At 45.0% G+C, this 143318-nt stretch overlaps 3 protein-coding genes and 1 pseudogene across 5 annotated transcripts; all 4 read left to right on the plus strand.

The window, feature by feature from the left end:
- The first annotated feature begins 549 nt into the window (after nt 1–549).
- MARC2 (mitochondrial amidoxime reducing component 2) lies at nt 550–43799 on the plus strand. The gene is made up of 8 exons (XM_027564486.1): nt 550–1175; nt 14103–14276; nt 22819–22981; nt 24267–24407; nt 33668–33729; nt 33817–33888; nt 34988–35126; nt 42931–43799. Exons 1-7 carry the CDS (start codon nt 904–906, stop codon nt 35112–35114), a joined length of 1011 nt encoding a protein of 336 aa, XP_027420287.1. The 5' UTR covers nt 550–903; the 3' UTR covers nt 35115–35126; nt 42931–43799.
- A 583-nt stretch (nt 43800–44382) lies between these two features.
- Nucleotides 44383–78402, plus strand: MARC1 (mitochondrial amidoxime reducing component 1). 3 transcript variants are annotated; one of them, XM_027564485.1, is made up of 8 exons: nt 44383–45454; nt 49093–49266; nt 54562–54724; nt 55587–55727; nt 57969–58030; nt 58123–58194; nt 76265–76355; nt 78118–78402. In XM_027564485.1, exons 1-7 carry the CDS (start codon nt 45183–45185, stop codon nt 76329–76331), a joined length of 951 nt encoding a protein of 316 aa, XP_027420286.1. In that variant the 5' UTR covers nt 44383–45182; the 3' UTR covers nt 76332–76355; nt 78118–78402. The 3 variants fall into 3 exon arrangements, with proteins under 3 accessions (XP_027420286.1, XP_027420285.1, XP_027420284.1); XM_027564484.1 differs by lacking the exon at nt 78118–78402 and having other exon boundaries at nt 76265–76568; XM_027564483.1 differs by lacking the exons at nt 76265–76355; nt 78118–78402 and adding an exon at nt 66833–68403 and having other exon boundaries at nt 44388–45454.
- A 1545-nt stretch (nt 78403–79947) lies between these two features.
- On the plus strand, nt 79948–80065 carry LOC113907100 (annotated as a pseudogene).
- Nucleotides 80066–126071: 46006 nt separating this feature from the next.
- Nucleotides 126072–131932, plus strand: HLX (H2.0 like homeobox). The gene is made up of 4 exons (XM_027564487.1): nt 126072–127294; nt 128094–128273; nt 128988–129172; nt 131053–131932. Exons 1-4 carry the CDS (start codon nt 126703–126705, stop codon nt 131554–131556), a joined length of 1461 nt encoding a protein of 486 aa, XP_027420288.1. The 5' UTR covers nt 126072–126702; the 3' UTR covers nt 131557–131932.
- The last annotated feature ends 11386 nt before the right edge of the window (nt 131933–143318 follow it).

The raw sequence follows: 143318 nt of genomic DNA on the forward strand, positions 1-143318 counted from the left end.
AGGGAGCAAGCAAGGGAATCTGTTACTTGTTTTTGCTTCCTGGTGCTGGAGCTCAAGTTCCAACATAGCCTGCCTGAATGTCTTGCCTCCCCTCTGCTTCTTACTGGTTTCTATTGATTAAGGAGGCCAAGAGCAAAGGTCTGTAACAAGGAAGGGAGGTGAGGACCGAGGGGCCAGTCCTCAGATGTTGGCAGGAACAAAACACTGAAACCTTCTGGCAACAGTGAGTTTTCTCAGGTAGGCATTTGAGGCTGGGGTCATCCTCGGGGCTTAGCCTTATGCAGCAAGAAGCCATGGTGGAGTTTATCCACAGCATAGACGTTTCCACGGAGCGGGTTATGGGCCCAAAGTTCTGCAGTTATCAGAGCCATTAGCCAGAAGGAGCTGCTAAACGTTTAAAATGGTCCCTTCGACGTCGGCTTTCTCTGTTCGAGCCCTTTCGCTGGGTTGCAAACACGCAGTTAAGTGGGCCGTGCAGGAAGCCAAGAGGCAGTGGAGAGCGGGTGGAGTGTGGGCGGGTGAGGGGTTGCGTCGCAGGCCACCAGGAAGAGAGAGCAATAAAGTCAAAGTGACCGTTCGGAGAGAGAATGGGCAGCCAGGCCTACGGCTTCGGTTTCCCGATCCCTGCCTCCCCCAGGGGCGTCTGAACATCCCGGCCCGCTCTCTGTCTCATGTCCCTCGGTTACTGCCGGATCCTCGGCGCCTCAGTTAGGCCTCCCCTCCTTGCGCACAGCCAGTCCCGCCTCCTCGGCGCGCCGCGCGTAAAGGGTGCCAGAGCGCCTGACTGGACCAACCCTGGCTCCGCCCTCTCGCTTGGAGCCCTGAGCGCCCCGGCGCCCTCCTCACTCCAGACGCTGCCCCGTGTGCGCTCAAGCCCCCGCCCGCGCCCGCGATCGCTGGGTCATGGGCGCCGCCGGCTCCTCGGCTCTGGCCCGCTTGGGCCTCCCCGCGCTGCCCGGGCCCCGCTGGCTGGGGGTGGCCGCCCTGGGACTGGCCGCAGTGGCGCTGGGGGCCGTCGCCTGGCGCCGCGCGCGGCCCGGTCGGCGCCGGCGGCTGCAGCAGGTGGGCACGGTGAGCGAGCTGTGGATCTACCCGATCAAATCCTGCAAAGGGGTGTCGGTGGACGCGGCCGAGTGCACGGCCCTGGGGCTGCGCAGCGGCCACCTGCGGGACAGGTAGCGCCGGGCGCAGGGACAGCGTGGGACCTGCCGGGGAGGGGGTGGGTTGGGGGAGCTGGGGCTTGTCCCAAGAAAGGACAATAGAGGTTTGCTGCTTGGGTTTCCTGGGTTGTCTCTGATCTTGTAGATAGAAAGGTCAAGTTCGTGTCTGGTTCAGATTTGGAAAGGTAGTGGAGGCAAGCTGTTAGCTGTAAGTTTTTGTGCCTGGATGGCTCAGTGAGGCCAAACAACCCACAAGGCTGGAGTTTGGAGTGGAGAAATCTTTATTGCAGGACCATGCAAGAAGACTGGTGTCGCAGGCCTCTCTGAAACCTCTCCTGGAAAGGTTTTGACGAAGCTTTTTAAAAATCTTTATTTGTTGGTCTGTGCTGGGATCTCTGCTTGTGACCTGTGAGCTACTAGTTGCAGCACATGGGATCCAGCTCCCTGACCAGAGATCAAACCCCGGCCCTGCACTGGGATCGCAGAGTCCCAGCCACTGAACCACCAGGGAAGTCCCTTGACAAAACATTTTTAAAGCCAGGTGAGGGGTATCGCAGGGTCAGAAATAAGATCCTGCACAATTCTCTTGACTGGCTTACAGTGAAGTAACATGGGGGTGTCACAGGAGTTAATGTTATTATTCCTTAGGCTCCAGGAGGCTTGGAGCTGTGTACTCATGGTCATCTAGTAGTTAACATCTTCCATTTGGTGAGGGGTTTCATATCTATAAAACAGCCCAGGAAATATGTATCAAATACTGTTATCTAGGCGTGTTGTAGTCCATGGGTTTGCAAAGAGTCTGGACTTAGCCACTGAACAACAACAAAGTACTTCAGAGAGGACCTAAAGCAGAGAGTGGGGAGGGACTGTCCTGGGAAAGCGCCACAAGGTCCTGCTTGCTTACAAAGTCTCTGCCCCTCCCTGGAGGAGAGGCTTTATAAAAACATGGGGTCTGATTGCTTATCTCCAAGGCTGCTGTTCTAAATTTTCTGATTCTTCGTATGAACACAATAGTAGAAAAATAAAATATTCTTGGCACTAGTGGGTAGACGGGAGCAATGCTGAAACCAAGTCTTGTGCAAGCACACTGGCTTTGGCCTTGCCAGGGCTGGTCCCTCATCATTTCTAATCCCCGGGGAAGGTTCCTGAGACATGCTGGAGGTTGGGGCCCTGACCCGCTATAATACGTAATGAGCAGAGGGCAGTCTTCTGTTGGGGAGAGGAGATGGCAGGTGGACCGTGTCCCCTTCCCCAGAGGCAGAGTGGTCCTCAGTGAAGAACTTTAGGTAAAGTCCTTACCTACAGAGGACCTGACACATCAGAATTTCATCCTCCTCCCTCAGAAAAGGTGCCATGTTGTTTTTCTACCCCCAGAGGTGAGCCCACAGACATACTTGTGGACACAGAATGGTGCAGCTGCATAAGGGGAAGGCCATCTTGACAGGTGTCAACTTAAAAAAAAAAAAAAAAGCACAACGTGAGTGTTACTAGGGGCCAAATGAGGACTGCCTCCTAGGAGCCAGACCCTCAGATAGCTCTGAGAAACTGTTCCAAAGAGGCAGGGGGAAAGGTCAATATGCATGTGATTTGGGGAAGGGGGTATACATGCAATCAAGCACGTATTTTTCCAGAAGATTTCTACTAGTCTCATGAAGCTTTGCTAGTCGTGAGGAACAGTCATCACCTTCAAGGATTTTAGTGCTTTTCCAAATATGAGGAGATACAAAAATTGGGCTCACAAAATTGGCTCCTGATAATGTCTAACCATCTGAGGATCTGTCTTCTCAGATTTTCCCAGAGCACACAGTGCCTCATTTCTGCTCTCCACCCTGAACTCCTTTCAGGGGGTGTTGAAAGTCAGCAGTTGCAGCAACACATGGTTTAATCCTTGTAGAGGTAGATGGCCAGACCCCTGGCATGTGCCAATTGGTAGTTGAGACAGGGAAGGATTCCAAACCCTAGAAAGAGTGATCAAGGAAGAATGGAACCTCCTTTTTTGCTTCCTTAGGATGAAGATGCTTTGCTGTCTGGCTGGGATGGATTAGCTGTGGTCCTGTGTCTAGAGGAGGGAGGTTTGCAAATTGGTCATTGCGGGAGCCTTCTAGCGGAGGATGTCTGCTGTCCTGAGTTCACTCCTGGGACACGTGTATTCTCTTCGCTGAAGACTGCTCTTCCCTTAAAGAAATGTGGGCTCCCATGGCATGGAAAAACTTCAGGTTGTTTTAGAAAAGTGTTGTATGAAGCTCACAGGGGATTTTCCATCCCATTCACCCCAGATTTCTAATCCTGGAGAGTTATTTATTTTTGGTTGTGCTGGCTCTTCATTCCTGTACACGCTTTCTCTAGTTATGGTGAGCGGGCCTGCTCTTCCTTGCTGTACGAAGGGTTCCCATTGTGGTGTCTTCTCTTGAGGAGCACAGGCTCTGGGTGTGCAGGCTCAGCAGTTGTGGCACATGGACTTCAGTGGCTCCACACCCTGTGGAATCTTCCTGGACAAAGATGGAATGAACCCTTGGCCCCTGCATTGGCAGGTAGATTCCTATCCACTGTACCACCAAGGAAGTCCCTGGAAAGTTTTTTAAGACTGCCCAGGCCAATGGAATAGGAGTGAAACAAGCTCATGTGGGGTGTGTCGACTTAAAACATAGTCACAACCTACAAGTTGAGAACTGTGTTGAGTTCTAAGTTGAGTTCTATTTGGTGGGAATTTTTAGGACTTCAAACCTGGGAGATAGCATCTCAAGTGACCTTGAGAGAACTGGTTTGAAGATGCAGAAGAGAGGAGCCAGGTTATATAGGAGTTCTGCAACAAAGGGCAGGTAGTCAGTCTGATTGTCAAAAGTTTTTTGTAAATTAAAAAAAAAAACTAGATATCCCAAGTTAAAGAATTTAGCACTTTTCTATTATGGGAAGATGCAAGAGTCTGAGCTCACTGAAATCATTCATCTGATATGCACCATACCTATCCCATGAACAGTATGAAAAGGCAAAATGATAGGATACTGAAAGAGGAACTCCCCAGGTCAGTAGGTGCCCAATATACTACTGGAGATCAGTGGAGAAATAACTCCAGAAAGAATGAAGGGATGGAGCCAAAGCAAAAAGAATACCCAGCTGCGGATGTGACTGGTGATAGAAGCAAGGTCCGACGCTGTAAAGAGCAATACTGCATAGGAACCTGGAATGTCAGGTCCATGAATCAAGGCAAATTGGAAGTGGTCAAACAAGAGATGGCAAGAGTGAATGTCGACATTCTAGGAATCAGCGAACTGAAATGGACTGGAATGGGTGATTTTAACTCAGATGACCATTATATCTACTACTGCGGGCAGGAATCCCTCAGAAGAAATGGAGTGGCCATCATGGTCAACAAAAGAGTCCTAAATGCAGTACTTGGATGCAATCTCAAAAACGACAGAATGATCTCTGTTCGTTTCCAAGGCAAACCATTCAATATCACAGTAATCCAAGTCTATGCCCCAACCAGTAATGCTGAAGAGCTGAAGTTGAACGGTTCTATGAAGACCTACAAGACCTTTTAGAACTAACAGCCAAAAAAAGTGTCCTTTTCATTATAGGGGACTGGAATGCAAAAGCAGGAAGTCAAGAAACACCTGGAGTAACATGCAAATTTGGCCTTGGAATACAGAATGAAGCAGGGCAAAGACTAATAGAATTTTGCCAAGAAAATGCACTGGTCATAGCAAACACCCTCTTCCAACAACACAAGAGACGACTCTACACATGGACATCACCAGATGGTCAACACCGAAATTAGATTGATTATATTCTTTGCAGCCAAAGATGGAGAAGCTCCATACAGTCAACAAAAACAAGACCAGGAGCTGACTGTGGCTCAGATCATGAACTCCTTATTGCCAAATTCAGACTTAAATTGAAGAAAGTAGGGAAAACCATTAGACCATTCAGATATGACCTAAATCAAATCCTTTATGATTATACAGTGGAAGTGAGAAATAGATTTAATGGCCCAGATCTGATAGATAGAGTGCCTGATGAACTATGGAATGAGGTTCGTGACATTGTACAGGAGACAGGATCAAGACCATCCCCATGGAAAAGAAATGCAAAAAAGCAAAATGGCTGTCTGGGGAGGCCTTACAAATAGCTGTGAAAAGAAGAGAAGCAAAAAGCAAAGGAGAAAAGGAAAGATATAAGCATCTGAATGCAGAGTTCCAAAGAATAGCAAGAAGAGATAAGAAAGCCTTCCTCAGCGACCAATACAAAGAAATAGAGGAAAACAACAGAATGGGAAAGACTAGAGATCTCTTCAAGAAAATTAGAGATACCAAGGGAACATTTCATGCAAAGATGGGCTCGATAAAGGACAGAAATGGTATGGACCTAACAGAAGCAGAAGATATTAAGAAGAGCTGGCAAGAATACACAGAAGAACTGTACAAAAAAGATCTTCACGACTTACTGGGGTGCTGCCCCGCTTGGATCCAGGGATTCCTTCCAGAGGACCGTGTCGGCGATTAAAAGGATAGATAAAGAGATAGAGATAAGGAAAGAATTTTGCAGTTAAGAAAATAGAGGAGAGAAAAGAGGCTGATATTCCTTGGTTTACACAGAAAGCCAGTAAAGCCCCAGCACGGGACTTGGTCTGTTCACGTAGGCCACAGGCGCCCTCTTGAATCGCGGAAGGTGCCCCACCTTAGGCACCTTCTCGAGTGGGTCTTAGAAGCCCAGGCAGGAAAGTGAACGCAGAGAGCCCCTGCACTCCAGGGGATCAGCCTGAAAAGGAAAAGGAAAGAGAAAGAACGACATGGGGAGACCAAGCTTCAGTGAGCAAGGCCTGCACTTTATTTTCCAAAGTAGTTTTTATACCTAAGTGGTACATAGAGGATAATGGGGGAAGGAGTAGAGTCATGCAAGGTTAGCAGTCCTTGATCCTTATCGAAGCCAGGCTTTCTTTCTGCAAACTTATCATATGCAAAAGTTTTAGGTGATTTACATCATTTTCTGGCCAGGAGGCCTGTTAACATTTTATGACCCCTTCTTCAGAAAACTTATTTTTCTCTAAAGGTGATTATTCTAAAGTCAGGCACCACCCTCCGAAAGCATTAGATAAAGTTGCATTCCTATAGGGCAAAAGTGTGATGGGTTATAACATGAAAAGAATTAACTCAAGGGTCCAAGGTTACAAACATTAAAGCTACTACTTACATTTCTATACACCAACTATATTAATCAATACACTCCCAGGGACACAGTAGGTAAGGGATATGGAAACTTGGCAGCAAGCATTAGCTCAACAAAGAAATCCTCTACTAGTTCTATTCTAACAATTTTAACTCTCGGAGGAGCTCTGCATTGTTAGAATATCTTAAGCTTCCTGTGCCTTTCGTGGTTGGGAGGCTGTGAATCTGAACAAACCTGTCAGGCAAGCTAGAAAGTCATCAGAGGGGTTTGAATTGAAACACTCCTATTACGCCCAGGAGAATTATTAACTACAGCTCTAAGTTAATTTTCTTACAGAGAAAAGTGATTGGGGATAGCCCCCGTGAATGTCAGAGGAGTTGGTGAAAGTAAAACAGACAGATTCTGATTTGGGGGTAGACGCTCAGGCAGGCCCAGATGGGCAGCCCTCGAGTTCTGGCTGCCTTGCCCACCAGAACTCTCCCGCATGACCTTGTCATGGGTGGGGACTCCTGTGCTGGCTCCCGGCAAGGACCCAGATAATCACAATGGTGTAATCACTCATCTAGAGCCAGACATCCTGGAATGTGAAGTCAAGTGGACCTTAGAAAGCATCACTATGAACAAAGCTAGTGGAAGTGATGGAATTCCAGTTAAGATATTTCAAATCCTGAAAGATGATGCTGTGAAAGTGCTGCGCTCAGTCTGCCAGAAAATTTGGAAAACTCAGCAGTGGCCACAGGACTGGAAAAGGTCAGTTTTCATTCCAATCCCAAAGAAAGGCCATGCCAAAGAATGCTCAAACTACCACACAATTGCACTCATCTCACATGCTAGTAAAGTAATGCTCAAAATTCTCCAAGGCAGGCTTCAGCAATATGTGAACCGTGAACTTCTTGATGTTCAAGCTGGTTTTAGAAAAGGCAGAGGAACCAGAGATCAAATTGCCAACATCCGCTGGATCATGGAAAAAGCAAGAGAGTTCCAGAAAAACATCTATTTCTGCTTTCTTGACTATGCCAAAGCCTTTGACTGTGTGGATCACAATCAACTGTGGGAAATTCTTCAAGAGATGAGAATACCAGACCACCTGACCTGCCTCTTGATAAATCTGTATGCCGGTCAGGAAGCAACAGTTAGAACTGGACATGGAACAACAGACTGTTTCCAAATAGGAAAAGGAATACATCAAGGCTGTATATTGTCACCCTGCTTATTTAACTTATATGCAGAGTACATCATGAGAAACACTGGGCTGGAAGAAACACAAGCTGGAATCAAGATTGCTGGGAGAAATAGGAATAACCTCAGGTATGCAGATGACACCACCCTTATGGCAGAAAGTGAAGAGAACTAAAGAGACTCTTGATGAAAGTGAAAGTGGAGAGTGAAAAAGTTGGCTTAAAGCTCAACATTCAGAAAACAAAGATCATGGCATCTGGTCCCATCACTTCATGGGAAATAGATGGGGAAACAGTGGAAACAGTGTCAGACTTTATTTTTCTGGGCTCCAAAATCACTGCAGATGGTGACTGCAGCCATGAAATTAAAAGACGCTTACTCCTTGCAAGGAAAGTTATGACCAACCTAGATAGCATATTCAAAAGCAGAGACATTACTTTGCCAACAAAGGTCCCTCTAGTCAAGGCTATGGTTTTTCCTGTGGTCATGTATGGATGTGAGAGTTGGACTGTGAAGAAGGCTGAGCACCGAAGAATTGATGCCTTTGAACTGTGGTGTTGGAGAAGACTCTTGAGAGTCCTTTGGACTGCAAGGAGATCCAACCAGTCCATTCTGAAGGAGATCATCCCTGGAATTTCTTTTGAAGGAATGATGCTAAAGCTGAAACTCCAGTACTTTGGCCACCTCATGCAAAGAGTTGACTCATTGGAAAAGACTCTGATACTGGGAGGGATTGAGGGCAGGAGGAGAAGGGGATGACAGAGGATGAGATGGCTGGGTGGCATCACTGACTCGATGGACATGAGTCTGAGTGAACTCTGGGAGTTGGTGATGGACAGGGAGGCCTGGCGTGCTGCAATTCATGGGGTCGCAAAGAGTCGGACACGACTGAGCGACTGAACTGACTGACTGACTATCTGGGGCCAGCATCCTATTTTAGACCCTGAGTTCCTCAGGGCTCACAAAGGGAGTTGCTGCATGGCAGGTATTCTTCCTGAGTTCCCTTAGGGCTCACCAGCTCACAACGGAGGGCTGAAATTGCTGCTGACTGGTAAAGAACCCGCCTGCCAATACAGGGGATGTAAGAGATACGGGTTTCATTCCTGGGTTGGGAAGATCCCCTAGAAAAGGCAGACAACCCACTCCAATATTCTTGGCTGGAGAATCCCATGGACAGAGGAGCCTGGTGCACTACAGTCCATAGGGTCACAAAGAGTCGGACAGGATTGAAGTGACTTAGCACGCCTGTTGACATCCATATTTGCTGATACGGCAGCAAATACTCCATTTCTCAGATGTTAAAGTCTCCCTAGGTGATTCTGATGCTATCATTAGAGGGTTTTCTCTGGGACCATTAAGAAAAATCTGAGCTGATTAAAGTGTGACCGATTAGAAAAGCCTCCTGATTTCTGGGAAGACTTGAGCCAGAGTGAAGACATACATTCTCATGCTGCACATCTGCACCCTTCTTCTTCACGTGAAGCACTGATGCTATTTCACAGAGAGTCAGTGCTTGCCTCTGTGTCCGCTTTTCATCAGGAAGAACTATTGTTTCCCACTGCATGTTGCCACTACTTTGCTGTGATTCTGGCTTCCATGGAAAAAGAATATTTTCTGCCTCCGTGGACGTCTGAAAATAGATGGAACTGTATGAGCTTTCCCTTGTTTTGAACAATACATGCTTGAGATGGGATAGTGTGGTGTGGAGACTGGGTGAGGCAGGGAAAAGCGATGGAATACTTTTATTCAGTGGTTGATTCTCAGCAGACACTGAACTAAGACCTTTCAACAGATAATATAATTTAAACTTCATGTTTCTTTTTTTTTTTTTTTTTAATTATTTAATTAGTATACATGTGTTCCCCATCCAAAATCCTCCTCCCTCCTCCCTCCCCACACCATCCCTCTGGGTCGTCCCAGTGCACCAGCCCCAAGCATCCAGCAATCTTGTGGGCTAGATATTGTGTCCACTTAGCAAATAAGGAAATGGCATCAGAAAGGATGAGTATCTGACCCGAGATCACAGTGATCTCGGTGAGGTGGCAGTGAAGTGAGATCTTAATTCCCAGCCCAGGAATTGAACCTGGATAGCCTGGATGAGAATCAGGAATCTTAGCCACCAGGCCAGCAAGGGCTAGAGGCTAGAAGCTATTTTTCCCCTGGATCTTTGCCCCCAGTGAAAAACGCATTTATCACAGAGGCAGAAATTGTAAATGCCGATACAAAGTTTGTTATTAGCAATGTGGAGAGATAGGGTGTAGGCAGCCCTTTTAGTGAGGAGGAGCCCACCTATCTCTTGTCTTAGAAAATGCTAACAGTTGTAAGTATCCAGCCTGAAGCCCACTTCTTTGGGCCCCTGTGAAATGCAAACAGGAGGCCAGTTGTAACTATCTAACCTAGAGCCCATCTATCACAACAAGACCACTATATGCTGAAGGGATTTGAACTGGTATCTCTGAGGGCAACACTCATGGCCTTGCTGTGAAGCCAGTATGTAATTTACAGGGGCAAGGATCACAGCACGTCTCAGGAGACCTCCAGAGAAGTCATTTAACCTCTTCTGAGCCTGTTTTTCATTGGCTAAAGAGGTTGAATTTGATGATCTCCAAGTCCCTGTCTAATCTATATTTTATTTATTAAGCGATAACTGAAACTGGAAAACAAACTGGAAAGAAATCTGCTATAATGCTGTTATTCTCCCGACTTGAGATTTCCATCATGAAATTACAAAGAGTCTAGAAGGCAGGAAAAAGCCACCTTGATTTATTTCCATTTTGGACCCGTGTCTTTGGAACTGTTCTCAGACACTGAGCACTTCCTCTCTAAGTGCTCTGGGACTTCAATTTCTAGAGCTGTTCTAGTCAAAGCCTTTAACGTGTCTGTGAACGCTGGACCTGAGCACCCTGAGCTTTGAGCTGGTTTCAAGACTGTCCAGAAAAATGCTGACTCTGGCTGTTTGGCACAGATTCTGGGCTGTCCTCCTTGGCCGAATGTCTCACCCATTGATAAATCCACCCCAGCCCTTTATGAAGCCAGCCCTTCATTTCTTCTGCACAGACTATTCCCTCTTGGAGACCTGAGTCCCCTAAGTTCATTATCCCAAGTGTCCTTCCCTCCTTCCTTTACCCTCCAGCTCTCTGTGGTGGGGCTCCTGTTTTCCTTCCTTTGCTGGCTCAGTCCTTCCCACTTCCCAGGCCACTCTGTTCATTTAGAAATGACACTTTTCATCTGTCTGGCACTCTGCTCCCTGAACACTGCTGTGGGTTGTTCAGGGCATCGCTGTTCCTTTGGAGACTTAGTTCTGGGCTCTGCAATGCTCTTCATGCCACACACTCGTGTTTTCTGTGTAAAACAAAGGTGCTGGCTTTCAGGGTTGCAGGTGAGGAAAAGTGGGTCATGATCAAATCCACACTTCAGACAGATCCTTTCTTTCTCATCTGGCAGAGCAGAGGTCATTATTTGTGTGCAAGAGGTGAAAAATAGCATCCCTCCAGTTACAGGGTGATAGGGGTGGCTGGTGTGTGTTGCCGATGGCACTTTGCATACACCCCTCCCCCCCGCCACCCCCAACCTGTTGTCTTGTCCCAGGGTCAGGCTGCTTGCAAGTTGCCTCTTGCCCCAACCATTGCAGGTTAGCACAGGACTTCCAGCCACCACTTCTGCCCCCTCCCAGCGATTAACACCCAGGTGATTATACAATAAGCTGGGGGTGAGGCTTGAGAACCAGAGTGCAGGGTTTCAAGTGGGGAGAAAGATGGGAGGTTAGACTTGGCCCAGGGAAGGGCTGATTTTTAGAAATAATGGTCCGTGGGGGTGTGTGACTCCTGTCTGGATAAGCCTGGTCATGTGGGGCTCTCAGAGGGAGGCTCGTTTCAGAGCAGGGTGGGCCATGTTGGAAGTTCAGGTGCAGGCTTTGGTGGGGTTCATCAGAGCAGGGCCACCCAGGACTCTGTGCCCAAGGATGAAGCTGGAAACAAGGAATACGGCTCAGCCCTGAGGGAATTGTTGTTGTTCAGCTGCTAAATGGTGCCCGACTCTTTGCAACCCCACGGACTGTAGCACGCCAGGCTTCCCTGTCTTTCACCATCCCCTGGAGTTTGCTCAGACTCATGTCCATTGAGTCATTGATGCCATCCAATCATTTCAGCCTCTGTCGCCCCCTTCTCCTCCTGCCCTCAATCTTTCCCAGCATCACAGGGCTGTGACAAGGTAGGCAGAAAAGCCCTGGGTCCCAGAACTCACTCTCACCCTGCAGGTGAACGGGCTAGGGAACCCTGAAAGCCAAAGATGCCTGGGGAAAAAAACAAGGAGGCCCCCTCAGAGGGTCAGGGACCTAGCACTGCCCAGCATCCTCAGCTCCCGGGAGAGGAGCCACAGCGGTTCCCAAATGCCTTTGCTCCGGCACCACCGCCACTGCCACCGCCGTACCCTCGCACCGGCACGGGGACCTGGGCTCAGGACCCAGACTGTGTCTGCCGGCTTGGAGGCAAGTTATCCAGCACTTGAACAGGGATGGGTTGTCTGAAGGGGAGGTTCCAGAGGGAAGACTCCCTGCCAGAGTCAGAGAGGGCAGAGACCTGGCTCACCAGGTTATCTCACCATTCCAGCTGGCTCCAGGCGTATTTTGAAATGTCTCCCTCATTCCAGCAGGGGCTATCTTTTTTATCCTGCTCACGTGTGGGAGGCGTCAGCTTTCAGTGGTGGTTCACTCATCCGAGTCTGCAGAGTTCCTCACCCACTGCTCTTGTTCTGTCTGAAACAGTGACGTTGAAACTCATTTTCCCTAGGGGCGGCACACTGAGGAATCGACTCGTGTGTGTGGTATAACCCAAAATGTCAGTATATGCATTACTATAGATAAGAGCATACCCAGCCTAACATTCCATTCTTCAGCTCACTCTGCACCCCACTCTCTCCCTGGATGTGATACACAGAGTGTGAAAGCTGAGCCGAACAGAAGGTGGGGTGGGGGGTGGGGACTGTCCAGAGGATGAGTTCTTATCTAACACATGAATTGCGTAAGTCATTTTTTTTTTCTCCAGCTTTACTGAGATAACTCAAATATAACATTGAGTAAGTTTCAGGTGTACAACGTGATGATTAGACCCGCACATATATTGTGAAATGATTTCCGTAATAAGGCTAATGAGCACATCCTTCACCGCACATAATTTCCATTGTGTCGCTGTTGTTATCATGAGAGCATTTGAGATTTTTCTCTCTTAACAATTTTCAAGTGTAAATACAGTATTATTAACTAGAGATGTCATAATGTACATTACAGACATTTTTTTCCCCTTGGAGCTCGAAGTTTGTACCCTTTGACCGCCTGAAGGCGGTCACATATTTCCCCCACCCCACGGCAGCCACCAATCTCCTCTCCGTTACTTTCTTTGTAAAATATTTACTTATTTGGCTGCACCAGGTCTTGGTTGCGGCATGTGGGATCCGGTTCCCCCACCAGTGAGCAAACCTGGGCCCCTCACATGGGGAACGTGGAGTCTTAGCCACTGGACCACCAGGGAGGTGCCCTACTTTCTGTTTCCAGCAATTCTAGCTTATTAGATTTCATTTACAAGGAAGATTATACAGTATTTATCTTTCTCTGTCTGACTTACTTCACTTACCATTAATACCCTCAAGTTTCATCCATGTTGTCTAAAAATTGCAGAATTTCCTTCTTTTTATGGCTAAATAATATTCTGTCATATAGATATACCACATTTTCTTTCTTTTTAAAAATGGTCCATGGGGTCTCAAAGAATTGGACACAACCGAGTGACTGAGTACACACATACAGACATGGCATCGGTTTATAACTTTATATAAGTTTTAACGTGTGCATGAAGAAGAAAGGCTGTTTACAGGTTTCCTGATCAAGGTCCACATGTCCCAGCAAGTTAAACCCAGCAGAGGCTGGTTTGCATCCGTTGGAGTCACACACATTTAAGACCTTTGTCTAGAGTTTCAGTCCACCTGGACCAGTAGTCATTTAGTCAGTTCCCTCTTGTTCCACAGCAGAAAGACTTGGAAGACCTTTTGCTTTAACCAGGGAAGTCTTTGACCAAAACACAGTCCCAAAGTGAGCAATGTATGAGCCCTAGCAGCAGAGGAGGTCCCTACACCAGCCTCACCAGGATTTTGGGGACTGGGGATTTTCATACATTGGCCAGATGCTCTTTCCCAGGGTTCTTTGTACCAAACAAACTCCTTTTGGGGTCGGGGGTAGCACCATCTCTTGGACCAAAAGAATTTGGCTAGACTTGGATATTGTCTAGAAATTGCTGGGTCCTGAGTGGGGGCAGAGGGAGTTTTTTTTTTCTTTTTTTAATGTTTATTTGGTTGCTCCGAGTCTTAGTTGCAGCACCTGGAATCTTTAGTTGCTGCATGCAAACTCTTAGTTGCGGCGTGTGGGATCTAGTTCCCTGACTAGGGATCGAACCCAGGTCTTTTGCATTAGGAGCTTGAAGTCTCAGCCTCTGGACCACCAGGGAAGTCCCCGAGAGGGAGGGTTTTGATGAAATAGAAAGCTAGAGGGGAGCTTTGGAGTGGGTGGCAAAGGCTTTTCTGAGTGTGCCCTTGTTTGTTTCTTGGCAGGTTTTGGCTGGTGATAAAGGAAGATGGACACATGGTGACTGGCCGGCAGGAACCTCAGCTTGTGCTGGTCTCCATCACCTATGAGGACGATTGCCTGATCCTCAGGGCTCCAGGCATGGACCAGCTGGTTTTGCCGACCAAACTGCTTTCTTCAAACAAGCTCCATGACTGCAGGTGCTCTGCTCTGGGGCTCCGGGGACCTGTGCCAGGACTCATTTCCATTTAGGCTCTTCCCTGTGTTCCACTTTGCTACACTTTGTACAGTAGATGATGAAACTGGTAAAGGAAATATTTAAGAGAAGTCTAGTCTATTTGGGGATCAAGCCAGTGGTCAAGTGTGAGTGCTTGATCACATTTGTGAAATAGAAATAGATCACACAGTGAAATAGAATACTGCATTAAGGATATTTAGATTTGCTTTCATCAGATACGGCAAGACATGCAGACACAGAAATTACTGTCATGATGTTTTTTTTTATATTCACACATGCCTAGAAACCAGAGGCCCATGCCATGCAGGACCACATGGGGAAATACCAGGGTCTGCCAGGAGGCAGAGAGGGCAGAGGAAACTGCAAGACTCTTTATTCTGGTTTCTGCAGGCTCTGGGAAAATTGGCCCTGGGGCACAGGGGCTGTCCTTGGTTGTCTGGTATCTGACACTGGTGATTAGAGCAGGGGAAGGTGGCCAGGGTGTAAAATGCCACGGGGGAGGTGGTTGGAGTGAGGACTTTGGATTGGCTGGTTTGCATATGAAAGCCCAGTGTTTCACTATCTCTCTGAATTGGTTAGCCCTGGAAGGGGGAGTTCCTTCAGCGTCACCAAGTCCCAAGATATCAAAGCATCAAAAATAGAAAAAGTAATACGAATATAGAGAGGATACAGAGGGCCAGTCTTTAGGGTTTGTCTCCTTTTGTTCAAGTAGCAGGGACTTCTATTCAGAATTGCCAGGCAGACAAGGGTATTCATTAGTGGAGATGTTCCCGCCTGTATCTCTGGGTTGAATGATATGGATGCTGAGGCTTTTCCTGCTGACTCTTGTGGCCCCTGAGGTCTGAGATTGAGACTAAGGCATCAGGAGGTATGTGATTTGACCTCTGGCCAGACATGCACCTCAAGCCTGGGCTTCCTTTCAGTCTGTGGGACTCTTGCAGGGCCATCCAGTTGCATGACTTTTCAAGGTCTTATCCTATGCTAGCAGGGCGTCCTAGAGGCTTAGACACTTGTCATGGGTGCTCCCTTTGTAACCACCTGAGAATTCTCAGCATGTGGAAATTGGAGTCTTGGAATGCTCCCTGTACCCTCATGGTGTGCTTTTATTAGGAAAGTGTCTGAACTGAAACCCATCACTCCAGGTTCTAGAGTTTTGAAAGCCTGAAGCAATCATTCATTGACTACAGTATTTCAGTTAATTATCTCAGTAAGTTTATGAGGCAGGTATCAGTACACTTTACAAATGAGGAGACCAAGCTCAGAAAAAGTAAAGGAGATTCCTTAACAGAACCATAGGGATGGGGATGCAGTGTCATGGATTTGATTAACTTTCATTGTTAGTTTCTTTAACCAGCTTTCCCTATTCACCTTATGTGGTGTTATTTTATTTTTTGAGAGTGATTGTAGAGCAGTAGGGCTTCTTAATTATCATGATTTATGAACGATTGATGTCTAAAAAGTCCAAACGTATTTTCAGGTGTGAGAAAGAAATGACTTAAAACCTGGACAGTCCAACAGAAGTTTTTTTTTTTTTTTTTTTTATAACTAAAGTAATAGTTTGCTTTGAAGAAGAAATTTCTCCAGCTGGGTTTCATTCCATTATGAGATATATTGACCACTGACAATATCATATAATTAAATATTTGATATGTGAGGAATCTACATAAAGTATGGAAATGAAAGTCGCTCAGTCATGTCCGACTCTTTGTGATCCATGGACTACACAGTCCGTGGAATTCTCCAGGCCTGAATACTAGAATGGGTAGCCTTTCCTTTCTCCAGGGGATCTTCCCAACCCAGGGATTTGAACCCAAGTCTCCAGCATTGCGGGTGGATTCTTTACCAGCTGAGCCACAAGGGAAGCCCAAGAATACTGGAGTGGGTAACCTAACCCTTCTCCAGCGGATCTTCCCGACCCAGAAATGGAACCAGGGTCTCCTTCCTGCATTGCAGGCGGATTCTTTACCAACTGAGCTATCAGGGAAGCCCCACATAAAGTATATGTAAGTTATAAAACATAATACTGAAACAAACACCTGTAGCACCATACCCAACTTAGGAAATACAACATGAATGGATTTATTTCAAGTACCTTCATGATGTCCTGCCCCTCAGAGAAACCAGGGTCCCGAATTTCTTTTTCTCCTGGTTCCTGTTACTCTCCTTTTTATATATGGATGTGCTCCTAGATAATATATGGTTAAGTTTTGCTTCAAGTTTATAAAATGTCATTACGCAATATGTATTCTTCTGTAGCTGCCTGTTCTTTTCAACGTTATAAGATTCATCTGTGGCTTGTGGCTGGAAGCTATAGTTGAGTTTTTTCACTGCTGTGTAGTTTCCACTGTATGACTTTGCTATAACTTCTTTCTGCTCTTCTCCATTAACTCATGTCATTTTGCAGTTTTTTTTTCTAATATGAAAAATGTCCTAAGAACGTTTTTGTACATATCTTTAATTCTTTAGAGCATGAGCTTAGGAGTAGAATTACTGAGTCATTGGGTATCTGCATGTTAATTTTGATAAGGAAATACCTAATTGGTTCCCAAAATTGTACCAATTTATACCTCATCGGAGTAAGGGTTCATTGCCTCATGTCCTCATCAATTAGATTTGTTACCAGTCCTCATCATCTGGCTTTTCTTATATTTTTAATTCTGCAAGTATCTTTAAAATGAATTAGGTGGTATCTCTTTGTGGTTTTAATTTGCATTTCTAGGCATTCCATTAAAATCTGGAGGCTAAATATTTTTTCTTTATAGTTGTTGGTTCCTTGTGTTCTTTTTGTCTATGAAATTATTTTTTATGTTTCATGCCCAAGTTTTCCCTATTGATGGGGAGTTCTTTAGGTTGGATCTATACAAATCTTTGGTCAATTATAAGAGATGCAAAATCCTGCTTTGTGATTTTTTAAATCTTTTTTGTGGTATCTATCTTCTGAAAAATAGACATTTAAAATTTTATGATATTCAAAGTAATTAACCTTTTGGGGGAGAATTACCCCTTTTTTATGTGTCTTAAGAAATATACTCTATTCCAAAGTTATAAAAAATTCTCCTACTATTCTTTTCCTAAAACTATTGAAGTTTTGCCTTTCTTACTTATGTTTTTGCATCTAAAGTTTATTTATTTATTTTTTTATTGTTGATTTTTGATGGTGATTTGAGGTAGAAATTCAATTTGATTTTCTGATACAGTTTTCAAGTGTTCCAGTATTTTATTGAACAATCGTTTGTTTCCCAGTGATCTATAATGCCACCTGCATTGTGGCATCTTAAGATCTTTTGCTGTCGCAAAAGTAATGTCTGACTCTTGCAATCCCATGGACCGCAGCCCGCCAGGCTTCTTTGTCCATGGGATTTTCCAGGCAAGAATACTGGAGTGGGTTGCTATTTCCGTGTCCAGGGGATCTTCCCTACCCAGGGATTGAATCTGCATCTCCTGCTTCTTTACCACTGAGCCACTTGCTTCTTTAGGAAGTGTCAGTTATTTTCTGAGCTCTCTCTCCTTTGCACTGGATTCTGTATCCATTCCTGATCCTATCCGTCACTGTCTTAATTTCTTTAACTTTATATCTTGATATCGAGTAAGATGAGTCTCATTATTTTATCTTCCAAGTGTCTTGACTATCCTTGGACTTCACACTTTTATTTTTTAATCAATGGGACATTGTTATTGTTTTTATTTTATTTTTTTGGCCTCACTGTGTGGAAGGCAGGATCTTGGTTCTCCAAGCAGGGATCGAACCCATTCCCACTGTAGTAGAAGTGCAGAGTCCCAACCTCTGGACTGCCAGGGAATTTCTTCCTACAAATTTTAGAATCAACTTGTCAAATTCCATGTAAAATCCTTTTAGGATTTTGATTGGAATTGCACTGAATTTGAGGCTCCATTTAGGGCAAATTGAAATGAATTTATTTATTTATTTCAAGAGTGCCTGATTCATAGCAGGCCCTTAAATAAATGATGTCTCACATAGTTATCATCTTTATTGTCCATAGCCTCTCTATCCATGAATGTGTTATCTTTTCTCCCTTATTTGTGTCTTATTTTATTTCTTTAACAAAATTTCATAATTTTCTCTATAATAGAATTGTACATCTCTTGTTAGATTGAGTCCTAGACATCTGATCTCTTTGTCCTATTTTAAGTGACGACAATTAAAATTTTTTTCTATTTACATTTGATAGTTTTTATCCTTTATTATTGGTGAAACTTTCCAGTAAAACTGCCTAGATTTTCTTTGTAAAACTCCATTCAAGCTTTTATGTCTTCTCAAATATTTTTAGTGAGTTATTTTGCTTTATGATTTAGTAGATCACTAACCTTGCTGTTGTTCAGTCGCTCAGTCGTGTCCAACTCTGTGTGACCCCATGGACTGCAGCATGCCAGGCTTCCCTGTCTTTCACTATCTCCCAGAGTTTGCTCAAACTCATGTCCATTGAGTCAGGGATGCCATCCAACCATCTCATCCTCTGTTGTCCCCTTTTCCTCCTGCCTTCAACCTTTCCCAGCATCAGAGTCTTTTCTAACGAGTTGGCTCTTTGCATCAAGTGACCAAAGTATTGGGGCTTCAGCTTCAGCATCAGTCCTTCTGATAAATATTCAGAGTTGTTTACCTTCAACCCTGAACTAAATTAGATTACTAACTAATGTAGTTCTGTTATGCTCACTCAGGGAGATGCGGTTCTTTTCTGTGGGGTGGTGATGATAGAACATTTCATTTAGAAATATGGAAGAAAGTGAACTTTTCATAAAATTCGGAGAGAATTGCAGGAGGTGGGATGACAGAAGGGTAGAGTCTGCAGCAGGGAGGGGAGGGAGGAAGGATCAGTTGGGGGTAACTTTCAGGGGCACTGGATAATCAGTCTTCCCCTGACCTGCTGGGTGCTCTCTGCTTCTCAAAGAGCCCGCACTAGGCTCACCGGAGTGGGTGGAAGTGTGTGCACTTACGCAGGAGGGCTGTCCTGAAGGGGGTTGAAGGAAGCACTCAGCCCGGGGAGCAGATCTGTACAGAGTAGTAAACTGGTGGAGGAGAGTTTTAGGGGAAAGGCTGAAGGTGGTGAGGGAGAGGATCATGAGAGGACCATGGGTTTGGAGCAGGGGTTAGTCAGAGTCCGAACAGTGGCTCCAAGAAGAGCGTTTAGAGAGAAGGCAAAGGTCCAAGAAACTTCAGAAGAACTGCATGGAGATTTGACAGTAGGTGGGGTGAGTCTAGCCATTAGACAAGGTGTGGGCCTCGGGGAGCATCTCACGGTCCATCTCGGATTCCCTCACATCCATCACCCCAGGGGCCTTCAGACTGGAGGAGGCACTCACAGGGAAGCAGACACCTCCCGTGGTACCTGAGGGCTGGGATCCCTTTAAGGGAGTCAGTTTCCAGATCCTTGAATCTTATAGGTTCTCTCTCCGGCTGTGATATTACCTGCAGGGGGCAAATTCTCTTCTCCACCTCTCCTTGGCACAGAGGAAAGGCTTGCCCATCCCTTGTCTTGGTAGAGAGCACAGCCCTGGGAGGGAAAAACCTGTGGGGCCAGGACAATAAAAGAATACTGGTATTGCTAAAGGAGAATCTTTCTAATGATGGGAGTAAAGTCATTGCACAAGATGGTGATTCAAAGTCTTTGTCTTACACTAAAATGAAGGCCCGTCTAGTCAAATTGTTGCTGATAAATTATTAAAAACACTTTTAATGAATGATTACTAAATGCCAAAGATCATAGAACGATTCAAAGGATGAGTGGAATTATTATAAATCGACTTCTTTCATTCCATCTGTGAAGACAGTGAATCCTAAGAGTTCTCATCATAAGAAAAAAAGACCTTAAAAAAAATATGAGATGAGGACTGCTAACTAAACTTGTAATCATTTCACAATACATGTAAGTCAAGTCGTTATGCTCTATACCCTGAACTTATGCAGTGCTGTATGTCAATTATGTTTCAATAAAACTAGGAAAACATTTTTTTTCCCTTTGGCTGCCCCAGGTAGCATGTGAAACTTTCTCAACCGGGGTTGGAACCCATGCCTCCTACAGCAGAAGCATGGCATCTTAACCACTGGACCACTGGGGGAGTCCTCGACTGGGAAAAAATTTGAAAATAATTTTTAAAATGTGGGCCAGAAAAGAAGTCCTTCAGTTCAGTTCAGTTCAGTTCAGTTGCTCAATCATGTCCGACTCTGTGACCCCCTGAACCACAGCACGCCAGGCCTCCCTGTCCATCACCAACTCCTGGAGTCCACCCAAACCCATGTCCATTGAGTTGGAGATGCCATCCAACCATCTCATCCTCTGTCGTCCCCTTCTCTTCCTGCCCTCAATCTTTCCCAGCATCAGGGTCTTTTCAAATGAATCAGCTCTTCCCATCAGGTGGCCAAAGTATTGGAGTTTCAGCTTCAACATCAGTCCTTCCAATGAACACCCAGGACTTAATCATGTATTATTAAAAATAGTTTTTAAAAATAGCTATCAAACTTCCCTGGCATTTGAATTCCATTGCATGCTTTTAAAAGCATAATTTTATTTTATTTTAATATAATTTATATGTATTTATAATATTAAGATATGACATATAAATTATGATATAATTTTACTTTAAATGTTAATATTTACAATTCAATGGAAATTTAATCTTTCATAATAAATTAAAGTTATAAAAAATACAGATGGACCTAGAGAAAATCATACTAAGTAAAGTAAGTCAGACAGTTCAGTCGCTCAGTTGTGTCTGACTCTGTGACCCCGTGAACTGCAGACAGAGGAAGACAAATATTATATGCTATCACATATATGTGAAATCTAACATATAATACAAATGAATCTATATACAAAACAGAAACAGAAACACAGACATAGAAAACAAACTTATTGTTTCCCAAGGGGAAAGTGAAGGAGAGAGGGAAAAATTAAGAGCCTGAGATGAACAGATATGAACTATAATACATAAAATAGATAAGCAACAAGGATTTGCTGTATAAAACAGGGACACGCACAGTGCATGCCTGCTCAGTCATGTCTGACTCTTGGTGACCCCCTGGACCGTAGCCCGTCAGGCTTCTCTGTCTATGGACTTATCCAGGTGACAATACTGAATTGGGTTGCCATTTCCTCCTCCAGGGGATCTTCCTTACCCAGGGATTGAATTCCTGCATTGGCAGGTGGATTCTTTATGGCTACTTGGAAAGCCCATAAAACAGGGAACTATAGTCAATATCTTGTGTAACTTGTAGTGGAAAATAACCTGGAAAAGTATATATATAACTCAATCATTTATATCTGAAACTAACACAATATTGTCAATCAACTATATTTCAGTTAAAAAAAAAGAAGAAAAGTTTACATGTCAACTTGCAATTCTGTGAGGGGTACATAGCTTTTTTTAGGGGGGGAGGTATATAGCTTTTATCTTTTGAGGCCGCTCAAGCAAAAAAATCCTTGAAGACTACTTCATTATCTGGTGGAACCTGTGTCCACCTTGTGAAGCAGGTAATATATTATTATTTCCAATTTGTAACTGAGACAGAAGGTCAGAGGAGTTTAATGATTTGCTAAAAGTCATAAGATTAGAGAGGGCAGAGTTCCAGTTTGAACCAGGTCTACCAGACTCCAAGTTCAGGGCGTTTTGAGAGAGTCATTTCCTAGGCAGGTTGATAGGGAGTCTAGGGGTCCCCAAGGAGAGAGGGGTCTGGAATTCTCAAGGAGGAAAAAAAGACAAACTTTTTTTCTTTCTCCACATTCCTTAGGATTATATACCAATAATGTATCCTGCCTAAGGACAGTCTTTGGATTCAACCTTCTGTTATTTTAAAATGTTAATTATGGGAGTATACCTGGTCTTTACAAGGATGTATCTTGCCTGAGGACAGTGTTATCTTAAAATGTAAATTATGGGAGTAGGTCGGAGGAGGTCTTTACAACCTCCAGACATTCTTTGGATTATATAACCTCATTGTTAACACTAGCAAGCGGGTACTCTTTCTGCCCCCTTCTGATGCCTATGTCAGAAGCTTTCTCTATCTCCTTTATACTTTAATAAAACTTTACTACACAAAAGCTCTGAGCGATCAAGCCTCGTCTCTGGCCCCGGATTGAATTCTTCTCCTCCGGGGGCCAAGAATCCCGGTGTATTCGTGTGATTCAACAACAACCTTTCAGTTTCTGCCACACCATGGTCCCTCTCCCTTTCTGAAGCATCCTAAATCCTTGTGACTCAAAGTGTGGTCTGTGGACCAGCAGCCTAGGCATCCCGAAGCTGAGCATCAGGCTCCAGCCCAGCCTCTTGAAACAAAATCGGTGTTTCAGCTTGTAACTGCATGAGTTGTGAGCATCTTACAGGTTCTTCCCTGCTCCCTCCCGCTCTGCTTCTGCCCAGTTTTGGCCCACGGACCACTCACCGTCTCCCAGAATAGTCAGATCCCAGCAGCCCAGCTCTTCCACCTTGACCCCACCACTCAGTGTGTAGAGGTACGAATGTAAACCCCCTGCTCTCTGTGACCTTTCCAGGGTGTTTGGTCTTGACATCCAGGGCAGGGACTGTGGCGACGAGGCTGCTCAGTGGTTCACCAGCTTCTTGAAAACGGACGCGTTCAGGCTGGTTCAGTTTGAAAAGAACATGAAGGCAAGAGCGTCAAATGAAATTTTCCCTTCTTTGGACAAGAATTACCAGGTGAGCTTGCGGGGAGCTGCCCTTCCCTTCCGGTTTCCTTCTGGGCCCACAAAGAGCCTCCTTTGGGGCTCCAGTTAGGAAGGACTGATGCTGAAGCTGAAGCTCCAATCCTTTGGCCACCTGATTCGAAGAACTGACTCATTGGAAAAGCCCCTGATGCTGGGAAAGGTTGAAGGCAGGAGGAGAAGGGGATGACAGAGGATGAGATGCTTGGATGGCATCACCAACTTGCTGGACATGAGTTTGAGCAAGCTCCGGGAGCTGGTGATGGGACAGGGAAGCCTGGTGTGCTGCAGTCCGTGGGGTTGCAAGGAGCAGGACACGACTGAGCGACTGAACTGAACAGAACTAAGGGGTGACCCAGGGGGCTTCTGAGGGCACTACCTGGACAGGTGTCGAGGACAGAGAAGATGAGCTGGCAGGCCAAAGTGAGGTTTATGTGCTTATGTACTCAGTCATTCAGTCGTGTCCAACTCTTTGTGACCCCATGGACTGTAGCCCATCAGGCTTCTCTGTCCATGCTGCTGCTGCTACGTCACTTCAGTCGTGTCTGACTCTGTGTGACCCCATGAGGTTTTCTAAATCCAGGTCTTCTAAAATCACAGAAGCAGAGTTTATCCAAGTCCACCCTTCACAGTCAGTGAGGTGTGATCATTTCTGGTGTTTAAAAGGCACCTCACCTCCCCTGAGTCAGCTACAGCCCCCAAACCAAAGGCTTTGATTCTGCAGTGAGATGAGGCTCAAAATCCATCTCGGGGTGTCTCTCCCCACGATCCCTGAACTATAAGCTCCTTGAATGCAGGTGGTTTTATCTGCTGTATTCACGCTATTTCCCCTCCTAGAACAGTGTCTGATGCATAGGTGGTGCTTACTAAATGCACAGGAGTGAATGGCGCAACTAAAGGAAACCAGGGCTAGAGCAGAGCTGATTGGCAGCAGACCCTTCCCCTGTCTGGTGATGGTGGTGGTGATGTGGCAGAGCCTCCTGGGCGGGAGTGAGGAGCAAGAAATGGGGCTGCAGGGTAGCATTGGCCCTGCTGCTTTCTGTGTGTGGACAGGGAGCCCGATCTGCGCCCCCGGGGTGGGGGTGGGGGCTGGGGGCAGGAACCCTGCTCCGGCGCTGATCCCGCCGTTTCCAAGCCCGTGGAGTCACCTCTCCCTCCTGAACACAGCTCACCCCTTCTGCACTCTGGTGGGTCGGCTTCTGGGCTTCACCTAGCTTGGCAGCTGGGCTGAGCCCGTTCCACGGGCAGCGAGGCCTGACGGTGCTGTGTCCTTGGCGCAGGTGGCCTACCCGGACTGCAGCCCCGTCATGATCCTGTCGGAAGCCTCCCTGGCCGATCTGAATACCAGGATGGAGAAGAAAGTGAAAATAAACAATTTCAGGCCAAATATCGTGGTGACAGGCTGCAGTGCTTTTGAGGAGGTAAGCGGCTCTCTGCTTTTATGCATAATGTCTAGAGGTGCCCCCGGGTCAGCGCCAAGTCGGACTCTCTGAGGATGGCCAGGTTGGTGGTTTGAGAGATTCGCCGGCGTCTTGCGTGGAGTGGTTCACTTATTGCTGCCGTTATCTCCTCGCTGGCCTCCGGGGGGCGCTGCTCACCCTTTACTGCTCAGGCCCCAAAGCCAGCAATTGGAACTCCCAAACTAGCAAGACTGGGTCTAGACTGGGACTTTTCTGGTGGGTCAGCAATAAAGAATTCGCCTGCAACTCAGGAGAGGCAGGTTTCATCTCTGGGTGGGGAAGATCCCCTGGAGAAAAAAATTACAACTCTCTTGCCTGGGAAATTACTTGGACAGAGAAGCCTGGTAGGCTACAGTCCATGGGGTTGCAAAGAGTCAGATTGAGCAACTAAACAACAACAATGGAACTAGGCTAGAGTGTATTGATAACCACAGCTCAGAGATAGCTACACAGAAAAAAAAAATGTACCTGTACCATCCAGGAGCGCTGAAAGATTTGAGACTTCTGAAAGCTCCAGACCCCAGAGTGGAGGCCAGGAGGATACAGGAGATTACTTGTAAACCACAACCTGGAGACATGTCACTCTGTGGCCTGAATTATCTCCCAGAGGACTCATATGCTCTGCTATGTGGTTGAAACTAGAAATTTTCACCCTCCAAAGACTCAGCCCCTTTTAGCCCTAAAAGGACAACCACATCAGCTCTTTGTACCTGTGACTTGTATGTGAAATATATATAGTTGTATGTTGCTCTGTAATAACAAGTACTAGGAATCCTATTAAACATCAGGATTGTATTATAAAGCTTAACTTTATAAGCACTGGAAATAACAGCAACCATTCATTCATTGTTTACTGGGTACCAGACACAGAATCAATGGATGGCGTCATGCAAATTACTCTATTTGTTCCTTAGGACAGTGCTGTGAAGTCTATACTATTTTCTCCTTTTTATAAGGGAACAGAAGCTTGCAGGTGTTACACAACTTGTTAGGCATGGAAGTAGTGGCTTTGGATTAGAACCCAGGACTTACAGCTCCAGCTTCTGAGGAGTGGAGATGTTGATTACAATCGAGAGATCCCAAGGAGCTAATTTTTAGAGGATCTTAAGTACCTTCTCAATTCTTTGCTCCCTTGGTTGACCCCCGCATCCTTTTGTGTGAGTAAAATGTGCCCCATTTGCTGGTAAATGTTGTTCTTTAGGATAAACCTTTGCACGGAGGCTAGTATAATCCTCGTACATGAAGATACTTCATTTGATAATGAAAGCAATAACTAGGGTATACAGAAGTTGTCTACTTGTTGATATTATCCTGTTGTTTGTTATCTAATATCTTGAATCCCTCTCTACATTTGTTAAAAAAATTTTTAATTGATTTTAATTAAATTTTTTAATTAAAAATGATTTTTTTTAATTGACTGGCACTGTGGCCCATAATAAGAATCCTGGATACAGCGATGAAAAGATACAGACCCTGCCCTTCAGAATTTCCTGATACGGGAGGAATGGCTGGGAGGCAATGGCAGGCCAGCATGAGGAGAGCTTTAATGCACGTACTTATCAGGGGCCAAGGATGCTTAGAAGTGCCTACACCTGCCTGGAGAAGGGAGGAGTGGGAGCAGAGAGGGGTCAGATCAAGCTACCCAGGAGCTGTGCTGTGAAGTGTGTTGTTATGTGTGCTGGTGAGGGGGAGCGAGGGTCACGGTGGGTAAAGGAGGCCACCAGTTAGAAGGCCTAAAAGCAGCACAGGCTGTTACATCAAGGGTGCCTGGGGTCATTTCAGAATCACAGGGACGCTGCAGGTAGAGGAGAAGTGGCATGAGGTGGCTGGACCTGGAGCTTGCTAGAGGCCACCATGCTGAGGAGGTTGAATTTTATTTTTTTAAAGTAAAAAATCTTTTTTTTGGGCGGCACTAGATCTTCACTGTGGCAAAGGGCTTTCTCTAGTTGTAGCACACAGGCTTAGTTGCCCCATAGCATGTGGATCTTAGTTCCCAGAACCAGAGATTGAACCTGTGTCCTCTGCATCACAAGGTGGACTCATAACCACTAGACTACCAGGGAAGTCCCAGGAGTTTAGATTTTATATTGTGGATAAGGAAGAGTTGGTAATGATTTTGAATGAGGAAGTAATTATTATTTTCACAGACCCAACAAATATGACCAAACTGCATGATACTGCGAGCTGCACGATTTTACCCTGGGCAGCTCTCTAGAAAGTGCTTGGAAAGTTAGGGAAACTGAGGCAGAAACATCCATGCCATGCTTCGTCCCCAGAGGGAGATCAGCCCACCTTACCTGAAACCTGGGTCAGAATTACGATCAGGCCCGTGACTGTGTGGGCAGCACCATCCCGGGCGACTCTTGTGCAAACAGTGCCCAGGAAAGTGCTGATTTAGGAGGTGGGAGGGGCAAGGGTGACAGAGGGGTGGGAGAAACAGGAGCTGACATGCTCTGGGCATCAGCCGCCTGATGGAAGAGACTTGTTTTCTCCCAGGAATAACCCAGATTTGGTGTGACCTGAAGTGGATACAATTTGAGGGGGCTCTTTAAGAAAAGAAAATAACAAAACCAAGATTAAGTGCAGGGTCTCAAAAGGGTCCAGAGCCTGAGGCTCAAGCCTTTCCAGAGACATTCCCAGTAAACCCGCCTATTTCTCCCCTGTTCTGTTTTTCTGTGCTGATGAATAGAGGGTGCAGAAGTTCAGAGTCATTAGATACTTGTTAAATACAGAATGAAATGAGGCTCAGTATTAATAATGCTGAAGACGGATCAGAAATTAGTCCATGAAGCAAAAATTCTTGCACAGGACTCCTGTAAAACTGGCCCATTCTTTGCTGAGACACTTTCTTTTAGGGAATACAATTTTTCTTGATTTGTCTCCACTAAAGATATTAGTTTTAGTATAAGATCTTGAACCAGAGGAAGAAGAAGAAAAGATACTCCCATTCCTGGCTCAAGAATTTTTGCTTTCCTGTAACTTGCCAACTAAGAATTTTTGGCTCACCTCTAACATGTCAAACTGAACCGAGCTGATGTAAGCCAAATTATATTTGCTTAGGCAATTTGAGTGGGTGGAGCCTTGCTTTTTTCAGTTTAAAAAATGTTAAGTGACCTTGTACTCCAAAGTCCATTTGTTGTTTTTTTCCTGCATTGTGATAGGCTTACAGAAATAGTACATAAGGAAGAGTATTCTTATTTGAATAGAAGAGTCCTTTGGAAATGCATATTAAGAAAATCTTTACTATAAAATGATGCTAATGGGGTTGATTTATTCTCCTTTAAATTAAAAAGCCCAAGAGTTAAGGGCCTGATGCACTCACCTGTCTACCTGGCACCATCTATAACCCTTCCAGTTAGTGGGACTCTGTTAAATATTAATGTAAAATGATAATGCACTTAAATATTTCATAGACCAACTAATAATAAACATACAGCAAACCTAAGCATAGTGCAAAAATTCAGGCCATTATTTATTGCAAAATCATAGAGCAATAGGAGGATGCATTGCACAACATTTGCTCTTTGGGACCCAAAGCACTTTGTACTTTTTCTGTGTAATTCAGAATATTAAGCAGATTTTTTAAAAAGCAGTTTCCTTTGGGCCAGTGTGGTATGCTTGAATTCTGGGAATGTGGAGCAATGAAGTTTAAAAAATAATAAAACTGGGACTTCCCTGGTGGTCCAGTGGTTAGGAATCCGCCTTGCAATGCAGGGGACACGGGTTGGATCCCTGGTTGGGGAACTAAGATCCTTACATGCCCTGGAACAACTGATCCCGTGTGCCACAGCTAGAGCATCTGTGAGCCGCAACGAAAGATCTCCCATGATACAAAGAAGATCTTGAGTGCTGCAGCTGGGACCCTACACAGCCAAATAAATAAATAAATATACAAATAAATATTTAAATAAAATAATAAAATTGACCAGTGCTTCTTATCTCAGTGACCATTTCCCATCTATTTCTAGCCCCCCAGATGTAGCCTCCCCTGGTATCAGCATCACTCACTTGGCATTTTTTAGCCAAGGATGAATCTATACTGACATCATAATCACCCAAAGTCCATAGCTGGCCTTAGGGTTCACTCTTGGTGTTGTATGCATATGGTTGACTACAGGGGCTCCCCTCATCACTTTATGGCATGCCTTTCAAATAGGGGTCTCTATTCTCCTCCAGGGAACTTTTATGACATCCCCACTTTGCTAGGGGACCTCGAAGGACCTCAGGGAAATTAGTCCTGATTTAGAAAAGCCAACATGATGAGCACAAGGGAGACACAAGTTCTGGATGGAGGAGCAGTCAGACATTCATGTTCCTCAAGAAGTTGTCGATGGTGTTACTGCCTTTACTTAAGAGGATCTCCCTATACCTTTATTTTTTGATTGCATCTCAGTAACTTGAACTATTTGCCACAGAGACTTTGAGGGGCTGAGAAAGAGGGGCAGAAGTATGTGAAGCTAGAGTCTAGAGAGCTTCAGCTCCTCTTCTGCTCTGTGTAGTCACTCAGTCGGAGAAGGCGATGGCACCCCACTCCAGTACTCTTGCCTGGGAAATCCCACGGATGGAGGAGCCTGGAAGGCTGCAGCCATGGGGTTGCTAAGAGTCGGACACGACTGAGCGTCTTCACTTTCACTTTTCACTTTCATGCATTGGAGAAGGAAATGTCAACCCACTCCAGTGTTCTTGCCTGGAGAATCTCAGGGACGGGGGAGCCTGGTGGGCTGCCGTCTATGGGGTTGCAAAGAGTCGGACACGACTGAAGCGACTTAACAGCAGCAGCAGCAGTCACTCAGTCGTGTCCAGTTCTTTGTGACCCCATGGACTGTAGCCCGCCGGGCTCCTCTGTCCATGGGATTTCTCCAGGCAAGAATACTGGAGTGGGTTGCCATTTCTTTCTCCAGGGGATCTTCCGCATCCAGGGCCTGAACCTGTGTCTCTTTACCACTGAGTCACCTGGGAAGCCCGTTAAGAGCAGATTAAATGTCTTGTAAACTAGGAAATCTAACTGAAAATTTCAGGCTTCTCGCTTTATATGATAATCATGAGGTCGGCTTTACACAGCTATGTGGCTTTGCTATATGAAATTCATCAGCACTTGTAAAAAGAAATGGAACGGAGAGGTACTTGGGAAGCTGAGGAGAGCTGGCAGGGTTCTGCACTGGCTGCCCGATGGGCTTGCATGCCTGTGCCCGCAGCGCCCTCGTGTGGCGAAGTGCGTCTACTCTTGTTAGCTCCTTCCAGGCCCGGGCGCCAGAGACCTGTCACTTCCAGATACAGGAGCTGTGTTATTGGTCACACCCTCTGGGAGGTCGCGGTTCTTCAGAAGGCGAGCCAGGCTCTATGACCGTCTTGCAGTGTTGCATTTGAACATTGCTCGTCAAAAGTCCTGGCTAGACTCTAGAGATTCCATTTTACATGACTTGACTTAGCGACTGAACAACAGCAACAAAGGATTTTATATGATGTGGCCTTGCCTTTTCGTCCCTCAATTAGTTGTTTGAAACTCAGAGTTTATTTCCACTGTTGACTTAAAAAATAGTCACAACCTAGGAGCAGAGAGTTATGTTTTATTCGGTGGGAATTTTTAGGACTTCAGACCCCAGAGACAGCATTTCAAGTGACCCTGAGGGAACTGCCCCTAGGAGACAGGGGTGGGGGTGGGGGAGGGTGGGAGGTGTGTGTTCAGGTTGTATAGAAGTTTTCGATAAATGTCAGGTAGTCTGAACATGGAAAAATTATTGTTAATTAAGGGAGACCAGGTATCTCAGGTGGCCATAACAGTAAGGAACCCACCTGCCGGTGCAGGGGACATAAGGGACAATTCGATCCCTGGGTTGGGAAGATCCCCTGCAGGAGGAAATGGCAACCCACTCCAGTATTCTTGCCTGGAGAATCCCATGGACAGAGAAGCCTGGTGGGCTACAGTCCATGGGGTTGCAAAGAGTTGGACAAGACTGAACGACTAACACATACACACACACACACACACACACACACACACAGATACCTCAAGTTAAGGAATTTATCCTTTTTTCTGCATATGGGAAGATACAAGATTCTGGGTTCACTGAAATCATTCCTTTCAAATGCATCTCAGCTCTCCGGGGCCAGCTTCCTGCGTTTCTCACCTCCCAGTCTCCCATCCCAACCCCCTCCCCCTTGCCCCACCTCCTGCTCTTCCCAGCTGCTGAATGCTGAGCGAGGGAGTGGCTGATGGCTGCCTGATAGCAGGTATTGTTACTCCTGGGCTCTCTCTGGGCTCAGGAATTCACATTTGGAGGGCTGGTGGCTGTGACATCCTTGTTCTTTGATATGGCAGGAAACACTTCATTTCTTACATCACAGAGTTTCACAAATGACATTTGGGAACCCCAGGCATCCACAGAAACCCCCTCACCTCAGTCATACCCCGCAGAGATTTCCCAGTTGGGAAGACCCAGTGGGCACTGGACTTCTTTGTGCATTTGCTAAGTCTCCCCAATACGCCCGGGGTGGGGAAGGGGTGGTCTAGTGTTCCCTGAAAGAGGTCCCTAGTGTGATCACAGCCTGGCCATCAGCAGGGGAGGGGGGACATTACCTGCGAGGCCCCCTTCCCCCCTCTGCCCTGCCTCCTGCAGGGGCAGACTGGTCTCCTCTCCTGTCTCCAGGGCAGTGAGCCACCAGCTGAGAGGACTGGATGCCCCACTGCCTCACTTGGAGGCTGGATTTCTCACCAAATCCCATGATCTCCAAAAGCTCACTTGGTATGAGATCAGGAAACAAATTTTTAAGGCACATTGCACATGGCTCACAGTCTGGGTTTTATGGTGACGGGATTAGTTTCCGGGTTGTCTTTAGCCAATCATTCTGACTCAGAGTCCTTCCTGGTGGCGCACGCCTTGTTCAGCCAAGATGGATGCCAGAGAGGAGGATTCTGGGAGGTGGTCGGACATGCGGTGTCTCCTTTTGACCTTTCTTGAACTCTTCTGGTTGGTGGTGGCTTATTAGTTCTGTGTTCCTTACCAGGCCCTCCTGTCATAAAACAACTCATGCAAATGATTACTATGGTGCCTGGCCAGGGTGGGCGACTTCAGTCAGTATGCTTCCCCTAACACATCTAGTTATAGACACTCTTGGTGTAGGGAGCCTAGAGTGAGGCCCTATCCCCTGATGCCCCCCATGTCTCCCTTGGGGCCTTGACAAAGGATTGGCTTGTGAAATTCAGGCTTTACAGATGGCTTTCCTGTTAGCAAGAAAGGCCTGTAACATATTCTGCTCATATATATATGTGTGTGTGTGTGTGTATGTGTATGTGTATATGTATGTGTATATATATGTTTGTTTATGGGCTTACCTTGTGGCTCAGCTGGTAAAGAATCCTCCTGCAATTCGGGAAACCTGGGTTCGATCCCTGGGTTGGGAAGATCCCCTGGAGAAGGGAAAAGCTACATATCTAGTATTCTGGCCTGGAGAATTCCATGGACTGTGTATAGTCCATGGGCTTGCAAAGAGTCAGACACGACTGAGTGACTTTCACTTTCGTATATGTATATATACTGTAATTAATACAACCTCCATATTTATGTGTTTATATGTATGTATGTATACTTGTGTAAGTGTGTACAGATAGGTACGTATATAGATGTATGTGCGTGCCCAGTTGTGTCTGATTCTGCAATCCTGTGATCTGTAGTCCCCCAGGCTTCTCTGTCCATGGAAAATTCTCCATGCAGGAATACTGGAGTGGCTAACCATTTTCTACTCCAGGTGGTATCAGTTCAGTTCAGTTGGTCAGTTGTGTCCAACTCTTTGCGACCCCATGGACTGCAGCATGCCAGGCCTCCCTGTCCATCACCAACTCCCAAATATGAACGGCCAAAAAAATTATACATGCAAAAGAAAAAAAGAAACACAAGCTGACTCCTGTCATAATCATTCCACTCAGTGTGAATCTTCAGTTCAGTTAGGTCACTCAGTTGTGTTAAACTCTTTGCGACCCCATGGACTGCAGCATCCCAGGCTTCCCTGTCCATCACCAACTCCCAGAGTTTACTCAAACTCATGTCCACTGAGCCGGTGATGCCACCCAACCATCTCATCCTCTGTCATCCCCTTCTCCTCTGGCCTTCAATCTTTCCCAGCATCAGGGTCTTTTCCAATTAGTCAGTTCTTTGCATCGAGTGGCCAAAGTATTGGAGTTTCACCTTCAGCATCAGTCCTTCCAATGAATATTCAGGACTGATTTCCTTTAGGATGGACTGGTTGGATCTCCTTGCAGTCCAAGGGACTCTCAAGAGTCTTCTCCAACACCACAGTTCAAAAGCATCAATTTTTTGGCGCTCAGCTTTCTTTATAGTTCAACTCTCACATCCACACACGTCCACTGGAAAAACCACAGTTTTGACTAGACAGACCTATACCAGGTGGTATAGACATGGGGATAGTTAAAAGCTGGGTGGTTAAAAGCCCTCCTTCAGAATCAGAAAAGTTTTCAAACCTAGCTGCTGTGACCCTGAAAATATTTTGTAAATTTTCTCTGCCTCTGTATCTTTGTGTAAAAGTGGGACCATATTAATTCCTCCCCCAGTCATGAGGTTTGAAGAAAATCCCAAGGCAGACATCGGCCGGATCTACCACGGTTTAAGATTGGGAAAACAAGGCAGGGTGGTTGGCTGAGGCTGGTCAGGACCAACGGCAGTGCTGAATGGGTGCATCTTAGAACCAACTTCTCTTGGGCCATGTCCCACTCATCAAAGAAGCGTCAGGTTGTAACTTGGCTTCCATTGCAGCTTAGCAAAAGGAAAGAGTGGGCAGTCATGTAAGCTTTCCATTTCTCCTTATACATCATTAACTTTACCTGGAGTTGCTTGAGGGTTCTCATGGCAAACTGGCACCTGGAGATGTATTTTGTTGTGCTGACAGAGGAAGGCTTCTGAGGCCCCGTCAAGAACTGTGTCCTGGAACTTCCTTGTCCATCCAGTGCTTAACACCCCATGCTTCCATGACAGGGGGTGAGGGCTTGATCCCTGGTTGGGGAACTAAGATTTTATGTGCTGCGTGATGCAGCCAAAAAAAAAAACAACTCTGCATCCCACACCCTCATTCCTTTGAGTCCTTTCTGGGGTACTTTGCGGCATCCTCTTGTACTCTGTTCTTCAGCTACACAGGACCAGCCGAAGAATAAACTGGAATAAGGCTGGATGGAGCCTTAATTTAAAAGATACCATCTCCTTTTCTCCTAGGACACTTGGGATGAACTTCTCATTGGCAATGTAGAAATGAAAAAGATTTTGGCTTGCCCCAGGTAAGGATTCTTGTGAGCCTGGACCTCTGGTGCGTGGCAGGGTCGCTGGTTCTTACTGTGCCCTGACCCTTCGTTATTGTGTGACAGGTGCATTATGACCACGGTGGACCCAGATACTGGAGTGATTGACAGGAAGGAGCCACTTGAAACCCTGAAGAGGTAGAACGTCTATGTGTCTGGTGTATTTTTATATTATCCCCAGCCTCGAAGTACTTGTGGCTACAGGTGCTCTGTCTGGGCACCTTCGTGCCTTCTGGTTCTTTGTGTCTGTTATTAATGTCAGTGAGTATTTGTTGCCTCCTTTTTTTTTTTTTTTTCCTAGATGACTCTTATAGAGTTTTGGACAAATTTTCAATTGTATGATTCCACATTTTGAAATTTTCATCTCTCTGACTTCAGTTTTTAATAACATTTACACATCTATTTCCAAATTAAGACCTTGTTTGCAACTTTCATTTATTTTTTATAATCAGTAGCAGGAGGATGAGAATAATTGAGTTGTATAATGAAATAGTTGAAAAGGGGAATGAAATGAGTTATCTGAGTTTGTTTATTCAAGAGCTTCTTTTGTGTTAGGTTGTTTTGTTACTTACAGAGTTTTGGCCGACTTTTGTTCTCAATATAGAATGTATTTTTAAATTTAAATTAACTTTTTCTGGAAGTTGTATTCTATTCTGTTTCCCTTTCCTCTGTTTTTTGTGTGTTTCTAATGGATTTAAGTTCCAGAGGAGATTACTTCTTAAAGCCTTCAGATTGGCAATTCTATTTTGTTTTTTATTTTTAAGACCCAGTGAAGTGATTATTTTTTCTTTAGACAAGCCTTTAAAAAAATTAACCTCAGTGACAGCCCATTCCACCTGCCTCTGTCTTCAGTTTTTTCAAAGATCCCAGGCTTGGACTTATAACCATGGAGGGGCAGAAAGCCTGGAGTTCAGGGCAGGTCCTCTGTGAGATTGTATGAGCACTGATTTCCCATGTGTGTGAAGCTGAAGGTATGCATGCAAAGTATTTTAAGTGACACATACAAGTTTTTCACTGGGACTTCAAACTGAAGCCATAGAAAAATTGTTTAGACTCTCAGGATATTCTAGAAAAACCAGATTTATTTGCCGTTTGACTTACCCAGATTTCTCTGTCCACATTTTAGAAAAGGTTTGCTCGTTATTTATAGAGAAGCTGAGCATGGAAGCTGAATTCCGTTGAGAGCGCCTAGATTAGTCCCTTCTTGTGCCTGAGGGTGAATTTTTGCTTCTTTCAGTTACCGCCTGTGTGATCCTTCTGAGAAGTCAATTTACAAGTCGTCCCCACTGTTTGGAATCTATTACTCGGTGGAAAAAATTGGAAGCCTGAAAGTTGGTGACCCCGTGTACCAGATGGTGCAGTGACGGAACCACCAGGTAAAGGGCAGTCTTTGCTTCAGGAGTGCAGTGCCTTGAAGCCTGGGCCACATTTTCTTGTATGGAGATGTTTTTCTGTTCTGCTGCTGTAACTCCTGGGAGAATGAGCAGTTTCTGTTCTTATCTTTGGAGCTGGAAAATGCCCTTTATTTATTTGTTTTGAACAACTTTTCTTTTTAAAAATATTTATTTATTTATCTGGCTGTGCCAGATCTTAGTTGCAGCACGCAGGATCTTCTTTGATCTCTGTTGGAGCCTGCAGGATCTTTCATTGCGGCATGTGGGATCTAGTTCCCTGACCAGGGATTGAACCCCCACCCCCTGTACTGGGAGTGTGGAGTCTTAACCACTGGGCCACCAGGGGGGCCCCTGACCTTTATTTTTATTCCCTTCAGCAATCAGTGTTCCTCCTCCCTCCCACTTCCCCAGCCAGTTATACAATGTGGATGCAGGAGCCCAGGCAGAAAGACAGGTTTGGGTCCTGGTTTTTTGGGGAATATCATGAAGGAATAAGTAAGTGAACGATTCTCCAGAATTTTATATTTGTTTTTTCTGTCTCTGATAGAAAAGTGAAGGGGAAATACATGGACTATTCAAAGTCAACTTGGGGAAAATGTGTTTAATCAAATGGTTTTTATCAAATGTAGTTTAAAAATATGATATAAAGTTTGAAAAAAGTCAGTGCAACAGGGCAGGGTGCCTGGATTCTGAATCTCATGGAATAAAATGGTGTTCTAACCTTGAGTTCATCAGGTCAAATAAAATTCAGACTCCTGGAGCAAAATGCCTACCCCCTAAATTATAGGAATGGGGAAGTCAGTCAGAAGACTTCAAATTGAAGTTTATAAGTAACTCTCCTCACAATATCCAGAACCCAGATTTTAAAGTCACTTCATCTCCAAAACTCTTGAGTAGCTTTCTTTTTTATCCTGGCCTGGCTTTCTCACCTTCTGGCCTGCCCATCCTTCAGGACCCATGGCAAGACCATCTGGACTGAGCCTTAAGTAGATTTGGATGTGTAACCCTAGCAGCCCCCTTTCCCACCTTGGCTGAGTTGTTTAACGCCTCTTAGCCTCAGTGCCCTTATCTGCAAAGTGGGAATAATAGTAGTAGTCGCAAAAACAACCAATAAAGGTTATTTTGAGAGTAATTCGTATGAAGTTGCAGCATTGCCTGAAAAGTGATCCATAAATAAGAGCTATGATCTTTCTTGTCATCACTGCAACAAGTCCTCCATGTAAGGCCCAGTGTCAGATGCCATAGTGAATGTGAAGATGCTAGAGGCTGGACAAAAAAGAAACTTCTACTGGTGATGGTCAGGCATGTACATAACCATATTGCATCTTTCATATGATATTATACATACATGTTACATATTTCTTCAGTTCTACAATGCCTGTTTTCCCCACATTTAAAACCTCTGAGATCATAAAACCTCTTATAACATTTTAAAGTCTTTTTTTTTTTAATGAAAAAATTGTATTTGATTGTGCTGGGTCTTAGTTGTGGCATGAGACATCTTCGATCTTTGTTGCAGCATCAAACTCTTAGTTATGATATCAGTTCGGTTCCATTCAGTCGCTCAGTCTTGTCTGACTCTTTGTGACCCCATCGACTGTAGCACCCCAGGCCTCCATGTCCATCACCAACTCCCAAAGTTCACCCAAACCCATGTCCATTGAGTCAGACATGCCATCCAACCATCTCATCCTCTGTCTTCCCCTTCTCCTCCTGCCCTCAATCTTTCCCAGCATCAGTGTCTTTTCAAATGAGTCAGCTCTTCACATCAGGTGGCCAAAGTACTGGAGTTTCAGCTTCAACATCAGTCCTTCCAATGAACACCCAGGACTGATTTCCTTTAGGATGGACTGGTTGGGTCTCCTTGCAGTCCAAGGGACTCTCAAGAGTCTTCTCCAACACCACAGTTCAAAAGCATCAATTCTTCGGCACTCAGCTTTCTTTACAGTCCACCTCTCACATCCATACATGACTACTGGAAAAACCACAGCTTTGACTAGACGGACCTTTGTTGGCAAAGTAATGTCTCTGCTTTTTAATATGCTGTCTAGGTTTATCATAGCTTTTCTTCCAAGGAGCAGGCATCTTTTAATTTCATGACTGCAGTCACCATCTGCAGTGATTTTGGAGCCCAAGAAAATAAGTCTGTCACTATTTTCATTGTTTCCCTATCTATTTGCCATGAAGTGATGGGATCAGATGCCATGATCTTTTGAATGTTGAGTTTTAAGCCAGCTTTTTCACTCTCCTCTTTCACTTTTATCAAGAGGCTGCTTTTTAGTTCCTCTTTGCTTTCTGCCCTAAGGGTGGTGTCAACTGCATATCTGAGGTTATTGATATTTCTCCCTGCAGTCTTGATTCCAGCTTGGGCTTCATCCAGTTCAGCATTTGGCATGATGTACTCTGCATATAATTTAAATAAGCAACGTGAAAATACACAGCCTTTACATACTCCTTTCCCAATTTGGAACCAGTCCGTTGTTCCATATCTGGTTCTAACTGTTGCTTCTTGACCTGCATACAAATTTCTCAGGAGGCAGATAAGATGGTCTGGTATTCCTATCTCTTGAAGAATTTTCCACAGTTTGTTGTGATCCCCACAGTCAAAGGCTTTGTCATAGTCAATAAAGCAGAAGTAGATGTTTTTTGGAATTCTCTTGTTTGTTCTATGATCCAATAGATGTTTGCAATTTGATCTCTGGTTCCTCTGCCCTTTCTAAATTCAGCTTGAACATGTGGAAGTTCTCAGTTCACGCACTGTTGAAGCCTAGCTTGGAGAATTTTGAGTATTTGCTAGTGTGTGAGGTGAGTGCAATTGTGCGGTAGTTTGAACATTCTTTAGCATTACCTTACTTAGGGATTGAAATGAAAACTGACCTTTTCCAGTCCTGTGGCCACTGCTGAGTTTTCCAAATTTGCTGGCATATTGAGTGCAGCACTTTCATAGCATCATCTTTTAGGATTTGTAATAGCTCAGCTAGAATTCTATCACCTTCACTGGCTTTGTTCGTAGTGATGCTTCCTAAGGCCCAGTTGACTTCACATTCCAGGATGTCTGGCTCTAGATGAGTGATCACACCATCATGGTTATCTGGGTCATTAAAATCTGTTTTGTTCTGTGTATTCTTGCTACCTCTTCTTAATATGTGACTTTCCTAGTGGCTCAGACAGTAAAGAGTCTGCCTACAGTGTGGAAGACCTGGGTTTGATCCCTGGGTTGGGAAGAGCCCCTGGAGGAGGAAATGGCAACCCACTCTAGTATTCTTGCCTGGAGAATCCCATAGATAGAGGAACGTGTCAGGCTACAGTGCATGGGGTTGCAAAGAGTTTTGGACATGGCTGAGCAACTTACTGAGAAGTAAACACAGCATATTTCTTAGTATCTTTTGCTTCTGTTAGGTCCATACTGTTTCTGTCCTTTATTGTGCACATCTTTGCATGAAATGTTCCCTTGGTATCTCTAATTTTCTTGAAGCGATCTCTAGTCTTGCCCATTCTATTGTTCTCCTCCATTTTTTTCCCCGCACTGATCACTGAAGAAGGCTTTCTTATCTCTTCTTGATTTTCTTTGGAACTCTGCATTCAAATGGGTGTATCTTTCCTTTTCTCCTTTGAGTTTCACGTCTCTTCTTTTCTCAGCTATTTGTAAGGCCTCCTCAGACAACCATTTTGCCTTTTTTGCATTTCTTCTTGGGGATGGTTTTGATCACTGCTTCCTATATAATGTTACGAACCTCTGTCCATAGTTCTTCAGACATTCTATCCATCAGATCTAATCCCATGAATCTATTTGTCGCTTTCACTGTATAATCTTAAAGGATTTGATTTAGGTCCTACCTGAACGGTCCGGTGGTTTTCCCTACTTTCTTCAATTTAAGTCTGAATTTGGCAATAAGGAATTCATGATCTGAGACACAGTCAGCTCCTGGTTTTATTTTTGCTGACTGTATAGAGCTTCTCCATCTTTGGCTGCAAAGAATATAATCAACCTGATTTTGGTAGTGACCATCTGGTGATGTCCATGTGTAGAGTCTTCTCTTGTGTTGTTGGAAGAGGGTGTTTGCCATGACCAGTGTGTTCTCTTGGCAAAACTCTATTAGCCTTTGCCCTGCTTCATTCTGTGTTCCAAGGCCAAATTTGCATGTTACTCCAGGTGTTTCTTGACTTCCTACTTTTTCTTCCCAGTCCCCTATGATATAAAGGTCATCTTTTTTGGGTGTTAGTTCTAGAAGGTCTTGTAGGTCTTCACATAATCATTCAACTTCAGCTTTTTCAGCATTGGTGCTTGGGGTATAGATTTGGATTACTATTGAATGGTTTGCCTTGGAAACAAACAGAGATCATTTTCGTTTTTGAGACTGCATCCAAGTACTGCATTTCAGACTCTTTTGTTGACAGTGAGGGCTACTCTATTTCTTCTAAGGGATTCTTGCCCACAGTAGTAGATATAATGGTCATCTGAATTAAATTCACCCATTCCAGTCCATTTGAGTTCACTGATTCCTAAAATGTCAATGTTCACTCTTGCCATCTCCTGTTTGACCACTTCCAATTTACCTTGATTCATGGACCTAACATTCCAGGTTCCTATGCGATATTGTTCTTTATAGCATCAGACTTTACTTCCATCACCAGTCACATCCACAACTGGGTGTTGTTTCTGCTTTGGCTCAGCTTCTTCATTCTTTATGGATTTATTTCTCTACTCATCTCCAGTAGCATATTGGGCACCTACCGACCAGGGAAGTTCGTCTTTCAGTGTCCTATCTTTTTGCCTTTTCATACTGTTCATGGGGTTCTCAAGGCAAGAATACTGAGGTGGTTTGCCATTTCCTTCTCCCGTGGACCACATTTTGTCAGAACTCTACGTGGCATGGCTCACAGTTTCATGAGTTAGACAAGGCTGTGATCCAAGTGGTGAGTTTGGATAGCTTTCTGTAATGGTGGTTTCCATTCTATCTGCCCTCTGGCGGATACTCCACTGTGTTGCTCAGTCTCAAACCCCCTCAGAATCAGATCCTTTTGTGTTGCAGTGTTTTGAAGCAAGGAACACCCATGTTTTGCTCACACCCAGCTGTTTCCAGTTGTCTCCACTCCCAGGAGACCTTGTGTTAGAGAGCCTAAGATAACATGTTACCTTTTCCAGTCCCTGTAGGGTCTCCATGAGGTAGATGTGATAATCAGCATTTCAAAGGGCAATGAACAAAGATTCAGGTCAACTAAGAGGACACATGAAGCCTGTTAAAGCTTCTTAAGGGAATTCCCTGGTGGTCCAGTGGTTAAACATCTGCTCTGCAATGCAGGGGAAGTTCTATCCACGGACAGGGAACTAAGATCCCACAAGCTGCAGAGCTGAACTGAGCCCACATGCTACAACTACAGAATCCGTGAGCTCCTATGAAATATCCTGCCTGCCGCAACTAACGGAGAAGGCAATGGCACCCCACTCTAGTACTCTTGCCTGGAAAATCCCATGGACGCAGGAGCCTGGTAGGCTGCAATCCATGGGGTCGATAAGAGTCGGACACGACTAAGCAACTTCACTTTCACTTTTCACTTTCATGCATTGGAGAAGGAAATGGCAACCCACTCCAGTGTTCTTGCCTGGAGAATCCCAGGGACGGGGGAGCCTGGTGGGCTGCCGTCTATGGGGTTGCACACAGTTGGACACGACTGAAGTGACTTAGCAGCAGCAGCTGCAACTAAGGCCTGACGGCCAAATAAATAATTATGTTAAAAAACGGTGCTTTTGGAAGGTCTTTCTAAGAGCTGTGTGTGGGATGGACTGGAAGTGGGCAAGAGAGGAAAGGTCAGGCAGGTGTGACAGCACGTGACTTAAGTGGGGTGGAGGTCACAGGTGCAGAGAGGCATATGGAGAGCCCAGGTTGCCAGCATGCCACAGGTGCTGTTTGACCTTTGGTCCTAAGTTCCCTTCTAGCTTTTTCATCACCGCTCCCCTGCACAGACCCCGAGTGCTTCCTGATGGCTGTCTCCTGCTTCTTTGCTCTGAACATGCTTCCACTTGAAGAGGGTTAAGTGTCAGCCCCTCAGAGTCCCACCTGGGGAACACGGTATCTAGTCATCCCTACTGCCTACCCCTCAAGGGCACCAAGGGCTTCCTCTCTGGTGGGCATTTCTGTTGGGCTTTAAAAACAATAACCTTGCTCCTTTACTTTGATGGTGAGCCTACTATGGTTTCTGATTCTGGAGGGTCTCCTTTTTCCAACAGGTTGATTAAAGTCGTTAAAAAAAAGTAGCTGTTACTACTTGCACAAGGGTTATTTGAGTTGGTTTTTTTGGTCCTTTTAAAATACTATTATATAGAAGTTTATCTGTTCCATTATAAATGCAATTCATGATCATCACAGCAAATATTGAAGACATCAGAAATGTAGAAGAAAAAATCGCCCATTGTTACTGTTTATAAATTTTATTTTATTTTATTTTTTTTGTCGTTTGTTTAAGGTAGCCATGATCTATATGATATATCATGATCTGTATGATAGAATCATATATATCATATATAATGCATGTATTTTTTGTATATAATTTATATATACAAATATGTATCTGTTGACTAAAGAAAAATGCACAGCCTAAGAGTTGTGAGTGAAGTCTTATTGGAGGATCTTACTGAGGACTATAACGTGGGAGACAGCCTCTCAGATAGCTCCAAGGAACTGCTCCAAAGAGGTAAGGGAGGAGTCAGACACATGGAGGAGTCAGTAATCCAAGGATTACTGCTAATCACAAAGAATAGAAATCTCAAGTTAATGATTTTAGACTTTTCTATGTTTGAGAAGATGCAGGAATCTGAGCTCATTTAAATGATTCCTTAGATATGCATCTTACCTATCTAGGGCCAGTATCTAAAGCACAGAATGCTCTTTTTCGCCATCCTGAATTGCCCTCAGGGCACACCTTCCTTGGGCAGCTGCAAGGACTGATGGCATGATTCTTGTAAAACTGGGTTGGTGGGCAACATTTTTTGTTTACTGAAAGGGCAGGCAGCATTTCCTGTCCACATACCACATGTCACACATATACGTGTATATCTATGAATTATGAGCTTATAAATATGTATCTAGGAATTGTAAACTATGTATCATATTTATAGTCCTCCAACCTGTTCAAAGGTAATTTTTGATGGCTTCCTAATGTTACATGACACTTCGTAAAGACCACTTTATACTATTTGACACTCAGGCTATAATCCAACTTTGTTACCAGTGAAAGTCTAGTAGACACAATTGTGGCTTCCCAGGTAGCTCAGTGGTAAAGAATCCACCTGCCAATGCAGAAGACACAGAGATGCGAGTTCAATCCCTGGGTCGGGAAGATCCCCTGGAGAAGGGAATGGCAGCCCACTCCCGTATTCTTGTCTGGAGAATCACATGGACCGAGGAGCCTGGTGGGCTACAGTCCCTGGGGTAGCAAAGACTTGGATAGGACTGAGTGACTGAGTACATACACACTGTTGTATGCAGAGCATTGTAAGATTATTTTTCTAAAAGTTAGATTTCTAAAGTGGAATTATTGACTTGTGGGGTATAGGCATTTTTTCAGCATTTTGACCAATTGCTATCAAAACAATTCTTCCCACCCGCCTCCAACTTGTTATGTGAGAAAGATCCTTGGCTCTGGCCTTTGCCAGGGTCATTTGGTGCAGGACATACTTTATATTTCCTGCATTTTAACCTTAATAAGTCACTGGTTTGTACATGTTTGAATTATTTATGACTGGTAAGAGAAAAAAAATAATCAGAGATTCTTACAATTTATTCAGATTTCAGCATCTGAGAGGGATTGATCAGCACTTTTATGACCGCAGCAGCACCACTATCTGGGCAAATCCTTATTACCCAGCCGGTAATTTCATCCTGGAAATGAACCTCTTTTTGGAGTTACAAATGTTCTGAGTTAATAAAAGGAAAGTATTAAAGGTGATTTGGGAATAAGAACGCATATAGATTTTAGGTAATGAAGACTTTTAAAATAAATACAATTGTCCATAAAATTATTTGGAATGTGATGGTAGCTATTACACTTCTTCAGTCTCTGACGTTAATACTGATGAGTAAAGAAAGTTGAAAGAATCAACTGAAAAGCTACAGTTTTCTTCTGAATGTTTATATTTTATTATGTATTGTTGTGTATTTTAGGAAAAATGGGAAACAAAAGATTTCCAGAGTGCCTTAACACGTTAATGCACAAATCCATCTTACTGGGTTTTACAATGCCATTGAGTCCTGTTGAGTTTTGCTCATGTGGTTTTGTCCCCACCATTATGGAACTGCATTGTATTTGAAATGGAAATTATTCTGCAGACTTTGTTTCTTTTTTGATTATGCCTCTTTTAAGCCATGTAAAAGTAATTGTAACTGACAGGGACAAACAGTACAAATTCCTAGTATGATAAAGAAGAGAATGGGATTTGAAAGCAAAAGGAATTTTGAGAATAACAATAGGAGGAAGGAATCATGAACCTGTTTTGTTGTTTTGTTTTTTTTTAGATGCAAGTAAGTTTTGAACTATTCTGGTAAAACTGAACAAGAATTCTCACTGATGTAACATGTGAATGAATGAACTCACCTATAATTTTGTGGTTTCTTGAATATCATTGAATATATTGAATAAATGTGATTCTCAATTGTACTTTTTCTTTGGTATTTCTTTTAAAAATTACTTATCTATTTATTTATTTTTGGCTGCGTTTGGTCTTAGTTTCAGCATACAGGCTCTTTACTGCAGCGTGTGGACTTCTCTCTAGCTGCAGCGCCCTGGTTTAGTTGCCCCTGCTGCATGTGGGATCTTAGTTCCCCTACCAGGGATGGAACCCATGTCCCCTGCACTAGCACTGAGCCACCAGGAAAATCCCAAACATGGCCTGATTTTGTGACAAGAGCCTGACGTCAGTGCCTTACAAGGATTTGTTGTTATTGTTCAGTTGCTAAGTCGTGTCCCACTCTTTGTGACCCTATGGACTGCAGCACGCCAGGCTTCCCAATCCTTCACCATCTCCCTGAGTTTGCTCAAATTCATGTCCATTGAGTGAGTGATGCCATCCAACCATCTCATCCTCTGCTGCCCCTTCTCCTGCCTTAAATCTTTCCCAGCATCAGGGTCTCTTCCAGTGAGTCAGCTCTTCCGCATCAGGTGGCCAAAGTATTGGAGCTTCAGCTTCAGCATCAGTCCTTCCAATGAATATTCAGGGGTGATTTCCTTTGGGATTGACTGGTTTGTTCTTGCTGTCCAAGGGACTCTCAAGAGTCTTCCGCACCACAATTCGAAAGGATTATCGAGGACATCCCCTGCTGCCTTGAAGAAGCCTCGGGACCTTGTGCCAGTATCCTCTGTCGTAGCCGGGGTTCCTGGCAAATGCAGCTGCATCTCTGAGGCTTTGTGCCTGGAGGAGCCAACCAAGTGTGCAGTCCTATAGAGGGCAGTCTCCGCTCGGCTTTGCTGTTCGGAGCTGCGGGCTGCGGCCCTGAATACCTGGGCTTTCAGGTCCCGAGACCCTGGTCGCGTGTCTCGCCCTCAGATTCCCACCCGCCCAAAGCTCCCCGGCCCCAGCAGCCGTAGATGAGGAGAGTGGCTGAAGGCAGCCGGGCACCCTGCGAAGGCCACCGGGTGCCAGTTGCTCCCTATTACCAAGAAAGGGATCTGCCGGCTGCCTGATGAGTACTGCGAACTTTAAAAAAAAATTTAGGTTAAATAAACAACCCACAAATACGTAAATAAAATGGTCCCTTGTAGCGATCATGCGGGAGGGTACCTCGCTTTGCAGCCGTAGGCGGCGGAAGTGGAGGAGGCGGTGGGAGGTGCTCCCACCTCCCACCCTCAGATCCCCCGGGCCACCCCTCGGGAGAAGGACGCGACATTCCGATCGGCCGGAAAGGGGTTCAGAAGTCGTCCTTCCTTTGGACTCTCGGCCAAGGACCGCACCTCCCCCAGCACCCCCGGGCGGCGGGCGCGCTCCCGCCGGGCTCAAGTTGGCACGTCTCTGGTGGGCCCCGCCGCGCCAGCGATCGCTGGGTCATGGGCGCCGCCGGCTCCTCGGCTCTGGCCCGCCCGGGCCTCCCCGCGCCGCCCGGGCCCCGCTGGCTGGGGGTGGCCGCCCTGGGACTGGCCGCTGTGGCGCTGGGAGCCGTCGCCTGGCGCCGCGCGCGGTCCCGGCGGCGCGGGCGGCTGCAGCAGGTGGGCACGGTGAGCGAGCTGTGGATCTACCCGATCAAGTCCTGCAAGGGGGTGTCGGTGGACGCGGCCGAGTGCACGGCCCTGGGGCTGCGCAGCGGCCACTTGCGGGACAGGTAGGGCTGGGCGCGGGAACAGCGCGGGATGGGCTCGGAACGCCATCGGGAGCGGAGGAGGCCTGCAGGATCCTTCCCTTACAAAATGGGATATGGCGAGGGGGGTGACGGAGGCAGGCAAGGAAATAGAGAAAAGGCGGCCATCACCTCCCAACGGCAGACCCAGGGTCCCGACCCGCCTTCGGGATATAGCTGTATTTCCACCTCCCACCGGCTCTCTCAGGGCTTGCGCTCCAGAGTAAGTGCGGCATCTTCTCATCTGTCCCCAGGTGTTTGCCGGTGCGCGAGCAAACTTCAACGTAGTCTAGCGGGAAACGCGAGCTTCACAGGCTTAGTCCTGGCCACTCTATTTTTAGCAATTATCTCTTGAGAACTTGGGGACACAAGGAGCCATGGAGCCCAGCCTTCAAGGAGCACACCAAGGTGGAGCACATAATCGTAATAACAGCAGTTAAAGCTTGAGCTTCTTGCAGCTTAAAAAGTGCTATTGCTTATGTTATTTTCTCTAATTCTCTCATGCACTCTTTTATGAGTCAACAACAACAACAAAAAAAACCCTGAGATTCAGAGCCACACCACCATGAGTGGAATCATGGTTCCTGTTTCCTTTAGCATGCTGGTGCTTTGTAAACAGTGGTTTTATTCTACCTGGGTGGTCATGACCTGTGTGAATTCCTGGGGTTCAGTGAAGATGGCCAGGGCCCCAAGCAAGCAGCTTTGTCCTCCTCTGGGTCTGGCTTCAGCCCCATTGTAAGGCTGCACTTCAGACTCCCTCCCAGACCAGCCCTCAGTTTCTGCAGGGAACAGGCAGGACAGATGCAGGCTATACATTTCCCTCTTCTGGCTGCCCAGAGGGTAATTCATGAGGTAGTGGAAAGGTGAGCTGTTTTTGTTACCATCGCATCAGAAAATGTGATAAAGAAAAGCAAACACAGGCTTGCAGTCCTAGATGATAATTGACTCAATATGACAAGTGCCAGGGAAGCCAGAGGAAGGAACGGGTGGAAGGACTTCCTAGCTGGAACTGAAAATGTGGTCTATACACACTCTATTATTTACCCAGGAATGATGTTCTGATCCATGCTACAGCATAGATCTTGAAAACATCATGTTAAGTGAAATAAGCCAGATACAAAAAGACAAACACTATATCGTTCCAGTTATATGAAATATCTAGAATAGGCAAATTCACAGAGAGGGAAAGTGAATTAGAGATAGCCAGGGGCAGGGGCCAGATGGGAAGGAAATAGGTAATTATTGCTTCATGGATACAGAGTATCTGTTTGGGATGATGAAAAGGTTCTGGAAATAGATAGTGGTGATGGTTGCACAACATTGTGAAATTACTTAATGCCACTGAATTCTGTGCTTAAATATGGTTGCTGCTGTTGCTGCTGCTAAGTCGCTTCAGTCATGTCCGACTCTGTGCGACCCCATAGACGGCAGCCCACCAGGCTCCCCCATCCCTGGGATTCTCCAGGCAAGAACACTGGAGTGGGTTGCCATTTCCTTCTCCAATGCATGAAAGTGAAAAGTGAAAGTGAAGTCGCTCAGTCATGTCTAAGACCCTATTTTTTTCATGTCCATTCTCTGTTGTTGGAGATTTACACTGTGTTTACTTTTGGCATCGTGAATAATGCTGCAGTGAACATTGGTGCGCAAGTACCTATTTGAGTCCTTGCTTTTAGTTCTTCTGGGTATATACCTAAGAATATGCTGGATATTTTATGCTGTGTGTATTTTACCACAGTGAAAAAATTGAAAAGGAAAAGAAAGGCTGGCATATGTGAGATCACAGACGGTGAGAATGACTGGAAGGGCAGCTGGATTGTAAAAGGTCTTGCAGAAGAGTGAGATTTATTCTAAAAACTGGAACTATGGGGAACTTTGTATGAGGGTGACATGATTAGATTTGTATTTTAGAAATACAAGACTATCACTGTTACAAGGAAGGATTAGCAGAAAGAATATTCAAATGCTGGTACCAGGGATCTGGGACAGGATAGAACTATCTGTGTCCAGGATGAAGAACTGCTAAGAGGAAGTTCCTTTAGGACAGGACTTACACGAAGTTTATTTTTTAGCAGGGCTGAGCAACTCAGCCACCTGCTGGAGGTGGTGATCTTGAGTATCTGCCATATTTTTTACTTCTGTCTGTGGATCTCAGGGGAGGGAGAGAGTGGGACAAATGGAGAAGTAGCATCAGTGTATATATACTATCAGGTGTAAGATGGATAGCTGGTAAGAAGTCGCTGTGTGGCATGGGGAACCCAGTCAGGCACTCTGTGATAAACTGGAGGGATGGGATGGCAGGAAGGGAGTGAGGCTCTGGAGGGACGGGATGTGTGTATAATTACAGCTGATTTGCACTGTTGTATGGCAGAAACCCCTGGTGGCTCAGAAGTTAAAGAGTCTTCCTGCAATGCGAGAGACCTGGGTTCGATCCTTGGGTCAGGAAGATCCCCTGGAGAAGGAAATGGCAACCCACTCCAGTATTCCTGCCTGGAGAATCCCATGGACGGAGGAGCCTGGTGGGCTACAGTCCACGGGGTCGCAAAGAGTTGGACACGACTGAGCGCCTTCACTCACTCACTCACTCACATGGCAGAAACCAGCACAACATTATAAAAATTAAGAAAATGAAAAATAAAAAAATATGAATGGCCAAATAAAAGATACATGCAAAAGAAAAAAAGAAACACAAGCTGACTCCAGTCATAATCATTCCACTCAGTGTGAATCTCCAGTTCAGTTCAGTCACTCAGTCATGTCTAACTCTTTGTGACCCCATGGACTGCAGCACGCCAGGCCTCCCTGTCCATTACCAACTCCCGGAGTTGACTCAAACTCATGTCCATTAAGTCGGTGATGCCATCCAACTATCTCATCCTCTGTTGTCCCCTTCTCCTCCAGCCTTCTGTCTTTCCCAGCATCAGGGTCTTTCCATTCAGTATGAATAGAAATGACCAAAATGTTAGTGTGTCTAGCTTCCTGGATAGCTGAAGCGCCCTCTATGCAAATGCATCATTTTTTTTTTTCCTGGAAACAGTTCTTTTGCTCTTCTTTCTCTATTTCTGTTTGTTCTGGGAAGTACCTCTAGACCCTGAGTACTGACCAAAAAAGAATATTGTCCACATTAACAATAGCCCTTTTGATAAATTGCAGAAGTCACAGCTAACTTTTTTGAAAGGTGGGAGTGGATTTGGCGAAGTGTAAGTGGCATTGATTGCTGTTCAGCTCGACTCCACAGTCTGCGGACAATACTGCAGTGTCTTGTTTCCATCAGCAGGAATGCCTCCTGGTGCCAGGAACCATGCTTCCTCGTCTTTCTCTGAGATATCATCTACTTAGGGCAATTAAGAGGAAGATATAACTTCTTTGATTTTTGTGCCATCAAGGAGCTCAGAATGTTCTGCAGATATTTTGTTCGATGCATGAGTGATTATTAAACACTATGAAATGAACTGACAGATTCGGTCTTGCTGGACTGATGAACTGATGTTTAGGACAGACAGATGCACAGACACACGAGGCTTACAGTGAGGAAATCAAAGATGATGGTGCACCCCTGAAGCCCCCCCAGAGATGGGCTGTCTGTCATGGTGGTCCGTGAATATCTTGTGTTTTGAAAATGGCAGGTTTTGGCTTGTGATCAACAAGGAGGGGAATATGGTTACAGCTCGACAGGAACCCCGCCTGGTCCTGATTTCCCTGACCTGTGAGGGTGACACGCTGACCCTCAGTGCAGCCTACACCAAAGACCTGCAGCTGCCCATCAAGACACCCACCACAAATGTGGTGCACAGGTGCAGGTAAGGAAAGGATAGATCTTAATCTTGGCGTGAATATTTCTTCGTACAGTTTTGGCAAATTGTGGGCTGTGGAGGGAATTCAGAGAAATGTTATCAGTAATTGACTATTGATTGCAAATGTACCATATGTAGGGTCAAGTTCTCAACATGCTGATGATCTAAAAGAAGGTGGGAAAGGGGGCAACTTCAGAAAAATATGCGTCGATGTGGGACAGAGAAAAAAATGTCTTTTGCAGTAAACTATGGGAACAAAGGCATATTGACATAACATCACCAGAGGATAAAGGATGCAAATCGGGGCAGAAGGAGTGGAGAGAGGATCCTAGAAGAGGTGAGGTTAGATCCATGTATTACCTTAGGATCATCTCTGTGTTGCTTGGAAAGACTGGGAACTTTCCAAATTTGAGTTATGGAAGGAGTCACAAATGGCTATATGACCAATGATATTTAGTCCTAATGAAAGGAACTTCCAGAATAGAAAAGAATGTCTGTGATCAGAAGAGTGATCTGACCTGCAGATGCGTAGGGGTCCCTGTAATAGTGAGAGTAGATATTCAGCCAGGAGGCTGCTCTATACAGAGGCTCTTTCCTTAACATCAGAAGGACAAGGGGGCAATTATTCCAGGAAAAGTGGCTCTGTCTTAAGAAATCATGTCTAGAGTTGGGTTTTTTTAAATCTTATTATGGGAAAGCCAAAATGTGATCTGATTATACTGTTGTAATAATGTCTGCATTTTGAATTAAAATGCAACATGAATGCTAAATTAGTCCACAGCTTATTATAGAGAATAATAAACATCAAAAAAATGTAGTTACTTGACTGGAAAGAAAATGAGGTTACCTAAAAAATTCTAAAAACCCCCAAAACTCATAAAATGCAAAATTAGTATAATTTCCATAATATCAGAATTGTAAATATAATGTTTAATTTTAATTTGGGGCTTCCTCTGTGGCTCAGCAGTGAAGAATCTGCCTGCTAATACGGGAGACTCGAGTTCAATCCCTGGGTCAGGAAGATCCCCTGGAGTAGGAAATGCAACCCACTCCCGTATTCTTGCCTGGAAAATCCCATGGATAGAATGAGGCTGGCGGCTACAATTCATGGGTTTGCAAACAATCAGACATGACTTAGTGACTCAACAACATTTTGGTGGTTTTTCTGATTATAAAAGTTATACATATTCATTGTTTAAAATTGGAAAATACCAAAAAAAAAGAAAACCCTTCTGAGACAACCATAATTCGTATTTTGATGTATCTTCTTTCTGTCTTTAATCGCTAATACTTTAAAAACCATTGAAATAGTACAGAAGACTGTCTTGAATATGATTCACATACTTAAGTGGACATGTTGAGTATTTTTCAGATTGTTAAAAAAAGTCTTCAAACATACCATTTTCATGTTGGTGTGATATTTCATCCCATGAATGTCTTTGAATGCCTTTTGACAAGTCCCCAAGATTAAACATTTGGATTGTTTTCAGTTTTTTTCTAGGTATGAAGAAGAATGTGATGAATAACTTGGCATAAATGTCTGTTCATATCTTTTATTATGTCCTTAGGGGAAAATTTTTAGCAGTGGTTTCACCAACAACAAGAGTATGACTCCTGTAGACTTTTATTTATTTATTTGGCTGTGCTAGGTCTTCGTTGCATGGACTTTATCTAGTTGTGGTGAGCAGGGACTACTCTAGTTGTGGTGCGCGGGCTTTTCATTGCGGTGGCTTCTGTTGCAGAGCATGGGCTCAAGGGCATGCGGGCTACCGGTAGTTGCAGCTCCCAAGCTCTAGAGGGCTGGCTCAGTCGCTGTGGTGCATGGACTTAGCTGCTCTGCAGCATATAAGATCTTCCCAGATCTGTGTCATCTGCATTGTCAGGTGGACTCTTTACCGTTGGGTCACCAGAGAAGCCCTCCTGTAGACATAGAGAGTATATACATGCATTTGTATGTATATACATACATATATATGTATATACTGCTAAATCATTTTGCAGAGTGGTTATACCAGGTATATATTTACCAGCAGTTTATAAGTATATGTGTCTCATTTCTTTTTGACCATTATGTTAAGAAATCTTTTGCCATTTTTGTGAGAAAAAACGGTAATTTCTTATGATTTAATTTGTATTTTTGATTGTCTGAGGCAGATTTTTTAATATGCCTATTTCACTGTGTATTTCATGTTTCTCCATCATCTGGTTCCTGCTTGCCTGCTAGGGTGAGATATTTACCCATAATTTCTTGTGGTTAACCATTTTTCATTTAACTATTGGTTCACTTGGAATCACATGGAAGCTTTTCCTGGTCCCATACAGGCTTTTGGTCCATTCCCCCAAAGACTACACAAGGGCATGTTGGGAAATTGCAAAATAAGGAGGCTTAGACATGCTATAGATGAAAGATGCCAAAAATGCTTTGAACTTAGATTTCCTTTAGCAACCCAGGCTATTCTCTTGTGAAGGAGCTGTAACTTCAGCTCACTTTCCTAAAGATTTGTGATGCGTTTGGAGGGCCAAAACTTTCCAAAGTTCATGATCATAGTCACTACACTTGTTTTCACAGCTTCAGATAGATGTTTTCAGAAGTTTTATGAGCCCAAATTCTCGTATCTTCTCACACCTAAAAAAGGCAATAAACTCTGCCCCTTATGACTTGCAGCAACCTTCTACTAAGATGTGTGCTTGATAGCGCAAATGCTCTGTCACCAAAATCACAAAGGAGCAGACCTCCTCCCACCTCTATGGAACATTTCCTCAGAGCTATCTGAGAGGTTGTCTCCTGGGCCATAGTCCTCAGTAAGTCCCCAAATTAAACTGAACTCGCAGCCCTCATGTTGTGCATTTTTTCAATTGACACCCTCAATTGGCCCCCTAGGTACCCCCAGCTCTTAGTATACCTCACCCACATCACCCCCAACTCTGGCTGGCTCCCGGTATGCACTTCCAGCACACTTTGGCAGACAGTACATACAGTGAGCAGGTACAGGTAGGTAGCTTAAATCTGCAGGCCCAGGAAAGCCCACAAACATAAGCGTTAGTGCCACTTTTGAAGGGAGAAAGGGAATCTGACAGCATTTGGTCTCATGGGTTTCAGGACTGAGAGAAAGCATACAAGCTTAAGAATCCTGCCATATAAGAGAGCAAGAAGCATGGAGTAGGTGTATCCGGAGAAGGCCTGAGAAAGTCTCAGAATCCCCACCAGGACTGAGGCAAGGTGTTTCTCTCTGGAAAACAGTTGGTAAAGACTGGAGGAGGTGACTGCTACTTCAGATGCAAAGCCAGCAACACAAAACTCTAAGGAATGCAAAAAAATCATTCAAACATTATATCGCCAAAGAATCGTAATAATTTTTCACTAATCTATTTCAAAGACATGGATATCTGTGATGTGCCCAATTAACTGAAAATAGCTGTTTTAAAGACTCTCAGTGATATATAAGAAAACATAGACAATTTGATTAAATCATGGAAACTATAAGTGGACAAAATGAGAAGTTAAAGAGGTAGAAATCATAAAAAAAAAAAAAGAACCAAACAAATTCTGGAGGGGAAGAATAAAATGAATGAAATTAAAAATGCGGTGGAGTGCATCAACAGCTGAATGGATCAAGCGAAGGAAAGAATGTGAGAATAAACACAGGATTTTTGAAATTATCTGGTCAGAAGAGAACAACAAAAAGAGTGAATAAAACCTATGCGGTCTTTGGGGATATCATTAAAAGAAACAATTTGTGAATTATTGGAGTTGCCATAGGAGAAGAGAGGAGAAGGCAATGGCACCTCACTCCAGTACTCTTGCCTGGAAAATCCCAGGGATGGAGGAGCCTGGTGGGCCTCCACGGGGTCGCTAAGAGTTGGACACGACTGAGCGACTTCACTTTCACTTTTCACTTTCATGCATTGGAGAAGGATATGGCAACCCACTCCAGTGTTCTTGCCTGGAGAATCCGAGGGATGGGGGAGCCTGGTGGGCCTCTGTCTATGGGGTCGCACAGAGTCGGACACGACTGAAGTGACTTAGCAGCAGCAGGAGAGGAGAAATAGAAGGTGGGAGAAAGATTATTTAAAGCTAAGAAATTTCCAAATCTGGGAGAGATTTTCTATCAATCAATGTGATGAAAGGGCTTCTCTGGTTGGCAGAGATTTTTTAGATATGACATGAGAAGCACAAACAAGAAAAGCAAAAATAAATAAATGGGACTCCATCAAACTAAAAAACTTCTGCACAACAAAAGAAAACTCTCAGCAAAATGAGAAGAAATATTTGCAAAACATGTATCTGGTAAGGGGTTAATAACTCAACAGGATAAAAACGCAAACAGTCCAATTAAAAAATGGGCAGAGGAACTAAGTAGACATTTCATATAGAAGACATAGGTCCCTTGACTCTGTCCTCTTTCCCAAACTTCAGCATTTTCGAAATATGATAATGATTTACGTTAAATTATAAACCACTTACTTACTTACTTGATGTTTTTCTTTAAATTTATTCAACTTTTTAAAAACCTGAAATATGGAAGGAAGGGTTAGTTGCTCAGTTGTGTCTGATTCTGCGATCCCGTGGTCTGTACGCCGCCAGGCTCCTCTGTCCATGGGATTCTCCAGGCAAGGATACTGGAATGGGTTGTCATTCTTTTCTCCAGGGGATCTTCCCAACCCAGGGATCCAACCCAGGTCTTCTGCATCTCCTGCATTGGCAGGTGGATTCTTTACCACTGAGCCACCTAGGAAGCCCCTATTATCATTATACCAGCCTTTTAATAAAGATTTCTGTCCAACTGAGTGAACCATATTTTTGCAGCAATTTTATTTTATACTAATACATTAGATTTCTTCTGGAGAACTCCTTCTCTTTTCAAACACATGATCTCATTTTATTCTGCCTGCATTCCTTCCAGGCAAGGAATCATAAGACTGCATCTGCATCTCAGGTTTATAAAATAGATAAGCAATGAGGATTTACTCTATAGCACAGGGAATCACATCCAACATCTTACAATAACCTATAATGGAGTATAATCTGAAAAAAAGCTGAGCCAATATATTGTGCACCTGAAATTAACCCAATACTGTAAATCAACTATAAAAAAAAATGCAGAAAAGAGGGATTGAACTTCTGTCTTTATTTGGGTTTCCATGTGGCTCAGAGTAAGCGCCAGGCTAAAATGATGTCTTCTGGTAATGAAGGAATTACAGCGACGTCACAGCGAGGTGCAACCTTTTGGATCTGTGCAGCATTGGCAGGGTATCCAGGTTGTCAAAGTCATGCCTGTTCTTTGTCCCTGTCCCTTGCAGAGTGCACGGCTTGGAGATCGAGGGCAGAGACTGTGGTGAGGCTGCGGCCCAGTGGATAACAAACTTCCTGAAGACACAGCCCTACAGGCTGGTGCACTTTGAACCCCACATGCAACGGAGAAATTCTCACCAAGTAGAAGACGCATTCTCACCCACGGACCAGGTCAGGAAGGCAGGCTTCCTTGGAAGTGGAGAGCATGGCACATATCTGCTGAGCTCAGTTCTCATCTTTTATCTTTTGTGATCTCTCATGACAAAAGCTGTTACTTTTGCCATAAGCTATTGGTAAAAAATAAAGCCCTTCCCTTGGGAGCATCATCTGTGTTTCTTGATTTGGAGGACTCTTGCATTTTTGCCCGAGAGCAAAAATTCCTATTTACAGAAGCTTCTGGTGCCAACATGGCTTCAAAACTCTTCTAGGTCAGCATCTTTCCCAATCCCTCTGTAATTTCATGAGGAATCCAGCCTTTTTACACTGGGATTGCCATGTTGTGTCAGATCTCAGTTGGGCAAATGAGTGTGGCTATGGAGATCCACAGATTTTAAATGACCAGACTGGCCCTTAAAGGAATAAGGCTTTAAGAATTCATCCTAAGAGTGAAACATACAAGGCTTCGTGGCACCGTTGCCACAGCCATGTTGAATGCTGATTTGCAGGTTGCATGAAAAATACATATCCATAGAACCAGTGAATATTTTTTTATCATACCTAATGAGGTCATCAAACCCAACCACCTTATTAAAATCAACATATGAGAGTTCAGAGGATGAGAAAAGGGGAAGCTCTAAGATTCTGAGACCCCGTTTTCTTCACTCCATCATGCAGTTCCTGTTATCTGCAAGGCTATTTAAAGCTTCTGAATTGCTGTGACTTTGCTATAAAAAGGAATAGAGAAATACTTAGAAAGATTGCGTGGGGAGGTAGGGTGAGGGAGGGGTGGAAGGTTCCAGGAACCAGACCCCTGTGACCTCTGAGAAATGCCTTTATGTGTGTCATGCTCTAACAATTCTTCTTTCCTCCTCAGATCCCATACTCAGATGCCAGCCCTTTCTTGATCCTTTCTGAGGCATCATTGGCAGATCTCAACTCCAGGCTAGAGAAGAAAGTTAAAATAGCCAACTTCAGGCCCAATATCGTAATTTCAGGCTGTGGTGTCTATGCAGAGGTAACACTATGCCTTCCTTGCTCCTTTCCTAGGACTTAACTTTTTTTTTTAAGGTGTGAGTCTTTGATGCTTGATTAGGTTATTCTGAAGGATGCATATCTTTTGGGAAGACTACAGTGCCTCCTGGTGGAGAAATGTACACAGAACAGGCTGGGGCACTCGGCTGAGGTGCCCAGCATTTTGGACTGTTGTGAAACATACAAGCAGTTTAGTTGCTAAGTCGTGCCAGATTCTTGCAACCCCATGGACTGTAGCCTGCAGGCTCCTCTGCCCATGGTATTCTCCAGGCAAGAATACTGGAATGGGTATACAAGAGACTCATTTTATGATTAAAAAAGCAAAAACGAAACTCCGCAGTTTACATGTGAAGAATAATGCACTCTATCAGAGTTAAAATTCTGGGTCTGGAACTTTCTCTCTGGCTTGTGATCAACAAAGGACTGGGCGGGTTTGTTTTAACTCTGGATTCTTGTCTTCAGCCCCTTCCCTGTGAGGGTAAGATGGTCAGGACCACAATCAGATGTCCTTCTTATTATTGCCTTGAGTCCCTCACCCTTTTTTTTTGTATCTCTCAAAGTTTCCACCCTGGAAGACTCAATTCAGATTCCACCTTTTCCTTAAAACCTCCCCTGACCAGAGCAGGGCAGCCTGAAAATCTCTTCTCTAAACCACCAGCACCAGGCTTTCCTGCACAGATCAACCAGCACAAGGGTGCGGTCTTGTAATGCTTTCTCTCCGGTTTTCTGGACCTTTTAAAAGGAATACTGACCATTCACTTTTCTTATGTGTATGTGCTGTCTCCCCTGCTGGATTTGAGGGGCACAGTCCATCTATCTGATTTGTCCTTAAAGTGGGCACCAGTGACCCAGGCCGTAGACAAATGCCCGAGGAACTTCCTGGGCCTGAGAGCTTTGTATTAATAAATGCTCCTCTGGAGATGCAGAGGGAAGTAAGGTTACTGGCCTCCTCTAGATTTGTTCCTGTCCAGCCAGGGGAGATGTCTTAATCCATTTTAGGCAAGCAGGAAAAGCTCTCCTACAACTTAGAGTAATCTCCCCTCTCCATAATCCCTCCTCTATTTCACCTGCTGCCTGCCTCAGCCCCCACCCTTGCCTTCCCTACAGCCTCCAGTCAGGCAGGGTTAGTCAAGGAGGCTTCCTGAAGGAGACGAACTTCTTTTTATTTTTAAATTTTTATTGGAGTATAGTTGCTTTACAATGTTGTGTAAATTTCTTCCGTATACCAAATTGAATCAGCTATCAGTTGAGTTCAGTTGCTCAGTTGTGTCCGACTCTTTGCGATCCCATGGACTGCAGCACGCCAGGCCTCCCTGTCTATCATCAACTCCCGGAGTTTACCTAAACTCACGTTCATTGAGTCGGTGATGCCATCCAACCATCTCATCCTCAGTCATCCCCTTCTCCTCTCGCCTTCAATCTTTTCCAGCATCAGAGTCTTTTCAAATGAGTCAGCTCTTCACATCAGGTGGCCAGAGTATTGGAGTTTCAGCTTCAACATCAGTCCTTTCAATGAACACTCAGAACTGAGCTCCTTTAGGATGGACTGGTTGGATCTCCTTGCAGCCCAAGGGACTCTCAAGAGTCTTCTCCAACACCACAGTTCAAAAGCATCAATTCTTTGGCACTCAGCTTTCTTCAAAGTCCAACTCTCACATCCATACATGACCACTGGAAAAACCATAGCCTTGACTAGCCTTTGTTGGCAAAGTAATATTTGTACCTATATCCCCTCTGTTCTTGGATTTCCTTCCAGTGTAGGAGCATTGAGTAGAGTTCCCTGTGCGGGTTCTCATTAGCTATCTACCTTATACATAGTATCAATAGTGTATATTTGTCCATCTCATCTCCCAATTCCTTTCACCCTCTCGTCCCCCTTGGTATCCATGTGTGTTCTCTACATCAGCATCTCTCTGCTTTGCAAATAAGTTTGTCTGTCCCATTTTTCTAGATTCCACATATGAGTGATACCATACAGTATTTATTCTTCAGAGATGAGTTTCAATTCCGGTTTTACAAGTGAGAGGAAGGGGAGGGTTTCATTTCAGGGGAAAGAATTGACAAATCAAAGGCAGAGGGCGGAAACAGGAAGGCATGATGTAAAGCCAGCCGTCACTGATGGAAATGGCTGCTTAGCTGTCGAATCCTGTGATGTCCCCCCTACAGGGGTGAGTCAGGGCTGGGGCTCCAAAGTGCTCACCTGATTTATGTGCTTTGGCCCCAGGACTCATGGAATGAGCTTCTTATTGGTGATGTGGAACTGAAAAGGGTGATGGCTTGCTCCAGGTGAGACAAACGCGCTGCTGCTCGAGAAGCGGGGAGAAGGGGGGGAGTGTCTGCTTTTTCCAGTGTATGATGCCCTGTGTGTGTGTGTGCAGGTGCATTTTAACCACAGTGGACCCGGACACCGGCGTCATGAGCAGGAAGGAGCCACTGGAGACCCTGAAGAGGTAAGACTATGCAATTTAATATCTCTTCGAAGAAGCAGGGAGAACACCACGCGGGAGTATTCTTGAAGCAGAAGAGGGTACTAGTGACTGGGTAATTTAGGAAATATTCCGGGTGCTTTGGTCTCAGAATGCCTACTTGCACAACTAATTTTACTTTTCATTTAGAATTTGTGATCCGAGCACACCAGTTAAAAAGCAACAATATATGGTTTAGGTATTTTGACCAACTTTACGATGGACTTCCCATTAGGTGACCTCACAAATTCATTAGGTGTGATAAGGGCTTTCCGGTGCTTTAAGAAAGGCCCGACTGTTTTGGAGGAGCATGTTGAAGCATGCAGGAGTAAAGTGAAGTGATACCTGGGGTGTGCTGTTATTTTAGCAAAAGCACACATGGAAAAATATGTCAAATCTTGATAAATAGAATCTGGGTGATAATTAGGTGGGGATTCATTGCATTATTTTTTTTCTACTTTTTTCTTTATCTTAAAAGTTTCACAGTAAAATTCTTTTAATGAAAGACAGTGACAGATAAGTTTAAATTGCATAGACCAATATTTACGATAATGTTCATTTTAAAAAGCTGATTATAAAACTGCATATATAGCATTGACTTTTTAATTTGATTTTCCTTTTTAAAATATATAAATGAATCTGAGTAGCTAAAAGGCTGGAAGTCTGTAAAATGAAACATTAATGGAGGTGCTCTTTTGGTAATGGAATTATGGGGAAATATATATTCTGATATGTAGGCTCTAAACTTTCTATAAGCAAGCTGCAGTACTTTAGCTAAAACAACAATTCATGATCCATGCCCTTCTGTGCTGTTTTCTGCCAAATCTGGAGCCAGGACATGGTGGAAACCCTCAAAGTGATGCTCATCTTCCTTGGTCTTCCATTTTGAATGCAGGATCACAGGTCAGGTGTCAGGTCTCATTTCTTCAGCCTCTGAGGCCCTCAGCTTGGACCCTGACATGAATCCTTGGGTATTACTTGCAGAAGAGGAGAGGGAAGAAGTGGGGGGGGTGGTTGGTAACTTCTGCTTTAGTCAAAGCCCCAGAAGACTTGAGGAAGGAATGAAGTGAACTTTGGCCATCTGACATAAAAGGCATCATGAAGAGCACATTAAGAGGAGGTTATACTGGGACTTGTGTGACCAAATTTGTTCCCCTGGAATGGGAGTCTGTTTCGTTCCATCTTTCACCGAGCTCATTGGTCTAAGCTCTCTGGACCACCAGTCTCCTTTAATCAGCACTCATCCCTCTCCTGGGTTTCCCTAGTGGCTCAGATGGTAAAGAATCTGCCTGCAATGCAGGAGACCTGGGTTCAACCCCTGAGTCAGGAAGATCGCCTGGAGAAGGGAATGGCTACCCACTCCAGTATTCTTGCCGGGAGAATCCTATGGTCAGAGGAGCCTGGTTGGCTTCAGTCCATGGGGTTGCAAAGAGTCAGACACGGCTGACTGTACACATACATCCCTCTCTGCTGATTCTGCTGACCCAGAAACTACTATCGGCCCCTCCCTGGCAGGCTGAAGCCTGGGGGTGGGGACTCTGTCCCAGACAGCATGTTGCCCCCAGGCATGAAGCCAGCACCTGCGGTCCATGGAGACCAGCGTCCTGCATCAAGACCAGGCTACAGCGAGGTGGACAGTCATTCCAGGGCCAGGCCACATGGCAGAGAGGGAGGTCAGGAGCAGAGTCAAACGAGGTGGGTTGGAGGGAGGTTGGGAGGGGAGATTCCAGATTACTGAGGTGAAGGGCAAATGGCTGCTTTTTCTTGGATCCCCACCATTGAGTGCAAATTTGCAGAAACATTCAAAGAGGAGGCTACACCTGGATGGGAGGGGAGTTTGGGGGAGAAATCATACATGTATATGTATGGCTGAGTCGCTCTGCTGTACACCTGAAACTATCACAACATTGTTAATCGACTGTGTGTGTGTGTGTGTGTGTGTGTGTGTGTGTGTGTGTGTCTGTGTGGCTTACTCACTCAGTCATGTCTGACTCTTTGCAACCCTATAGACTGTAGCCTGCCAGGCTCCTCTGTCCATGGAGCTCTTCAGTCAAGAATACTGGAGTGTATTGCCTTCCCTTCTCCAGGGGATCTTCCCAACCCAGGGATCGAACCTGAATCTCCTGTGTTTCCTGCTTAGCAAGCGGATTCTTTACCATCTGAGCCACCAGAGAAGTCCCATTAATTGGCTATATTTCAATACAAAATAAAAAGTTAAAAAAATAAGCTACAAGGATATATTGTACAACACAGGGAGCATAGCCAATATTTTATAATAACTATAAATGGAGTATTATCTTTAAAAATCATAAATCACTACACCTGGAACATATAATATTGTACATCAACTATGCTTCAATAAAAAAAAAGAAAAAAGAAGGAAAAAAAAAGAGTTGGACACGACTTAGCAACTGAATAACAACAAAATGTTAATAGAACACCTAAGATTTATACATTTCACTCCATGTAAATTTTATCATCCCTCAAAAATAGTTAAGAAATTTTAACCCTAGGAAATGATATTCCAGCTGAACTGTTTCAAGGTGAAATTTGCTGACATCTGTGACTTACTTGGAAATGGAAAAAAAATGACGATGGATTGATGGATGGATAAATACATATGATAAAGGAAATACAGTAAAATGTTATGTTTTGGGTCAAATGACTGACAATTGGATGTTCTCTGTAAAATTCTTTGAACTCATCTGCCTGTTTGATGATCAAAGTGTAGTTGCTTAGTCGTGTCTGACTCTTTGTGTCTCCATGGACTGTAGCTCACCAGGCTCCTCTGTCCATGGAATTCTCCAGGCCAGAATACTAGAGTGGGTGGCCATTCCCTCCTCCAGGGGATCTTCCTGACTCAGGAGTCGAACCCAGGTCCCTTGCAATGCAGGCTGATTCTTTACCATCTGAGTCACCAGGGAAGCCCAAGAGAGGGATGGGTGCTGATCAAAGGAGGCTGGTGGTCCAAAGAGCTTGGACTAACAAGCTTGGTGAAAGATGGAATGAAACAGACTCCCTTTCCTGCATTGCAGACAGATTCTTTCCGTCCAAGACACCAGGGAAGCCCATCTGTTTGAGGATGATCGTAATGAAATGTTAGAGGAGACTTTATTAGACATGACCGGACACTCCGGAGGGGAGCGAGTCAGAGAAGCTGCAGCGAAGGACTAGTGATTCCTCCAAATGTGCTGGTTCACTCACTATTAGCACAAACTGGAAAATCTTCCATCTTCCCACTTTGCTGTGATCACTGAGCAGCTCTGTGGAGGAGGAGGGCAGGGCAGGTGGGGAAAGCCCCCCATCATGGGGTTAGAGTCCTGGTTCTGCCAGCTGATCAGCAGGCTCTTCTCTAGCTCAGGCCCTGGCTGTTCCTCCCTATGAAGTCAGTGGAGCAGGACAGACCTCCATGGGTTCTGTGTGCAAGCCAGCCAAATGATTTGGAAAATTGGCTGTTATCCATTTGTATACATCATCTTGTTCTCTCCTCCCAACAGTGCTTGGTGCCTGGTACCTTTCCTTCTGGATTCAGAAAGTGTCTTTGGGGCCAGTCCTCTGAATCTTTGGTGCCCCTCCTTCCATTGGGATCTTGTGTTTATAGAAGGAGGAAAATTGACCCCTGGGAGTAGCCCAGCCTTCTGGATCTCCTGCAGCCCCTCAGCAGCCCAACCAGTCCACCCTAATTGCTCTTAATACCCCAGGAGACGGGACAGCCAGCCTAGGTGTCTTCTCCTGTATCTTACTGAGATTTAAATTGCCATAGATGCCGTAATTTATGTCCCTCCCAGGACAGATGGCCATAAATCGGGAAGAGAAAGGCCTGGGCCGCCTGACATAAATCAAAGAAGTGAAGCAAAGTGGTTTCGGGGGCCTCCTCTCTGCTCCCTGGCTTTCCTCCTGGGCAGGATACCTGGGAGCTCTGCTTTCCCTCTTCCCGGGTCCCCTGTGTCCCAGGGCAGTGCTCCAGGAAGGCAGGTTCTCAGCTGGGAGACCAGTGTTGAATGGCTGCTGATCGCAGGCCCAGAGGAACCTTTGTCTGTGAAATACTCACAGTGGAGGCTGGTCTGCTGGCAGGAAAATATGAAGAAGGAATTATTATTTTCTTGCTGGAGGGAGAGTGACTCCCATGCTGATCCCACAGGAGCGGTGTGGGTCTGTCATTGTTCCTTTCAATAGGAAGGATCACCTCGTTCGTTCTGTCGAAACATATGTTTTGTTAGATGCAGGAGGACTTGGACAATGACATTTGCTGCTCTCTGCCTGTGTCAGGCTGTGCTGTGCTGAAGTAAAGACAGAAGGATTTGGTGCGAGTGATACTATGGAAGGAGACAGCTCCCCCCACCCACCAGGCTCTGTCCTCCCCTGCCCCCGTAATTGTGTGACTTTGGCAAGTCAGTTATGTGCTTGATGTTTCAGTTTATTTGTAAAAACAGACCTAATAAGAGTAAGTGGCTTGGTGGTAAAGAATCCACCTGCCAGTGCAGGACACACAGGAGACCAGGGTTCAATCCCTGGGTCAGGAAGATCCCCTGGAGAAGGGAATAGCTACCCACTCCAGTATTCTTGCCTGGAGAATCCCATGGACAGAGGAGCCTGGAGGGCTACAGTCCACGGGGTGGCAAAGAGTTGGACATAACTGAGAGTGAGCACACACGCATGGACTGTATATCTCTCCTGGTTTATGCTCCCCCTTGGTTAGAATAAAGCAATAAACACTACTTTTTAAAATAGATGATAAAATACATAATGACCATGTAGACTGTGGTTATTGATAGTTTCCGCTTATGAGCTTGGCACATTCTGAGAGAAGGAAAATCCTGGAGACACTTCTTTCCGTTTTCTGAGGCTGCATTAAATGCAAGGTAGCCCAACCTGCTTGGCCTTCAGTCCCTCCTGTCTGTGGTGTCTTCACAGTACTGTTTTATTCCTGACCTGCTCATACACATAGCAAGTTGGGTGTCCCCAGAAGTATCCTGTGCCCTCGGTGGGGACCCAGTGGTGATCAGAGACCGTGCTTGCAAACCATGGTCTGGGCATTGACCAATAAGTGAGTAAAGCAAGCAGCTCTCACCAGTCCGCAGCACTTTATAGGTAACAGTTTCCACTCCCACCACACCCTTAAGGATGGAGACCTTTGTTTTAAGTGAAACAAAATGTGTGTCTCCCATTAATGTGGTAGTGTGTTTCGTATTCACTGGAAGAGAAAATTCACTAAGAAAGGTGATTTTATTTATTTTTTGGCTGTGCTGGGTCTTCATTGCTATGAGGGCTTTTCTCTAGTTATGGTGAGTGGGGGCTACTCTTTAGCTGCCGTGCTTGGGCTTGTCACTGTGGTGGCTACTCTAGGGCTTCAATAGTTGCAGCTCCTGGGTTCTAGAGCACAGGTTCAGTAGTTGTGGTGCATGGGCTTAATTGCTCTGTGGCATGTGGAATCTTCACAGACCAGGGATCAAACCCGTGTCTCCTGCATTGGCAGGTGGATTCTTAACCACTGAGCCACCAGGGAAGCCCAAGAAAGGTGATTTTACATGGATTTGCAATTTATTAATCCCATCATCAGGGCTTCCCTGGTGGCTCAGATGGTAAAGAATCTGCCTGCAAAATAGGAGACCTGGGTTTCATCCCTGGGTTGGGAAGATCCCCTGGAGAAGGAAATGGCAACCCACTCCCGTATTCTTGCCTGTAGAATCCCATGGATAGAGGAGATTGGTGGGCTACAGTCCATGGGGTTACCAGCACCACAATCCTATCATCAGCTGCAAAAGCGAAATTTGTATATTTGGAAGAAAAAAATCAAGGAAGATCCATGTATGAGATCATGCCTTGTTTTCAGTCTCTTGAACAAAAAGCTTGGTGTGGATGTGAATTCACAGACAGTGGACAATATCGCCTCAGTCCCACAAGGGGTCGCTGTTGATCTCGTTTGTCGAGTCTCCCCACAGATCAATGGCGACAATGTCAGCAGGAGCGTCAGTGGGACAGAGCTGGGGGCTTTTGGTAGTGCCGTGCCTACAAACCAACTCCTTGGCCCAACCCTGAGCAGGTTAAGGGGCTGGGCTGGGAGGGGTGGCAACCCCTGTGGGTCCTCCCTTCCTAAATTACCTGGAGGGGGAGTACCTGTGTGTGTGGGTGGTGATGTCAAGGGGCAAGGAAACCCATGCATGGCTGAAGGTTTGTGCAGAATAAATATTAACCCCCTCACCTCTTCTCATGTGTGTGTGTGTAGTACCCAGGAGGTACAAAGATGACCAGGGGTCACATCCCTGGTGGGAAAAGTCCTGACTCTGAAGTGAGCCAGACCTCAGTTCTGGCCTGAGCCTGACCACTTAGATCCTGGGCAAGTCTGTTACTCCTCTGACACCTCCCTGTGAAGTGGGGGCGATACATATTCCCACATAGGCACATTGTAGGGATTAACAGATAATCTGTGTGATGTTCTTTGTAAACTGTCAGTGTTTGCACAGAACTGACTCTCAAACCCCTCTCTCAGATAATCAGAGCCTCAGGCTCCCCAGCTTGCAAGAAGCAGAAATCCCGAGTCATAAAGTGCCCGATCTGCCTCCATCCTGAAGAAGTCACCCTCCGACAGACACATCTCCAAATGTCCCTGGTACTGCAGGCTGAGAATGGAGAGGCAGGCTAGGAGACGTGCCTGGTCCCCAGGGTCCAGCATCAGTGCAGACCTGACTGCAGAGCAGGGGAATGTTGTTGGCCAGGCAGGACCGGCTGGATCAGCGGCTCATGGTTCCCATCCACCTGTTGATTTATTTGTTGGCTCAACCAACCTCATTTCGAGTGGCTTCAACGTACCAGGTGCCAGGCTGCTGGCATACAACAATGACCAGAACAGACATAGCGCCTGCAGCTGGGGGCAGAGGCTAGAGGTTTCACCCTCCCCATTTTCTCATTAGCCACCTCTGATATGCAGAACAAAATTAGACCTGAGTTGTTGCAATAGTTTTTTTTCTCAGAAAACAGTAGAATGAAAAAGTGCTTTCCATCAAAATGCTATAAAAATGATTAAAGTTGGAGTTAGATTAAATGAGAGACAGAAGGAAACCTTTCTCCTGGTGGAGGTGGGGGAGGGGAGAATCTTGCCATGTTATTCATGCACATCCCATGTACACTTTTCCTGGTGATTCTTGCATTTTTTGCCTGAAAAAGATGTGAATTTGTTGTTTCCGTTTAGTTGTTCATTCATGTTCGACTCTTTTGTGATCCCATGGGCTGTAGCCTGCCAGGCTCCTCTGGCCATGGGATTTCCCAGGCAAGAATACTGGAGTGGGTTGCCGTTTCCTCCTCCAGGGGATCTTTCCAACCCAGGGATCCAACGTGATTCTCCTGCCTTGCAGGCAAATTCTTTGCCGTTGAGCCACTGGGGAAGCTCCAAAGATAGGAATATTGCTCCTAACAGAGGGTTTTATACCAACACGTTTAATTTGTTCAACAGATGATTGTGGGTCACCGGTGACATACAGGGCCCAGCCTTGGGTGTGAGTGATACAAGGGAGTTAGTCACATTTCCTGCTCTCCACAGACTCTCTGTCTTGTAGAACAGGCAGACATGCTCTAACAGTGCAGGACACAGCACATGTGTGTTCAAGGGGCAGCAGAGGAAATCCAGGATGGGGAGACCGCTCCTAGCCTGGGGATCCTGAGTTTCTTTCCTAGGACATGTGGCTTTGGAGTTGGGCCTTGAAGAAAAGGTAGATTTCTAGTGCTTGGGGAACTGGGGGAGGGGAGCCCAGAGAGGAGCCACCAAGCCAGGGGGGTAGAAAAGAGTTATTAGAGTTATCTGAGGATGCATAAAGTGAGATTATTGACAGTGGAAGAAAAAAGAGAAAATTCAAAAGACGTGGTACAGGAAAAACCTCAGGACCTGGCAGCTATGAACACACTGGAAAGGGAGGGAACCAGTGCAAAGGATGACTCCAGGCCTCTCAGCCTGACGGACTGCTCAGGCTGTGGTTTTGATCACAGATGTGGAGTCAGGAGGAGAGATGCCGAGGGAAGTGATAAAGTAATGTCTATCCAACCAGTCCATTCTGAAGGAGATCAGCCCTGGGATTTCTTTGGAAGGAGTGATGCTAAAGCTGAAACTCCAGTACTTTGGCCACCTCCAATGAGTCAACAGTTGACTCATTGGAAAAGACTCTGATGCTGGGAGGGATTGGGGGCAGGAGGAGAAGGGAACGACAGAGGATGAGATGGCTGGATGGCATCACTGACTCGATGGACGAGAGTCTGAGTGAACTCCGGGAGTTGGTGATGGACAAGGAGGCCTGGCCCGTGCTGCGATTCATGGGGTCGCAAAGAGTCGGACACGACTGAGCGACTGAACTGAACTGAAGCATACTGAGTCCCTAATTCCTTAATGCCGAAAAAGGGAACATTCCAAAGAGAAAAGAGGTGGGAATGTGGCCATTGGTAACACTTTGGTCGTCTGTGCACTGGGCACAACCCCAGGAGTCGCTGTTCTGACCTCTTGAAGGGAACGCGCTCGCTGGAGCGGGGCAACATGGCGGCCCTGTGTGTGGATCCGTCCGCTGAGAAGAGATCACGTACCGTTTGAGCTCTTCCTTCTGATTGGCTGTGACTCATTATGGTCTTTTTCCTGTTGCAGTTACCGCCTGTGTGACCCTTCTGAACGAAAGTTATACGGAAAATCACCCCTCTTTGGACAATATTTTGTCCTGGAAAACCCAGGGACCATCCACGTGGGAGACCCTGTGTACCTGCTCGGCCAGGAATAGGAATCATATGTCCTGGAATAGCAGATGCGTTTAAAAAAATGTCCTCAAAACTGACAACACTTGAAACACAGTATTTTGAAATGGGGCATTTGACTCTTCGGCATTTTCTTTAGAACTGTGATCTCCAAGTTTTTCATCTTTCTCTGGACTTCTTCCTTGTGTCCCAGTGCTTCCAGCGTCCCAGCCTACAAGCAAAGAAAGGTTTGATAACTTAATAGGACTTCAGTAAGTCATCTAAATGATAAGGCAGGATTCTAAAAATCACTTGTTTAACTATGATTGTGGAATAATGTTTTCTCCTTCTTCTCCATTCACCTACTCATAACCTCCATCATCTTACTGCTATGCCTTAGGGAAAAGGAGAGAAGAGAAAGGGTGGGGGATCGAGAGAAATGTTCTGGAATATTTTCTTACCCCGTTCCTCAGCATGCAATGGAAATTAAATAGCACTCCAAATAAGGCTGGACTGTCACTTCACTTTTCCCCCTCAAGTCCTAGACAGGCTTTTAAAAGGGTATAAAGAGCCTGGCCTTCAGTAAACACTCAGACGTTGGTTTCCCCTAGATCGTTTTGGATCTGGCGCTATTACCTTAGTGTCCATGGCATTTGATGGATCCTTCAGGGCACACTGTGCCTCTGGGCGGCAAGACAGCAGAGATGTCAGGGAAGAAAATCAACTCAAGAGAGCAGCATTGCTGTCAGACTCTGATATGGAATAGGAAGAATGGAAGACAAAATCTTCCTTGCCATGGAACAGAATATCAACTATATCCCATTGGTGAGACCAAACTTTTCCCAGTATACAAGAGGGAACAGTCACACTAAGTAGGCGAGGCACCCTTGCCCCCTCTTGTCTGAGATGCTGTTGATGTCACCCTGGGAAACGATGCCCAAAGAAATGGTCAGGAGGGGACATGATGCCACCTAGTGGCATTGTCACAGCTCAGCCATGCTGTTGAAAAGAGGGAAACGGACCGATAGGTTTTAGTTTTCTAGCCTAGAAAATTTTTTTTGAAAGAAACTGAGATAACCTCTAGGTATTCTCTGCTGCTCTGCTGTGGGAACTTGGCCCTAAAAACGTGGCTGTGCTGTCACGGGGTCCTTCTGGATCTTGCTGGTCCCATCAACTCAAGACTGGTTGCTCCTCCTCAAAACCAGGATGAAAAAGTCCTGAGACCCATGGATGAGAAGAAATGTGATTGTGTGATTTGAAATAAACCACTGTATTTCAGGTTTTGAATAAAATCTTTCAAAGGAGAAAAGCAAAACATATGTCAATTCACTTAACAACCAGTATCTAATTTTTCTCCTCATCAAATTATATAACTCTAGTATCTGATGATGTTTATCTTTCATTGCCATTTTGCTCTTTGTATTAGGAAGCTAAGTCATGAAAAATGTGTTTCTAAACTGTAAATAAATGGAAGCTGCTTTGACTAGTTTCAGGTTGTACTCACTTCTTGGCAAGAAGTCAGACTTTGAAGCTGACAGATGTGAATGGGCAAAACCAATCATTCTGTCACCTCACACACATACACACACACACAACATCTTCAGGCATACTCTCGTCTTTGAAGGGCTGTCATGTAAACATACTTTTCAACCTAAAGCCGTGTATGTTTCACTTTGGTTTTATACAAGTGGTTAGTAATGGTTGGAACCTAGCCTAGTTCTGAGGTTAAGTTATAAGGTAACAGGTGCACGTATATATGTTTTCTGGTTGGTGAATTATTGGAATTTGTTTTCCCCACGCTTGAAGTGAAGTGGAATTAAAATAATTAATCAGTCATCCTTGGCCCATCACCTTCCCCAATAAATTCACTTTATGCTGAAACTACAGATAAATTAAAGTAAAAATATTGGATTGGCCAATACAATGGAAAAACCCAAACAAACTTTCTGGCCAACCCAGAAAGAATTCAGCAAGTAGCATTACTAATTGGACCTTGGAAATCCATGGCAGAACGCAGACAGGATTTAGGGAACCATGTGATTATCAGTTCTGTTGAGAGCAGCCAATACTTAGACAGTGATGAGAAACTCAAGGTTGGTTTGGTGGCTGGCCCTAGATAGTATTCAGGGCAAGTTGAATGCCTTAGACCGGAACTTCTAACCCCTTTTCAATAGTAACAGCCACTTCCCAAGGGACTCAGTGTGTGTCAAAGGCCACACTCATGCAGACTCTGTCCTTTGCATTGCAGGGCAGCCTTCCAATTGAAGGGGTACCCTAACCCCCTCCTCATTTGTGCAGAGTCTCCTGCTCCTCAGAGTGTGAGGAAGATTCCAGTTTTAAGACAGAGGTTCCAGTGACCTCTAGAATCTCAGAGTCGTTGCCAAGCTTTCTGTCAGTGAGATTTAAAAACCATTTACTTGTGTTTATTTTATATTTAATGAGTTGGTTAATGCCAAAGGCAGGACTGAAGTCTGGTTTATTTTGGAGACTGAACCTTTGCACACAATTCGACTTGAAATAGAGGGTCAGGAGTAGAGACCATCGCACACCGTCAGAGAGGTCTCCTTAAAGCTGTGGACGATGGGCTTTCACGGTCAGACAAAAGCAGCCACTGTCGGTGTGTGTTTCGTTCTGGGTGGCAGTGTCTTCTGCAGCCACACTGTGCAGTCTGAGAATTACAGAACAGCTGGAGACCCTGCAAAGGACTGTGTGGGAAAAAGCCTAGGCAGGCTGCTTAAAGGGCCACGTTGCCAGCTACTCCCCAGAAAAGGTCAGATCATCACAAATAGGAGCAAGAAACAGCAACTTACACACAAGGGCAGAAAGAAATCAGGGTGGGCCTGATGGAAATTAGGCCGGACAATGCGAAAAACTCCTCGTCTCCTACCGGTTGAGGAGATGCCCTTGGGGGAGGGCTGCTGGTTTGCTAGAACTGTGTGAAAAGGTCAGGCAAGCTTGACTTAGCCAAGTGTGACTTTGGAAAACCATCTGGAGGCTGTCACCAGCAGTGACGGTAGGCAGGTACCCCCCAGAACTCAGTGACAAATCAAAGCAATCCATGGTGGCCAAGAACAGATACTGTGGAGTCTCTCAAAGATGCCAGAGTGACTCTCAGGCCTGTTGATACCTTAACACCGCACATCACTAAGTTTGACTGGGTCCGGGATGTTCTGAAAGTTTGCTTGCAGTGTTAGACACTCAGTTGTGTTTGACTCTGCCACTCCATGGACTGCAGCCCTCTAGGCTCCTCTGTCTACGGAATTCTCCAGGCAAGAATACTGGAGTTGGTAGCTATTCCCTTCTCCAGGGGATCTTCCCTACTCAGAGATCGAACCCAGGCCTCTTGCATTGCAAGCGGATTCTTTACTGTCGGAGCTTGCAGGGAAGCTACTAAAAAATGAATTCCCTGGACTAATAACTTTGGGAAGTCTGGCATGCCTCACTCCTCTTCCAAAGGCCCAGCAGCCAGTACAGGGCGCCAGAGAGAACTGCAGTGAAGAATTCTGTTTGGGTTTAACACTGCCCTCCTCAGAGGTCTATTTCTGGTCACCTTTTGGGAAGCTTTGCACTGATCTCTAGAGGGAGGACCAGCCAGAAATGAGGTCTGTGCTGAGCCAGAGGTTGTTCATTAGAAGAGGGAAGACGATAAAGGGCCCCTGCCACGTGGAAGAGGCCTCTCACTGGACCAGAAGGATGGGACTGGACTAAAACGTTAAAGGGAGGAGTGGAGAGGGTGTCTTAGACCAGCTCTCCTGCCAAAGCCCGTAGGAAGAAGCAGTTCCTTTCTTTGGACTCATTTTCCAAACCTGTTTTTGTGGTTAGATGGAGTGGATCAGAGTGAGAGGCGGAAACCCAGGCTCTCCAGTCCTGGTCTTACAGTAGTATGTAACACAAGGGCTCCAGCATGCTTCATGGGCCAGGGAGGCCCCATCCCTTGTCCGCCAGCTTCACTTTTCTTTGGCAACTATGCTCAACCAAAGTTGCCTCCCACCACATTAAGCAGAATTACCCCAGGGGTGCTAGTGCTCCCGACTGTACACACACATTCACTCTATACTATGATCTCATACCAGCAAGAACAGACATTACTTGCTTCTACCGCTTTCTTAGAAATGGATGAGTGAGTGATGATAGTGTCTCAAGTTACCCAGTTTCAAGAAAGGGGAAGGATCTGGCTCAGTACCACGATGTTCTTAGAACTGGGATAATAAAAATGTACCTGAGGCATTCCTTTGTCTGCATGGACTGGATTGTCTTCAGAGGAGGAGGCTCAGGCCACAGCCTTGACTCTGATCCTGCTCTCCCTCAAAACACAGCTGACAGGGGACCGAGGGGACCACCTGGTCCCACGCTCCACGGTCTAGCTCAGAAAGAGGAGTTGCCTTAATCACATTATTAGTCTTCCTGAACAGACAGTCAGCTGTATTAAGGAAGAAAGGGACCTGAGAAGTGACTTCCCATTTGACTTCTTCCAAGGCTGGTTTTCAGAGAAGGCAACGGCACCCCACTCTAGTACTCTTGCCTGGAAAATCCCGTGGACGGAGGAGCCTGGAAGGCTCCAGTCCATGGGGTCGCTAAGAGTCGGACATGACTGAGCGACTTCACTTTCACTTTTCACTTTTATGCATTGGAGAAGGAAATCGCAACCCACTCCAGTGTTCTTGCCTGGAGAATCCCGGGGACAGAGGAGCCTAGTGGGCTGCCGTCTATGGGGTCGCACAGAGTCGGACACGACTGAAGCGACTTAGCAGCAGCAGCAAGGCTGGTTTTATTCGATGGGTCAAGTTCATTCATATTTGATTATTGACAGATCTCATCTCTTCACCCTTGGTGATCCTCTGTCACGCTCCTTTACCTTTAGAGAGCATTTTAGTTTATTGTATTTACTTTTAATACTATACTAGCTTTGAAAATTTTTTGTGTTTAATTTTTAAAAATTATTTATTTGGCCACCCTTTGCAACACACGGGATCTTAGTTCTCTGACCAAGGCTCGAACCCACACTCCCTGCAGTGGAAGTGTGGAGTCTTAACCAGTGGATCACCAGGGAAGCCCCCTCCTACAGCATTTTAAATGGTTCTTCCCTCTGCCTCCCTCATGAGGCCCACAGCCCCTGATTCTTCTTCATCCTTGGAAGCCCCTCTTCTCTCTGCCTGTGTCTTCAATGGTCAAGGTTCTAGTCCATATGGAGCTTGGTGGGATCTAAGTCAAGTTCAAACCTCTATGGGCTTTTCTGGGAGTATTGTAAATAAGGTATTGTTGTCATAATTATTTCTGATTAATGTTTTTACACCTAATAAAGTCTCAAAGTGATGGCGTGTACTTGGTCTAGGGGAGGACCATCTTCCAGATGACTTGCCAACAATTAAAGTGGCTTGTTAGTCGGAGGCCCAGGACGACCAAGGACAGCTGGAGAGCTCTTCTTTGCAAGCAGCTCTGGTTAACATCAACCGGGAAAGCTCTTTGTAAACACATGAATAATTGATCGTCCCGCGCTCACATAGCTACCGAGGATCTGAGCCCGTATGACTCATTTGCGAGCCATTCCTGTCGTCTGGATGCCATAACATTGGAGGAATGATGATCGTTTCTTGGAGATTCTTCTGTGGCCAGAGTTGCCAAGACCAAGGCTGTAATGGTTTGTTATGATGACCTTTGTTATTCCATTAGGCTCAATTGCTTTAAAAAATGATGTGTGCATACTTTCGGAACGTTTTTACCCTTTACGTTGACCTGACATCATAGTTTATATTACAGAATGTATTAATGACAGAGGAGTGTTTTCATGTCCCAAGGACAAATTTTAACAACCATAATCTGCCCTCAGTCATCATAAATATAAATGTATTGGTCAAACAGATCTCGTTAATGTGGCCAAGATAAATGCAAGCCTATATTTTAAGGCAGTTGAAGTCCTAGAGAATATATTTGGAGCCTTTTGTGGGACTCAGAGATCTTGTATACGTGCTATCAGAAGGTTGAGAAAATTAACATGTTTCCCCCTCGGGTTTGGCGTTGGACAGATATTAACGTCTTGGGGATGTCAAATCAGATTGTTCACATAGTTTCTGGACACCATTAATGCCTGGTGGGGTGAATCTTAGTTCTTAAAGCTGTACTCTCATTATGCTCGCAGGGCTTTTGAAAGGAAAGGAGATACAGATCTCAAGTCTCAGCCACGTGTTGCTCAACCATATTTCCCTGTTTCAGACTGTGTTTTAAAGTTTTAATTGTATTAATCTCACTTGCCCCAACATCTTGCTTCCTGTGGGAGGAGGTGCCTTCCCACAGATGCGTGTCTGACGTTTTGCATCATCTCAGTTGGCAATGAGTATATTTGCAGATAATGTTCTGGACATGAGCTGTCGGAAGAGTCCAATACTTTTACTCTTTGTTACGCTACGTTTAGAAGTGTGGGTCTTTATTAGTAGTATCCACATTTCAAGCTTCTCAGGCAGAAAATAAATAGTTGTTCTAAGAAGCCCTTTCTCATCATGTTTTTATACTGAACCACGAAAATGTGTTTAAGGCGGTAATGTCTCACATGCTACCCCCGAGAGAGCAGACTGTTTATAGGGATGAGTTCATCTCCCCCAGATACGGTAAACATGGTGCCATCATTAACCTCTTTGTGGATTACAGTCACCTGGCAATGATTGATGAGCACCTCAAATAAAACCATTTACCCTTCTTCCTTTAAAGGAGTCCTTTGAGAAGAATCTTTCCTTCTCAATTTGCTATGGCCTTTGGCAAAACACACATGGGGCACTTTTTAAAAAATACTTTTTATTGCAGTGTAATTGTTTACCAGGTGGCGCTAGTGGTAAAGAACCCACAGGCCACGCAGGAGACCTAAGAGGCTTGGGTTCAATCCCTGGGTTGGGAAGATCCCCTGGAGGAGATGGCAACACACTCCAGTATTCCTGCCTGGAGAATCCTATGGGCAGAGGAGTGTGGCAGGCTATAGTCCATGGGGTTGCAGAGTCGGACATGACTAAAGCGACTTAGCACACACACACACAGCTGCTTTACAATGTTGTGCTAGCTTCTTCTGCACAGTAAAATGAATCAGTCGTACATATACATATATTCCCTCCCTTTGGATTTCCCTCCCATTTAGGACACCCCAGAGCACTGAGTAGAGTTCCCTGTGCTATACAATAGGTTCCCATCAATTGTTTATTAGTATAGTATAGTATCAATAGTGTATATGTGCCAATCCAACAACAGAAACTGAGGCACGTATACCCAAGTTCGTAGCAGCCAAGAGTGGAAAACAAATGAAATGTCCACTGACAGATGAATGGATAAACAAATTGTATCCATACAATGGAAGGTGATTCAGCCTCAGAGAGGAAAATAATTCTGACATGTGCTACAACACAGATGAACCTTAAGGACATTATGCTATGTGAAAAAGGCCAGTCACAAAATGACAAATGCTGTATGATTCTACTCATACGAGGTATCTAGTATAATCAAATGTATAGAGATAGAAGAGTTGTGATTGTCAGGGGCTGGAGGAGAGAGGATGGTGGTTATTGTTTAATGAGTGTGGGCCTTCAGGTTTGCAAGAGGACAAGAGTTCTGGAGAGGAATGGTGGTGATGGTTACACAACAATGTGAAAATACATAATACTACTGAATTGTATACTTGAAAATTGTTAACAGCATAAGTTTTATGTGTATTCTACACCAAATAAAAAACAATATTAAAAAAAATGAGAATGAGGTACAAGAGAGGCTTAGAGTTGAATTAATCCAAACTCTAAGGCCCCTTCCTGGAAAGCCAGCGCAGGCTACAGCTGCTGTCAGAGCCACAACCTTCTCCTCCCCACACCCCAGGACATCAAGAACTCTTCTTACTGAAGCTAAAGAGAATAAGAATTTGACATGTAATGTCTTTGAACTTGACTGAGAGTGGGATAATTTAATTTCAGGCTTTAACTTCTTTGGATCTTGTAAGAGGATTAAATTTTGGTCTTGGGACTCACTAGTAACTTGATACTGAGAAGGGTAAGTTCAAGTGTAGAACATCTTATATTTGGGATGCTTTTATGATATAAATTAAGATATGTTGGTTTTAATGCATAACTTCTGATGCGCTATGTTGGTCAATGTAGCTTGAAATAATTTGAGATGGAAAACTGAAGAAGAGCTACATTTTTCATCTTGAATATAGAAAGGCCTTGAGAAACACAATGTACTTAACTGACCCTTCTCAGAAACTTACGGGGGAAAACTCCACACTTCCTGCAGGGGAAGGTCTCTAGTGGAGCAGTGGCTGGTTTGGTGGTGGTGGTAGGGAGCTGATTCCCTCTCTGAAGGTGCCGTGCCCCTTCTGGTTGACCACTGTTGTGGTTTAGTCCCTAAGTTATGTTTGACTCTTTTGTGACCCCATGGATTGTAGCCCACCAGGCTCCTCTGTCCATGGGATTTCCCAGGCAAGAACCCTGGAGTGGGTTGCTGTTTCCTCCTCCAGGGGATCTTCCTGACCCAGGGATCAAACCAGGATCTCCTGCATTGGCAGGTAGGAATCTGGGGACAGATAAAGTAATTTCTCTCAGGCTGCTTGAGTATTCATATTTATTTCTTATGCATCCAATGAAGAGGCATTAATTAGTCTTGGCCCCTCCCATTTCCTCTCATCCTTCTTCTTAGGAGAAAAATGACTGGTAAACTCGGGAGTAGCAACTGAACTCTGCTTCTCCTCCTTCCTCTTTCTTCCTGGGCTCAGCCCACCTTCAAACTGCTGGGAAGTCTCCTTGGTCCAAGTGGTAAACTTGGCAGAAAAACCTTGCCCTAGATGGGAGAGGCCTGTAGCTGTCCAGTGCTTCCTGAGGCTTGGTGAATAAATTTTCTACTGAGAGTCTATATTAGAAATTGTTGTCTAATTACTTCTATATTATATTCCTCAAGCACATCCTCCAGGCTAGCTTTGTTTTTTGTTCAGTAATAAAACAGATATCTGTGGTTCAGTCTCTCATTCATGTACAACTCTTTTCAACCCCATAGGCTACAGCATGTCAGGCTTCCCTGTCCCTCACTATCTCCTGGAGTTTGCTCAAACTCATGTCCATTGAGTGGATGATGCCATCCAACCATCTCAATATCTGTCACCCCCTTCTTCCCCTGCCCTCAATGTTTTCCAGCATCAGGGTCTTTTCCAATGAGTCAGCTCTTCACATCAGGTGGCCAAAGTACTGGAACTTCAGCTTCAGCATCAGTCCTTTCAATGAATATTCAGGGTTGATTTCCTTTAGGACTGACTGATTTATGTGACCTCAAAAAAATCAGATGTTTGATCTAAAACTGTGTCCACACACTAATTGTGCTCCGCCTTTGCCAGGTGCCATGAAGTCTGCAGAACAAGTTCATCCACTGCATGCCACTTGATCCTCCTGATGATCCAGTGAGGTGGATGGATGGGAAAGCCTTCCGTAAGCTATTTCAGTATTATAATCACACTTGCCCTTAGTTGCATAACTCATGTCAAGGAGGTTTGAAAAAGTTAAGTAACACGTTATAGGTGGTGGGTTAGAACAGAACTCAAGGCTTTTGACTTTGGCAACTTGCTGCTAAAAATCTGTTGGCAGTGTATGTGTATAACTGATTCACTTCACTATATCCCTGAAACTAACACAACATTGTAAATCAACTATACTCCAATAAAAATTTAAAAAATCTGTTGGCAAGAATTCAAAGTATCTTCAAGTGGAATCTGGTTTAATCCTACATTTGAAACATTCACTTGTGACTTAATGAAGGGAACTTTAAGACTGTTGTGTGGAGATTGTAGTGGGTTTGTGAATCACCTAATGATTTTGTTCAAAGTGGCTATTCCTGTATCTGATACTCTGATATCCCCATGTGGTGGGTCTGCAGTGGGACCTAGGAATCCTCCTTTTTAGGAAGGCCTCAAACTGTTCTAAACTCTTACCTCATTACTGAGTCCTCTCTCTCCCCACTCTAATGTTGGCATTCTCTCTAATGGTGTGTAAAGAAATGTTAGCTTTCTTTGAGAAATGGAACTCACTAGCATACATTGTGTTAAAACACGGATATGTCCACATTGGGTGATCGGTTCATTCTGATCCAAACACGCGTCTCCCAGCTCTCTGAGGACCCTAGCGCCCACATCTGGAGGCAGTGGGAGACCACCTGTGTCCTGAAAGAGAGCAGAGCTCTGAAGGCAAAACTTGGATGGACCTTCAGGCAACTGAGTCAACTCCTGCATCATTCAGCTCAATTCAGTTCAATTGGGCAGGAAGGGGCAATGCTTGGGGCTGAGCAATTGTGCACAAATTGTGTAACAAATGCCTGTGTGATAACTATGCATGAGGAAATAATGAGAAAGAGTGCTTTGTAAGCATATTTGCTTCTTTTTATTTTGTTTATTTTAAATTTATTTTTACTTGGAAGGTAATTGTTGTGTGGGCCTTACAGTCAGAATAAAGTATCAGTGAAAGTGATAGTCGCTCAGTCATGTCCAGCTCCTAGCGACCCCATGGACTATAGCCTGCCAGGCTCCTCTGTCCATTGAATTCTCCAGGCAGGAGTACTGGAGCAGGTAGCCATTCCCTTTTCCCAAGGATTATCCTGTCCCAGGAATCGAACCCAGGTCTCCTGCATTGCAGGGAGATTCTTTACTGTCTGAGCCATCAGGAAAGCCCAAATATTGTGTATTAATACATATATTAATACATACATGGAATCTAGAAAAATAGTACTGGTGAACCTATTTGCAGAGAAGGAATGGAGAAGCAGACATAGAGAATGGACTTTCAGACACCGTGGGTGAAGGCGAGGGTAGGATGTTTTGAGAGAGTGGCATTTGCTTCTTTTTTAAAATCAATTGATGGGACTTCCCTGGTGGTCCAGTGGTTAAGACTCTGCATTTCCACTACAGTTGGCCTAGGTTTGATCCCTGGTCAGGGAACTAAGATCCTACAAGATGTGTGAACAAAACAAATCGAAGCAAAAATCAATTGGTGCCTTTTAATGAATCAAGAAGTAAGAAGGAAGTCCAAAATACAGCATTACCAATGTAAAGAACATGGGGGCCATTGGTATGGGCTTTTTTGTGTGTTTGTTTCTTTGTGTTTATTTTATTTTTCCAGACAAGGTAAGAGTTAGAGATGCTGGTGAGAAATTGCCACATTCTCTAAAAGCCCACAGAGATTCTGTCTTTCTACCTTCCAGCCAAGCTTCAGAGGAAACTCTTTTCATGTGAACTGGAAAAGATGAATTTCAAGCTTCATTGAGAGCTTGAAAACCTAAAATCCTCCATGAAAAAAACCTGCATCTCCAGAATCTTTCATCCCAAAGAATTAGAAAGCTTTTTTTCTTGGGCTCTGAAATGGTTGGATTATTAACTATGATAACTTAAGTTACTGAATAGAAGGATGTAATAAATCTGAAGGTATTTGTTCTGGTTTTGACTAAGCAAAATTGTATAATATTAAATCAGATGTTGTTATAAACATATGAAATGGCACGTTTTTTCCCAGCTTGGGGCATTGTGGCATGAAGCTTCTGGGAATCTCAAAAAAAAAAAAAATGTTTTTACATTCTTGCATACCGAGTCTGGTTTCTGCTAGGTTTTCTTCTTTCTGAGTATGAATGCTAAATAAAAGTGCTTCTGTTTAGATCCTTGTGTTTTCCCAGCAAGTTAGCAAGGCTGACTGATGATGTTCTTGCTCCTTTGCAGGCTGTTCTATAGGGTAGAAGGAAAGGCCTGGGACGTGTGTGTGTGTGTGTGTGTGTGTGTGTGTGTGTGTCCGTGTGTGTCTGTTAAATGGCAGGGATGAATGGCATCCTACTACCCTGGCATGTCTGGGTTGGAGAGACTCTTAGACACAAGCTAGTTCACCAACCTCCTCATGACCCTGGAGAGAGCGGCACAATTGCCTCTGGTAAGTGGTTATGTTGGCCTTGAGCTTCTGCCTCAAAGTGGTGGTAATGCTGCTGTGTGGTGCACAAAACAATGAGAAAAAAACTACAAAGAAATCATGACGTACAGAGTGCCAAAGAGCAATTATAGTTTTTCTTGTGTTGGCGCTTAGTGGTAATTTTTATTTCCTTAGTTTCCAGGTGTATTATTTTTCATAATGGGAGAAAGTAAATTGATATTCAAAACATAATTGTAGCCTTAAAAAAGTTTGAGTATTTAACAATCACCTTTAAGAAAGATGATTTGGGATTTTGGTAGCATTCTACAAATTGTGTAGAGCCACATTGTCCAACATGGTAGCCATTAGCTATGTGGGGTTCCTGAAATATGGCTGGTCCCCCCAGAGATGTACAATATATGAGAGATACACACCCAATTTCAAATACCTAGTGCAAATAAAAGAGTGCAAGATAGATCAGCAATCATTTTTATAATGATGATGCATTGAAATGACAACAGTTTGGAAATATTGGATTAAATTAATTATTTTTTAAAATTTATTTTATTGAAGTATAGCTGTATGTGTTAATTTCTGCTGTATAGCAAAGTGATTCAGTTATACATGTATATGTATACATATATAATCTTTTTCATATGCTAAATGGTTTATTATGATTATTACAGGATATTGAGTGGTGTTTCCTATTCTATACAGTAGGACCTATTGTTTATCCATCTGTATATAATAGTTTGCATCTGCTAATTCCAAACTCACAAGCCATCCTTCCCTACCCTCTCCCTTTGGCAACCACAAGTCTGTTCTCTATGTCTGTGAGTCTGTTTGTGTTTCATAGATACATTCTTCTGTGTCATATTTTAGATTCCACATATAAGTGATATCAGATGATATTAGTCTTTCTCTTTCTGACTTAGCATGATCATCTCTAGGTTCATCCATGTTTCTGTAAACAGAAGCAACCTAAATGTCCATCAACAGATGAACGAATTAAGAAGATATATACAATGAAATACTCAGCCATAAAAATGGATTGGCTATTAATAAATTAGTAAAATTCTTTTCACTTTTTTTTTTACCTTTTTGGCATGACTACCAGAAAATTTAAAATGACATTATGTGGGTCTTGTATGAAGAGAGAAGATTAGCATTCTTTTTGACAAGAGTAGGGGAGGGCCTGGACAACACACATATAGTGAAGACATTGCCACCTATTTGGTAACATCTGAACATGGTTTTGAGAAAGGAGAGTGATAGCTTAATGAGTGTGAGGTGTCCTTTTAGGATGATATAAAGGTTCTGGATCCAGGTAGTGGTGATGGCTGCACAATATTGTGAATGTACTAAATATCACTAATGGTAAATTTTATGTCATGTGTATTTTATCACACACACACACACACACACACACAATTACATATGTGGCTTATATTATCCTTCTGTTTTCACGTGTTTAAAGTAAAGAGGTAGGGGGTATGGCTTTGCTTAAAATAGTGTCTCTAGAAATACAGAGGGCTTCCCTGGTGAGTCAGTGGTAAAGAATCCACTTGCCAATGCCAGAGACATGGGTTCGATCCCTGGGTTGGGAAGGTCCCCAGGAATTGGCAACCCACTCTGGTTATCTTGCCTGGGAAATCCCACAGACAGGGGAGCCTGGTGGGCTACAGTCAATGGGATTGCAAAGAGTCAGAAATGACTTAGTGACTGAACAACAACAACAAGAAATAGAGAAAAATGTGGAAAGAGGCAAGTATGGACTGAAGGTGGTTGAGAGAGTTTAGAATTCTTTTCTCTCTCCCTTTGGTGAAAATGTTAACACGTTTCCTGAAGCCCCTGGAGGCCTCGGCTTCACGCAGTCCCTATCTCTTTGCAACGCCTTCGTCTAACTTGTCTCATTCCACTTTTCCTCCACACTTGGCATGCTGCCCATTGCAGGGTTTCTCACTAAAGATAACTCCTTCCCTAAAATTCCTCACAGTTATGTGGTGTTAAGGAATTAGCGATCTTGACAGTTGGAAATAAAATAGAACACTCAAATCAGGCTCCACAAGCCTCCTGCCTCCCAGATACTGTTGACTGAGAAAAACCAAAGTCTTATCTCTGCAACTCTGGAATCCAGCTTCTTCAGTGTACACCTCAGGAGGCAAAATGGATCTGTGGTGTCAGGAGTCAGGACAGTGGTCCTGGGGGCTGGAAGTGAAAGGAGGTGGCAGTGCCCAGGTTGGGGTATCGCGAAGGGCTTGTGAGTGCGGCCAATATTCTGATCTGGGTGCTCCTTCCCTCAGTAAGTCCATATGGTGAAACCATTGAATTGGTGACCCCATTTGCGTTCCTCATCAATACCAAGTTTAAAAACAAACCACCCTGGGAGGTGGATACTTCTCTGAGTGTTGAGCGACCAGCCCTGGAATGAGTGAACGCGGGGTGGCTGGTGCATACCCACTTCCGGCGGGACCTGGATTGACAAGGCCAGTCCAGGAGGAAGAGGTGGAGACTTTCGGAGGTCCCGCCCCAAGACCCTCTGCCTGTGATCTTTGTGAGTGAGCGACTCGCCTCAGACAATTCACCTTTGTACCTTCTCTCCTGTCTCTGCATTTGGGGCCCCCACACACTTGGAGGTCAGGGAGGGAGGGGTGTGAGCTTGAGTGACTCTTACCAAGAGGCGGGCTCAGCCACTGGTGTAGGTGAGACCCCCTCAGGACAATCATATTCTTGGGAGAGATTGGAATTCTTCCCCTGCCGTAAATAGACCCCCGTGAGGGGAGGGGGGACTGCCCCGGAGCCACCAGGCCCTGCGGTTATCACCTACGGAAATCCTGTGTGGTGGTAAATACAGCCTCAGCAAAGCCTGGAGAAGAGATTACAGGGGGGAGCCAAGGAGGGCTGCTGAGGAGGCTGCCCTGGGAGGTTATTAACCAGATAGGGGCGGGAAACCAGAGGCTGGGGGATTTGGGTTGGAGGAACACAGGAGGAAATGAGGAAGGAAAAATAAACAACTGAGATTAGCAAGCTCACTTGCTTCCTCCCCTCCACCCTTTTGTTTTGTGCCTGGAAGAGGTCGCCCCTGAGATCTCCTCTGCTGCAGACAACAGCCTGAAGGCTGATTTTGTAAACGGGGCCTGGCTCCTGCCTCCTTCCCCCATAGCCAGTTAGTTTCTCGCAGTGACCTTGCCCCCCAAAACCAGCCTGCGGCAGGATTCCTACATGCTCCCACCCCCCACCCCCACCCCCACCTCTACAAGTGCAAAGTGCCCAAGGAGATGTGTCCAGCTGGATCACCAGGGGCACCAAATGCCGTGTCCCTGTCAGGGAACTGGTTCAGGGGAGGTTCATGACAATGTTGTTGACCCTCGGAGAGGTTTTTGTTTCTTTGCATCACAACCAGAAATGATCAGATGTGGCCCTACATTGAAGTGCTAACGTTCAGGTCCGCCAGCCTGCTGGAAGTCAACTGGTTCCCTTGGAAAAACTTCAGTCCCATAAGATAGGTGAGAGGGAACTGGAAGGTGACCAGGAAAACTGCCTGTTCAGACCTCAGCGCTGGCTGTGCTGGTTGAGTGACGGGGGGCCAGGCTTCCTAACCTTTGTGGGTCTTCACTGAAACAGCCATAAAATAGGAATGAGTATGCTAACGCACCATCCATCATATGATACTACTGAGGCCTCATGTATACACGACTATCTGATAGCAGGTATGTAAAAGTACTTTGTGAACTGCAGAGCGCCTCCCTGGGAACTTTATGGCAGGGGTTATCAGAGTGGTCTGCTAGGGTGTGTGGGCAGAAAATTGTTACAGAGAATGCACAGAACTCCAGTTTGCAAATGTTTTACTTTTATGTTAGAGAATCTTTAAGGAAAATCAAGATCCTGATAAAAATTAGCTAACCCTCAATGCTTGTTACTTAAGAGAAAAGCTGCTTGAGACTTTCCTGCCCATCCAGTGGTTAAGAGTCTATGCTTCCACTGCAGTGGCCGTGGGTTCAATCGCTGGTCTTGGAACTAAGATCCAAAATCCTGTGGGGCCACGGCCAATAAATAAATAAATGAGAGAAGCACCTCAATAGAAAACCTTGGGATGGCATTTTGGGGTCACATCTGAAATCACTTTGTTCTTAGTCCACCCCTGGGGCCTTTCTCTCCTGCTCAGACACATGTCTGCACCAGGGAGCAGATTCCCACCCTCAACTCACCTCTTGCACAGCAGTCAATGCCTTTATAAGTTCTTTCTTTCCTTTTTTTTAATTAATTTTTATTGGAGTATGGTTGCTTTACAATGTTGTGTTAGTTTCTGCTGCACAGCAAAATGACTCAGCTATACATAGACGTTCTTTCTGCACTGCTTGTTTAGGCCCGGTCCAACGAGCTCCCCGTCTGTGAGGCCTGTCTCTCTAAGCAGTGTAAAAATGTGAAGTGCCAGGGTAGTTATCTAGAGAGAGGGCAGGCTAGGAGCAGCTTATTGAAAGCCTTTCTCCTGCTTAGCTGCCCGCTGAATAGGCTCCCTAAAGATGATGAGGCGTTAGAGGCCAGAGACAGTTTTGTTTTTTTTTTAATTTGGACCATTAAATATTTTTTTAATTGGAGGATAATTGCTTTACAGTGCTGTTTTGGCCATACAACAACATGAATCAGTCATAAGTCTACATATGTCCTCTCCCTCTTGAACCTCCCTCCCACCTCCCACCCCATCCCACCCTTCTAGGTTGTCACAGACCACTGGGTTGAGCTTCCTGTGTTATACAGTAACTTCCCACTAGCTATCTATTTTACATATGATAATGTATATGCTTCAAGGCTACTCTCTCAATTCATCCCACTCTTTCCACAAGGCTGCTCTCTATGTTTGTGTCTCTATTCTTACCCTGCAAATAGGTTCATCAATACAGTTTTTCTAGATTCCATATATATGTGTAAATATATGATATTTGTTTTTCTCTTTCTGACTTACTTCACTCTGTAACAACAGGCTCTCGGTTCATCCACTTCAGTAGCTGCTGCTGCTGCTGCTAAGTCGCTTCAGTCATGTCCGACTCTGTGCGACCCTGTAGACGGCAGCCTACCAGGCTCCTCCATCCTCTAGAACTGACTCAAATTCATTCCTTTTATGGGTGATTAATATTTCATTGTATATATGTACCAGAATTTCTTTATTCAGTCACCTGTCGAAGGACATCTAGGTTGTGTCTATGTTCTGACTACTGTAAATAGTGCTGCAATAACCATTGAGGTACATGTGTCTTTTTGTATTACGGTTCCCTTAGGGTATACGCCCAGTAGCGGGACTGCTGGCCCATGTGGTAGTTTTAGTCCTAGTTTTTTACTGTTCTCAATAGTGGTTGTGTCAATTTACTGATGTGGACCATTTTAAAGTCTTTATTGAATTTTTTACAATATTGCTTTTTTTAAAAAAAATGTCCTGGTTTATTGGCCATGAGGCATGTGGAACCTTAGCTCCCTGACCAGGTATCGAACCCTCATCCCTACATTGGAAGGTGAAGTCTTAACCACGGGACCACCAGGGAAGTCCCATGGAAGACACCTTAAAGACGTTCATAAAATGCTTATTGAGCACCTACTATGGGCTCCACACAGTCGTCAACAAAACAGACACAGCGCTGCAGTCAGTAATGGAGCTTCCCCTACAGTGGGAAAACCTGGCATGAAGCAGCTAATGACACAAATAACTAATTGCAAGTGTGACGAACATTACCAAGGGGAAGTTCAGGGTCCCAAGAGACCATTTCAGCCTAGCCCTGGAGGATAACTGCCTCATGCAATGCAGGATGTGGTGGTGGTTAGGATTAGATGTGGGGAGACACTTTCCCAGCAAAAGGAACCTACATATGAACATATTCTTCCCTGGGAAAGGACATGATGCCATATATTCCATTTACAGAAGGACAGCCACAGTTATATGAAAAGACTATTAAAATACTTTCCTCTTTTCTGATTTCATCTCTGTGTGTTTATTTTCTTCATATACTTCAATGAAAACAGTATACCACTGTAGACTGAATATAAAAATGAACACCAGCTGTCTTCTGTTAAGCAAAACATAAAGATATTTGCAGAAATATAAGATAATGCCACTTAGCACTAAAATTTTGGAGGGGAGATATAATCGTTTTTAAAAATATGGTATTCATGCTAACGTGTAGTGAGCTGATTATTGCTTTTTAGAAGACTTACTAAACGTATTTTTTAATTTCTCAAAAGACAATATCTGCTTTTTCAGGAGGAAAACTGGAGGCATGGTCTCCTTGTCTTCAGCCATCCCCTTGGTGGAGCGCCCACCTTGAGTATCAGGAAGGATCGCCTCCCGTCAGGCCAGCCCGCTCTCCCCAGCTTCACATGCTGCACTTCCGAGAGTCCCTGGAACTCCAGAAATCCTTCCCCGGTTCCCTCGGGTACACCTGCTGTTCCCCACACTGATCTCCACTCCTGTGGATGTCCAGACCCAGAATTCGAGAGTAGATGTCCGGGTGAGGTGCACAGCCTCACACAGAATGACCAGTGGGGACACGGCCACCTCAAGGCTTATGCTAAGTAGGAAAATATAGGTTCTACCAGCGCCAACCAGCCAGTCATTCTGGAATAAGTGCACAGTGTTGTCAGATATTCTGCTGATTTTTGAAAAGAAGTCAGACGTCAATATTTTAAAACACAGTGTGGTTCAAGTTTCTAAAAATCACGACATGGGCCAAAACAAAAGTCTGGGTCAGATTTACCTGTGGCTGCTTTGCTACCTGTGTGTGTAGGCAAAGTAGTGGATTCTTTGCACCTTCTACATTTACAAAACCTGAAATACTTTATGCATTCATTCATTTGATAATTCTCTTCATCTCTCCTGAGCTGGTACTACACAGGGAGTTAGGGAAAGCAGATAACCAAGATGCAATATATCCCTACATAAGGAATGTCAGTGTGACGTGACCTGTGTCCAGCTGGATCAACCTCTCCTCTGCTCCCATAGCACCTGTGCACTGAACACACTGGCTGGAAACTCACATTTTGCTGGGCTGTGTCTTCCTAGCTCTGTGACATCCTACTTACCTGCTACCTGAACCATATACTTCAGTTCTGTACCCCCAGCTTCTAACCTGACCCAGGACCTAACACACTGTAGTGGTTTTGGAAAAGCTTAAGGACTGACAAGTGAGTAAGCAGCCCACTCACCCACTCACGGGTCATTCAGGGCAGTGAAAGCAAAGAAGGGTCTCCCTGTGTCCAGCTTCTATTCCTACCTTCAACCCCAGATTTTTAAACTCTTTTGTCAAGAAAAAAAGCAAATGCTAATTGTCCTAAAATAGGCCATAATAAGGGCTTCCCAGGTGGCTGCTGCTGCTGCTGCTAAGTCACTTCAGTCATGTCCGACTCTGTGCCACCCCAGAGACAGCAGCCCACCAGGCTCCCCCGTCCCTGGGATTCTCCAGGCAAGAACACTGGAGTGGATTGCCATTTCCTTCTCCAGTGCATGAAAGTGAAAAGTCAAAGTGAAGTCACTCAGTCGTTTCTGACTCTTAGTGACCCCATGGACTGCAGCCTACCAGGCTCCTCTGTCCATGGGATTTTCCAGGCAAGAGTACTGGAGTGGGGTGCCATTGCCTTCTCCATTCCCAGGTGGCATTAGTGGCCAAAAACTTGCCTGCCAATTCAGGAGATGCAAGAGTTGTGGATTTGATCCCTGGGTTGGGAAGATCCTCTGGAAAAGGAAATGGCAACCCACTCCAGTATTCTTGCCTGGACAATACCATGGACAGAGGAGCCTGGCAGGCTACAGTCCATAGGGTTGCAAGGAGTCGGACACGACTAAGCACACACATAGGCTAAAATAATGTAAAGAAGCAAAACCATAGAAATCAATACGAATGAAAGTATTATCTCTGAGAGTTAAAGTCATTCATTCATTCAAAAAATGTCAAGGTGAGTACCATACTCCATTGAAGAGATGAGACCATTAAAGAAAGCAGATTTAAAAAATCGGTATTCATGTGAAGTCTCAGTGTCATGGGAAAATCATTGATTCAGGAGTTAGATCATTTGGCTTCTTGTCACTTTCCCACTGTAAGATCTGGAGCAACCTACTGACTGCATCTGGGCCTGTTTCTTTCTCCTGTAAATTGAGAGGTGATCAGAGTATTTCCAGTGTGACTTTTGGCTTTTACAAAATCTGTGATTCCTGGCAACCAGTTGCCTCTTCTGAGATCACCTAACCTGGCAGTAAAAAAAGAAAGAAAGAAAGAAAGAAAGAAATCTGTAAGCCAGCCTATGTCTGCCTCCCTCTCCAAGAGTGATCAGAGCCTTGCTCCCCACAGGACAGAAGAATGAATAATAGTGCACTGGAATTCTCACGTCCTTCCCTCTTCCTTGAGAACCAAGGGACTGACTCAAAAATACTGAGAAATAAACAGACCACTCCAGAGCCTTTCTGGAGGTTTTAACAGCACTTGGATGCTTGGCATATTTATCTCGATTTCAGTATTTGAAGGCTTAAACTCTGCGCCTCTCCACTGACCCTGCAGCATTCTCTAACTGGGGCTTTGGAGATAACCATTAGGAAAAAGAGCTGAAGAATGCTTCCTCGGGGGAAGGGGAAATCAGGCACCATCAAGAACATTCAGTCTATAATATCATTTTCCTCTGGGATTCAAAGATCGCTTAATGTACTATATTTATCATGCAGTGAGTCTCATTAACTGTCTTATTCAGAACTTCCGCTTCCTATAGTTGACTTCTTTTGGCCCATAACTTGTCATATATCTTATATGGCTAATATATTGAATTTCAACCATTAGCACTTGTTTATTAAAAACAAAACATAAATAAAATTGCAAATAATCAAACAAAACTTGGTAGATAGCAAGCCCATGTTTTCCTCTTAAATTTCTTTAAGTTGGACATGATTAAGCACACATATAGACTAAAATAATGTAAAGAAGCAAAACCAGAGAAATGTTAAAAAAAAAAAGCTGCTAAGGAGATTTCCATGCTTTTTAAAGAAATGTCTTGGAACTATCCTAAAATTTGGAGTTTCCTAAATAAGTTGACTATTTTAAAATAATACTTTGGAAGCTTTCTTTTCCACAAAAGATGATCAACTAGCAAAGGGTGCCAGCTTCCATTTAGAGCCAAATCTTGGAGAAGTGAGAGGAAGTTGATGGATGTCAGAAGCTAAGAGAGAAACTGTAGGACAAACAGGATGTGATGACTAATTTTTTGTGTCAACTTGACAAGCCATGCGGAACCCAAAAATTTGGTCAAACATTATCCTGAATGTATCTGTGATGATGTCTCTGAATTAGATTAATGTTTGAATTGGTAGACTGAGTAGCAGATTACCCACCCTAATGTGGGTGAGCCGCGTCCAATTAAAGACCTGAATAGAACAAAAAGGCTAAGAAGGAATTCCTTCTGCCTGACTGCTCAACTGGGACATCAGCCTTTTCCATACTGAAACTGAAACATTAGCTCTTTTGGGGTCTTGAGCCTGCCAGCTTTCGGACTGGAACTTAGACTATTGGTTCTCCAGGTCCTTGGGCCTTTGGACTTGGGCTAGAACTACATATCAGCTCTCCTAGGTCTTAGTATGAAAAATCTAGCAGTAAAAATAAAGAATTCAGCACTTGGATTAAAACTACTTTTTCTTTCTTAATTTAAAATATATACAGGGGTTATAAGGTGTAGACTTGTAATATGTATGAAATAATAGCATAAAGGTTGAAGGGGAGTGGATGAATGGAACTATACTGTTGGCAAGGATTTTTTTTAACACTTCATACAATATTAGCTCTAAGTAACCAGTTAAGAATTCCTAAAACAACTACTAAACAAAAACAAAAGCAAAAAAAAAAAAGTGCAAGGAGGTAAAGCCAGTGGAAGAATGGAATAGTAAAAAATATTCAATTAACCAAAAGAAGGTAGAGCACAGAAAAATAAAAGACAAATGGGAGATATACACAATGGACTATTCAGATCAGATCAGATCAGTCGCTCAGTCGTGTCTGACTCTTTGTGACCCCATGAATCGCAGCACGCCAGGCCTCCCTGTCCCTCACCAACTCCCGGAGTTCACTCAGACTCACGTCCATCGAGTCAGTGATGCCATCCAGCCATCTCATCCTCTGTCATCCCCTTCTCCTCCTGCCCCCAATCCCTCCCAGCAGCAGAGTCTTTTCCAATGAGTCAACTCTTCGCATGAGGTGGCCAAAGTACTGGAGTTTCAGCTTTAGCATTTGAGTCAGTTCTAATGAGGTGGATGAAACTGGAGCCTATTATACAGAGTGAAGTAAGTCAGAAAGAGAAACACCAATATAGTATATTAACACATATGTATGGAATTTAGAAAGACGGTAATGATGACCCTATATGCAAGACAGCAGAGTTGACACAGATGTAAAGAGACACAGATGTAAAGATCAGACTCTTGGACTATGTGGGAGAAGATGAGGCTGGGATGACTTGAGAGAATAGCATTGAAACATGTATATTACCATATGTAAAACAGATGACCAGTGCGAGTTCAAAGCATGAAGCAAGGGACTCAAAGCTGGTGCTCTGGGACAACCCTGAGGGATGGAGTGGGGAGGTAGGTGGGAGGGAGGTTCAGGATGGGGGAACACATGTACACTGTGGCTGATTCATGTCGATGTATGGCAAAAAACACCACAATATTGTAAAGTAATTAGCCTCCAATTAAATAAAATTTAAAAAAAAAAACAACAACAAATAGGAGAAACAGAAAGCAAAGAGCAAATGGTAGACCTCAATCCTACACAGCAATAATTAAACTAAATGTAAATAGGCCAACTAAATAGGCAAAGTTTGTAGGAGTGGATAAAAAAAGCAAGACTAAAAGTGTCTGTTATCTTCAAGAGAGGTACCTTAAGTATAAGAAAATAGATGGATTGAAAGTTAAAGAATGGACAGTGACATATGAGGCAAACGAAAGTATGAGAAAGTTTGAATGGCTATACTAAAATTAGGCAAAATAAACTTCAAAGCGAGACACAGTGTCAGAGATAAGAGAGGCACTTCATGACAATAAAATGGCAAAAGATTTATCAATTTTGTTTATCTTTGCCAAAACCCAGTTTTCAATTTCACTGATCTTTTATAGTTTTTTAAAAATTTCTATTTATTTCCTCTCTGATCTTTATTATTTCTTTCCTTCTATTGATTTTGAACATTTTTTTTTAACTCCTTTAGATGGTAAATCTTGCCTGGAGAATCCCAGGGATGGGGCATCCTAGTGGGCTGCCGTCTGTGGGGTTGCACAGAGTCGGACACGACTGAAGTGACTCAGCAGCAGCAGCAAGATTGTTTATTTGAGGCTTTTCTTTATTGAGGTAGGCCTGTATCACCAAACTTCCTTTTTAGAACTGCTTTTGGTGTCTTCCATAGATTTGGAGTGCTGTGTTTTCAGTTTTCCTTTGTCTTAAGGTATTTCATGATATTCTCTTTGATTTATTTTTTGACCATTGACTTTTTAGTAGATAAATTTAGTGATAGATGGACTTGATCATATCTCTAACTTACTCTTAAATGATCAAAAAAATACACTTATAAATATAGGTAAATTGATCATGAGAAAGCAAATGGGACAAAATGTAATTAGTTGGTAAATTGGGGTATACTGATGGGAGTTCTGTGTACTATTCTTTTCACCTTTCTTTGTTTCAAATTATATTAAAATTATAAGTTATCAACAAAATAAATGGGGAAAGGATTGATTATTACTAAGAGAATTGGGGGCAGGAGGAGAAGGGGACGACAGAGGATGAGATGGCTGGATGGCATCACTGACTCGATGGACGTGAGTCTGAGTGAACTCCGGGAGTTGGTGATGGACAGCGAGGCCTGGCGTGCTGTTACTCATGGGGTCACAAAGAGTCGAACACGACTGAGTGACTGGACTGAACTGAACTGAAGAGTGATTAAAATTGCAGGGGTTAAAGGCAATCATATATCCATTCCCTTGGATAAATGTAAGATGATATACAAAAATAATGGTATATAATGCAGCAGTCAAAATTAAAAACATGTATATACATAAAACAACATGTGTAGATCTTTAAAAGATACTGTTGCATGACTAGAGTAAGAAATATAATGAGATAACACAGCTAATACTATGTGTAAATTAAACACACACAATAATATCATGATATTTATAAATATGCATATAACTAAGAACATAAATTAGATACTCTGGGGTGGGTGCTTATGGTAGAGAGAAAAATGGGATTCAGGCTGAAGGAGCAGAGGAAAGAAATAATAATAAAGTAGACGTAAAATAAGAGAGGAGACTTGCAAGGACTGATGATGATGGTACACCATGGACAGAAAAATAGGATCAAATACCTGCCACTGGTGTCCAAAACAAAACAAAGCAATGCTGAGTGCCTTTCAAGATGCCTCTTAGACTTAAGTTTTTATGTATTGACTCATTCATGTAGCACATAGTGAGTGAGTATGAAAGCACCTTGTTAGATGCTTGGTGAGCAGTCTGAATAAGATAGGAACCTCTCTTGTTGACTGCAGTTCAGGACCTGGCCTAGAAGAGTGAGTCTTAATCATCTGCCACTGGAGAAGGCCACGAGTGGTGTTGGAGATGAAGAAAAGTCCAGAATAACCATTTTTGCTGAGTTTGCGCTATTGCTTCTGCTTCTATGAATGGATCACAATAAGCCACTTCATCATTTCCTCTCAATTTATACTTCCTTGCCATTTGCAGTATTCCCTCCTAATTCCTGGTGTCCATAGTGTATTATCAGTTTTGTTTTGATTAACTTGATCTGTTAAATAGCCCTTTGTAGTGTTAAGCGTGGAAATGTGAGGCCTGAGCTGGGAATTCAAGTCTAAAATTCACTTGAACTTTATACTCACTGTCCATCCCAGTCATCAGGCCCCTGTTACTGTAGTGTCTGGTAGACACGTCAGGCCCTTCTTATGAGAATGAAAGCTTCTTCCACTGTCTTTACCTCTACAATAATACTACACAGTCACATTGAATTAATATTAGCAAAAATGTGCTAATATTGAGTCTGGATAATCTAGTTGCGCCATCCAGATCCTTAGCTTCTACTGATGCCCACAATGAGGTCTAATCAGTACTATGGTACACAATAGAAGCATACTTCTAATTCTTTAAAAAAGAATTTCAAGTATTTTCACAAACTTTAGCATGAATTACTGTGTAGTTATTTTCGCAGTTGTCAGCAGCTCTGGCTCCAACTAACGAGAAATATATTTTCCCACAGACAATCTAGGATGCAAAACACATTGTTCAAACTTTAAAAAAAAAAAACAACAAATAATTAAAATAAGATATTGTGAGAGCTTTGAAGTGCCTGGGGCACAATGACAGGTTCCTTTGTTGAACAGCTGAGTTTCCTAATGCCAGTCAGCTAGATCCTTATCACACATTTCTGAGCAGGAGACAATGAAAAGGGCCCAGCATGAATAAAAGAACAGATGAGAACTGTTCTGTGATAAAGGCTGAAAAGGAGGCCTGGCAAGTGCCCGGATCCTCATAGAAGACAAATAGCGAGGTGGGGAGAGAGGTACACTTTATCTTCAGCGTTCTTTTTATAGCTCCGATCTAGAATTGTTTTCCCTTGAAAATGAATGGAGTGCTGGGGGAAGCTGCTTGGCCCTGTTCTCTGGCCTTTTCATTGCACCCTGCAGCCATTTTAATGAGTTATTTCTCACAGTCGCCCTACCAGTCAGGTCGTCATCAATATCCCTGCTTTAGAGGCACAGCTTAAGTGAGGCAAGAGCTGAGGGGTGACTCAGTAATGGGCTTTAACTATGTGAGGGTCACGTGGCTGAGGATGGGGAACAGCTGTCCTCCGGGCCCTCTCCTGAGTTCAGAGCAGAGACTGTGGGCAGAATTTCAGCAAGGAGAGATGGATATTAGAGAGAGCCGAGAGAGAGCTCCCCGTCAAGGGGGATGGTGCATTAGTACTTACTGTACCCCCAGGGACTGAGCCCCATCTCTTACTCCTGCACTGGCCGGCAGGTTCTTTACCGCTAGTGCCACCTACAAAGCCCAGGGGGATAGTATTGGCTGACAGATCAGGAAGCTTTTCTGAGAGAAGGAATCTGTCTTCTACTTTTGTACCGCTCTATCTTCCCTGGTGGCTCAGATGGTAAAGAATCCACCTGCAAAGTGGGAGACCTGTGTTCGATCCCTGGGTTGGAAAGATCCCCTGGAGGAGGGCATGGCAACCCACTCCAGTATTCTTGCCTGGAGAATGCCCATGGACAGAGGAGCCTGGCTGGTCCTCTGCAGGGGGTCACAAAGAGTCGGATGCAACTGAGTGTCTGAGCATATAGCATCTACTAGATACACACATTCTGAGAAAATTAATGTTCAAGGGATTAATTAATGAACGATAATACCAACTCTGTACATGAGGATCTTTCCACCAAGCTTGAGACACGTTCACCTTGGCTGACTTGATCTCCCGAGCAGGAGGGACCAAATGAGCCTACAAGGTCACTACTTTGCTTGGGTTCTATAATTAGCTTTTATCTAGTATTGGCTCTGTCCAAGTCAATTGAAAATTTGGTCAAGTCAGTAGTTTTTTAAAAGATTTTTTTGTTGTGGACCATTTTTGAAGTCTTTATTGAATTTGTTACAGTATTGCTTCTGTTTTATGTTTGGTTTTCTGGCCATGAGACATGTGGGATCTTAGCTTCCCGACCAAGGATTGAATCCACACCTCTGCGTTGAAAGACGAAGTTTTAACCTCTGGACCACCAGAGAAGTCGCAAGTCAATACTTCTTGACCATCTACTATTTGGAAGGCAAGAGGCAAGGCTTTGAGTGGCTTACAGAGATGAATTAGTCATGGCTCCTGTCCCCTGAAAGCAAAAGGTAAATTGGGAGACAAAGAAATACATACAATTTCTTACAATACCCATATCTGAGAATATGAGAAGAGCTATCTTAGAAATCCAGTCAAAGCTCATGAGACCATGGAGAAGGAAGTGAGGCATTCCAGTTTGGTAAGTGGAAGGGGAATGATAATTAAAAACACTAACATTACTGTGTACCATGCAGGTGATAAGTGATTTGTTTATGGATTATTTTATTTACATCCTTACAATAATGGTATCCAATAAGTACTAATGCTATTTTCATTTTATTCATGATAATGTGGAAGCAGAGTACAGTTAAGTAACTTACTAGCAGGCAGCAGAGGCAAAATCAAAGCTAGCTTTCTGGTAGATCTTAAGCTAAGTCTTGAAGAAAATGAACGTATTTAGCACATGCTAGAGTCCAATCTCTGGGCCAGGTGTTTCATACAGGTAATTCGTTTACTTCTCATGAAAACTCTGGAAGTTATATTATCATCCGCATTTTAGAAATGTGAGACTCAAAAAAGTGTAAATGACTTGACTGAATTACCTGGCTTAAAACATGTCAAAAGAGGCACTCAAACCCAGCCTAGTATGGTCTCAAAATATGTTATTTCCCCCAGTGTCCATGATGTTGCCTTAAGTAAAACAAATGGCCAGTGAATGATACCTTAGAGCCTCTGGAACTGCAGGAAGGCAGTCATATCCAACTGAAGGTACTGGGAGATCTCAGGCATGGATCCTGAAAAGCCTCCAGACCACTGTAGGCACACACATATAGATGACCTGCCTGTAGCAATAGCAGACTTCAGGTAGAGTGTCCAGCATTTCAAAACTGGTCAAGCTGTCTGTAGAGCTTTTGTATTAGTCATCTATGGTTTCATAGAAAATTAGTACAAGTTTAATGGCTTAAACCAATACCATTCTGATCTTACAGTTTCTATGTGTCAGGAGCTTGGACACAGCTTAGCTATGTCCTCTGCTCAGGCTCTCACAAGGCTGCAATCAGACTATGAGCCTGCTGCATTCTCCTGTGGAGCTGAAGATCCACTTCCAGTCTCATTCAGATTGTTGCTGCTGCTGCTAAGTTGCTTCAGTCGTGTCCGACTCTGTGCAACCCCGTAGACGGCAGCCCACCAGGCTCCGCCGTCCCTGGGATTGGGAGCATTCAATTCTGTGCAGGTGTTGGGCTCCTCAGCGCCTGGACAATGCCCCCTCACCACTGGAGTTCACAGTAGAGCTGTTTGCTGCTTCAAGGCCAGAAAGAGAATGCCCCTGGGGAAGGACCCAATCCCCCTTGTAAGTCAGATCCGCTCAAGATAATCTCCCTTTCCCTCATAGCTCAGTTGGTAAAGAATCTGCCAGCAATGCAGGAGACCCTGGTTCAATTTCTGGGTTGGGAAGATCCTCTGGAAAAGGGATAGGCTACCCACTCCAGTATTCTTGGGCTTCCCTTGTGGCTCAGCTGGTAAAGAATCTGCCCGCAATGCGGGAGACCTGAGTTTGATCCCTGGGTTGGGAAGATCCCCTGGAGAAGGGAAAGGCCACTCACTCCAGTATTCTGGCCCAGAGAATTCCATGGACTCTATAGTCCATGGGGTCACAAAAAGTCGGACATGACTGAGTGACTTTCACTTTCACCTGATTTGAGATCTCAGTTACAACAGCAAAGTCTCTTCTTCTTTTCTATATAAGGGACACTAGTCAAAGAGTGACATCCCATCCCATTTACAGGTTCTGTCCCGACTCAAGGGGAGGGGATTGCATAGGACATACACACTCGGGGGCTGGAATTTGGGGGTTGTCTTAGAACTCTACCCGCCGCTTGAAACTCATTGCTGGTGCCCATGGGTTCACCCGCCTCCCTCAGATGAAATCAGGACCCCGTTGTCTAGGCAGGGCCAGAGCAGAGTCTGTTTACTGACTGCATGTACTTTGAAAATTTTCTCTCCAGTTCTCCCTTGTGAAGGGCCCATCTGTCACCCCTCAGTCAGTTTTGGCCATGGGTCAGCATTTCTGATGAAAAATTTCATGGGAAAGGGGTGACATTTACGCCAGAAGTTGACTTGGTGATCAGGTTTGGTGAGTATTTTTTAATTAGCTCTGCTTCCCCTCTCTCCCATTGTTGTTGATGGTCAAGACGTTGTTGGACATATTATTTATTAAATAAAGAGGAAAAGGTCAAGGTTAAGGCCAAATACTTGAAAGGAAGCAACGTGTCTGAGGGCATCTAAATGTCATTTGATGGAATCAGCTCCTAGACTTGAAGATTTTATCTTTAAGCTGTCTTGGGAAGCTGCATTTTAACTCAACCAAGGAACTCTTATAAATGGAGTTGAATTGCTTTTTCAAGAATTGTCTATTGAAACCCCACCTTAGGTTTTTTTCCTTTCTTTTGTTTTATTCTGTTTACGATTTTCACGCACACACACAACCTCAAAAAGAATGGGACCATTAAAGAAAGCTAAGTGTGTGACACTGAGTAAATTTGTAAGAAAGCAGTTTAGGGATTTTAATCTCATTTAAAAATGTCCAACCTTTAATATCATTAGACAGTTCATGGCATAGTCCTGCCAAAACAGAGACAACTGTTTCTCCAAATTCAACTGTGATGGTGAGCTAGTTTTTTGAGAATGGAAACAAAAATAAAGCCAAACAAAACTCCCTACCATTGTGATCAAAGGTTGATTTTTACAATGTTCTCAAGACTAAAGAGGCATTTATTCCTATTGTCCTCTAATGCTTCAGTGATTAAGTCTGCTCAGAACACAAGCAGTTCAGAAAGGCTCAGCTCCTACAGCTGTTGGGGGTGAAAAGTTTTGGCTAGATAGGAGGGTGGAGGGATTTTTTTTTTTTGGGGGGGTCCACATCTGGGGCCAGACTGGGATATTCTGGAATATTCTTTCAGTTTCCATCTTCTCTTCAGCACCCACCCATTTCAAATAGCTTCAGCCTTGAAGGCCTTGATGACTTTAAATATCTTCCTGGGTCTGTAATGAAGATGCTTATAAATATTACAAGAGATTTACCACTTCAGTGTGAAATTCTCCGATACCGGCAGGGAGTTTTTAAACACAACTGGCAACAAGAAGCATATGGTCAGAGATTCAAGTTACTGCTTTTTTTTTTTTTATTGTTGTCTGCCAAGGACAATATATTTTTTTCCCTTCTTCAAAATAAACACTGTGCAGGAATGTGCCTCAGCAAATGGCTGGGGTTCTATTATATTTCATGCAGCTTTCTAAACAATTTCCAACCCTGGGCTGGCCTGGTGTCAAACAGAAGGCAACCAACAATAGCAAAATCCCATTAAAGCTGAGAAGGTTCCTTCCTGAGGTGAGCCTGGCCAGAAATAGTCATCTTGGCTCCTTCTCCGGTTTGGCACCAGGGACTAATAATGCACGGTCTTCTAATGGAAATTATCTAATTTCATCCAAGAGCTCCTCCAGAGAGAGCCGGGCTGACGCACTAGCAGTCAATATAACAACATTCTTCTTGAAGTGCTGAACAATGGGTCTTTGGAGAGACTGTGATAAACCACGTCAGACTCCGGACAAACACGAGTGTAAAAATAGGCATCAGAGGCACTGACACAGCCACCTAACTTCTCAGGAGGGAGGCCCACAGAGGAGGGTTTGTGCAGAGTGCTTGCTGGGAAGAACTCATCAGACCTGGCGGGAGAAGGATAGTGGGGTGGGAGAGAGAAAGAAAAGACAGGACAAGATTAAGAAAGGATAGGGGCAGGGTGAGGGGGGAGGGATAAAGAGTGCTAAATGAAAGGGAGAAGTGTTAATTCTCCATCTGTGGCACAAAATATTCAGCAACTGTACATGATCGGTTAACATAAATTGTGCTTTGGGTGTGAGTCCCATTACCTATTTATATATGGGGGGCTGTTTTTCAAACACTATGTGTAAGAAATGGCCAGCAGGAAATAATCCTCTATTTAAAGATATAAATGCTCCATTTAAAAATAGTGGTTCTATTTAAAATTTAAAGAGCTAATCCCATTTCTTGAATGTTCTTCATTAACATAATTTATACTTCCCCAGTATTAATAAATATTGAAATATATACAAGAAAAAGAAAATTTGAATTTCATATAAGAAGAAAAAGATATATCAGAGTTCTATGGAATAGATATATGTAGAAATATGCACATATATGAGTTCTATAGCACTATAAATTATAAGTTACATAAAGAATATATATAACTATATCTATGTCTGTTTCGAGGATTTTCCTGGTGGTGCAGTGGTAAAGAATCTGCCTGCAGTGTAGGAAACACAAGAGATGGCAGTTTGATCCCTGGGTCAGGAAGATTCCCTGGAGAAGGAAATGGCTACCTACTCCAATATTCTTGCCTGGAGAATCCTATGGACAGAGGAGCCTGGCAGACTGCTGTCCATGGGATCACAAAGAGTTGGATACAAGAGAGTGACTGAGCACACATGCACATGTCTGTCTACCTTTCTAGTTAGCTGGCTATTCTATAAACTGTCCAAAGAGGACTAAGACCAACAGGATCACCCTGAGGCATACACTTAGTTTTATGTTCTTCGTGTTGTTCCTTGTTTCATAAGTATTTTTAGCCCCAATTAAATTTTAAGCTCCCTAGGGTAAGAACTGGCTGTGTATCTAATGGTTATCCACATCAAGACAAATAAGCATCAGCCAACACTGGTGATTGATTGATCAATCAATTGATTGAATCATATTGTCTTAAAATGTCAGAAGATCTGCATGCATGGGTATTTCAAGATATAAAAACTGGGTCTTCCCTGGTGATCCAGTGTTAAGAATCCACCTGCCAATGCAGGGTACACAGGTTCAATCCCTGGTCCCAGAAGATCCCACATGCTGCGGGGCAACTAAGCCTGTGCACTACAACTACAGAAGCCCACGTGCTCTAGAGGCTGTGCTCTGCAACAAGAGAAAACACCGCAATGAGAAGCTTGAGAACTGAAACTAGAGAGAATCCCCTGCCTGCTGCAACTAGAGAAAGTCTGCACGTAGCAACAAAGACCCAGTGTAGCCAGAAAAATTAAAAAATTGAAAACTTCAAGACAAGGTAAATCAAGGCTCAAACCTATGGCAACACTTTTGCACCTACCACCCTTTTCTCCCACCTGACCAACAAGTATTGAAGAAAATAGTCTAGGGCCAGCAATATGGAAGGGCTTCCCTAACCACAAGGCCCAAAGTGTATAGATCACAATATATTCTCTTTGGGCCTCACATGGGGCCTCTCTAGGGTTTGCAACTCTAGACTGATGCAAGAGAACATATTCTAGCTGCAATCCCCCCATTGGAACAATATTCAGAGACTGAATCAAGATGGAAGCTGAATCAAGATGTCCTACCAGACCCTCCCCAAATACTGACTTACATTTAACACACTGATAACACTTGTGTCGGGGGAGGGAAATTCTGCAGCTGAGGAAAGTTCGAGTGAAAAGGCAACTTCTCTGAAAATACTTTTTTTTTTTAATTTTCAAGGCTGGAATATATAACACTATTCAAAAATTTTAAATTAAATTTGAATAAGATAGTATTAGAGTATTGGTATGAGACAAAATGACATTTAAAGCCAAAAGTGTTGAAAAGCAAAAAAGACATTAGCATCAACATCTAACAACATCAAAATATACAAAAGAAAACCAATAAAAATTCAAGAAGAAACTGATATAGACAAAAAATAAGATGAAAAATATAAAATAAGTAATACTATAGTACCATTTTAAATTACACACATAGTTAATAGATCTGTGTAAAACTTGATATTCAATAGAGAACACATATTATTTTTAAGAATATTAAAAACAATTAGAACATATACTGAGCCCCAGAGAAAATAGAAGAAACAAATTCCAAAGTGAATGAAATCATACCAGTTGCATTCTCTGTGTGCAATGCATTAAAAATAAAAATAATTAGAAATGATTGTCACATCCATGCATAGAAATCTCACTCTTTGAAAAATTTTAAATGTCCTTCTAAGTTCTTGAGTTTGAAAGCAAGTCAGAACTACTTATAAATAAACTGTAAGAAGGTCAATTATCAAAACAAATGAGATATGACCAAAGCACCGATGGCTTAGTGGGTAAAGAATCCATCTGCAATACAGGAGCTGCAGGAGCTGCAGGTTTGATCCCTGGGTTGGGAAAATTCCCCTGGAAGAGGGCATGGCAACCCACTCTAGTGTTCCTGCCTGGGGAATCCCATGGACAGAGGAGCCTGGTGGGCTACTGTTCAAAGTCTCACAAAGCAAGCATGCATACTCAGAGAAAATTTTGTAGTTTTAACTTGCATTTATTTTTCAGATAATGAAAGATTAAAAAATAACCAAAGCATTCAATTCAGGAATAATATCAATAACAAAAAAGCTAATCAATACAAAAATAAAAAATAATAAACTAGGAAAATATTAATGTGCATGCATATTCAACCATTTAAAAAAGAAACTATTGTCCTCTGGGGGGATTTCTTCTATAGAATACATTAAAATGGACATTGTCGAATATCTATTTAAAGAAAGTAGCAGTAAGAACGATTTCTGTTGTATTTTACTCAAATTATTAGAATTAAATGATATAACACAAGTAAAGGATTTGATGCAGAGCCTGGCACCAAAATAAATGTGTGTGGTCAGTTTCGTCTGATTCTTTGCTGCCCTATGGACGGTCATCCACCAGGCTCCTCTGTCCATGGGATTTCCCAGGCAAGAATACTGGAGTGGGTTACCATTTCCTCCTCCAGGGGATCTTTCTGACCCAGGGATCAAACCCATGTCTCCAGGATTGCCAGGCAAATTCTTTACCACTGTGCCCCTGGGAAGCCTTCCAGAATAAATACTATTTAACAACTATTATTACCACTAATTTTATGTGTGCCTGACAGAGAAGTTGCAAAGAAGCTCATTTGGAATTTTAAAAAATCTTTTTTTGATTTAATGAACTGAAATTTGCTTTGAGATAATGTTTCTCTCTAGTTCTATTAGTGACTGCCTCAACTCCCTGTCCTAGTTCCCCCAATCTCAGAACCTAGAATCAATCTACTCTCTTTTATACCAATACTTTTCCAAATATATGGCCAAATAAGACAGGCATCATGCCTGTGCATAGTCCTTGCTTCTCTTATTGGACTCAACATGCCAATGATTTATCTTTTCCTTATGTGAGATAGAATCCTATGTTTTACCTTCTATGTTATTCCTTGAGCCCTCCATTATTCGCCGTTGTCTTTCTCTTTTTGTAGGAATCTATCTGATGGGTTGGTCAATGCACAGTGAGTTCAGAAAACTACACCTTCACTTAATATTGTAAATGCAATCAGTTTGTTTTGTTAACACCTATATTTATTGTTTCAGTAGCACTGTTGGCTCATTAAGTGATTGAAAATCATTTACTGAAAAACTACTATTTGTCAGTCCATGTGCTAGGAACAGTACATACAGAATGAATAAGACAGTCCCTGCTCGGAAGGGATCCTGAGCAAGTTGTGAGTGTATAGGGGCTGTGACCAAGGTAAATGCAAACTGCTTTGGAACTCCAGAGGAAAATTCCCAGTATTCATCAAATAATGAATGGAAATGAAGTCAGGGAAGACTTTCAGGAAGACCTGTCTTGTAGGATGAGTTCTAGAGGACAAGCAGCAGTTCGCCAAGAACATAGAGTATGGGGTGGGGATGAAGAATGCTTCAGAGAGAAAAATAGCATGTGTAAATGCAATAAAATGAGGGGAAACATCTTGTTTTCAAGGGTGTTAAGCAGTTAGCTCACAGAATTTCCTCATATAAACTTCTGCTACAGTAGATTGCCCTAATCTGTACCTGTGCAAGTGGTTTTTAAAATGAATGCCCTGTCATTCATAAAATTGCACAATCGTTACCACAATCAGGTTTCTTCCCTTCTTTTTATGACTGAATAATACTTCATTGAATGGATATACCACATTTTGACTGTCCATTCATCAATTGATGGACATTTGTGCTGTTTCCACTTTTTAGCTATTATGAGTTATGTGCTGTGAACACTTATGTAAACTTTTTTGTGTGGGCATATGTTTTCAGTATTCTTGAGTAAATACCTAAGAGTGGAATTGCCAGGTCATATAACTGTTAATAACATTTGGAGTGAACTCTGGGAGTTGGCGATGGACAGGGAGGCCTGGCGTGCTGCCAGTTCATGGGGTCACAAAGAGTCGGACACGACTGAGTGACTGAACTGAACTGAACTGAGCATTGTTTTCCAAAGTGGCCTTCCCACTGTATAACCCATTAGCAACATATGAAGGTTGCAATTTCTCCACATCCTCAACAATCCTTGTTATTGTTTTTTTTTTTAATTTTAGTCATTCTAGTAGATGTGAAGTGATAACTGTGGTTTTGATTTGCATTTCTGAAATGACTAATGATGTTGAATATTTTTTCATCTGCTTATTGGCTATATGCTTATCTTAGGAGAAACATCTGTTCAAATCCTTTGTTCATTTTAATTGGATTGTTTGTCTTTTATTGTTGATTGTAAGAGTTCTTTATATATTCTTTTAAAAATATTTATTTATTTACCTTTGGCTGTTCTGGGTCTTTGTTGCTGTGTGGGCTTTTCTCTAGTTTCAGCGAGTGCACTCTAGTTGAGTGCAACTCTCTAGTTGAGGTGCACAGATTTCTCAGGCTTCTCTTGTTGTGGAGCATGGGCTCTAGGGTGCACACACTTCAGTAATTGTGGCATGTGGGCTCAGTGGTTTGGCTCCCAGGCTCTAGAGCACAGGCTCAATAGTTGTGGCATATGGAATTAGTTACTCCTTGACATGTGGGGTCTTCCTGGATCAGGGATCAATCCATGTCTAGTGCATTGGCAGGCGGATTCTTTACCACTGAGCCCTTCATCTGACACATGGTTTGCAAATATGTTCTCCTATTCCATTGGTTGCTTTTACTTTATTGATGCTATCCTTTGAAGCACAATGTCTAAATTATTTCTTTTGTTGAATATATTTTGGTGTCACATAAGAAACCATTGCCCAACACGAGATCATCAAGATTTAGCCCTATGTTTTCTTCTAAGAATTTTGTAGTTTTATCCTACATTTAGATCTATTTTAAGTTAATTTTTGTGTATAGTGTGTGTTAGCTTCATTCTTTCCAAATGATATCCAGTTGTCCCACACCCTTTGTTGAAGACTATTCTTTCTCTATTAAATTGACTTGGTACTGTTGTCAAAATCTATTGACTTGTGTAAAGGTTTATTTCTGTACTCTCAGTTGTATTCCATTGGTCTACATGTCTGTCTTTGTGCTGGTGCCTCATTGTCTTGATTGCTATAGCTTTGTAGTAAGATTTAAAATTAACTTGAAGTGTGAGCCTTCCAAATTTACTCTTTTTCAAGGCTATTTTGCCTATTGAGATAATCACATCCTTTTTCCCTTTAACTTTACTAATAAAGTTTCATTTTCATATGTTGCACCAACTTTGAATTTCTGGATTCCTCCTGGCCAAAGGATTTGATTCTATTTATACGTTGCTGGATTATGTCTGTCAGTATTGTGTTGAGAATTTTTGCACCTGTATTCATAAGGGAGATTGCTGTGTACTTTTCTTGAGATGTCTTTGTCCAATTTTGTTATATTAAGGTAATTTTGATCTCGTAGAACAAGTTGAGAAGTGTTACCTCCTTTTTATGTCTTGGAAGAGTTTGTGAAGTATTGATGTTAATTCTTCTTTAAATTTTTGATAGAATTTATCAATTAACCCATCTAAGCCTTTTTGACAAGTTTTCTTTTTTTTGTGGGAAGATTTTTTTTATTACTAATTCAATCTCTTAACTTGTTACATATCTATTGAAAATTTGTTTCTTCTTGAATGAGTTTTGGTAGTTATGTCATTCTAGGATGCTAGTTATTTAATCTAAGTTGTTGGTATATAATTGTTCATAATATTCCTTTGTATTTTTTATTTCTATAAGGTAAGTAATAATGTCAGTTCTTTCATTCCTGATTTTAGTAATTTGAGACTTTTTTTTCTTGGTCAGTCTACCTGAAAGTTTGGCAATTTTTATTAATCTTTTCAAAGAGCCAGCTTTTAGTTCAGTGATTTTCTTTATTATTTTCCTAGTCTTTATTTATTTCTGCTTTAATCTTTATTATTTCCTGCCTTCTGCTAGCTTTGGGTTTAGTTGTTCTTCTTTTTCCTTTTCATTAAAGTTTTTTGACTTGAGATCTTACTTTTTTAAAAGAATGGATATTTATAGCTGTATAGTTCCCTCTAAGCACCACTTTTGCTATATGTTATAAATTTTGGTGAGCTTCCCAGGTGACTCAATGGTAAACAATCTGCCTACCAATGCAAAAGATGCAGGTTTGATCTCTGGTTCAGAAAGATCCCATGGAAGAGAAAATAGCAACTCACTCCATGATTCTTGCCTGGAGAATCCCTTGGATAGAGGAGCCTAGCAGGCTACAGTCCATGGGGACTCAAAGAATCAAACATGATTCAGTGACTGAGCATGCACACATAAATTTTGGTATGTTGTATTTTCATTTCATTCAACTCAAAATATTCTTTATTTTCCCTTGTGATTTATTTAAAAAAAAATCCATTGGTTATTTAGGAATGTATTGTTTAATTAATTATCACATTAGTGAATCCCCCAAATTTCTTTCTGTTATTGATTTCTAGTTTCATGTGGTTTGAGAACATACTTTTTATGACTTATATCCTTTTAAATGTATTGAGACTTGTTTTATGGCTTATCATTATCTATCTTGGAGAATGCCCCATGCACACTTAAGGAGAATGTATATTCTTCTGTTGTTGGCTTGAGTGTTTTATAGACATCTGTTAGACCTAGTTGATTTATAGTGTTATTCAAGTCTTCAGTTTTCTCAATGATCTTCTGTCTAGTTTCATCCATTGTTGAAAGTGGGATTGAAGCCCCACCTATTACTGTTGAATTATTTATTTCTTCCTTCAATTCTGCCAGCTTTTGCTTCACATATTTTGGGGCTCTATTGTTAACTGCCTATGTGATTATAATTGTGTCTTGATAGATTGACACTTTGTCACTGTAAAAAGTCTCTCTTTAGCTCTAGTAATAACTTTTGCCTTAACATCTGTTTTGGCTGATAGGCATTCCATATCATTTTGGTGCTGTTCAAACAACGTGTATCTTTTTCAGTTTTTAAACCTTCAACCTGTTTGTGTCTTTGAATCTTGAATGTGTCTTCTGTAGACAGTATGGGTAAATGATGTTTTAAAAAATCTGTTCTTCCAATTTCTGCCATGTTATTGGAGTATTTAATCCTTTTCCATTTAATATAATTACTGATAAGGCAAGATTTACATCTCCCTTTTGTTTTTGTTTTACACATGTCATAAGTTTTTTTGTTCCTCTATTCCTCCACTGATGCCTTATTTTTTTTCCCTTATATTTTGTTAGACATTTTCTACTACACCATTTAATTCTCTTGTATATACATATATTTCATATATTTATAGTTGTTATTTTCTTACTGGTTACCTTCAGGATTACAATTAGCATCTTAATTTATAACAATCTAGTAACCTAATTTGAATTATTACAAACTTAACTTTCAATAATATACCTAAACTTTGATCTTAAATAGCTCTCTTTTGTGGTATCATTGTCACACAAATTAAGCCTTATACATTGTAAACCTGCAACATAGCTTTCTAATTATTGGTCTATGCAGGTATCTTTTAAATAAGTTAAAAGAAAAAGTTACAAAGCAAAATTACACTTATACTGTCTTTTATATTTATTTATGTAGTTGCTTTTCAGAGAAGGCAATGGCACCCCTTTCCGGTACTCTTTGCCCGGAAAATCCCATGAATGGAGGAGCCTGGTAGGCTACAGTCCATGGGGTTGCAAAGAGTCGGACACAACTGAGCGACTTCACTTTCACTTTCACTTTCCTGAATTGGAAAAGGAAATGGCACCCCACTCCAGTGTTCTTGCCTGGAGAATCCCAGGGACGGGGGAGCCTGGAGGGCTGCCATCTAAGAGATCCTTCAGAGTTGGACATGACTGAAGTGACTTAGCAGTAGCAGCATGTAGCTGCTTTTACCAGTGCTCTTTATTTCTTCATGTGCATTTTTAACATACATGAAAAAAACTTTCATTTTATTCTGAAGGATCTCCATTAGTACTTTTTGTAGGGCATGTTTGATAGCAATGATTCTCTCATGTTTTATGTATCTAGAAATAGCTTAATTTCTACTTAATTTTAAATGATATTTTTGCTTGACACAGAGTTCTTTCTTGAAAATCTTTTTTTTGTTGTTGTTTCTACACCATGAATATGGCATCCTACTGGTTTCTGGCTTTCTGAATAAGATGAATCCAAGAGATACACCAAGACATATTATAATTGAAATGGCAAAAGTTAAGGATAAAGAGAGAAACCTGAAGGCAGTAAAAGAAAACACAAGTGGTTACATATAAGAAAGACCCCATAGAGCTGTAGCAGATTTTTCAGCAGAAAATTTACATACCAGAAGACAGAGGCATGACATATTCAAAGTGCTGTGAGGAGAAAGCGTCCAACCAATAATTCTCTACACATTAAGGTTGTTATTCAGAATCCACAAAGAAACTGAGAGTTTCCCAGATACGCAAAAGCTAAAGGAGTGTACCAACATCAAAATAACCCTACAAGAGATATTAAGGGATTTCCTTAACCTGAAAAGAAGTAGCACCAATTTATAATAAAAAATAAATAAACATTTCACTGGATAAGGTAAATATATAATAAAGATGTGGATCAATCACATTAACCAAATAAACTTAGGTTTATATGCAGAACATTCTATCCAAAAAATGGCAGAATGCACATTCTTTTCAAGAGCACATGGAACATTCTCCAGAATAGATCACAACTTAGGTCACAAAATAAGTCTCAATAAATTTAAGAAGACTGAAATTACATCAAACGTCTTTTCCAACCATGATGTTATGACTAGAAATCAACCATAAGGAAAAAAAGGGAAAACTCATAAAAACATGGAGATTAAACAACACGCTATTGAATAAACAATGTTCCTCAAAGAAACCAAAGGAGAAATCAGAGGCAAGTGAGACCAGAAACATGACATACCAAAATGTATGGCAAAAGAGGTTCTGAGAAGAAAGTTCATAGCAAACAGGCATACCTCAAGAAGAAAGAAAAATCCCAAATAAGCAATCTAATTTTACACCTAAAAGAACTAGAAAAAACTCTGAGTCCAAAGTTAGTAGAAGGAAGGAAATAATAAAGATCAAAGTAAAAAGAAAAAAAAAATCAATGACAGGTTAAAAAAAATAGAAAAGATCAATGAAACGGAGTTGTTTTTTGAAAAGAGAAACAAAACTGATAAAAAAAAAATAGCTAGGTTAACAAGAGAAAAAACAAAGAGAGCTCAAGTAATTAACATCAAAAGTGAAAGAGAGAAAATTACAACTGAATCCACAGAAATACAAAAAAATCATGAGACTAGTACAAGTATATGTCAACAAATTGGACAACCTAGAAGAAATGGATAAATTTCTGGAAACATACAGTCTTCCAAGACTGAATCATGAAGAAATAGAAAATCTTGATAGAAAGCCAAAAATCTGGATACTAAAGAGGCAATTGCTCGTGCTCATTTGTGTCCAACTCTGTGACCTTATGGCCTGTAGTCTGCCAGGCTCCTCTGTCCATAGGATTTTCCAGGCAAGAATACTGGAGTGAATTGCCATTTCCTCTTCCAGGAATAAGGAGATTGGAGCACATCAAAAAACTAGCAACAAACAAAAACCCAGGCCTAGATAGCTTCAGTGGCAAATTCTATAAGGCATTCAAAGAAGATTAAATACCCACCCTCTTGGCTCAGCTGGTAAAGAATCCACTCGCAATGTGGGAGACCTGGGTTCGATTCCTGGGTTGGGAAGATCCTCCGGAGAAGGGAAAGGCTACCCACTCCAATATTCTGGCCTGGAGAATTCCATGGACCATACAGTCCATGGGGTCACAAAGAGTCGGACGTGACTGAACGACTTTCACCCTTCACTTCTCAAACATAAAAATGAATGAAATACTGCCTATGAACTACATAGATAGACATTAAGATTATTATGCTCTGTGAAATAAGTCCAGTGGAGAAAGACAAATATCATATGATTTCACTCATATGTAGAATCTAAAAGCAAAAAACAACCCGCAAAGCCAATGAACAAATGAAATAAAACCAAAACATACTCATAGACACAGAAAGTAGGTTAATGGTTACCAGAAGGGAAGAGGGTTAGGGGGTTGACAAAAGGGGTAAAAGGAGTCAGCTCTATGATGATAGATGTTCACTAGACTTGCGGTGGTGATCACTCTGTACTGTATATAGATGAAGAACTATAATGCTTTACACCTAAAACATATAATTTTTTAAAAAGGGAAAATATTAAGGAAAAAAAGATCAGTCCTGTGAGTGGCTGCTGCTGCTCCTAAGTCGCTTCAGTCGTGTCTGACTCTGTGCGACCCCATAGACGGCAGCTCACCAGGCTCCCTCGTCCCTGGGATTCTCCAGACAAGAACACTGGAGTGCGTTGCCATTTCCTTCTCCAATGCAGGAAAGTGAAAGTGAATGTGAAGTCGCTCAGTCGTGTCCAACTCTTAGCAACCCCATGGACTGCAGCCTACCAGGCTCCTCTGTCCATGGGATTTTCCAGGCAAGAGGACTGGAGTGGGGTGCCATCGCCTTCTCCACCTGTGAGTGGAGGTCTCCAGTAAACTGCCAGAGAGGTCAAATAGTGACATTTCTCTGGAGATAGGACTTTGGGAAGCCCAAAATTATTTAACTTAGTCAAATGGCTGCTAGGCTGCTGGTTTTCATTGTAGTATGATTGCAAAGTTATTGGTTTTCATGGCTATTGCATAAATGGGGAGAAGGGGTTCAGAATATGGCAAGGTAAAGTGCCACAGAGCACACTGTTGCTAACAAGATTCAGCTATTTTTCTCAAATATTTCTCAAATTATTGCAAGGTTTTGGTTAATTTCTAGAGTTCTGAAAATTTTCATTTTGACCATTTTTGCCTATATTCTTGCTGTGCTTATAAGGGAGTGAGTTCTCAGAGGTCTTATATCATTATTTTGCCCTTTTTTCGGTTTTCTGTTGGTTTTGTTCAATTTTCTTCCTAGCTTTGTTGCACTGCACATGGATAAAACTCCTTCTATATCTCCATCCAAATCATAGATAGCAGTGTTGATCAGGACTGGACCAGAAATAGTCTGAGGCGTATTCTTCAACCAATCCCTCTTTGTCTGTGTCAACAACTGTGTGACAAGGTTGGTTGAAAACGTCAACCAGGAGCATCACATCAGTAATCCACATTTCACCGTCTTGTCCTAAAATATATTATGAGCCACTGTTTGAATATTTTGCTTTTATCAAAATGAAGTTCTCCTGTTGGGAAAATCCCCTGGAGAAGGGAATGGCTACCTACTCCAGTATTCTGCCCTGAAAAATTCCATGGACAGAGGAGCCTGGCAGGCAACAGTCCATGAGGTCATAAAGACTGAGCAACTTTCACTTTCTTTTATGTTTAACCCCTTACCCAGCTTTATTTTTCTCCACAGCATTTATCATCATTAATAGATATGACATATCGATTCAGTTTTTGCCTGCTACACCAGTAGAAAGCATGCTTTTTAAAACAAGGATTAATCTGTTTTGTTCTGCTAGGTTGCCTAGAAGAGTTCTTGGTATGTAATACCTGGCTCAATAAATATTTGTGAATGAAATGAATGAATTATTCTATCAAGTTAATAACTTTTTAGGGAAAAATGTTATGAGTTTGACATGACTTGTTCTTTTAAAAATCCATATTGTTTCAGTGGAATCATGTTTTTCAAAATCAGACAAATTATCAACTTGCCTAGAGAACATCATCATCTTTACCAGTCTAACATTTAAAAATCTTTAAAATTTGGGCTAATTTTTGTCTCTAGATTTTGGTAACTCTCCCATTCCTCACAAATTCCCAATGATATAGTTAGCAACTACTTAATATCATATCTGAATGCTTTTTAGCACTTTGGGATATAGTATTTCTAGGCTCAAGAACTGAACTAATTTAAGGTAACTACTTTTTAGTACCTCCAAGGAAGAAGAGATTGTAGAAGAGTATACTGTATTGGAACTCCGACTTTACATTAGCTATTAAAAATTTTGAAAATCATTCTCTCTGAAGAAGAAGTGAATAAAATGAGTTGAATAATTATGATTTCTCTTTGTTATCAGCTGATATCACATGATTTTCACTGAAGCATGCTGTTTTTTCATCCTTTTTAGACACAGACTTGGAAGTCCTATTTTTTTTTTCTTTCTTTCTTAGAAATCTAATTTCACCATGGGCTCTAGCCATTCTGCAACTACATTTAGAAGTTCCTACCACTCTTTTGGTCTTGATCTTGGTAACTTTAAGCTTTGGTACATGATGTTTTAAAAATTGAAACCTATTGTAGAGCATTCCTCCTCCCCATATACACATGTTGGGGTCTTCCTTTCTTTCACTGGAGTTATGTAAATACAATTGTTAAGTGTGGAGTTTGCTCTGAGAATCGTACATCCCTCTCTTCTGAGATATACTCCCCCCTTTACAGTCTCTTCATAAGAGTGAAGTTACATAGTTTCCTATGATATTTCCATAAAACCTACATTTTCTATAGTTATTAGATAATGTCTATATTAAAAAAAGTACTGAGACATACCAGCTTCAAAGAAACAAAGAGCCCTCATAGTGAAACACTATTGAGAGCATTAAAAAGAACTATTTAAAATAATTCAATAGACACAAGAATAACATTGTGTTTATTTGTTAAACAATTATTTAATTTGTTTAACAACAATCAAATTTGTTAGACAACAACAATTTAACAACAATCAAATTTGTTAAACAATTGTACTAAACATATTTCAAGGCCATCTGTAATGAGTTGTGACCACCAAACTCATCAAATGACTGGCCATAGATTTTTGGCTGGGGATAGTTTAAGGGTCACTGTCCCCTCCCTTTGTTTTACATATTTGACGTGTTCAATTCAGCCTTGAGAGGTTACCTGAGAATAGCTGAAACTGAAACTAAGCAGACTAAAGTCTCAGTTGCCAGGAAACTAGGTCTGCAAGTAGACACAGCAGGCTCTTGCTATATACAGAAGATGCAGCCTTAGACTATAGTAGGCAGCACAGGAAATCAGACATCACTGGACAAGTCTGACAAGGAAGGAGGGGTTGTTCCCCAAGTGTAGGGAGTGTAGCAGAGGCTGGGAGGAGGATGTGGACCCTTTGACACCTGGGCTTGTACGGCAAGGTCCCAAGCTCTCATGGAGGTTAAGGGACAGGGATAAAGCAAATAAAGGCAAGTCCCATAACTGGGATAAGGAACTATGACAAAAAAGTCATAAGGCATCTTCAATAAATAAAAATTCATGACTACCAATAGAAAAACATTAAAATGTCATCAGGAAGAAATGAGTGAACATCAAGAAACAACAGCTTAAGTAAAGAAAACCGAAAACAACAGAAAACCATGTGAAAATGTCAAGTCTGTGGAAAATCAATTACAGAATTAAAAGAGTGGCCTTGAGAACCACGGTAGCCTAATAAGAGATGTTTTGTTTTAAACCAATAAATTGGTGGGAATTTGTGATGTCATATAGAAAACTAAAACATTGCAAATTAGAGCATTCAAAGCTATAAATAAGCTGTTTTGATAGCTACATCTGTGTTTTCCTTTAAAACTACCTAGTATGTTTCATCTTCTTGGAATATTTAGAGAAAGAGCACCCCTAAGAAATAGGGTGTATAAGACATCTGAAAATGGCAAGGCATCTGAAAAGTGACACATGGGAAAGTGGTGAGCATGGAATCAGAGCTTCTGTAGATTTTTATAAAAGAGACATTGAACAGGTATCACCAGGAGGGACTCCTCAAGATGATCTTCACAAGTGAGCTTAGTCCGAATTGTGAAAGAAATGGTGGATATAGATTTGGGAGGATGAATGTTTTTCAGTGGAGATGTTAGAATGAGGAAGACACTATGGTGCATTCTGGTTATCAGTCAACCAACAAAAGCTGTTGAACATATTCTATGTGCTTGGTGCATCTTATAAGAGAAACAGTGGTGACCTGGCAGATAAAGACTTATTCTCATGGAGTTTACAGTTGAGTGGAGACAGATAAACAATCAACATGTGTGCAAAACAATAAAACAGTTCCAGCTGTTTATGAAAGGAAAGAAATTTAAAAAAAAAGAAGAAAAGAAAATAGGATAGTGTGACAGAGAGTAACAAGCGGGCTTCAGGGATGACCTCTTTTTTTTTTTTTAATCTTTCAGTTCAGTTTAGTTCAGTCACTCAGTCGTGTCCGAGTCTTTGCGACCCCATGAACTGGCAGCACCCCAGGCCTCCCTGTCCATCACCAACCCCCGGAGTTCACTCAAACTCATGTCTATCGAGTCGGTAATGCCATCCAGCCATCTCATCCTCTGTTGTCCCCTTCTCTTCCTGCCCCTAATCCCTCCCAGCATCAGGGTCTTTTCCAATGAGTCAACTCTTTGCATGAGGTGGCCAAAGTACCGGAGTTTCAGCTTTAGCATCAGTCCTTCCAAACAACACCCAGGGCTGATCTCCTTTAGAATGGTCTGGTTGGATCTCTTTGCAATCCAAGGGACTCTCAAGAGTCTTCTCTAACATCACAGTTCAAAAGCATCAATTCTTTGGCGCTCAGCTTTATTCACAGTCCAACTCTCACATCCATACATGGCCAATGGAGAAACCATAGCCTTGACTAGACAGACCTTTGTTGGCAAAGTAATGTCTCTGCTTTTGAGTATGCTATCTAGGTTGGTCATAACTTTCCTTCCAAGGAGTAAGCGTTTTAATTTCATGACTGCAGTCACCATCTGCAGTGATTTTGGAGCCCCCAAAAATAAAGTCTGACACTGTTTCCACTGTTTCCCCATCTATTTGCCATGAAGTGATGGGACCGGATGCCATGATCTTCGTTTTCTGAATGTTGAGCTTTAAGCCAACTTTTTCACTCTCCTCCTTCACTTTCCTCAGGAGGCTCTTTAGTTCCTCTTCACTTTCTGCCATAAGGGTGGTGTCATCTGCATATCTGAGGTTATTGATATTTCTCCTGGCTAGGCGACACCGTATAGCATGTGGGATCTTAGTTCCCTGACCAGGGACGGAACCCACGCCCCTGCCTTGGAAGCATAGAGTCTTAACCACTGGGCCATCAGGGAAGTTGCAAGGATGCTCTTTTATAAGATAACAGTTGAGTTCAGTTCTGAGTGACACAAAATGCACAAGTCATGCAAAAGTCAAGAAAGAGTGTCCTAAGTAGAAAGAACAGGAAATGCAAAGTCACTGAGCTTAGCATGTTGTACGATCAGAAAGGGCAGAGAGGCTGAAGCCCAGGGAAAAAGGGAGGATGAAAGGAGGTGAAATCCGAGGGCCAGGTAGGAAAAGAGAACACACTTGACTTGGTGAAGGGAATCTGGCTTAGTCAATGGAGATGGAGAATTTCAGATATGAAAGGCAGGAAAAAGATTTTCTCTTTTTTTAAAACTTAAAACATTTCTGTTTATTTATTTGGCTGCCTCGGTCTTATGCAGCACAAGGGACCTTCATTGTATCACGCGGGATCTTTTGCTGCAGCGTGTGGACTCTCTAGTTGTGGTGCACAGACTCTCTAGCTGTGGCGCTTGGGCTTATTTGCTCCATGACATATGGGATCTTAGTTTCCCAGTGATTAAACCCATGTCCCCTGCATTGGCAGGTGGATTCTTAGCCACTGGACCACCAGGGAAGTCCCCCTTGGAGAGGATTCCTGAGCAGGGGGCTACAATTCAAGAGGCAGTGGTGCCTAGGAGAGAAATTCCTGACTGATTATCTACAGAAAGAACAACAACAAAAAGAAGAAAGGCCAGAGATGAGAATGGGCCATAGTGGCCAAAAAAGCAAGTTCAAATCCAGGGTCCATGGCTTACTACCTGTGACCTTAGGGAAGTTACTTAAGCGTTTAAAACTCTGCTTCCCCAAGTGAAATGGCAACACAGGACAGCTCCTTCCTGGGCTTGTTTTCTGAATCAAGCGAGAGGATGTCTGTAAGTGCTTAGTTTGTTTTTGGGCGAATCCCATGGATGGAGGAGCCTGGTGGGCTGCAGTCCATGGGGTCACTAAGAGTCGGACATGACTGAGCGACTTCACTTTCACTTTTCACTTTCATGCATTGGAGAAGGAAATGGCAACCCACTCCAGTGTTCTTGCCTGGAGAATCCCAGGGATGGGGGAGCGTGGTGGGCTGCCATCTATGGGGTTGCACAGAGTTGACAAGACTGAAGCGACTTAGCAGCAGCAGCAGCAGCACTCACTATTTGTGTCTATCTGACTCAGGGATGTTGGCAATAGGTTTTGGGCTTCCCGATAGCTCAGCTGGTAAAGAATCCACCTGCAGCGCAGGAGACCTGGGTTCGATCCCTAGGTTGGGAAAATACCCTGGAGAAGGGAAAGGCTACCCACTCAAGTATTCTGGCCTGGAGAATTCCATGGACTGTGTGGTTCATGGGGTCGCAAAGAGTTGGACACGACTGAGCAACTTTCACTTTCACTTTGGATCATTTTGTGAGAAATTTCAGAAGATTCTCCATGACTTTGATGATTAAATGGGACAGTTGATGGGAGAAGAGAGAGAAGGGCAAAGGAAGAGAGAGGATAGTTGAAACCTTTTTAACTTTCCCACAGATTGGGGTAACTGTCCACGCCGTGCCTGCATCGAAGCTTGAGGTTCACTGCCGTCTGAGATGCTGGCTTCTGGGCTTGAACCCAGGTCTGGGATTGAACCCAGGTCTCCCACATTGCAGGTGAATTCCTTATCAGCTGAGCCACCAGATTTGATCACCTCAGATTGCACTTTTCCTGTGAATTCTCCATCACACGTGGCTGCTGGGGAGAGAAGGGTGGGGTGGAGGGAGGAGGGGTAGGTGCTAGAGAGAGAGAGAGACATTTGAAGCTGAGAGGCATTCTCAGAGCCAGAGTCATCGAGGTGGAGTTGGGGCTCTGCCGGCCACCAAAATAGACTCCGCTCTCAAGTTGCAGTGGAAAAAGGTGACCTGGATGTTCAGCTGAGGGCAGGAGTGGAGGGTGAGATGGTTTGGATCAAGGCCTTCCTAGGCCTGTTTCCAAACCGTACCTAGTTGGTCAGATACTTTAAGTATTCAGGGTGATTCACTTTTAGTAGTGCACCGACACCTGAGTATAAACTGAAGGATTTCATTTTGCTCATGAACCGGACACAGACTTTTGCCCTCATTGAATTCTGATCATGGGCAGCCTGATACCAAAAGCGGGAGGCAAGAAAAAGCATGTGCTCTGAATGCTAGAGAGAGAAAGAGGTTTCAGGCTAATGCAAGGGCTTGTGGAGCTGGGATTCCTCTGACAAGGGGAAGTTGAAAATGGGGTGCTTGAAGAGTTATGTGTTTTTACCAATTAGAGCTGCAATCATTAAAGTCTGTGAACATCTATGGAACAAGAGAATAGGAGAATTGGGCACCCTTGTGAGAAGTTGGGGTAATGTGAATTGAAATAATAATGAGATATCAATTCATATCCATCAAGTTGGCAGAAGTTTAAAAAGACCAAAACAATGTCTATTGCTGGCAGGGCTGTGGGGAAGAAAGATAATGTTATAATTAACAGTGGAAATGTGAATTGTTACAACTATTTTAGAAAGCAATCTGACAATGTCTACTTAATATGTGTATATAGATATTCAGATAAAATATATATAACAGTATTTAATTAATTATATAAAAAACTAATTAAAATATAATTATATATTTATGTCCCCTTTGACCCAGCAACCTTACTTTGGGGAATCTTTTTTTTAAAAACAGAAATAGAGTAGTCAGTATATAAGGACTGATACACAATGGTGCTTCTTGCAGAACTGATTGTGATCATAGTGGAGAAACAACTAGAAACCTAGTTAATGCCCATCAATACAGGGATGATATATTATCACACATTCACATTACAGAATGTTATCCAAATCAAAAGCAATGAGAAACAGAGGAAAAATCAAATTAAATCCCACGATTTTCAACAGGAGCAACAAAGCCCTGGAAATAGATAGCACAATAGTGTAGTTCACAAAGGAAGGCCATGAATCCCACCCAGCAGCCCAAAGAACATTAGATGCTGACATTCAAGCCTCTCTCTCTCTCAGTTCTTCTTGGGTTTTCTCTCGGATAGGTTTTCTTCTCCTAATGGCAAGCTGGGCATCCAGACATGTATTTTTCTCTGAACTGGTAATTCTGGGGAAAGGGAGAGATCCTGTTTTTCATCATCTCCATCCATCTTGGAAAAGGACTCTGATTGGTCCCACTCTCATAAACTTGTCATATACCTGTCCCGTGCAGGGTCCCATAATTCACAACTCAAACTCTGGGGAAGAAGTTGGGTTGTTTCCAAAAGGGAGCATGCTAGACTGATCAAAAAAGTAACAGATGGGGACTTCCCTGGTGGTTCAGTGGCTAAGACTCTGAGCTCCCATGCAGGGGGTCTGGGTTCGATCCCGGGTCAGGAAACTAGATTCCACATGCTGCAACAAAGATCCTGTGTGCCACAACCGAGATCTGGTACAGCCAAACAAGCAAATAAATAAACAAATAAAAAGATAACAGATGTTCACTATGATACTCACCTATCTTTTCTCTATGCATATGCATGTATTAGTAGAGTTCAGCTCATAATGCTAATAAAAATACTTGAACAGGTAGTGCATTTTCCTATACTACTGAAAACTTTTCATAACCTTCAATTTTCTATGAAATTGATTGCAAAGAGAGAAGGGGACTTACTTAACCTCTCGCCTGTCATATTTCTGCAGTCTATTGGTACTGCTGTATAAAGTAAAATATCTTGGGTAAGGGGAAGACCCACGTGTGAGGAAGCAGACTCTCCCACTAAGTCAACAGCCCCATTCAGTGGCAAGAACAAAGGAAACTGCCAAGTTTTGAGTAAAAGGAGCGAAGGGAGCTTGCTTCCCACCTCTCTGTCTGTTGACTTAGTTTCATACACAGAAAGGGGACAAAGGCAAAAGAACAGGTGGGCGGCAGCAGACGCGAGAGACTAAGATGAACCAACTGAGATACGGAATCAAGGAGCCAACCCATTATTTCAACCATAAACTTGTCCACAAATGTTCCTTGAACACCTAATATGTATCTGGCACTTTGCTAGGCACATACACATAGGCCCTGTCCTTGGAGGAGAGGCAGAGGACAAGTGATGAGGGCCACTTCCAAGAGGTACTCAGACCTAGAGGCTGGACCAAAGGAGGGGCAGACCTAACTTAGCTGTGAAATCAAGGGAGGCTTCCTTGAGGAAGCGTCTTTTACACTGACAGCTGAAAGGTAAGTGAGTGGGCTACACAGAGGCTTAGTCAGGAAAGGTCCTGCAAAGACTCCACAGCAGAGAAGGCACGGTGTGCTCACAGGGCCTAGAGGAGGCTGACTCAGCTTCATCCAGAGGGTGAAGATGGTGGAACCGGATGGGTCTGGGCCAGTGACCAGAGCATGGAGAGCTTTGGAGGAGATGTGCAAGATTAGAGACTGTATGCTAAGGGCAGTAGGATAGAGGAGGGCTTTGATTAAAAATGAGTTGTCAGTAGATCCCTTGGTTTGTGGAATAGAGAGCAGACTGGAGGGGGACAAGGATGGCTGCAGGAAGGCCAGTAGGAGGCTCCATAACAGTTTAGGGGAGGATGGATGGTGGCTGGACTGAGGTGGCGGTCAGGGTACAGACAGAAGTGGAAGGCTTTTTGATATCCTCGAGAGCTGGAAGACTGATTAGATGTGAAAAATGAGTGAAAAAGAGTCCAGGATGACTATCAGATTTGGGTTCAAAAACCAAACAGAGGCTGTGGTGCCTTTACCAAGAACCTCGGAGGAGAAAGAGTTCGTGAAGATAAATGATGAGCTCAGTGTGGGATGTGCCCGGTGTGAGGTACCAGTGTGACAAACAAGTAGGGAGTTTGAGTAGGGGGCTCCATATACACAGAAGAGTCAGGGAGTTATTCATATGAACTCAACGCCAAGCCAACGTTTTAGGAGAGCTTGCACCTGAATTAGGTGGAGAATTGTCAACAATTCACCCTCTTCCAGGTGGGAAAGAAGAGTCAACCTGTGTGTGTCACCTGTGTGGGCCAGCTTCATCTTTGTGTTCATTTTCTGCTCACATGGTTTCCCATGTGGTGATACCAGGGAGCATCTGAAATGTTCATGTTCTTTTCTTTTAAGGAATTAAAAAATATTTCTTTATGGTTGCTCTGGGTCTTCATTGCTGTGTGCAGCCTTTCTCTAGTTGCAGCCAGCAGGCGCTACTCTCTGTTGTGGGGCGTGGGCTTCTCATTTTAGTGGCTTCTCTTGTCTCAGAGCACAGTCTTCAGTAGTTGGCACGTGGGCTCAGTACTTGTGGTGCATGGGCTTAGTTGCCCCCGGGCATGTGGGATCTTCCCGGAGCAGGGATCCAACCCACATTCCCCACATTGGCAGGCGGATTTTCAACCACTGGACCATCAAAGAGGTCTAAATTTTAGTATTCTTGAAATAAAACTTCTTCCCTTTGTGGATTCTGAAAAAAACACAATGAACAAACAACACAGTGGGGCCCATCAAGGGAAGAACTCACACTCTGAAGTGGCAGTTGGTTCTGTAATGGTTTCTTCTCCATCACCAAGAGACCTCATATATTCTGAGTGTTGGGATTTCTCACTTTGCTGGTAAAGCGCTGTTAAGGCTAACAACTAAATGAATAATAAGATAAACCTCCTGAAGATTGCATCCCTGGTGGTGGTGGACAGGGAGCACGCAGTCATGTTCAACTCTTTGCTACCCCATAGACTGTAGCCCACCAGGCTACTCTGACCATGGGATTTTCCAAGCAAGTATACTGGAGTGACTTGCCATGCCTTCCTCCAGGGGATCTTCCCTACCGAGGGATTGAACCCACATCTGCATCTCCTGCATTGGTAGGCAGATTCTTTACCATTGAGCCACTTGGGAAGTCAACACTAATTGTATTCTATTCTCTACAAAATGAGGGTACTGAAATACAATTATGTTACAAACCTTGCCTTCCCCAACAGGCTCATGGCCACCCCAAATTATCAAATTAGGCTTTTGTAAATACTTCCACTTTGAACCTACCAGCTTATTTATCTGAGTCTGATTACAAACAGAACAGTGAGCCCTGAGTTCAAAAGTATAAATTCAAGCACAATTCATCACTTGGAAGAAACATGAAAATTTTGTCAGCATCTCCCAAGGGAGGAAGCAGCCACACAAGAAAAAACAAACCATAAAGCTGAATGTTAAATTCTCATCAAGCACCCCGTCTACGAATTTGTGATTGAATGTGGTTATATCCATGTTCTAATACAGTATGTGCTCTAACAGGGACTGTTTAAATGAAGTCACTGAGTATCCTGTCTACTCTATCTTCTAAACTTTTTGAATTCATCCTCTCTTCCCACCTTTACCTCCATCTACACTTCATGCCACCCCTATTTCTCTCAGGAACAAAGTTTCTGTAACCAGGCTGAGGTAGGTGGATACTGGTTAGCAGGAAGATCCCATTTCCACTGGGGTCTTTGTGACCCTGGACTTGCTTTTCTACTTCTTTATGATTCTGATTCTAAGACCCATGAAGAGAGTATTATAGTCACTTTTTAATACCCAAGATTCAGATAAAAGAACATGAAATAACTAGAATACAGCTATACTGTTCTCTCTGGGATTCAAAAGTGAAAGGTTATCTTTTTTGTGTGTCTTTCAGTTGGGGATTGAAATCCTATAAAACTATTTGGTGCTGATGGGGGAAAATGAATGGCAGAGCTCTGGGCATTGAAGTACCCATCTTTGCTTCTTTCTTACTATTTAGAGAATTTGTAGACAGAGGACAGACCCTAGAAGAACTCTAAAATGCCATTTGTAGAGATGTGGATGGACCTCGAGTCTGTCATACAGAGTGAAGTAAGCCAGAAAGAGAAAAGCAGATCTCTAATATTAATGCATATATGTGGGTTCTAGAAAACCAGTATAGATGAACCAATTTCTAGGGCAGGAATAGAGACGCAGACATAGAGAAAGGACATGTAGACACAGGGGGAGAAGGGAAGGGTGAGATGAATTGAGAGATTAGGGCTGACTTATATACACTGCCCTGTGTAAAATAGACCGCTAGTGGGAAGGTGCTGTATGGCACACGGAGCTCAGCCTGGTACTCTGTGATGTCCTAGATGGGGTGGGATGGGGTGGGGTGTATATATGTAGCTGGTTTACTTCGTTGTACAGCAGAAACTAACACAAAATTGTAAAGCAACTATATGCCAATAAAAATTAAAAAAATCCATTCTGCAATTTCCCTCTTTAGTTTCCTGCAAGGAGCCCAATGCTCTCACGCTCCTCCCTTTGCTCCACTAAGGCCTGAGCCCTTGTGTGCTTGTCATGCTCACAGTATCCTTCTGTCCTCCCCCTGCAAAGGCTCTTTGCCCTCAGATTGGTGGTGCACGATGAAAAGGATCAGATACATGGATTTATAGTAAGATGCCTCATCTCCAAATAGGAAAATCCTCCAAGAGTAGAATTTCAGCTACCTTGAGGAGAAGGGGAGAGAAATGATATGAATCCAGGATCTTCCAAACACCTCTAATCACAATTTAGTGGTGTGATCACCCATCTGTTCTTGTTTAACAGCATTCCTGTGACAACCCCCGTGTTAGACACAATTCTACACTCTAGCCCCTTGCCTGAAATTGATGCACATTCAGATGGAGGGCAGAGAGTTTTTCCTCTGAATAAACCATTTCCCCTAAAGAAATTGGCCAAGGGGCATAGCTCTGGCTGATGAGTCAGAAAATGTAGCCTTTGCTCCCTGCAACACCATTTCCTAACCATGTAACCTTAGACAAGCCACTTAACCTCTCTGAGGGGTAACTTCCTAAACTCACATGAGGAGGGATAATAATACCTCCTCTTCATTCTTACAATGGGTATTTTAAAGAATAAGTAAAATAATAAATGTGAGCTGGCCTTGAGATCTGTAAAATGTAAGGTATCAGAACTGAAGGCTGACAACTTCCCTCACCCCCTCTGGTGATTTCAAAGACATCCTACAAGATCTTTCCATATTGTCGGCAATATGGAAGGAAGCAGCTGCTGGTCCAAGCCAATTTTAGAAACCTGCATTTTTGCAAAAGGAAGAGTCAGCTCTCATCACAGCAATGTTGCTGGCCAAGGACAAGCACTACTAGACAACGATGCAGAGATGGCCCAGCAGGTGTCAGTAGAGAACCAACTTTTGGTATGAAGGGGGCTCACTGAGGGATGAAGTGATGCAGGGACTTGAGCTGTAACAGGCCTGGCAGGATTCCACCCTTAAATTCAGAGCTGTCTCAATTCTGGAAGGGCAGAACTGGCACCACTGAGATGGGGACAGCCCTTGGGCTCTATCTACATTAAACTGAGAATCCTCTCCCTTCAGAGGATTCCTTCTCACTCCTGCCTCTTAATCTGGAAGTAATTAAGTCCCTCCTCTGTTCTTAGAACCTATTCTCTAACATGGGAATATTATCTCAAAGGAAAGGAAAGCTTTGTTCATCTAGATAAATATTCTTCTGGGAATGCCTTTTCTCTCTCCCTCTCAACACCAGAGTTGTTTTTTAACATACAATTTTCACCTACACCTGCTTCTCTTACCTTGACATTCAACTCACTCCCTAGATGTCAAATCTCAGCTATTCAGATTCAATAACTCAAGCAGCAAATCCAGCTTCTACAAGGCAAGTGACTAATATGTGGAGGAGAAGTGAGAATGCTTCCGGCTACCACACAGAAACCTGTTGAATGAAGTACTAAAATGCTTCCATGTTAAGATGGTCTCTCGTAACTTACTCTTAGGAGGACATGACTTCACTGCACATATATGTGAGTCTCTGTTATAAATGCCACGTGGAAATGGGTTCTATCATTATGCCTTATGAGGTCTGAGGTCTTTCTTGGCTGAGTGTGGAGAGACGACTTGGAGAGACAGAGATACAGCATTTTACAACAGCAGAAAGCTCCAAACTGCCTGGAGAAAACCCCAAACTGCCTGTCCTGCCCTTCTCCCCAGTCTCTAAGATCCCCAGTGATTGGGGTGTGTGTGTGTGTGTGTGTGTGTGTGTGTGTGTGTGTGTGTAAGAAAGAGAGAGGGAGAGAGAGAGAAAGAGGGAGAGAGGAAGTACATGTATGTGAAGTGGTATATCCTATTCATGGGATAAAAGAAATATGTGAGAAACTCTATGAGAAGAAAAGCTAAGTGAGACCAGACCCAAAAGGCTGTCTGCAGCTCCAAAACCAGTCCTGTTGGCAAGAGGTCAAGGGCAGGGCTATGGACACATAAAGAGATGGCCACCTGTGAGTCTACCTCACCTGGGAAATGAGAAAAGGAATAAATCAAGTGGCTATGGACTTTGTGGTCCTACCACATCGTTATTCACCTTTCCTAACCTCTATCAAAGTCTAACTATCTTTAAAAACTCAGGAACTATATTAACTTCCAGAATATTAAGGTCTCCAGGACAAGGGCATTGTGGCCTATTTAGAATAATCTAAGGGACGTGTGTGTGTTCCCTAGAGTCCCAAACTCTAGTACATAGCATCCATAAGGAACAGAAAGCCCGCACCCACTACTAAATGCAAGCACTGGCCCAGCAGTCTATAAATCTTGGGCTGGCAGAATGACAGGCGGAATATACTCAGATTCCTACATTGCTGCAAACCTCTCATATCCTGAGAGCTGGGTAAGCTAAGTTTCCTTCTTATTTTGACTGTGAATATTTAATTATTTCCATCCTTTCCTTTGTTTGAAAAAGTATTTAAAATTAAGATTGTGCGTAAGGGGGTCCCAAATCCACAGAGCAATTAATTTGTGCGTTATTCTGCTCAGAATCCAAAAGCAAGAACAAAGCAGAAAGCACATCTGGACAGCTGAAGCCCTTGAAGAGTTATGTTATATAATAAGCAAAGCTCAAGCTTGAGTTTTTATGCTCAGTGGGTGTGTATCTGTGTCCCCAAGTTTAGGACAAGAATTTGCATTGGAGGATGGAGACTTGGAATACAGCACAACCAGAGGGCAATGGGACCCATCTCTTGCTTCAGTCAATGCATAAACCTCTGATTTAGAAGGGAAGGGTCGTATGCATTAAAGACAGCTCTTAGAATTAATTCGATGCCATTGTGGCATCTACCCCTCTAGCGTCCCTCCTCCCCGTCCCCCACCGCCCAAAGTTGTTAAACCTTTTAGTATAAACCACTACTTCTGTTGCTCTATTGTCAATTGTAATTTGCCCAGTGTAGCTATGCAAATGTCTTTTCTTCTGAGCTTCCTCAAAAGACAGCGCTGCCAAATTTAAGCTCAAGTTAATTTGGCTCAGTCTGGCCCTCTTCACTTCTGCTAGAACCCGGAATCCGCGGCTACCAGGCCCCCGGAGCCCTCGCCTCTGCCCCCAGGGCCTTGGCCTGTCTCAATTGCTCTGGACCGGTTCATTTTGCCACAGCCCGGAGCCGCTCGGAAAGCAAAGATTAAAGGGGAAAGTCGCAGCTGTATATTTATATTTTCATTGCTAGAAGGGAATTGATTTCCGCGCATTTATTTTGGTAGTTGTAATACACAAGGGCGGATTTGCGTCACCCGATCAACTTGTCGGTGGAGATAAAGTTGCACAAATATTGAAAGGGGAAGTGCTAGGAGTCATTATAGAGTTTTTCTCCGGAAGAAATAAGGATTTCTGCAGTATCCTAAAATACTAAGGCCGCTTCTATTTTGAGCCCAATCTCGCAGGCACATCCGCTCATTTAGCCGGAGTTTGAGCCCATCAAAAAACAGGAGATGACCTGAACTCCGGCGAGTCCAGGGTTTCCTGCTGCTTTCTTGGTTCTGAGTGGGTGGAGGGAGTAGGGAGGAGGAGGAGATTCTGAGCACTCAAAAGAGGGCGAGGGGCTCGCAGAGTCGGAGCCTGGGCCAAAGGCGTGTGGAGGGGAGGCAGAAAGGGGTTCCAAAGGTTTCCTTTTTCGCGTTTCCCTCCGGGAGCTCCGGGTGGGTCTGAGAGGCGCTGATGCGGTTGCAATGAAACTGAGAGTAATGAAGGGCACGCTGGTCCGGTGGCAATTTACAATCAGGCCGTGCGGGTTTGGCGGGCAGAGAGGAGTGGGCGGCAGTGTTAGGAGTCTGCGGGGTAAATGCACCCTGTGGCCCCATCCTCGCCCCTCCTGCTCCGGGCCTTGAAATGCTGCAGATGCGGGTAGTGGGCTTCGCTGGAAACCCGCAGAGCCCACGTTCCGCCCCGCATGCATCCCGCGCCGGTTCCCGAGGGTCGCTTCGCATTTGCGGGCGGGCTGCCTGGGGTGAGGCCTAAATGCGCCTCTTTTCGAACTGTGAGTTTGTGCTTAGGCCGTGGCTTCAGCGGAATTGGAAGTGACACCAGAAAAAAAGGGAGGAAGAGAGGGCTCCAGGCAGCCCCTACACACACTGGCGCTAGTGTCTTTCCCCGAGGGCAGCGAAGTTATACAGAGGCCGCGCCCTCCCACTAGAGTTTCCCTGGAATCCTTAGCGTATTCCTGCAAAGCCTGCGCTGGAGCCTTTTAAGGAGGGTCCAACACCTCAAGTGGCTTTATACTCGTCTAACAAAAGGGCTGGTCTTCCTGCATTTCTCTTGCCCTAGCTGCCCATGACCTTAGCAGATCACCCCACTGCTACCCCCTTTCAGTCTCTGGACCTAAGACTTCTTTCCCGGCTCCACGGAGCAGGGCAAGAAACCCTCTTGAGTAAGAGAGGCAGGGAGAGACAGAGGACAGAGAGAGACAGAAGCTGGTTGGGGAGAGAGGCGGGGCCAGTGTTGTTCTCAAAGCTGACTGGTTACAAATAATTGATTAGTGATTGTTACTTTCCTGGAGAAAGCCAAAAACTTAAAATGACAGCATATGCAACTAGTGACCAGAAACCACTAGCCCAAACCCCGAACTCGAGATAGGCAAAGCAAATTCAGTTGTCTTCCTGGGTTTCTTTGGTAAAGACCTGTTAGTACTGAAGTGAAATTTTAAAATGCCACAGAAGCTTTATGGCAACGATACTGAAAGTTTGGGGAGGAAAATGCCACAGAAGCACGGAAGTTCTATTAGAAGATGCTTATTAGGACAATCGAAAACAAAAGATTTCGTGGCTTCACTATTAGTATCATTTTATTTTCTTCCTGAAAATGTGCAGGAAGAACTCATCTGGGTGGCCTGTGGTTTGTTTGGGAGAGGGGTGGGGAAATCCATTCTGAGTCTAATTTAAAAGAGAACGAATTCTTAAAATAGAGATGTTGATGTTGCAGAAAACCCCCACTACACCGACTCTGTGCTCCAAAGACCCCAAGTGCGAATAGAAGGCGTCCGCCCCCACTGCAGCTTTTCCTGCGACCAGGCCTAAGGGGTTCCCTGGGGAAACAGTCGCAATGAAAGCAGCATTTAACCCCAAGGAAATCGACTCTTGTGGGCACTTGCAAAACAACGGACGCCACGTGATCGGGGATGTGGCGGAGGAGGGAGGGTGACATTTCCTACAAGGTGCAGCAGAGGAGGGGACGCGCGTGCCGCGCTCCCGGGTTTCGGACGGCGGCCTGTTTTGTTGTCCCTGAGGCTCGAGGGGTGGGGAGGGGAGAAGGTTTGACTGCGTCCAAGGGAGGCGTTCGGAGACATCCGTCTTATTTTGTTTGAAAAGTTACTCGTTCAAGTTGTCAGTGTGTGACAGCTCAGAATAAAGCTCATTTGTGACCGCCCCTCCTCTCTTCCCTAAGGATCTCCGCGGCCGGGAAGCAGACGAGGTGCTCACTTGCGGGGGGCGAGGGAGGGGGGTGCTCAGTGCCGGGGCACTCGCGTGCGATAGCCCAGGGCAGGGCCGCGCGGGGGCCGGGACCTACGAAAGACTGAGCTTGGTAGAGGACACCTACTCTCGGGGATAGAGGCCGACTGGAGAAAAATCGGGCCGAGAGAAGTAAAGAGAGGAGGGAAGACTTGGGCGCCGTCAGCATTCTAAGAGGCCGGCTTTGTACCCTCGAAAATAGGCAGGAGCACCAGTTTCCTTGAGAGAGCGCTCCAGGAGCGCTGTGGCCAACTCTCCACGCCTGGTGCCGATTCGGAGCCGTAGAAGTTAGTGGGAGGTTAGGACTCCCTGGAGCAGCGGTTCGGGCCCCTGCTCTATGCAGAGTGCGCGCCTAACACAGCTCAGCCCACGCGGCAGCAGCAAACAGTTTGGCGTGGCCGGGGCGTGGCCGAGGGGGCGGGACACGCCCCCTTTCCCAGTTCCCCTCCGTTTCCCACTCCCCATTGGTCGCCAGCGTGGCCAATGAGCGATCGGATCGAGGTTCTACCCTGGGTCTGACTCGAAAGCTCCTGCCAAAACTTTGGGAGTTTTTAGAGAGGAGTTTTTTTCCCCCCCTCTCTATTTTTTTTTTTTTTTCCAAACTAACGGATTATTATTGTTGTTGTTTTAAATTTAGCTCTTAAGGCTTAGCTGTTTGGGTGTTTCTTTCGGTGCCCGATTCCCGTCTCCCCGGCTTCCCTGGCGTTCGTGCAACCGCGGCCCCCGCCCGCCTAGCCGCTCCAGCGCCCCTGGTTCGCCTACCAGCCCGCGGGGAGCGCGGGCGCCGCGCCGCCTTTAAAGTGAGGCCAGGGGCCGAGGCTGTGGCCGGCCGGCCGAGATCCGGCCCTCGCCTCCTCCCTCCGTGGCGCTAGGGCTCCCTGGCCTGTCTGCAGTTCGGACGGAGACGAGTAAGCTGAGCGTCCCCGGCGGGGCTGCCGCCTCCTCCTGGACTTAGCGTTCCTCTCCCCGCGCACCCACCCATCCACCCGGCCGAGCCAGGCCGCGGCGGCCTCTCGGCGCACCCCGCCAGGATGTTTGCCGCCGGGCTGGCTCCCTTCTACGCGTCCAACTTCAGCCTCTGGTCGGCCGCCTACTGCTCCTCTGCCGGCCCCGGCGGCTGCTCCTTTCCTCTGGACCCCGCCGCCGTCAAGAAACCCTCCTTCTGCATCGCGGACATCCTGCACGCGGGTGTTGGGGAGCCCGGGGCGACCCCGGAGGGTCTGGCGGGGGCCTCGGCCGCTGCCCTCACCGCGCACTTGGGATCGGCTCACCCGCACGCCTCTTTCCAAGCTGCCGCCAGATCCCCGCTTCGACCCACCCCGGTGGTGGCGCCCTCCGAGGTCCCTGCTGGCTTCCCTCAGCGACTGTCCCCGCTCTCAGCCGCCTACCACCACCATCACCCACAGCAACAACAGCAGCAGCAACAACCGCAGCAGCAACAGCCTCCGCCTCCACCCCGGGCTGGAGCCTTGCAGCCCCCGGCCTCCGGGTCGCGGGTGGTCCCTAACCCCCACCAGAGCGGCTCCGCCCCGGCCCCCTCCAGCAAGGACCTCAAGTTTGGAATAGACCGCATTTTGTCTGCAGAATTTGACCCCAAAGTCAAGGAAGGCAACACACTGAGAGGTAGGTCTTGGGAGAGAGGCTGCAGGCCTCTGATCAGGGAACTGACGCACTCACCGATCCCTGGGGCCGTTTGGGATGCCTTTGAGTGTTTTTAGGATTAAGAACAAGTTGGTAAAATGAGGGAAAAGGAAATGAATTGTAAGGAGACTGTGAAGCATTAGGTTTGAAACTCACTTGCTCTACGTTAAAATAAAAACAAAAACACGAAGAATCCAGGGATGCTTTAAAAACACACAGTCACAGAATCAATATTCATAAAAATGGTTGGTGTAAATATTTGCTCAATGGACTATCATCTGTGTGTCTCTTTAATAACATATCTGGAGAGAGAACTACATTATTGGACAGGAAAAGCCCTTTTGGGGAACATTTTCGCTTCCTTTGGTCTGATTTCTGGTGCAATTCCACCCAAGGACTGTAGATGAACAATACTGACTGAACTCCTCAAGAGGAGAGAGCAGAGTGAGGGCTTCTTTAGGGGTGGGAGGGGATGGTTTAGTTCTATGGAATTCTTGGAAGACACCTGAAAGTGTCTTGTTTAGGCCTCTTTGCCAAAAGCCCTTCCCAGTTATACGCATGGATGTGGACCTACAGGGCACACACAGGAACATTTCGTGCACTGCCCTTTTGCCAGTGTCCGGAGAGAGGCGTCTTGGGGGCTGGAGACAGAGGTCTCTCACGACTTCGCTCCAGGAAAGCGGAATGGAGGGGGTGTTGGGCGACAGACAGAAACAAATCCCAGAGAATGTGAGTGTGGGTCTGTGGAGGGATAACACCTCTTCTTTTCCCTTGTCCCCAGATCTCACGTCGCTGCTCACTGGCGGGCGGCCTGCGGGGGTGCATCTTCCTGGCCTGCAGCCCTCCGCCGGCCAGTTCTTCGCGTCTCTAGATCCCATTAACGAGGCCTCTGCCATCCTGAGTCCCTTAAGCTCAAACCCGAGAAATTCAGTTCAACATCAGTTTCAAGACACATTTCCAGGTACGAAAACCCTCCCGAGCGCCCGCCTCACGCTTAGGTCGACCGCCCACACATCTACTGGAGTTTCACATGCACGCCGCGGTTTAGCAATCCCGGAGTTGATGCGGGAGAGAAAGCGAAAGATTTCCCAGGAAGCTAGCTCAGTCTTCTGTAGCCTGGGGGATGGGGGAGCTTGGGGAGTCAAGAAAGTGTGTGGGGGGCCGGTGGGGTGATGGGGAAGGGGCTTTCCCTAGTCACTTCTCCCGACAGGGTGGTTTGAAAGTGCACCAAGTGGTATTGCTTGTTAACATACACACATTTTGGAATGACCTCAAACACTTGCGCACCTGGGTGCGCAAGCGAGTGCACACACACACACGAGTAGAGAATCGAGGCTGTCATCTTTGGATCCTTTAGGCCCAAGGGTTATTTTCGCCCACTCTGAGAATAACCGATGGTCACGCATTCGGTTTATGTCTTTTCTTTGGAATTAACCGACGAAACCCCGGGCTTGTCCACTCCACACTCCCATTAGGCCTTCCGCCTATGGTCTTATGAGCCCTAAGTTTCCTCTTTAGAGAGGCCATTCCGTGCCTGCGTGAAAGAGCTTTCAGAGCCGACTGTTGAGGCAAAACAATTTTAAGCATCGTGTGAGCCCCAGGCGCGCAGGCCGCGGACAGAGCACTAACTGGGCCCTCCTGTCTCTCTCCTGTTCCGGCTCCCCGCTGCTGGCAGGTCCCTATGCCGTGCTCACGAAGGACACGATGCCTCAGACGTACAAGAGAAAGCGCTCGTGGTCTCGGGCAGTCTTCTCTAACCTGCAGAGAAAAGGTCTGGAGAAAAGGTTTGAGATTCAGAAGTACGTGACCAAGCCAGACCGAAAGCAGCTGGCCGCGATGCTGGGTCTCACGGATGCGCAGGTAAGCCCGCACGGGCCCCGACGCACAGCCCTTCGGTGGGGCAGCAGCTCGCGGCCTAGCCCCAAGGCCCCTCCGCCCGGCCTGACTCTCCTTTTGCGGTGGAAACACTAAATCTTGAATTTCACGAGACTTCGTGGACTTCTTAACTTGAGAGGGAGAGAGGAAGAGGGTGGGGGGAGAAGGGCACAAAGAATAGCCCACCCTAAAGATATATGTCACAAGCTGCCGCATGTTTATTTTGGCCAACAAGGGAAAGCCTGTTGCTGAGAAAGCAAATAGGCCGCAGGAGATAATAATTATGTACTCCAATGTGGCGCAGTTGGCCGTAGGGGGCAGTTTCAGAAGAGATAAAAATCCAAAGTCAAGAGATTGTTGTTGTTGTTGTTTCCCCTCCTCTTGTCCTCCCCTCCTCCTCCTCCTCCTTCTGCTGCTGCTGGATTGTGAAATCCCCAGTTGTGAGGAAGTGAAAACATCATTTCAAACGGAATTACTTAGCCCCAGTAGGGTGAGAAGTCCACTTGGAGCGGCCACAGTCAGTCCCCTTTTCTAACGGCCTGATGGGAGGGGGGCAGTGAGGAAGAGAAAGAAAAAAAAGATTTTCTTAGAGCGCCTAAGAACATTACACCAGGTTCTGCCTGCTTGAGTTTTTTTTTTTTTTTTGGTTTGGTTTGTTTTTTAAAACAAATCTTCAAATAGTGAATCTCTTGTGCCTGAATTCAACTTTTTCCTTTTCTCAAGTTCAAGACCTGGATTTTTATTTTTTAATAAAAAATAAAGGTTTTGAAAACTTTATTTTCAAAACTTAAAACTATTTTAAGTTTTGAAAATAAAGAGTCACAGTTCTTCCATACCTCACAGCAGTGGCCCTTGCTTCCTGGGTGCTGAATATTCTGAACAGGGCAGACGCCAAAGGCATTTTTTCACAGCTCCCTTAGCCCACCCCCCTTCTGTCCTTCATTACACAACTCCCTTCCCCAGCACACACACTGGAAGAGCCCAGCCGTTTTCCACCAGCTGTGGATGTTATTTTTAAAAGGGAAGCTGGGACTTGTGTGAAAGCATTGGGTCCCCCAGGGGATTATATATTTATATAGATTCTCCGAACCATCCCTACCCCCTTCCTCCACTTTGCACAGGTTTAATGCCAGCGTTTTCTGAGCCCTCAGAAGAATTAGTTTATCCAGGCAGGGGCAGGATCCTTATCAGTCTCTGAGTACACACACACCAAGAAAATGCTCTTTTACTGAAGGTCCATTGGTGCCCCCATGCCACTGGGATTAACTCTTTGAATCCCCTTCCCCTTGTTTCTCAGGGTTCCTCCTTAAAAAGAAATACTTTTGTACTGACTTGCCTTCAGTAATGGCAGTAGAGGAGCAGCGGACTTAGCAAGGATTCTTAACAGTGGGCTACCAAACCCTTGAAATTGTGTGCAAAATCTTGGGTATATGTGCATTTTTCTGGACCAGGGATCCATAGATTAATCAGATTCGTGGCAGGGGGTGGTCCTGGCTTACGTGGGGTTAAGAAGCATCGACTTAGAGTATTGGTGCCCCTAGTTTGAGGGCAAGGTGCAAGGACCCGCCTTTCCAACAAGCATCCAGGTGACTTCAGGCTACAGGTCGGAGGACCACATTTTGAGAAACGGTCCTAGCGGCTTCCCTAAACCAGGATCCCTGGTGGTCCCCGTGGTTTCCCTCGGCTGCCTCTGGGTCCCTGCTCCTAGCCCAGTACCTGGCCTGTGGTAGAGGTGCTGGGGACGATCAGTGATGTTTTCCCGCCTTTGGGAGAGGGTCTGGGATGCTCGAGAGTCGGATTGGAGCGAGCTTGCCTCTCATCTCCACGTCCCTTTTTGTCTCCCGGTGCGGCTCGGCGCGTCGCAGGTGAAAGTGTGGTTCCAGAACCGGCGGATGAAGTGGCGGCACTCCAAGGAGGCTCAGGCCCAGAAGGACAAAGACAAGGAGGCGGGCGAGAAGCCGTCGGGCGGAGCCCCGGCCCCCGACGGCGAGCCGGAGGAGCGGAGCCCTAGCCGCTCGGAGGGTGAGGCGGAGAGCGAGAGCAGCGACCCCGAGTCACTGGACATGGCCCCCAGCGACACGGAGCGGACTGAAGGGACCGAGCGGTCTCTGCACCAAACGACGGTCATCAAGGCCTCAGCGGCCGGCGCCCTCCTGGCCGCCAGCAGCGGAGGCAGTGGAGGCAGTGGCGGCGGCGGCGGCGGCGGCTTCAACTTCGGCGGCCTGAGTAGCGGCAGCACCACCAGCGCCGGGAGCTCCGGCAGTCACAGCAGCGGCGGCGCCTCAGAGCTGCTCCCCGCACCCCAGCCCTCCCTCAGCAGCGCTCCCAAAAGCCCCGAGCCCGTCCCGGCGCCCCTCGGCGGCCTCTAGACTGGACGAGATTGGAGGAGTCCTGCGTGCAGACCCCCAGCCTTCCAGTGTGGGCTGGATTCTGTGCCTACTCTCCAGTGGCGGCGGGGCCCCGGGGTTTGAGACGCGGCGGCGGAGTTTCGCTCATCGCCTCTCCGGGCCGGTGCAGCCCACCCGGCACAGAGCCGAGGCGAGTCTGAGTGCCCCCCGCCACCCACCCCAACCGCCACCGCCAGGCTCCCAGCGCCAGACGAACACTCCTGCCCGGATACAAGCAGCTCACACTGTGAAGCGTTGGACTAAACAGTTTTCCCCTCACTAGGGGTCACGGTGCAAAGACGTGATGCACTTAGGATACCACAAACTTGTAAATAAAATGTTTACTCTGGTTTGTAAAGGCCACTTGGCTTGCTGGGGCGAGGTGGTCCTTAGGGTCTGGGATCTCTGACCTGGACTTTAGCCCGAGGCACTGCGGGGTGCAGCCGCTGGAGGTGGGGGACTAGAGCTTGGGGGGGAGCATACTGCAACCCCGGAGCCACCTCTCTGCAGACTTGGGCAAAGGCTTAGAGGTTCCATTAGTCCATAGCCCACGCCAGCTGCCACGATCCATCGAGCGATCTATGCACCAGAGTATGTCCTGGGAGCCCTGTCGGCCATAGACTCTGTTAGGCCTGTCCCGCAGATGGCTTCACCAGGAGTGTGTGCACCAGCTTTCCACAGCAGCTGTAAGCAGAGTTAAGCAGGGCTGATGGAGAAGAGGGTAGTGGGGGACAAGGTTAACCTCTCCAGCGCTGGTACTGGAGTCTAGAGAGGCAATTCCAGGGCAAACCCACCCCTTGATTGTGGATGGAGTAGGGGGACTGGGCAGGTTCGCAGTGTCCAGAGAAAAGGACCACACACTATCTGCCAGTGGTTAGGGCTGGAAGACTGAGCCTGTGATGATTTTAAAGCTGCCAAAGTATTGCATGGCAGAATGGTGATTTGTTCAAGGTCACTTCCCTTGTCCCAGATTGAGGAGGAGCCCAAACCAGAACTTGGACCTTCTGGCTCATATTTGGTCAGTGAAGGGCCTGAAACACTGCACACCATCTGTACCTCCCCCATCAGCATGCACACACACACACACACACACACACACACACGATCTTCTGATAGATGGGTCACTACAGGCGACCATCCGCAAGCTGAGGTGGGATGAAAGGCAGTTTTCCCCTCATACTGCAAATGGAATATAGCAAATCTATTTTTGCCTCCACGTAGCTTCTGGGATGGGCCATTCAATTTTTTCCTCTTTTTTTTTTTTTTTGAAAACTTGAAGAGTCAAATCTCTCTCCAAGACAGCCACACCCCTTTCCCTCGAAACTACGAAATGTCTGGAGTTGGTAAAATGTTATTTCAGGAGAGTTTAGAACAAATAGGCCTTGTGGACAAAACCTGATCACCCCGGTCTTTGACACTGAGCTGGGGCGAGGGCATAGCCCTCTTACAGACCCACCATCCATCACAGGAAGCCAGTTGTCCCATGGGGCCCATTGGGAGGGAGAATGTTGCCCCTGAAGAGATGCGAGGACAGTGAACCTAGGATACCCCTAGACCCAGCCCTGGTTGGAGCTCCAAGAGGCTCCCTGGTCTGGCTTAGCTGCCTCCCCCTTTTGACCCACTTGCTTGAGCACAAAGACTTCTGTTCTAGACTTATGGGCCCAAGGACACAGTGGAGCCCCCAGATTTAGCTCTCTTTGGCCTGGCTCGGCTGGTTACCTGGACAAGTCCCAGAGTGCAGCCCAGGGATGCAAGGCTGACCATTCCTTGCCTCAGTCAGCCACTCAGTACCCCCAGTGGAGCTGAGCTCCTGGAGGAATGTTCACAGTGGGGAGAGGGAACCGCTGGGGTGGTCTGGCCTAGGAAAGATAAGAGAAAGGTACAGCGCCCTGGAAGGGACCTCAAGGTAAATGGGGACATCATCCAGCTGTTATCCCTAAATGGGCCACTTGTTTTGGGGGGTGATGGCAGTCTCACCACTTGGCTGTGAGTCCCAACCCTAAGTTAGGTTGATTCCTTCACACTTTCAGGCACGGGCTCTGCTGCCTGAACTGTAGGATTGTCTCTGTGCCTCTATTTTGCCTTCAGTAGCCAGATTCATTTCTTCCTATTCCCGAAATACTGAAACCGGGACATCCCAGGAACGTTGAATTTTGAGGCACTTAAATGCAGTTCTGGCTGAGAAGGCGAGCTGAGGCGGGGGGAGGTGCTTTATGCACACCGCAGCCGCCCCGCCACTCCCGAGGTCGGCGGGATGCTGCAGGCTCTCAAACCCCGCGCCGCGTTTCTTTGCCTGCGTCCCCAGCTTTTGAAACGCAAGGAAAACGTCGCCCAGGGACTGCAGTGGTGTGATTTCAGGTAGAATTCGTCCTCATCCTGGCCAGGTCCCAGCCAGACTAGAGGGCATGATGGAGCTGGGGGGCTGGGAAGAAAATGAGCCGGCAGCCAGAGTCGGGATGCTCGCAGGGCGGGGCGGAGGGTGGGGGAGAGTGTCGTAGGAGGCGCCCCCTCCCCAACCACCCCACCTCTCATTCCTGAGTATTTTGCACATGAAAATCTGGCGGCTGTCTACTCAAGAAGGGAGTATCATAAGTCCGGGAGAAGTTGAAGTTCGTTTTAAAGAAAAGCTGCCCTTTCGGAGGGTCTCTCTAGGCGGCCGAGTAGCTGGATGGAAAACCCACATTTTGGGCCAGGCCGCCTCATCCTGGGACTGCTCGCTTGGCCCGGGATACGGGGTTTTTCCCAGTGGCGCTCGATGCTAACAAGAGTGGCCAGGGAGGCTAGAAATTGTTGAACAAAGACCGAGATTTCGCAGGCATGGAAGAGAAGGAAGAGAGCGCAAGGTCCGCGGACCCCAGGCCTGCCGAGACCCTCCAGGCTGGGGCGTGGCGTGAGCTGGTGCGCGCGTGCCCTGGAGCTGAGCCGAGACCCCTGCCCCTACCCGCGCGCCCCCCAGGCCTCGCCTTTTGCTCAAAGCAGTAATAACTCTTTGCCCAGAGCAGAGCCCCGCCTCGCCAGCCCCGGAGTCCTGGCGGCGCCAAGCCCTCCGAGCAAGGTTACCAAGGCGCTGCTCAGGGCGCGCAGAGAGCTGGCGACCTACGCGCGCCTCTCTGGGACGCGAAGAAGATCTGCTATGCCCTTCGACTGCACGCACGTGCGCACACACACACAACTTTTTTACACACGGAGGTCAAATACAAATGCACAGGCCCTCCGAGGCACACATAAACGTAGACGCAGACGAGCACGAGGGACCGTCTACGGGCTAGCTCAGGGCTTCGTGAGTAAACCACGCAAATCAAGTCCCGCGTTTTCCTCTAAATGGCCAAGTCAGGAGCCTCACACCGCCTTTCTCTGCCAGTGTGGGTGGGTGGAGCGCTTGTCTCTAGAAAAGTTTTCTTGCGCCAAGATTCGCCGACTAAGCACCTGAAAGCAGGCGCCGCGTTCCGCTGCGTTTGTCAGCCTCAGTCGAGGGTGGGCAGGACCGCGACACTGGGAGGTGTTGGGAGCGTGTAGCCTCGCCGTCCTGTCCCCACCGAGGTTAACACTGTCTGACCCTGCCTCACTTCAAGTGGAGTCTTGAAGCTGTGGCCCGCATACCCGACAAGGAGATCCCCCTGATCTCCCCCTCTTCCCCTCCTCCAGCTTGAATTTGCGTGTATGATGGGTGTGGGGGCAGTAGCTCCCGTTGTCACAAATCCTTGCGCACCTCAGAGGGTCCCAGTGGCTCTAGGATCTACCTTGCTCCCTTTAACTAGGGTCTACATTGGGGTTTGGCAAGGGTTCCAGTGCGCGGCCAGTTTGGGGCAGGTGAGCGCTGAGTGCTCGGCCTGCTGGTCGCTCCTGCTCTAGGTAGCAGAAGCCGAAGTTAGCTAACGGGAAGCTGACCCCGGGTTCTCCTGTAACCACAATCTCCGGGAACTGTGGGGTCCCCTGCAGTAGAGGATTTTCTACGGGCGTTTGAGTCTTGAGCTCTAGCTTGTTGAGCTTTAACCTGTTCCAGGATCTGACCCCACCGAAGACCTCAGACAGACTCTCGGAGTGCAGGATGTGCCTTGCGCGACTCTGAAGCAAGCAGTGGAGAGAAGTCAGAGGCTGAGGTCCTCGCACCCTCCTCCGGTTTGAGCGCGCCCTAGATTCCCTCCACCTTCGTCTTTTCTTAAGAAGGAAGAGCGGGTAGAGGTGCTGAGAGCTCAGGCCTTCCCTTACGACGCAGTGATGTTACTTCAAGATGCCGGTTGCTGCTGCTGCTGCGACCCCATAGACGGCAGCCCACCAGGCTCCCCCGTCCCTGGGATCCTCCTGGCAAGAACACTGGAGTGGGTTGCCATTTCCTTCTCCAATGCATGAAAGATGCCCGAGAGGACCCTAAATGCTCAGGGCTCTCGGATCCCCTCCAGTTTAGTCTGGGGTGGAGTGGGGGTAAGAGGGTTGCACACTCCGTGGTCTTTGTGAAGATGTAACTACTAGGTTTTAAGCAGGACTTTAACTGCAGATGGTCGCGGGTGGGGTGGTGGGGGGAGATACACCCCGGTTTAGTGTGCTCATATCTGGCCCACAGCCACACCTTCGAGGTTGCGGTGGGATTGGCCGGCGTGCCAAAGACCCGCATTCTCCGCGGCGGCTTCTTCTTGGAGTATCAAGACCTGCAGCGCCCCCTGGGATTCCCAACTACTCACACCGGGTGCACTTTGTAAGATAACAGTCTCCCATCCCACCCGGTTCTAACGGAGAACATACTCTGCGAGGCCAGCTGCGGCCCTCCGAGTTTAGAGAAGCCCTAGGCCCCTGGGTTCCTTAGCTGCCTTGCCCTCATTCACTTTGGGAACGAAGATGAAAAGTCCCCGCAGGTGCGATTACTTCATTTTAAAGGACGAGGCCACGAAGGTCAGGAGTCTTGACGTTTGCCCAGTTCCTCTAGAGAATGAGTGCCAACTCTCGGTCTGGCCGTGGGGTTAGTGCTTCTTAAGGTGCCAAAGAAGAGGGGTCCTTCAAGAGCCGCAGGTCTGGGCTTCCCCGGGGATTGACACCCCTGCCCTTCAGCCTGCACCCCCTAGGTACAGGCTTAGCTTTGCTTATAGTGTCTAAGACCCCCAGCCGCGCCCTGTTCACAGAATACCTCCTCATCCTTGGTGCTTTTCCGCTTCCGTCGATCGTTGCTGATGGTTGGGATTCTGGGCAGCACAGGGTGCCAGGTCTGATGGTGGCTACCTAGCCACACCGACTCCTCTCTTCCCTGCTCTTGGACCTGGTCCCATCCGGGGCAGATAATTGATCATCCCTCTTTTGAGCACCACCTGAGGTGCACTCAGAGCTGGCAGCTGGGTGACCCCAATGAACACTTTCTGGGGATCCGGTATGGGAAGAGGCTGGCGGGTGGGGCACCAAGTCATGCGTGTCAAAAGGAGCACACATACCTGATCCCAAGCCCGAATAGGGGAAGCCAAACTAGCCCAAGAAACATCGATTCATTCACTAATAACTAACGGCGAGACTTTGGGAAATTAATCATTTGACTTTCAGTTTCCTCATCTGTACAGCAGGAAATGAAATTACCTGAGGAGATAATCGAAGTTACCTAACTTACAAGTCATTGACAATTAATTGCATTATCAAATGTGAAATGAGAATAGTGAGCGGCATCAAATCAACGCTCTAGGCTTAGATGTTATTATATTCATTTATTCGTTTATCCATTGCAGTATTTGAGGTCCTTGGAGGTATTTGCACAGTTGGAAAAAAATGCATGACCATCCCTACTTTCCAGAAAATTAAATGCATAGGCGGATCTTTAATGTGGTGCAGACACAGTGTCCCTGGGGAAATCCTTTAAGGAGCAGCCCAGAGTGTTTGGATGCGCTGCTAGATGACAGCAGGGGTTGCCTTGCAAGATGCCCACTGACACTTCTTCCTCTTGGTACTCCCAGCACTGTACTCTGTGCACACAGCAGGAGCCCCATAGGACTCTTGTGGGTGTGGTTGGGACGTTCCTTTGGGAGTTGGAAGGGAAAGAAGCTAGAATCTTCTGACACTTTGGCTTTAAAGGAAGTGTCAGGGGCCCAAGGAGGGAAAAATATGTGCCCGCTGCTAAGATCCTGTCAGGACACATGGAACTTCAGGAATTTTTTTTTATGTTCTTAACTGACTGCGTACAGGGAGGGTGTTCAAAACGGAAACCGGACATCAATTCTCCTTTTAAACAGGGAAAGGCACTTGAGCGCCTGGCTGGGCTCTGCTGCGCGGTTGGAGAAATTTTACAGCTATGGCAGAGCTTGGCACAGGGAAGGCTCCTCAGAAAGTGTTTATTGAATAAACGAATAACACAATTACTGCTGCCCTTGTGATTATTTGTAGACTCAGTAGATCCTATACAATGTGATCGCCTCCTTAGCACTGTGAACACAGGAGAAAGCTAAGAACAAAGTACGGAGTTACCGAGCGGTGACCCTGGGAGGAGTGGACTTGGAAGCCCTCAATCATCTGGCTGAGTATACACACAAGGGTCCGCGATACTAAGGCCGTCACAGAGCAGCGAGAAAACGAATTCACGAGCAGCGCTCAACACAGCTGTTAGCTCCAGGTCATCCCGGCAGTTGCGCATAGATGGACACCGTTGGCCGCATCTCGTAAGTTGAATGACTCGTCCACAGTCATGTTGCTAGCGGTCGGCAGAAGGATCAAAACTAAAGCCATCGAGGCTTTCTGTGATTCCTTCGGACCCCACTCGGGCCTCGCGGCGCAGGGCGCTGGGGCTTACGGGAGCATCTCTGGGATCAAGGAAAGGTAGTGCAGAGCCAGAAAGACGGGGTGATGAGCTGACTTCAGTGAATCTGCACCTCTCCCTCTGCTGGGAAGCAGCGTTGGCTATGTGGTGGGATTCCGGAGCTACCCTCACGACCCCCTTACTCGCGTCGGATGATTTTCTGGTCAGTGAATTTCAGCCTCACTTTGATTAGTCAGGGCTGTTTATTTGTATTTGTCAGAATCGGGGTGAAGAGTGCACACCGCATAGTTCCTAACACGTGATGGGAGCTCAAGAAGTGAGCAGATGAAGAAATGAACGAGCAAATAAACTAATGCGTGAATAAGACTGCGCCTCTAGCCATCCCCACAGGCAAGGGTCGCTGCATCCAGCTATTTTCTGGATCCCTCCATGGAGAGAATCACAGGCCGTGCACGCCGTCCAAGGCAGTGTCCACGAGGCGCCCCGCGGCCAATCTTCCCCCTTCCCCCTCCCCCGCCCCTTCCGCAAGCAGATCCCGCTCAAAGCCTCAGGCTTCCGGGAGTCACCTGACTCCGCCCCGTTCACCACTCTTTTGGGTCTAGTGGAGGGTCCCGAGTCCTCTGTCTTCTTGGATACTCAACCCGCCGGCCAAGCCCCGAGGCCAAGGTCAGGGCCCTCAGGCCTCGAAGTCGCCTAGGTTGGTCCAGACATCTGCCCCGCGCGGGTGGGCAGCGCCGGGGAGCTCGTCCTTGTAAGGCTTCCTCCGGGTTCTCCGCAGCGAAGTAAACCAGTCTCCTGGACCCTGCCTCCCTCAGAGTCCCCGCTGCCAGTGCTAGCTTCTGTCCTGCACGCCAAGAGCGCAGTTTTGTGGTTGAACAAATGGGATGAAAAGCTAGGGTAGAAAAAGGAGTCAAATACACAGTTTAAAAATTCAATGAAGAGTATGATTTAAGCTTTCCCATTTCCTTCGGATTAACACTCCCTTATCCTCCTCTGCGCTTTGGACATCCCCACCCTTTCCCATTTTTTTCCCCCTCTCCTCTCCCTGTGCTCCGACCTTCCGTTGTTCCTGAGATGGTTCAAGGCTCCACTCAGGACCTGAAAGGGAGCTGGGCCATGCTGGCTTGGTTCCGGGGCCATTATGGGGGACAAGGTGAGCGGCAGGGTATGTGGCATTACAGGAGCGATATGCCTGCATAGGTGGTGGCTCCAGCCTCGTCTATGAACCAAAATATAACGAAAGACAATGATTTTCATCATGATTTTAAAAAAGGAATGGGTTCCTAAAAACAAAATAAAAGACCCTCAAGGGTGACTTCCTTCACAGAGGCATTGTTTAGGAACCGAGGACGATGTGCCTGCGACCTACGGGCCGTCCGTAGCCTCCTGGTCATCCATCATCGCCCGCGCCTGCGATGTGAGCCCTAACTACGTGCTGGGCGGGTTCTGGTTTAGGGACTGGCGCCCGCGCAGGCTGCAGCGATCTGAAGGCTCCCGGAGGTATGTCCTCCGACCCCAAAGTTTGAGAAGCCGGAACCTTCCTTTGTCACCTCTTTTTCACCCTTTTCGGTTTTCCTATCACAGAAGAATGGTCTTGGGGAGACCGATCTCTACAAGTGAGGATTGTTATTAAACGATCACCACTATACCATCATTACACCGCTAATCTCTTCTGGCTGGAGATGCCTCGTTATTCGCGGTTTGCAATCATCCACAGTCCGGGCGTGCAAGTGAAAATGGAGGAAGCAGATGCGATCCTCGCCCACTCTTTAAGCGGGAATTGACAATCTCGCATCTCATTTACCCTTCTCAGCAACACTAGGCGGGAAGACACTGTTCTTCCTTTTTTTTTTTTAATAGGATAAGACATAGAGATGGGGTAATTTGATCCAGGTAGGTACTCGACTAGCAGGGGGCGTGGCCGAGCCTCTGACCCTGAAACTCACAAGTTTCTTGATCCAATTACTGAGCTGGTGGGCTTCTGGGAGTCTCTCTACAAAGCAAACGTTCAAAGAAAACCTTTGTTCTCTTTTATGATGAACTTTTGGGATCCTTCTATCCAATATCCACCTTAAATTGTGAATGTTGACGCAACCACGTGGAAATCTGTTAAGATTCCAGTCACTTCACCTCCTGGGAGAACGCATGCCAGGTGGGTAGCGGACGACCACAGGAGGTGAGGGCCTACCACAAAAACAGCGCTAAGCGACTGATCCCCACGTGCACGGTTCTCCTTCACCTCCAGTGAGAGGTGGTCTTGAAGTCAAAGACACTTTCCCCTCCGCGCTCCGAGTCACCTCGTCCTCGTTCCATCCTCTGCTGGCCTCCCCCAGGTCTCTTCCGTCTCCCGCGCCGCTCCAACTCTCCAACCCAACCTCCTCGGCTGCGTGGAGGAGACTCCTGGAAGCTGTGGCCCGGCTCCTAGCGCTGCTATGCAGCCCTTGCGGCCGCAGAGCGGAGAGGCGACCCGGACAGGCGCCGCCGCGGCTCCCAGCAGCGCTCTGCTGCCCGCCGCAGTCCCCCCGGCTCGAGTGAGGGGCCCGGCGCGGGGAGTCCGCGAGAGGCGGGCGGACCCCGGCTTCCGAGAGCCGCGCCGGGCGGGGCTGGAAATTTATGGTCTGTGTACACTTTCTGGCTCCAGAGGCCAGCGCACCAGCAGGATGGGGCCCTGTGAGCCGAGGCCGCGAACTGGGGCGGCAGGCACAGGGCCATGTATGGTACCCACGAGTCTCCTTCCCGTCTCGCTCAGGCCACGAACCTCCCCCCGAGGGCGCGGCTGAAAACGAAAGTCTGGCAGGAGATGGGCTCGAACCTAGGACACCCGCACCCCGAGGCGTGAGCGGGGGGCTCGTCTATACTAGGGGTTTGGAATCGCGCCCTGGGCGCGGGTGGGACTGCAAGCCCAGCGTAAGGCTAAGTGATGCGCTGTGCGAACAGCTCACGGGTCCCTTCGGTCGCTTCCTCCTGGGGTCACGTCGGGGCCTAGACTCAGTCCTCGGCCCTTCGACCGGTGGCAGATTAAAGGGAGCATCAAAAAGCCAGACTGGGTGAGAACTGGGGCCTTGGGTACCGAAGGAGGTGCGAAGATGGTGAGGGCGACCAGCCGGGTGGGGAGACTCGGTAGAGGTCTGAGCGCGCACACTTCATTCTTACTGGGTTAGCACCAAGAGTGTCTGGTCACACTGGCCCTCATGAACTGTGAGCACGGGGCCAGAGCAAGACAGGTCCCTTTATTCATGTTGTCATCAGGGCTGGGGTCATGCAGTGTAACCGCGTGACCAGCCACCTGTAGGGGCGGTTTAGCCTAACATAGTTTAACCAATAAAACCGGGAACGACTTTTCAATTGACACGTAGAAAATTGTGGCATGCTTCCATGTCAGGCGCTGTTCTAAAAACTTCCTATGTATTAACTCATTTGCTTTTTACCAAACTCCGGTTAGGTGATGTCTTATATTATCCCCATCTTACAGATGAGTAAACTGTGGCAAAATATATTTAATAGACTTTTCGAAGGACACACGTTAGCAAGAGGAGTGGGGAGTAATTTACATCTCCCTTTCTCCATAGCCTACACTATCTAAATCATCTATAGTACTACTGAAACAAATACTTATGTCGAGTAGTGGGTCATGCAGGTGCCAGGGCGCTGAATTGCCTCAGAAATCCAGAGTTTCCCATTCCTAGTGTTTCTGCAAAGGGGTAGGACACTCATCCTGGCTCTCAGAGCTTGGGGCTCTCAAGGTCAGGCCAGCAGGGTGGCAGAGTGTGGTAAATACGAGCCATCTAGCAATTACCACCCCCACCGGCCCCTCAGGGTCCCCCCCCCCCTCGCCGCCACCGCCCCTCCAGCGTGTTAATTCCAGTAATAATTGTGCCTCTCTGGGGCCGGGTCTCTGTACCCTAAAACTCTCCTGGACCCCAGTTTTGATTACAACGCATGCTCTGGGATGCAGAAGGCCGTTTAGGTATGAGGCACCTTGAGGTTTCTGCAAGGGCACTGGTGTCTTTACTTTGCCTGGGGAAGGTGAGGGGTCATACCTCTGAAGCTTTAGCACCTCAGATTTAGTGTGTCCTGGGATAGGAACATGGCATTGACAAAGGTGGCAATTTATTGGAAAATAGGTGAAGAGATAGGAGTGAGAGGAGCAGGGTGGTGTATGGAAGAACAGTGTGGGTGAACAAAGAACAAGAAATAGGAGAAAGAAGATAGAAATCATGAAAATAAGTGGAAGTTTGAAGCATTTCTCGCATTTTTTTTTTTTTTAAGGAGATGGGTGGGGTTGACACAACTGGTTTGGGGCTGGGCCATAAATTAATAGATTTATTCCTCAATCAGGAAAAAGCCATTAAGATTTTCTTGGCTTCGTCTGTGGGAAAATAATTTCTTTGATTGAGTTGCCCCAGAAGACCCTCTGAAGCCCTCTCCTCCCCGCCTGGAACAGCCTTCCCTTTCCTGCCTGCCGGAAGGAGGGGAGAAGGGGAGACTCCAGGGAGAAGAGGCCTTTCCATCTTTTCCAGCATCTTGAATTTCACTTTGAGTGTTTCTTTCTACTTCTTGATTTGATCCCCAGTGCTTTGGAGACTTGGAACCTCAGAGGGAAAATTCTCCTGCAGCAAACCCAGCCACTGTCTCTGGTCTCCTTCCCTAAGGTCCTCTGGGTTGATCCAGACTGGGCCCTTGGCCTCTCGCCCGCCCCAACATGCTGAGGACTCTGGGCCCATGAGCAAGAGAAACCAACTACAGAGGCTAGGGGCAGGGGCGGGGGTGGGGGTGGGGTGGGGGTGGGGGGGGTGTGGGGTGGGGAAAAACTTCTCCATGGGTCACTTCCCTTATGAGAAAATTGGAATAATAATAACAGTAATAATAATAATACTACCCTACCTATAGTATTGTTGTGAGAATTACATTAGATAAGTGAAAAACACTCAAGAATCAGTAACTGGCACATTGAAATTACTACTACATATGTGATGATATTATTATCAATACGATTACATATACAAGTCCAAACCTTATT

This window comes from Bos indicus x Bos taurus, chromosome 16 (assembly GCF_003369695.1).
Source record: "Bos indicus x Bos taurus breed Angus x Brahman F1 hybrid chromosome 16, Bos_hybrid_MaternalHap_v2.0, whole genome shotgun sequence".
NCBI lineage: Eukaryota > Metazoa > Chordata > Mammalia > Artiodactyla > Bovidae > Bos > Bos indicus x Bos taurus.

What these genes read in the sequence shown, in the direction of transcription:
- MARC2 (XM_027564486.1), top strand. Translation starts at nt 904, where the DNA reads ATGGGCGCCGCCGGCTCCTCGGCTCTGGCCCGCTTGGGCCTCCCCGCG. An exon ending in AAGATTTTGGCTTGCCCCAG is followed by an intron (nt 33,730 to 33,816) that starts GTAAGGATTCTT and finishes ATTGTGTGACAG; the next exon opens with GTGCATTATGACCACGGTGG. An exon ending in CCACTTGAAACCCTGAAGAG is followed by an intron (nt 33,889 to 34,987) that starts GTAGAACGTCTA and finishes TGCTTCTTTCAG; the next exon opens with TTACCGCCTGTGTGATCCTT.
- MARC1 (XM_027564483.1), top strand. Translation starts at nt 45,183, where the DNA reads ATGGGCGCCGCCGGCTCCTCGGCTCTGGCCCGCCCGGGCCTCCCCGCG. An exon ending in CATTCTCACCCACGGACCAG is followed by an intron (nt 54,725 to 55,586) that starts GTCAGGAAGGCA and finishes TTTCCTCCTCAG; the next exon opens with ATCCCATACTCAGATGCCAG. An exon ending in CCACTGGAGACCCTGAAGAG is followed by an intron (nt 58,195 to 66,832) that starts GTAAGACTATGC and finishes TTCCTGTTGCAG; the next exon opens with TTACCGCCTGTGTGACCCTT.
- HLX (XM_027564487.1), top strand. Translation starts at nt 126,703, where the DNA reads ATGTTTGCCGCCGGGCTGGCTCCCTTCTACGCGTCCAACTTCAGCCTC. An exon ending in GGAAGGCAACACACTGAGAG is followed by an intron (nt 127,295 to 128,093) that starts GTAGGTCTTGGG and finishes CCTTGTCCCCAG; the next exon opens with ATCTCACGTCGCTGCTCACT. An exon ending in GTTTCAAGACACATTTCCAG is followed by an intron (nt 128,274 to 128,987) that starts GTACGAAAACCC and finishes CGCTGCTGGCAG; the next exon opens with GTCCCTATGCCGTGCTCACG.